The 144,179-nt window shown below is 36.3% G+C and overlaps 1 protein-coding gene across 3 annotated transcripts; it reads right to left on the reverse strand.

The window, feature by feature from the left end:
• Nucleotides 1-17,594: 17,594 nt before the first annotated feature.
• LOC127117089 (uncharacterized) lies at nt 17,595-114,210 on the reverse strand. 3 transcript variants are annotated; one of them, XM_051047422.1, is made up of 2 exons: nt 114,095-114,171; nt 17,595-18,964 (listed from the first exon to the last, which is right to left on the reverse strand). In XM_051047422.1, exon 2 carries the CDS (start codon nt 18,945-18,947, stop codon nt 17,877-17,879), a length of 1,071 nt encoding a protein of 356 aa, XP_050903379.1. In that variant the 5' UTR covers nt 18,948-18,964; nt 114,095-114,171; the 3' UTR covers nt 17,595-17,876. The 3 variants fall into 3 exon arrangements, with proteins under 3 accessions (XP_050903379.1, XP_050903378.1, XP_050903375.1); XM_051047421.1 differs by lacking the exon at nt 114,095-114,171 and adding an exon at nt 19,175-19,341; XM_051047418.1 differs by lacking the exon at nt 17,595-18,964 and adding an exon at nt 112,404-113,884 and having other exon boundaries at nt 114,095-114,210.
• Between the last annotated feature and the right edge of the window lie 29,969 nt (nt 114,211-144,179).

Below are 144,179 nucleotides of genomic sequence, written 5' to 3' on the forward strand. Positions count from 1 at the left end.
CTCATATACACAAAAGGGCGTCACATCGACGTTTTTGAAACTAAAAGCTTTCAAAAACCAAACATCATTCATCACCAATATAAAATACACCTGGTCATTTCAAATAACACATTTCACTTATCATGAATATTCAAGAATATACGTTCGCAGCGGAAAATAACGAATATCCATGCATTCATCAAATGATCCATGTCCCATACCATGATCATCTCTCAATAATCTCTTCAATTAAACATGTTCACAATTAATAACATAAAACGTATCGAAATCAGATATGAGTTCAATACTACTAATCAACCCAGTGTTACATGACCTGAGCATTGACTCACTACTTAGTCTCTAAACGAAGTACCGCAACTCTCCAGCTAATCTCGAGTGAGCTACCGTCCACTTACTTCAGCGATACTACTCCTGAGTATCTGCGCGATACCCATGTAAAGGTAACATTCAAACAGAAAGGGCGAGAATTCAAATAATTATGAAGAAGTATTAATCAAGCACAATGATTAAATCAACAATTAAAGGAATTCATCACACTTCATATAACCATGTAAATAATATTAACCAACATTTATTTCACATGTTTCAATCACACATAAAAACTCAAGGAGTATAATATTCAAATCCAATATTATATTCTCAAATATACACATAACTACAATTATCACATAAACACATATTCAGTCAAGTTATGTATCCAAACATCATCAAATTCAATTATCATATCTCATACACACATCACAATCACATCAATGCAAAAATTCTATTATCACATAACTCTAATGTGACTCAATGCAAGGCATGTGACTCAATGCAAGGCATGTGACTCTATGCATGTGGTACCAAAATGTGGACCCAATGTTTCACCGCTTTCCAATTCAATATCTAGAATCCAAGCCACTACGTCTATTTCCAATTAAGGATCAACGTTTGATACGCCTATTTCCAATTAAGGATCAACGTCTAATACAACGTCTATTTCCAATTAAGGATCAACGTCTGCTACGCCTATTTCCAATTAAGGATCAACGTCTAATACTGTAAGACCCCAATTTTGGGCCCTAAGATCCCTCATGGTCCATATCATATCATATCATAGTCTCAAGGATCACTGCATACCCTAGTTTCCCTCCTAGTGGGTAGGTTGCCTTGTGGGTTGATTCTTGATCACCAAGCATACTTTGCATTTGTATATTTTTGCTTTTCATATGTTTATCATTCAAAAAGTACAAAAATATTGTCAGTCTAACCTTGTTGCTTGCAGTTGAAGCAATCATCAGCAATTAGGTCAAAAACAGTCAACAGTCAGTCAAAGCAGTGGATGGTGGCCATTCTTGCAGAATTTGGGCACCATGATCAATAATCAAGAGCTCATATATCTTGGGACATCATTTGGAGTCAAGGTCTCAAGGAATTAGGGTTTGGAATTCGTCAGAAGAGGTTCAGTCATCCAAAACCCTAGGAAAGTCAAACTTGGTCAACAGTGGATTTAATCAGGGATTTGATGGATAGAATTGATTTGAAGGAGTTCATTCATGCTTGTATAAGCCTCATATATCATGTCAAACCTCATCATGGAAGAATTTGAAGTAAAATCAGAAATTTCCCAAAATAGAAAGTGGACCTGTAATTTCAACTGCCAAAAATGGAAACTTCTTGATCCTCAACTTACATCATGATACAAGCTCCAAATGAATTTTTGCCCAACATGAAAGTTGAAGATCTTGTTCTCCCATTTTCAAAATGTCCAAGAACTCTCAAATCCCATGTGTGGTTGTCAAGATATGATCAATTCAAATTCAAAAATTTGTGAACTTCAAAGAGCCATAACTCATGAACCATAAGGCCAAATTTGGTGGGGTTTTTTCCTACAAACCACATTTTTCCTCCTCTTTCCAAAAATATAAATTTCATGAACCAAAACCTTGCCAATCAAAATGGCATTTTTTGACCTATTTCATTTAAAATTCAAGTTTGACTCATAATTGACTTTTTGATTTATTGACTTTTTCTCACTTTGGCCAATTGGGAAATGTTTAGTATGTCATTTGAAACTTGCTCCAAGCCCTAACTCATGCACATACCACTACCATGCTACCATTTTGGCCAAAGTTCCATAACTTGGTATTTTTGCAAATGGTTTGAAAAGAGTAAAACAAGTACAGCATTTCATGAGCAGACCACAAACAGCAATTATTTTGGTCATGTGCAGCCTGTTTGAGGCCCATTTCGTGGCAGGACTTTGCACCTCCATGTTCATTTTTTCAAACTTAGCAAAATGCAAGTGATTTCATTAAGACATAAGCAAGCTTACCATTTCCTAAACCAACCTTAAACAGACCTATTTAAACATTTTTTCTGACATTTGCCAACCCTAGAGACTAAGAATAGCAGCCTCCCAGTTCAGAAAACAGACATTCTCTCTTTCTTGCATATTGGCTCGACTTGGATTTCTGCTCAAAGGTCTCAAAGAAACTCGAGCACCCTTGGTTCCTCCATGCTCTAAACAACATCTGGAAGCTTATTCAAGCGTTATTCATCACCAACACAGCCATCTTCTTGCTCTGTTTTCTTCATGAACATGAAATGGCAAGTTGAGATTTAAAGGATTTTAAGCACCATTGAGCTAGGCTTCATCAAGCATCCTTCATTACCAAGCATTGCCTGCATCTGTTTGCACTCATACCATCAAAACAACCACTGTCTTCATTTTTCTTCAAAAAACAAGTAAGTAATCGACCTCCTCCTTTTACCAAATCATGAGATGTTTTAGATAGGTCTTGGCATGCTTGTTCCATTGCAACTTGAATCACATTAATTGGTTAACTATGCTGTGTTAAATCTGAGTTTTCATTTTTGTGTACAAATATGTTTTCTATCGATTTGGTTTGTCCAAGATGATTTAATGAAAATGGGAGTCATATTTGTGTTGAGGGTTGTTTGATGATGCTACTTGTATGTTTGATTTTGGATTCTGGGTGCATTGAATTTTCGATTGCATGATTGGGTTGAAGCTATGCTGTTGTTCATGAACCTTGCATGAGAGCCCAGAACATGAATCCATGAGTGTGTTTGTTTTATCGTTTATGTTATGGTTGCATGAAGAACTCTGTTAATCGCCATGCTGTGTGAGTGAGTCCATTTGAAGTTTGTTATTTGATGTTTGAACATGATGAACATGAAGCATGCTGCTGAGCTGAACCCTAGCATATTTGCCAGAAATTCGCATGATTGTGTTTGGTTGTTGCTGAATGATGTTGCCTGTACCAATACCATGTTGTTTGTGTGCTGGTCGAATTTTGTTTTGATGTTGGTGATAACATGAATGCATTTTGCTGCTGCTAAACCCTAAGGGTTTCTAAAACCAGAAAATGTGAAGCTCCATTGGCCCATTTACTGTTTCATTGGGCAACAGCCAATCACAACATTTCGTTGTGTGAATCAAAACGCAGAGTTTTGATAAGTGGCTTCAATATTTACAGAAATGCCATGCGCTGACTATCTTTGACTCATTACTCCATGTTATGTATTCATTTTTTGCTTCAATTATTCATCAACTTCCAAAATTCATTTCTCATTCATTATTCATCCAAAAATCATGAAAATTTTTCCATCATCTTCACATGGATGTCTAGTATTTGATTATGATTTTTAATTAATTTTCCATTGGCTGGATTTTAATTGGTAATTGTTTTCCTAACATGTATGCACATTTGATGCCTTGTGCCATTCCTTTTGTGAAATAATGAGAATGTATCCAATGCCCCTGAAATTTGTTGTGGTAAAACTAGACTCACCCATCTTTGTTTTGATGTAGAGTTTATGCATTTATCATTTGTGGTTTGTTGGATATGAATTTTTGAACTAGGGTGTGACAATTTGTGTCACACCAATGATATGCAAATGTATGATTTTTGTTCACATGTCTCCTGGCCTTCAAATAACTTGAAATTTGGCATGAATGATCCCTTACATGTCTAGTTTGTGTATGAATTTTCTTGGAATTAATGATGCTGTTTTCCATTTATGTGAGAATTTTCTTCCCTGCCTAGTCAATTGTTGACTTTATGTGATACATGTTGCCAAATCCTTTGTGAAATTCTCATACCATATTGTATGATCATGAAATTTAATATGTGATAACTAGACATCTTGAGCTTTGCATTGGTGTTAATCTCATTCATTTCTCATCTGTTTTCAATTTGATATGATTTTTTGAAGTTGACCCATGTTTGTTGACCATCATTGTGCATGCTTGAATTTGGTTTGACTTTTTGATTTTAATTGACTGCCTTCCTCTCATCCAAATGCATTGAAATTTGACATGCTTGCCATGCTAGATGTTAGGATTGAATGTGATTTATTTGATAATTTTTTGAGATTGTTTGGGTTGACTTTTGATACAAGTCATTCTGTTGACTTTTTTGTGCATTCATTTGCCTTACTTTGACTTCAAATGTTCATGAAATGATAATGATGCATGATTTGATTATGAATCCAATTGTGATTGCTTACTAAATGTTTGACCTCGAATTGGGTTGACTTTTCTTTGCTGTTTGACTTTTTTCTTTCATCCTTGACCCTAGGCTAGTCCTAGTGGTCTTTTTGAGCTTACAATTGAGCTATTGTTTCAGGTTAAGCACCAATGCCTCAAAGGTCATTCAAATTTGATTGAGTTGGATTATATATATTGTGCTAACCCTTGTTTTGTAGGTGTGACTCATATGAGTTTGGCTTTGTGCCTTGGCACCTCTGTTTATGGTTGACTGTTGTTTATCCATTTCTTTTGGTTTGAACTGTTGACTTGTTTACTAATAAGCTTGACTTTTTCAGGTACACTTTAGTTGCTTTAGTTGCTTGCTTTGCTATTTAGCATTTGCTTTGAGGTATAAATCTTTCTTCTTCATGTAGTCTGGAGACCCGGTCTGTTATTTGACCGGGCAAATTGTCTGAAGTCCTCCTTAAGAGGCAATGCCTGTGTGTGTTTAAAATTGTCCCAAGCAGGAAAAGTCCTTCAAGTAAGGCAATTGGTGGAAGGTAGGGATAAGTAATCTATCCCCCACTATTCAGTGTGTCCTCTCTTTGCTCCCATTACATGGTTGAAGCATTGAGATAAAAACCCAAGATCAATCGAGTCAATAATGTGGAAAGAGCTCCATCTTTCTGAGCTCCCACACTTTCTTAAATGCTCTCCCTGATTAGGGATAGAAGCAATGAGGCACACCCCTCATCTCCTTTTCATCTGCTTCACCTTAGCCTCTCAATGGCAAGGTTAAGAGCGACACTTACCTATTACAGTGGACTTTCATAGTCAAACCCTCTTGTGTGAGCCCCCATTGTTTGGCTATAGAGTGTGCTGTTTGATATTCATTGATTGATTGATTGCTTCATGTGCACTTGTTTGCCTGTATGTTATGCATTTATCATCATCATCAATTGCCATTAGTGCATGATCATATCATTTGTCTGTGTGGCATTTATTATTGTTGCTTGCCCATTGAGGACAACTGTAAGTCCATTTCTTTGGCATTTGCTCCTATGATATGGAAGGATAGAGTGTAAGACCTCTTTGGTCACTCATATCTTCTGTCATTTATTTGATTGTATGTGAGGAAGCAACTGTAAGTCCCTGCAAGTTGGCATTTGCTCTCCTATGATCACATGTTGTTTGTTTGTATGTGAGGATACAACTGTAAGTCCCTGCAAGTTGGCATTTGTATTCCTAGGACCATACTGTGGAGGTTAGAGTAAGCCCAGACAGATTGGCATCTGACATCCATGTTTTGCTTTCTCCGTTTATGTGAGGTTGCAACTGTAAGTCCCTGCAAGTAGGCATTTGCATTCCTGTGATCATATTGTTGCTTTTGTTCTTGTATGTGAGGTTGCAACTGTAAGTCCCTGCAATGTGGCATTGGATTTCCTATGAGCATATCCGTGGAGTTAACCTAAGTCCAGACAGATTGGCAGTTGACCTTCCATATTTCATTTTCTTGTTTTCTTCGGAGGAGATTAGTGTAAGTCCATTGAGTGGCTTCTGATATCCTGTTCTGTTTTAGGAGACTGGTGTAAATCCATCTATTGGTATCCGGTATCCGCTTTTATTTCTTTGCCTGTGGAGATTAGTGTAAGACCATTGAGTGGCCTCTGACATCCATTTTGTTTTAGGAGATTGGTATAAGACCAGTGATTGGCATCCGATATCCGCCTTTCTTTCTTGTTTGTGTGTTATTATCCATGGCTATTCCAAAGGACACACTTGAATCATCCCCTATATGATTTCAAGAAGTGAACCTTCTAAGAAGTTTTACAATCCATCTCCATCCATTCATTCTCATTATGTCCTAAACCTTTTCACACTTTACTTTTCAAACTTGACATAAGTGTTGTGCAAACATCTTCATGTTTTCTAACTAAAAACCTGGACTCAAGTCCTTGACTCTTTTTTCAAACTCCATTTCATAATACTTCTTTTGAATCAATTCTAATCATACCTTGACCTCATTTTCATAATCATAATCAGTAACTTCACTCATTCACTTGTTTTGGCTTTGTCCATTAATCCTTTCATACATGAGCTATAGGTTTGATTTATCTTAGTGGTTGATGTTAATCTCACCTTCTGTCTTTAGTGATTGAATTGTAAGTCTTCCTTGCCTATTATAGGGTTAACCCCTCCCTGGCAAGTTGAAGCTGTTCTCACATGGTGGACGTTGTTGTTTGTATAAGGTTGAGTTTTCTCCCGTGGATAACGTAAGACCTAGGGTTTGTGTTTAAAATTGAACCCAACTCACTTTTGGAAATCTTTTAGCCGAACTACGGCGTTTTGATCCTTACCTTTGATGGAAGGTACGTAGGCAGCGGGTTCATCCGTTCGAACACAAAAATAACTAACTTGTATATTCTTTTCTCATCATCCCAATCATGTTTGCACAATCTTTATGTCATAACAAATAACAATTTTTACAACAAGTGTGAAAAGGGCTCCCTAGGAGTACCTAGGACGTAGTGGGTGCCTAACACCTTCCCATTGCGTAATTTACCCCTTACCCAGACTCTCTGATCTTTTTATTAGTTTTCTACGTGTAAAACTTCTTAGGCTTTTGTTCGCTTTTTAGCCAGTCCTTTGGATAAATAAAAGTGCGGTGGCGACTCGAAATTTCATTGTATCTCTTGCTTATGGTTTAATCGATAGATCATATAGCGACGAATACACCGCTACAAATACCACGTCTATTTCCAATTAAGGATCAACGTCTGCTACGCCTATTTCCAATTAAGGATCAACGTCTAATACCACATCTATTTCCAATTAAGGATCAACGTCTGCTACGCCTATTTCCAATTAAGGATCAACGTCTAATACCACGTCTATTTCCAATTAAGGATCAACGTCTACTACGCCTATTTCCAATTAAGGATCAACGTCTAATACCACATCTATTTCCAATTAAGGATCAACGTCTGCTACGCCTATTTCCAATTAAGGATCAACGTCTAATACCACGTCTATTTCCAATTAAGGATCAACGTCTGCTACGCCTATTTCCAATTAAGGATCAACGTCTGCTACGCCTATTTCCAATTAAGGATCAACGTCTAATACCATGTGAACCCACAGTTTCACCGCTTCCACTATGAAGCCGACCATGCCATGAATGAATGTACAAATACCAATACATATGCAATTAAGATCATCTCTACCATCTTAACATTCCACATATCACCATAATTCAACTCTATGAATTATCCACCAATGGTACATATACACATTAATAACAAATACACCATTCACATAATATGCAATTAAGATCATCTCTACCATCTTAACGTTCATAACAAATACACCATTCACATAATATGCAATTAAGATCATCTCTACCATCTTAACATTCATAACAAATACACCATTCACATAATATGCAATTAAGATCACCTCTACCATCTTAACATTCATAACAAATACACCATTCACATAATATGCAATTAAGATCATCTTTCTAATGCTTTATACCCCAACCCAAAATGATTCACGAGTTGAAAGTTATGAATAAAACCGTGCACGAAGGCATTACTAAAAAGTTATTGTTTATTAAATTTTCCAACATGATTTTCATCTTCTTCAACCCCAAAAAAGTCCATGAAATAATCTCCTAAATTCTTTTATTCCTAAAACAAAGTCATAGCCCTATGTTTAAGTTATCCAACGCTTTAAACGGCACTCAATTTGGACTTACGGATCAAAAGTTATGACCAAAACGATTTCGACAATAAAACATAAAAAAGCCGCGATTGTGACGGACAACATACAGAATTTTCTGCGTTTTTCATCGTTGGAGGACCTTCGGACCTCCGATTTCAATTCCGTAAAAAAGCTACACGTTCAGAAAATTATAACCCACACAATACTCTAAATATATAACGTTAATTTTCAGTTTTAACACAATCGATCACCACAATCAACTATACTCATCAAACCTAACAATTCCAAACAACCATACAAAATTAGAGATTTTAACCTAAACATACATCTACCCATTGACCCAATCATACTAACCCATAATAATAAGGATTCCCCCCTTACCTCTTCAATTTTCTGGAAACCCTAGCTCTTCTCTTTACTTTTCCTCTCCTCTTTCTCTATTGCCTTCAATGATCAAATGAATCCTAATTCTCACTCTCCTCACCTCTTACTATTTATATTAGTATTCTATTTGGGCTTAAGTCATTATACTTCTATTTTAATTAATAGGCCCAATAAGACCTAATATTTAAATATCTCTATTTAATTCAAATAAATTAAACTAACACCATATATCCACCAAGTTAATTAATTCAATTATTCATGATATCTCCTATCAACTAAATAATTAATTAACACACCAAATTAATTAATATAATCGATTATTATACTACCGAACAACGAATTAATTACTTAACACTCCACATAAGTAATAATAGTATAATAAATAAATACCAAAAAATTGGGTTGTTACAACTCTCCCCCACTTAAAAGATTTTCGTCCTCGAAAATTCACCTTAAACAAACAACTCCGGATACGATTCCCTCATCTTATCCTCGAGTTCCCAAGTAATATTGCCATTGGTGACTCCGTCCCATATCACTTTCACCAAAGAAATTTCCTTACCACGAAGCTTCTTCACTTCTCGATCTTCTCTAATCTCGTCAAGAATGCCACACGTAAGTTTTAACATACTAAGCCTAACCCACGAAGACGTCGCTTCACAAACCAATCTTCCTTAGCACCAACCTCAGGAAAAATAACCGTCTTCTCGAAACAATTGATATACATCCAATTAAATTCTACTAACACCATCCTCGAATCCGACCCTACTTCGGGTTCAGGAAAGCACAACATCCTCAAAACAGGTTAACTGGCCCACTGCACTCTTGCATGCGACCACATAATGTCCAAACTCGATACAATTGGAACATCCAAAAGAAGCAGACGCTTCTCCCCCACTTATTCCATTCCCAACCTGCCAATGGAAAATAAAACAAGCATCGACAGTGTTCTCACACACATGTCGCATACTAGGGAACAATCCTAATTAAACAACCTGGCCGGACAGACCGACCTGCTCCGATACTACTAATGTATCAGACAAACAGTATCGATCGTGTCAGATACACGAATCAAATACTACGAGATAGAAAATCCTAACGACTATTGACCAACTGGTCAACCAGGCTCTGATACCACTAATGTAACACCCCCTTTTTCTACCCCAAAATACTTAACATATAACCAGAGTAACTAAGCACGCATATACACAAAAGGGCGTCACATCGACGTTTTCGAAACTAAAAGCTTTCAAAAACCAAACATCATTCATCATCAATATACAATACACCTGGTCATTTCAAATAACACATTTCACTTATCATGAATATTCAAGAATATACGTTCGCAGCGGAAAATAATGAATATCCATGCATTCATCAAATGATTCATGTCCCATACCATGATCATCTCTTAATAATCTCTTCAATTAAACATGTTCACAATTAATAACATAAAACGTATCCAAATCAGATATGAGTTCAATACTACTAATCTACCCAATGTTACATGACTAGAGCATTGACTCACTACTTAGTCTCTAAACGAAGTACCGTAACTCTCCAGCTAATCTCGAGTGAGCTACCGTCCACTTACTTCAGCGATACTACTCCTGAGTATCTGCGCGATACCCATGTAAAGGTAACATTCAAATAGAAAGGGTGAGAATTCAAATAATTATGAAGAAGGATTAATCAAGCACAATGATTAAATCAACAATTAAAAGAATTCATCACACTTCATATAACCATGTAAATAATATTAACCAACATTTATTTCACATGTTTCAAGCACACATAAAAACTCAAGGAGTATAATATTCAAATCCAATATTATATTCTCAAATATACACATAACTACAATTATCACATAATCACATATTCAGTCAAGTTATGTATCCAAACATCATCAAATTCAATTATCATATCTTATACACACATCACAATCACATCAATGCAAACATTCTATTATCACATAAGTCTAATGTGACTCAATGCAAGACATGTGACTTTATGCATGTCGTACCAAAATGTGAACCCAACGTTTCACCGCTTTCCGATTCAATATCTAGAATCCAAGCCACTACGTCTATTTCCAATTAAGGATCAACGTCTGCTACGCCTATTTCCAATTAAGGATCAACGTCTAATACCACGTCTATTTTCAATTAAGGATCAACGTCTGCTACGCCTATTTCCAATTAATGATCAACGTCTAATACCACGTCTATTTCAAATTAAGGATCAACGTCTGCTACGCCTATTTCCAATTAAGGATCAACGTCTAATACCATGTGAACCCACACTTTCACCGCTTCCACTATGAAGCCGACCATGCCATGAATGAATGTACAAATACCAATACATATGCAATTAAGATCATGTCTACCATCTTAACATTCTACATATCACCATAATTCAACTCTATGAATTATCCACCAATGGTAAATCTACACATTCATAACAAATACACCATTCACATAATATGTAATTAAGATCATCTCTACCATCTTAACATTCATGACAAATACACCATTCACATAATATGCAATTAAGATCATCTCTACCATCTTAACATTCATAACAAATACACCATTCACATAATATGCAATTAAGATCATCTCTACCATCTTAGCATTCATAACAAATACACCATTCACATAATATGCAAATAAGACCATCTTTCTAATGCTTTAAACCCCAACCCAAAATGATTCACGAGTTGAAAGTTATGAATAAAACCGTGCACGAAGGCATTACTAAAAAGTTGTTGTTTATTAAATTTTCCAACATAATTTTCATCTTCTTCAACCCCTAAAACGTCCGTGAAATAATCTCCAAAATTATTTTATTCCTGAAACAAGTTATAGCCCTCTGTTTCAGCTATCCAACGCTTCACACGGCACTCAATTTGGACTTACGGATCAAAAGTTATGACCAAAACGATTTCGACAATAAAACATAAAAAGTCGCTATTGTGACGGACATCATGCATAATTTTCTGTGTTTTTCATCGTTGGAGGACCTTCGGACCTCCGATTTCAATTCCGTAAAAAGCTACACGTTCAGAATAATATAACTCACACAATACTCTAAATATACAACGTTAATTTGCAGTTTTAACACAATCGATCACCACAATCAAGCATACTCATCAAACCTAACAATTCCTAACAACCATACAAAATTAGGGATTTTAACCTAAACATACATCTACCCATTAACCCAATCATACTAACCCATAATAATAAGGATTGCCCCTTTACCTCTTCAATTTTCTGGAAACCCTAGCTCTTCTCTTTACTTTTCCTCTCCTCTTTCTCTATTGCCTTCAATGATCAAATGAATGCTAATTTTCACTCTCCTCACCTCTTACTATTTATATTAGTATTCTATTTGGGCTTAAGTCATTATACTTCTAATTTAATTAATAGGCCCAATAAGACCTAATATTTAAATATCTCTATTTAATTCAAATAAATTAAACAAACACCATATATCCACCAAGTTAATTAATTCAATTATTCATGATATCTCCTATCAACTAAATAATTAATTAACACACCAAATTAATTAATATAATCGATTATTATACTACCGAACAACCAATTAATTAATTGAATGAGTGTTAGTTCTTTTTGTCTTTTGAAATTGAAGTCAAGTATAGTTAGGTTCATTTACAAGTTTGATTAAGAAAAGATTTTAAAAATGCAATGGCATAAGGCCAAAGTTTCTAATTTGCAATATGGTCTAAATTTAAAAAAACACAAGCAAATAAGATTTTTAAAAGGAGGGAGAGATTTGAAATTAAAGAAGTGGGGAAGAGATGAAGAGACTAATCCTAAGCAAAAATTAAAAGTTAAGAGTTGAAAAGATCTGACCAATGGGATGCAATCCAATAGACAAGAATGTCATATAGAAACCCAAATTTCCCTTGGACTTTAGAATCAAGCAATATCAATACACAAATAGCAAGATGAGGAGCAAGGCATCAAATAAAGATAGCCCCATCCAAGCTTAGCAACTCCATGATTTTCTCCATAAACTCCCATGTATCAAATGAACTCAAAGATAAGCACTAGGCACAAGTTCAAAGTAACAGCTTCAATAAGACCATATAGCAGATGAACTCAAATGGATCTTCAATACTTGCATCAGTTGAATTTTTAATTCACAAGAACTTGGTTTAATGAAAGTTGGGATTGGCCAAGTCCTTTTGCATAGGGAGTGTTGCCTAATTCTAAGTCCAATGTCTCAGATCAAATCCAACAGTGCACACAAATGTCTTTTAAGGTTTTTGTTGTTATTATGTACATTAAGGTCAAAAGACCACAAACACAAACAAGTATATACAATCACAAAATAATCACAAGATAAGGCTTAAATGAGCAAATTGAAAATGGCATTAAAGTAAACAACTTAATTGGTTTGAATAATGGCAAATGAATAAAGATTTAAAATTAAAGTTCATAAAAGTAAATGGCTTAAAATTAAATGTTAGTTGTTAGTTGATTAGAAGTTAGTATTGCTTTTGCCTTTGTTTTGTTTAAGTCATTCTTTGGAGAACACTCAACCCACTATTCACAAGCATGGATCCTTGAACCAAGACATCTTCCAAAGGAAGGAAAAAAGGTCAAGTTTCCACACAATACCATGAAAGAGGGGAGACTTACAATCTCACTTACTAGAATGTTATGCCTTTTGTGTCAAAAATTTAGTGTTATGTTAAGCAATCATAATTTGACTTATGTAGAAGTCACAACTATTTGAGGTAGGGCAATATAAATTTTAGTGTTAATGCATGTTAGAGATATGGTATTATGAACCATACTCCTAAAGCATACCACACTTAAAAGAATATGCAAAAGGGGTGGATCTAACATCATCCACACTTATGTTGATTTTTCCATCAACTAGCCTTAGGATATAGAGACATCATAGGTCCACGAAATGAGTGAGAAGACAATGGGATTGAGATGAAGAGAGAGGAGAAATGGAATCAACAAAAATTGGTCAAAGGATGACTTTTATCAAATTAAAACCATTCATTCATTTTGTGAGATGAAATGTATATTTCATCAATCCCCTAAATCCAATGATTTTAACTCAACAAAGTCAAATCAACCTTGACCAAGGCCCAACAACACAAGTCAAACTCAAAAAGTCAATATCAAAAGCTCAACACAATTTATTTTGCAATTAAACAATTAAATCCAATTAACAAATGTATTAAATAAAATTATGGTTGGTCAAAATCCTAAAACCTCATTAAAACACCAAATAAATGGGCATGAGATTTATCATAGGTCAAACAAGGTCAAAGGACCTTTGAGAAAAAATTTCATGAATTTTGGAAACTTAAAACTATTTTTAAACAATTAAAAATATTCACAAAAACAATTAAATCATGAAAAATATTAATAATGATCCAAAAAATAATTTCAATTCAGAAAATGAAATATGAATTTATTTAAATTTTTTTGGTGAAACTCTCATATTTTTTGGATCAATATTAAAATTAATATGAATTAATGAAAATAAACCAAACCAAATAAAATAATAAAATAGCAAAAAAAAGCGGACCACTTGATCTCCCTCATTAATTGAGGTGGCAGATCAAGTGGTCCTCAGCGCGCATTCCATCATAGACATGAGTCAAAACGTTGTAGGGATGGTATTCAGAACCAACGTGCGAGATTAGAACATTTAAAAAGGATCTTATGGCTCAGATGAACGCCAGCACACCACCGAAGCCAAAGCTCCGGTCTCTTTCTCTGGTGAGCCTCACCGAACTGGTTCACTCTCAACCATCACCAAAATAAAAAAGAAGGACATGAATTTAAAGTAAAAATGCTCAGGAGCTCGAATTTGGCCTCAATTTCTCCTAACTCCAAGTATATTGAAAGATATAGGGAGTTGAAATTTGAGGATCATGATCTGAGTTGCTTCGATTTGACCTCAAAGCAACTCAATCTTGTTGCCTACATTGGTAAGACTTAAGACAACCAAAGATCAAGAAGAATTATGGAGAATTGAGTGAGAATCGAAGAGATGAAAATTTCTGAAAAATACCTTCAATAGAGGTCTGTATGAACATGATCTTGCTTCCAATTGCTCTTGATCTTGCTCTGGACACTTGATGGAATAAAATTGAATCAACAAAAGGTACAGGACTCTTGGGGATTTGAATCTCAAAACAGTGGAGATTCAAACTCAATTTCCAATGCAAATTGTCAAGGTTATCCTTTGAATGAGAGGGTTTGGAGCTAGGGATTGAAAGCTGGCGCGCAGGGTCCTTGATTCTGAGCATGAAAGGCTCTATTTATAGCCAAACGATTTCTAAATGCACACTTGAAATTAGGTTCCAAAAATAGAAATGTACATTGCATGGATGCATATGCATGTGATAGGCCCATGTAATTCATATTAAACTCATTTTTAATCCAAAAAATATGGGATTTTCATCAAAAATCTTTTAATATTTTCCTCTTCCATATTTTGAATTAAAATCATTTTTGGGGATTAATTTTGGTATTTTTTGTGAATTAATTTTTTTTTCTTGTTTTTAAATATTTTAAAATATTTCTGACTTTCCAAAAGTTCCAATTTTTTTTGTCTAAGGTCCTTTGACCTTGTTTGACCTAGGATAAATCCCTTGGTCATATATTTGGTGATTTCAAGGGACTTGAGGTTTTTACTTTTGAAAAATGCTTTTTAATTCAATTTAATTTAATTTTTAATTGCTTATTTGTTTAAAAATATTGTTGAACCATTTGATTGACTTTGTGATGTTTGACTTTCTGTTTGGCCTTGATCATGGTTGGTTTGGACTTCCATTTGATCAATACTATTGGATTTAGGGGGTTGATGAAATGTACATTCCATCCCCCAAAATGAATGGATAGTATTGATCAGATGAAATTCTTCCCGTGATCAATTTGGGTTTCTATTTCCCCTTCCCTCTTCATCTTCATCCTTATTTTTCCCCAATACCTCATTGACTAATGAATTCTCTTCATGTCTAATGCTAGTTGATTCATCAATGGCTTTGTGTCAGATGAATCAACATGAGCCTGACTGAGATAGGTCATTCCCACTTTATTTTTGAGTGTGGTATGTTTTAGGAGATTGATTCTTTGTACCAAGTCTCTAACATGCATTAACACCAATATCTTTATTGCTCGATCTCAGATAGTTGTGACTTCTACATAAGTCCAATTACGATTGCTTAACATAGAGTTAAACCTGTCCCAAAAGGTATAGCATTCTTGTAAGTGAGATTGTAAGTCTCCCATTCTTCATGGTATTGTGTGAAGACTTGACCTTTTTTCCATTCATGAGAGCTAGTGGCATACTTGTTGATTTATACAAGTTGAAGCCCTTCTCATGGATGACGTCTTGGCTCATGTGTTCATACTTGTGAATGAATGATTGAGTGTTCTCCAAAGAATGACTTAAACAATTAAAATCATTCACTAACATTGACTAACTTTTATTAATATTGCTTTACTTTCAAGTCATTTACTTAATGCAATTTAAATTTCAGTACCTTTATCATTCATTGTTATTTACATTTCATGCAACTTGTTTATGTTCCAATCCTTTTCCCTTTGCTCACTTGAGCCATATCTTGTGATTGTATATATTGTGTGCTTGTGATTTTGTTCTGTTTGTGGTCTTAGGACCTTAAAATACCTAATAACAACAAAAACCTTAAAAAATATCTTGGTGGACTGTCTGACTTGATTTGAACTTTTGGACTTATAATAGGCATTTTCCCTATGCTTTAAGCATTTGGCCAATGCCACTAATTGAGACTGAGTTATCCTTGACTGTGCCTTTCATCTGATACAAATATTGAGTGCTTCTGGTTCATCTGTCACTTTGTCTTTATGCTTGATTGTTATACTGTTATTATTGTTAATGTATGATGATTGTTTCTAAGATTTGTCAAGGAATATTTTCATCTGATATATTGAAAGACATTGAAGACCGCTAGCTATTAGAGTGCTTGCTTCGATATTATGGCTATCTTTATTTGACGCCTTGGTCTTCATATGATTTTCTTGGATGTTTGCTTATTCTTATTGCTTGCTCAAAAGTCCAAAGGAAATGGGTTTCTATATGATATTCTTGTCTTGTGGATTGCATCCCATTCGTCAGATCTTTTCAACTCTTAACTTTTAATTTTTTGTCTAGGATAATCCCTTCACCTCCTCCCACTTCTTAAATTTCAAAATCTCTCCCTCTTTTCAAAATATTCTTTGTTTGTGTTTTCAACTTAGACATATTTTAATAATCAAAAACTTTTGCCTTATGCCATTGAATTTTCAAAAAAATTCTTAATCAAACTTGTAAATAAACTTAACCATATTGACCCCAATTTAAAAAGACAAAAAGAATTAACAACCTCATTCAAATCTTTGAGCTTTTGTTGTGCCTTTTTCATTTAAAACCTTTGTTAAAATCAATTTACCAACTTTTTTGAAATTTTTACCACGAACTACGGGGTTTTGATCCCTCATTTTTATGTTGGTACGTAGGCATAAGACCGAAGATCTTGTCAAACACAAAAACATAATTAATCATTTCTTTTCTCATCCCTTCACTCTATATTTTTATCAAACATCGTTTTCAACCAAAACACTTGCGCACAAAAAATGGCTCCCTAGGAGTACCCAGGACACTTTGGGTGCTAATACCTCCCCTTTGTGTAACCAACCCCCTTACCTGTAATCTCTAATATTTTATTAGTTTTGATTTGAAAACTTCTTATCTTTTGGTTTATGTTCGTACTTTTTCCCTTTTCCTTTGCAAACAATAAAATTGTGGTGACAACTCTGGTTTTATTGACGTCGAATTTATCCATAGATCGATGGTCATGAATTTACCGCTACAAGGACCCCAAATATCAATGTGGATCAAGTCAAAATTATGAATGGGAAACATGGTTGCTATTATGGGAGGGTAACCTCTTTTGCTTAGCATAAAAATAGATATCATAAGGAGCAGATTGATTGACAAAAGATTTTTTTTATTTATTTCAAGTAATTTGACATTAAAGGTATGATCAAATCTTAAGTGTCAAATATTACATTCATGGAAGATAGCTAACCCTCTCTCTTTACATTCAACTAGGTGTGTGCAACACACAAAATTACTTACCAATATTTTAAAATGCTCTCTAATTAACAACATACTTAGTTAGGTATGGTATCCATCTTTAGCCGTGGCTAACCTTGCCCTAACCTTTTTATTTTCTTTCTTTTCATATTAAAGGATTCCATTACATATTTCACCTTGTATGAAAATGGAAATACTTCCCAAACAAACTACCATTATAATTTCCCTTAACGTTAGAATCATTGGCAACCATACTTTCTGACTTCTGCTTACCATTACCATGTCGTCGTGGAACATAATCGCTGTCTTCACTTTCAGAGGTCTGCCAGGATTTACGCCGCATCTGAAGATTTGCACAATGAGGACACAAATTAGACTTCCATGCCCCATTAAGTCTTTTTACTCGTTCAAACATGTAAAATAATGATGAACTAGGGTGTCTCTCTGGACCCTCTACAGTATATTTCAATCCCAAATCATCTGATGGTTGAATCTTTACCATCACAGAAAGGCCAATATCCATTTTTGCATTGAAAAAATTTCCATCATCAATAGCAAAATAGTGAACCACAGTCACCATATAGGGATTTGGATCACTTATACTCTTTTTCTTAGACTCTATAACAACAAGACTTACCCTCCTTCCTTCACCATAGAGAAAGGTTGTTAATTCTGTCACACCTCCCCATGCATTGATGGTTCTGTTAGAATTATTATCCCTCATGAAAATGTATATCCCTCCGCCTCTAAAGGAGAAATCAGGATAAGGTATCTCGAGATATCCCTTATCAGTTTTTCTTATTATAATTTTAACATCCACACAATTGGAATTGGAACCATTCTCGACATCAAGGAGAGATAATGATGCCTCTTTATGTCTTCTCTTAAATTTGAGTTCACATATGGACGACCTACCTACGGTGTATAACATCTTGGTCACTTTGGTAACTTCATCATCACTATCACTGAGAATTTCATCATCATTATCACCGGGGACTTCATCATCATCACTGAGAACTTCATCATCACTATCACTGGGAGCTTCATCATTATCACTGGAAATTTCATCATCATTATCACTGCAATCGCCTTTGTTCTTTGTTTGCCTCACATCACTATCATTGCAATCGCCTTTGTTCTCTGTTTGTGTCACATCGATGAATGCATATCTACCTAGCTGTATCCGACATGGATAATCTGTGTCGTCGTTGAAGAGACTAACACCGTTGAGACTATTTCCCATGTCAAATTATATTTTACCTGCAACACAAATTCGTTACATAAGAATTAATACCGCATAAATGATCATGAGTTACATGCAATTGTAAAAGGAACTGTAACAAGATAGCATAAGAAGTAATAAAACACCACTTGCAAGGAAGAAATATTCTAGATCTCACCTCTACATATATATTTTTCATAAGAATAGTTTACGTAATAAGAAAATTGGAGACGTGAAGTAGAAGATACCTAATTCGAAGTAGCTTCTAAGTCTGCTCTTGTTTGCTTTGCACTCTTAGGTGGTTAATGTCCATATGAAAAAACGGTATAAATACACAGAAAATAGAATCCTTGCAATTAAAAAACGGTATGAAAGAGAATTAAGCATTATTCCAACTCAAATTATAAGACCGCATCTAATTCCTGTTGATCCTATCTTCCATACCACTAACGTTTTGAATGCCCACCGTCTCTTTCTTGATTGAAATTATTGAGATAAATAACCGAATCTTGGATCGGAATTGGGTTCAAAGTTATTTTCCTGTTATTAGATTATGCTCCACCTTAGACAAAAATAAAATTCTCTTGTATAACAAGATTTTGGTTTTGTTGACATATGTTGGCTCAATTTGCATGAGTTGATTAATTCGCAAAAATCCTCTATCTATCACTGATCTTGTAGAACTTGTATTTAATAATAATAATAATAATAATAATAATAATAATAATAATAATAATAATAATAATAATAATAATAATAATAATAATAATAATAATGATGAGTATACCGTCCTACATAAAACACTTTTCACATACGATAAAAGTGACGTTTTGCATTAGTTGTTTTTTATGAGAAAAAAAATGTATTTACAACCATTACAACAAATTCTGTTTGAGCTCAGCAAATACAGTGACAAACAACTATCCACCTGTTGGAAATAAACCGTTTTTGTGTTTAGGGAAAGTATGTGGGAATATTAGAGGCTTGAATAGAATCTTAGTAGGTAGGAGAATTATTTATGGAAGAGAAAACTTTGTATTTTTGCTTGATACAAAAGTGTAGGATTACATATCTATTTATAGTACTTTAAGGAGAACTCTAGACACACTAATTCACGAAAGTTTCTAATTTGAGTGGTTTGGTGAAAATGTCGGCAGCTTGATCTCTAGACATCACATACTTCAACTTCACCTTGTACACCCATCTTATTCCGATTTCTTTATCTCCTCGTGGAAGTGTAGTAAGTTCTCATGTATCATTATTCGTGGCTGAATTGATTTCTTCCTCCATGATGTCTCTCCACTTTTTGTTTTCAACTGCTTCTTGATAGCTTAAAGGCTCACAATTACCCAAAAGGCAAAAAGGTTAATGTCATTTATGTTTTTGGTTACCTCATAAAGCTCTTCAATACTCCTTAGTCGTGGTGTCCTCTCACTTGAGCTTGTTTCATCCAACCTTGGTGTTGGTGAGGCCGATGGTGTAATATTTTTCTCTATCATTGGTTGTTCCATTTCGTCTTCTTCTTCAAAGTAAGGAAGAAAATCGTACATGTCTTCTTGAACACTCCAATCCCAACAATCTTCTTCTTCGAACTCCATGTCACGACTTATGACGATCTTTCAACTATTTGGATTATAGAGCTTGTATCATTTGGAGCTTGAGTCATAACCGACGAATACATACTTCTCACTTTTATCATCGAGCTTTGGTCTCCTTTCATCAGGATCGTGAGTATAGGCAATGCTTCCAAACACTTTGAGGTGAGAGATCCCAGACTTTCTTTCACTCCATGCTTCTTGTGGTGTCTTCTAATGCACGCTTCTTGTTGGGAAACGGTTTGTCAGATAAACTGCACATGCCATTGCTTCGACCCAAAACTCTCCCGACATCTTCTTGCTCTTAAGCATGCTTCGCACCATGTTAAGTATGGTCCGATTCTTTCTCTCTGCTACTCCATTTTGTTGTGGTGATCTTGGCACTGTTAGTGGGCGGCGGATTCCATGATCTTCACAATATTTGTGAAACTCATTTGAAATGAACTCTCCTCCTCGGTCAGATCTCATGGCCTTAATGGAAAGACCACTTTCTTTCTCCACAAGGGCTTTGAACTTTTTAAAATTTTCAAACACTTCTGACTTATCCTTCAAGAAATAAACCCATGTGTTTTCTAGAATAATCATCAATAAAGAGGAGAAAGTATTTACTCTTACCAAAAGAGTTTGGATTGATTGGTCCACAAACATTAGTGTGTATGAGCTCTAGCAGTTTTGTCGCTCTTGACATTGATCCCTTTGGAAAGCCTTTCCTAAATTGCTTCCCAACTAGACATCCTTCACATAGTTGGTTTGGGTGGTTTATACTAGGCAAGCCTCTCACCATTTCGTTCTTTGACAAATATTTTAGACTATCGAAGTTGAGATGTCTGAATTGTAGATGCCATAGCCACGAAGAGTCGGTATAACAAGTCTTGAGACACTTTGCAACATCATTTTGAATGTTCAAGAGGAACATTCTATTATTTGACATAGACACCTTAGCAATCAAGTTATGCCTACAATCTCTTAAGAAAAGACTATGTTCTTTCAAGTGGATGTCATAGCCTTTCTCTAATATTTGTCCAAGCTCAAAATATTATTCTTCATGTTAGGAACATAATAGACATTAGATATCAATTGATGACTCCTATTCTTTAAGCGTATAAGAATTTTACCTCTGCCTTTGACCGGTATCTTTGAGTCATCTCCAAGTGAAACATTGCCAGTTGTCGCTTTATTGATCTCTACGAACATGCTTCGATCGCCGCACATGTGATTGCTTGCGCCGGTGTCGAGGTACCATTTGTTTATTTTCTCTTCAACTTGGTTTTGGCACGCGAGCAACAAAGTTTCTTCTTCTCCGCCTTTTTCTTCTACAAAGTTAGCTTTCTCCACAATTTTCTTCGAGAATCTACATTCAGATGCATATTGACCGATCTTGTTGTAGTTTAAGCACTTGATTTGTGATTTGTCACACCTCGACCATGAATTTCCTCTTCCACGACGTCTTGTTTCTTGTGGATTCCAACTTCTTTCTCCATTGTTAGAGTAGTTTTTGTAACTGCCTCTTCCTTCTCCTCCATGTCCTCTTCCACGCCCACGATCTTGGCCACGACCTCATCCTCTTTGGCTTTTGTAGTTCACATAATTTTCTTCCTTTATGTTGAGTTGCAGTAGTTGCTCCATAGCTTTCTTTTGTTTAATTTTTCTCTTTTGTTTTTCTTCGTATGCTTGTAAGGAACCCATAAGTTGCTCAATAGTCATGGTCTTTAAATCCTTGTTTTCTTCAATGTTGGTAACAATGAAGTCAAAACTTGGATTTAAAGTGCGAAGTATTTTCTCCATGATTTAAAGTTGATTGACTACGACCAATACTCGAGAAAAATAATCAGAAATTGACTCGAACTCTTTCATAAATAAACGTTCAAAATCACCTCTAAGAGTTTGAAGACGGATATTTTTCACCTGTTCCACTCTTTTGTTGCAAGTTTGAAGTTTTCCCCATGCTTCTTTGGTCGTCGTTGCATTGGAGATCTTCTCAAATGTATCTTTATCCACCGATTGATAAATGAGGAAGAGAGCTTTCTTGCCTCTCTTTCTTAACTCCTTCAATGTCTCATTTACACCTTGACTTAGTGAGGCTTCATCCTGCTCATTTAAGCCTTTCTCAACGATATCCCACACATCTTGAGCTCCTAGTAGCGCCTTCATCTTGATACTCCAATTGTCATAGATGTTCTTTATGAGCATCGGCATTTGAAAAGGGAAACCTCCATTCGTCATTTTTTTAGGACCTTGAAGCTTTGATGCCATTTTGTTGGAAATAAACCCTTTCTGTGTTTAGGGAAAGTGTGTGGGAATATTAGAGGTTTGAATAGAAACTTGGTAGGTAGGAGAATTATTTATGGAAGAGAGAACTTTGTATTTTTGCTTGATGCAAAAGTGTAAGATTACATCTCTATTTATAGTACTCTAAGGAGAACACTAGACACACTAATTCTATAGAGTTCTCAACTCTAGACACTTAAAGAGTATTCTAGAAAACATTACAATCTTAAGAAATATCTAGACACTTCAAATACTACAAGACTTTTCTAGAAACATTACCCAAAATAAACTAAATCCAAATAACTAAACCAAAAATCAAATAATAAGATTATACACAAATCAAGTATAATATTTGAACACCACCTGCTCTAAAATGTTGTAGAAAGCTCACATATGCTAGAAAGATAGACTAGACATTATCTTGACAACATAATATTACTTACTGGTGATTAGTAGATAAACACTAGAATTTGACTTAGCCATCTTTCCTACTAAATGATGAGTTCTCCAGTCAGCATGACAATATTAAATTACCCAATGAGATCGCCAAAAAGAGGATAAAAACCACCGGCCATTTATGCTCAGTGCAACTCCAATCAGTTTTCTCATCTCTCAACGCCAAAAAGGACATCCATTTCGATCATTCCATAAAATATCGGCCAACACACAATCATGTATGATATCACTACTACAAATAATATATTTATGACAACTTTCTCCTCAACCGACAAACAACCGAGGTGTGAACTATAGACGCACCATATGTGAAAGATGAAGAAAAGAAACCATGAACAAACTAATATTCAGTTACTTGCCACCTAAGAAATACCAGTTACAGCTGTTTTTCTGTTTTTTATTAACTCATAGATTCAACTCATAATGTGTATATAAGTGAATGCATCACTTTGTAAAGTTTAGATTGTGAGTAATAAAGATTTCTGCATTTTCCTGCATTCTCTTTCTTCAAGCTTGTTTTCTTCAACGTTGGTGAATCAACATTAGTTTTCACATGGTATCAAGAGCAAATTTGGTATCCATCACTAGCTTCCGCATACTCCATTGGCTCACAAGTCTCGTCTTATCCTTCAAACGTTCACTTTTTTCGTTGAACATTCTGGAATCTCCACCAAGATTCATTCACTCATGGCTGCAGAAAGCTTAGCTAGTAGCATCAATGACGCTCCCCAAGTTCATCATCAAGTAAAATGTTACCATACTGATATTCTCAATGCATATTTCATGCATCCAAATGAGAATCATGGTAACGTTCTTGCTACTTCTCTCTTATCTGGCCTCAATTATCATTTTTGGTCATGGGTTGTGACAGTTGCTCCTAGATCCAACATAAATTGCACTTCATCAATGGTGCATTACCTCGTCCTTCTGATGATGACAAATACTCCATTGCATGGGGTCGTTGTAGTACCATGATTATATCACCATTAATCCTGTCGAGTCCGAGATTTCACAGATCATACTATGGATGGACACAACTACAAAATTTGGAAAGAGCTCAAAGATCGATTCTATCAAGGTGATGTATTTCGAATCTCTGATCTTCAAGAAGAAATTTACACTTTGAAACAAGGTGAATGCAATGTATCTACATACTATACCAAGATGAAAAGCTATGGCAAGAGTTGGATAATTTTTGTCTGATATCCCTAACAATAGTTGCAATGATGACTGTAAAGCGCTTGAGAAAATACTCATAATAATTGTCACACTGATGGTGATGAAGAGGATGCAAAATCCATAGCTTATGCATAGGACAATAGTGAATCAGAAAAAGGGAACTTGTATTTTACTCTAGAACAACACAAAGCTTTGCTAGCTCTTCTACAAAAATCTAGTAGCATGCAGTCTCATTGTGTGAACTAAGTCACCACCAAAACCTATGATAATGTAGGTATTATTTGTGCCACTCCCTCATTACCCAATTCACATAATACTTTCATCCTAGATACATGAGCAACAACATATCATACTTTGTCACTCCAATCACACTAAGTCTTAATTGTCAAGTAAATGTCAATTCTGATACTTATACTACTGATACAACTGATAATAATGTCCTAGACACTCCATCAATACCCCAATTACCAACAAATGCTACTAATCTTAGTCATGAAACATCAACCACAAATTTTGCACCTATCACTCATGACACACAACATGAACCAACCAATATTATGATCAATCAACCTAGTTCCAATAATACCAAATCATTACCCTCAGTTCCTATTAGAAAATCCATCAGAAATAATCAACATACTAAGCATCACCAAGACTATCACATTATTTATTGAGAAATACAACACTTTTCTAATTCAGTTGCACCTCCATCATCTTCTACACGTAAGTATCCATTATCGTGTTTTATTTCTTATCATAATATCTCTTGTGCATACAATCAATTTATTCTTAATATTTCAAACATTATTGAACCTACATTCTATGAGACTGCTATATGTGATGCTAAATGGAAATCTGTTGTTAATGCTGAGTTAACTGCTCAAATAAAGAACAATACTTGGACTTTGGTTCCACTGCTATCTCATAAACATGCTATAGGATGTAAATAGGTGTTCAAACTGAAACTTTATGCTACTGGTACTAGAGAGTGATACAAAGTTAGACTAATGGAAAATGTGTTTACTCAAACATAAGGCATATATTACATGAACATTTTTGGCCATGTTGTGAAAATGACTACCATTAGAGTTGTCTTGGAAATTGAAGCTGCTCAACAATGGCCCATTTACCAGCTTCATGTCAACACATATGTAGCCTCCAGCTGGCCTTCATCTACCAGCTCCTAATCTTGTTTACAAACTCCAAAGGTCTATATGGTTTAAAGCAAGCAAGCAGGCAGTGGAACGCCAAGCTTACATACACTCTTACTTCATCTGGCTACACTCAGTCCAAATCTTACTATTCTCTCTTCACAAAACAAAGTTTTACAAGATTCACAGTTATTCTTATGTATGTAGATGATCTTTTTTCAGGGGGGACTGATGTTAATGAAATAAAACACATCAATGCATTGTTGGATACCAATTTCAGCATTAAGGACTTAGGTGTTCTTAAATATTTTTCTGGGATTTAAAGTGGCAAGAACACAAGCTAATATCTCTTTATATCAAAGAAAATACACATTGGATCTGATTAAAGATGCATGTTTACTTGGAGAAAAACTGTGAGAAAGGAGACAAATCTATTGCAACTTCTGTATTTTCATTAGAATACGTTTTGGTCTTTATACAGACTCATAGACTTTTGCTATTCTAGGAAACATGAAATATTGTAAATACTATTAATTTTGGCCACTGTCTTTTGACCTTCCAAAACTCTCCATTAACTTATTAATAAAAACCCATTAACTATGACATTTAAAGTTTATTCAACAAAATTCCTCTGTAAACTTAAATGTTTCTTCTATTCATCATGCCTATTAACTTCTTGCTTCTGTCGAAGATTTCCTTTGATAGTGGTTTTGTGAAAATATCTGCTGCTTGGTCCTTACTTGCTACATGCTTCAATTCGACATTTCCTTCCTTCACGTGTTCTCGAATGAAGTGGAAGCGAACGTCAATGTGTTTGCTCCTTTCATGGTTTACTGGGTTCTTTGCTAACTCAATTGCTGACCTGTTGTCAACGTGTATTATTGTAGCATCTTTCTGTTCTAGCTCCATTTTACTCATCAATCTTCTGAGCCATATTGCATGCATATTCTGCTTCACATGTCGAAAGTGTTACTATTGGCTGCTTTTTAGAAAGCCAAGTGAATGCAGTATTTCCCATGAAAAACACATATCCATAAGTGCTTTTTCGATCGTCTATGTCTCTGCACCAATCACTGTCAGAGTAACCAACCAACTTGTATTTGTCTGAATTCGAGTAAAACATCCCAAGTGACATTGTTCCTTGGATGTACCTCAGAATTCGCTTCAATGCTTTTCAATGTGTGTAAACTGGCTCCTCCATGAATCGACTTACAATGCCTACACTTAATGAGATGTCTGGTCTTGTACATGTGAGATAGCGAAGACTTCCTACCAAACTTCGATATTTTCCTACTTCGACACGTTCTCCTCCATCAAATTTTGACAGTTTTGTTCCTGGTTCCATTGGCGTCGAAGTCGGATTACAACTTTCCATCTTATATCTTTTCAAGATTTCTTTTGCATATTTTTCTTGTGAAATGAAGATTCCTGTTTCTTCTTGTCGAACCTCCAAACCAAGAAAGAATCTCATCAGGCCTAAGTCTGTCATCTCGAATTCACGTGTCATTGTGCTTTTGAATTCTTCTATCATCTGATCATTACTGCCCAGAAAAATAAGATCATCAACATAGAGAGCAACAAGTAATACATTCTTTTCATTTTTCTTCACATAGAGGGCATGTTCGTACGGACATTGCTCGAACCCGTTCTCCTTGAAATATGTGTCGATACGTGTGTTCAATGCCCGCGGTGCTTGCTTCAGCCCATATAGCGCTTTCTTCAATTTCAGTACCTTCTTCTCTTCTCCAGCTTTCATGTACCCGAGTGGTTGTTCAACATAGACTTCTTCTTCTAGTACACCATTCAGAAAAGTTGTTTTGACATCCATTTGAAATATTGGCCATTTGAATTGAGCAGCTTGAGATATGAGTAATCGAATTGTCTCCATTCTTACAACAGGTGCAAATACTTCGTCATAATCAACTCCTGCTTTCTGTTTGTATCCCTTCGCAACAAGTCTCGCTTTGTATCGTTCTATTTCTCCTTGAGCGTTCATCTTTTTCTTGAATACCCACTTTACACCAATGGGTTGACTACCTTTTGGCAATTCAACTAGTTCCCAAGTGTTGTTGTGGATAATCGCCCTCATCTCTTCGTCCATGGCACTTTTCCACTTCTTGTCTCGTACTGCTTCTTCAAAACTGATGTTTTCAGCATCTGCCAAGAGACATACAAGGTGCATTTCACTTGTCGAATCATACAGATCTTGCAAACTTCGCATTCTGGGTTGTGTAGGTTCATCTTCATTGTCAGAATCTTCAAGTGTTGTCGAAATGTTTGGTGGTACAGCGACAGATGATTCTTCAACTTCGACAATAGCTTCTGTCGAACTGTTCCAGTCCCACTTACTTGCTTCGTTTATTCGAACGTCTCTACTCACTCTCACCTTCTTTCTTATGGGATCAAATAACTTGTACCCTTTTGTTTTCTCATCATACCCAATGAGTATGTATTTCTGACTTTTATCTTCAAGTTTCGTTCTTCGTTGATCTGGTACGTGTGCATAAGCAATACTTCCAAATACTTTGAGATGAGAGACAGTTGGCTTCTGTCCGCTCCACGCTTCTTGTGGTGTTTGATCTTCTAACTTCGAATGTGGACATCGATTCTGAACATAAAGGGCACATTGTACAGCTTCTGCCCAAAATTCCTTTGGCATGTTCTTGCTTTTAAGCATTGAACGAACCATGTCAAGGACTGTTCGATTCTTCCTTTCAGCCACCCCATTTTGTTGAGGTGAGTATGCTGCAGTTAGAAATCTCCTTATACCCTGCTCTTCACAATACTTCATAAAAGCTGTCGAAGTATACTCACCACCTCTATCAGATCGAACTGCTTTAATGTGTCTGTCGGTTTCCTTCTCCACCTTTACTTTGAACCTTTTGAACACCTCGAATGCTTCAGACTTTTCTTTCAAGAAATAAACCCATGTCTTCCGTGAGTAATCGTCGATGAAGGAAATAAAGTATCTTTTGCTACTGAAAGATTCTGGCGTGATTGGCCCACATATGTCGGTGTGAATCAAATCAAGGATATGCTTAGCTTGATATTCTGCCTTCTTTTGAAATGAAGTTCTTGTTTGTTTTCTAAGCACACATTCTTCACAAAACTTTCCTTCATAATCCATATCTGGTAGTCCATGCACCATGTTTTTTTCGCCAACCTTCTTAAACCAGCATGATGTAGATGACCAAAGCGTAGATGCCATAGTGACGCTTTGTCTTCGACACTTACTTGTAAACATTTTTCTCGAATGTTTATCAGATTCAGTTTGTACATTCGATTTCTCTCCATTTCGACACGAGCAATCAGATGTCCCAGCTTGTCCTTCAAATACAGTATCCGTTCTTTCATAAGTATCGAATAACCTTTTTCTGTAAGTTGTCCCAAACTCAAGATGTTGGTCTTAAGATTTGGTACATAATAAACATCTTGAATTGATCTAATCAACCCATCTTTCTGCAAGTAACGGATCGTTCCCTTGCCTTCGACCTTCACTTTCGATGCATCTCCGAAAGACACATTTCCATCTTCAATCTTTCTCATTTCTTTAAACAAGTGTTTGTGACCACACATATGGTTACTTGCTCCTAAGTCAAGATACCAAACGTTGTCATTTGTGTTGATCTCATTTTGAGCCATCAAGAGAAAACCTTCATTTGCTTCAGCTTCCAAAGTTAGATTGGTTGTTTCTTCTACCTTCTTTTCGATTCGACAATCTTTTGCGAGATGTCCCACTTTATCACAGTTATAACATTTGAATGAGTTGCAATCCTTCGCATAATGACCATACTTCCCACACTTGTAGCATTCAAAGTTGGAATGGTTCGATCTACCACCTCTTTGACCATGTCCTCTGCCACGCCAGTTTTGCTGGATCGACTGTCCTCTCTCGAAGTTGCTGCCTCTACCACTTCGACCACTGTCATGTCCTCCGCGACCACGTCCTCTTCCTCGAAAGTTTTGAGAAAAGAGTACCTTTTCGTCTTTGATTTGCTCCTTGGTTTGATTTGCGTCCTCTACTCCTTCTTCCTTCTTTTTCATCTTACGTTGTTCGTGTGCTTCGAGGGAACCAGCGAGCTCTTCGACTGCGAGCGTCGAAAGGTCCTTCGACTCTTCTATTGCACACACAATATGAAGGAGAATTGCGGTCCAAAACGCAGCGGAAATTAAAATTTTCTCCTTTAGAGATCCTTACGAATGGTCATGATCAGTGATAGAATATTTACCTCTTGTGACGACTGAAACCTTTGGTGCAGATCTCTTGTGACAATCAAAACCTTTGATGCAGATCTCTTGTGACAATCAAAATCTTTGATGCAGATCCACGGAGCGATCACGAACGTTGAGCGATGACAACGTCTCTACTCAGTCCATACGAACGGGTTCCTTCAATCTCAGTGCTAGCTGGTACGAATGAAGGCTTTGAGTGAGAGAGAGAGAGTGAGAGAAAACAAAAATAATGCAACCGCCAATTTTTGCTTCTGCACAAGGGTTCTATTTATAGAACCACTTGTGTGGGCTTCAAGCTAAAAGCCCACTTAAGTGTATTTTGGCCCATATCTTATAATATGCCCAAAATCACTTAAGCTCATGGTACCTTACCATATTTCGTATTCTACTCAAGTACACCGTACCTTACGATGTTCTATAACTCACTTAAGGGCACCGTACCTTACGGTATTCCTTAGTTACTCTATCTCTCATCAATCCGTCCTTTGTGTGTGACCCTGTAGGTTTTCGTGACGTTGGCAATTATACTAAATCACACATTTAATATAATAAACAGTGAGCGGTATCTAGCAACACATCACTGCTACCCAAGACACGAAAATGTCATGTGATCTGACAAAACCTTTCTGTGATAATAATTATGTGTATAACTACCCTTTTGCCCTTATGTCTATATTGAACACAAGGCATAGACCGTGTCATCCTTGTCCAGTTCAATATTGGGCCCATAGACATTTATCCTGTTATGCAGGATGGGCAAATTCCATCTAGGTCACTCATGTCCCTCAGCATGCTTTGTGGAGTACCCATCAACTGTCTTTATGGTTATCCAGTTACGGACAACGTTGGATCAGCAATAAAGCACTCGACTCTACATCTAGGGTCCATAGTGGTTTCAGGTCGAAGAGTGGAATATACTATTATCACCATGAGAATAACTTATGACACCTCGCATAACTTTCTATATAGTATTCTCATAGCGGGTCAATCCGGTATAAATATTACTCCTAATATTCATACCTATGTTTAAGACTTGATAACTCTTTATCCATGACCCATGAGATGTGATCATCAGTCTACAAACATAATAGTCTTAATGCTTTAATGTTATCCCACTTCACACTAAAGCTCGACTACGGATACTTTAGGAATAGTGTCCTTATGTTTAATGTGTTCTCATGATTAAGTCACACTTAATACATTAAACGGACTATCTATTCCAGGGACTTTATTAATCAACCATAATAAAGAGAATGCCTTTTGTTATTCGATACAAGTACCAAAATGTATTGGCCTCTAGGGCTTACACCAACACAATATTCTCAAATTTATCTGTTAAAGATCTCAAAATCTTTTCGACAACTCGTGCATCAGTTACTGTTTCGCCATTTCTGGTGAGTTGGTTTACCACCTTTTGTACACGCGTGATGTAGTCAGATACATTTTCTGACTCCTTCATCTGCATCCTCTCCAATTCTCCACGAAGAGTTTGGAGTCGAACTTGCTTTACTCGATCTGCTCCTTTGAACACTTTCTCTAGCGTGTCCCACGCTTCTTTCAACGTAGTCGAACCGGCAATCTTTTCGAAGTCTGATTCATCAACAGCTCTAAACAGCATGTATAGTGTCGTTTTATCCTTCAATCGCGTCTCTTTCAACGCCTTGTTTTGAGCTGTCGTATATCCCTCAGTATCTGTTGGTTCTTCAAATCCATCTTTGGTCACCTCCCACGCGTCTAGAGATCCGAGAAGAGCTTTCATTTGGATACTCCAATTTTCGTAATTTAACTTCGTTAGCCGTGGCAACGGCATTTGATTCATCATGTTTGCCATTAGCTCTGATGCCAATTTGTGAGAAAGGAGACAAATCTATTGCAACTTCTGTATTTTCATTAGAATACGTTTTGGTCTTTATACAGACTCATAGACTTTAGCTATTCTAGGAAACATAAAATATTGTAAATACTATTAATTTTGAACACTGTCTTTTGACCTTCCAAAACTCTCCATTAACTTATTAATAAAAGCCCATTAACTATGACATTTAAAGTTTATTCAACAAAAACCATGCAACACGCCTATGCAGCCACAATTACAATTACATAAATCTTCTGGTGAAGTTATATCTAACCCTAAAGCAAATAGAAGACTCATTGGTTGATAGTTGTATCTCACTCACACCAGGCTTGGCATTGCTTACGTTGTCAGCAAGTTAAGCAAATTACTTGACACACCGACCACTGAGCATATGCTAGCAGGTCTACATGTGCTCAATGTTCTATAGCTCCAATTCACCTCTCAAGCTTAAGGGATTCTCAAAAACTGCATGTTAACGTATTTTATTTAATTTAATGTTTTATTTATAACTTATTACTTCTATTGATCTAGCATCTGAGGAAAAAAAAGATTGATCAACTCGGTTTTAAATTCCAATTACTGCATTCTATTGCAATTTTTTTTATGTATAACATTTTACCTCGGTTGAGTAGACAACTTAGGAAAAAACTTTTGTCCAATTAGATAAAAGAACTTTCTAAAGGGAGACACTTTAACTTCTCTCTACATTATGCTCTTTCTTTCATCACGCATACACATTTTCTTTTACAAAGTACATTCATGTTTCGCCCCTATCTTTTGATTTCGTGTGCCATCTTAAATCCATTCGGCATATTTCCGTGCTTATATGGTATATGAGTGCGTTAACTTGTTGCCATATCATTTTGTATTGCATTAAAAATGTACCATGCATTAAACTGTAGCATGTAGTTTTGGGATGCATTTAGTGTGATGTTTTAGTTCTGCCAGTTCTTGTTATTGGTTCAGTGCAATTTTTTATCTTTAGTGTTCCTTAATATTTGTTGAATTTGTTACAAAATTTTAAAATATTCTAAAATATAATAAGTATGAAAATGAAAAGAAGAGCCTAGAATTATAATATGAATAAAAATGGTAGAAGAATCTAACTATAAGTGTATGAAAATGACAGAAGAACCTACGACTATTATGATATTAATCTATCAGGAAACATCTAGAAAAAAACAAAAATAATATAGAAACATTCACCACCATTGAGAGGTTGGTGACTTGAACCTATAAATAGACAATTGGTTTGTAAATCATCCTCCAAAAGATCAATATCGTAGCCTTCTTTCTAAACAATTTCCTAAAACTATCTTATTTCAACTATCAACTACTAACAATGACATCGAAGCTATGTTCGGTCATACATTGGATGTAGCTATATTACCTACCTACTATTCCAAGAGTCTCCCAACTACTTCAAAAAAAATTCTCATAGTACTATTAACCCACCGATAATTTTTCTAAGCTATGGATAACACCACTCAATCATCATCTATTTCTATCCCTATTTTCAATGGTGAAAATTATGATTTTTGACGTGTTAAAATGGAGACATTTTTTTCATCATAAGATTTATGGGACATAGTAGAAGAAGGCTTCACCGCTCCTGCTGATACTTTAGCTCTTAATGCAACTCAAGAAAAAGAGTTGAAGTAAAATAAACAGAAAAATTCAAAGGTGTTGTTCACCTTGGAACAAGCGGTGTCTGATGTAATTTTTTCAAGGATTATGTGAGCTAAGACTGGCAAAGAAGCGTGGAACACGTTGCAGGAGGAGTTTCAAGGAAGCGATAAGGTGCGTGTCATTAAACTTTAATTTATAAGAAGATATTTTGAACTATTGTAGATGAAGGAGTTTGAGACAGTTAAAAATTACTCTTCTAAAGTTAAAGAAATAATTAATCAAATGAGAGTTGTAGGGAAGAATATTCTTGACAAGAAAATTATTGAGAAAATTCTAATTACTATGCCCCCAAAGTTTAACCCAATCGTGACAACAATCGAGGAAATCAAAGCTCTCTCCACTTTATCAGTGACATAACTAGTGGGCTCTTTTGAAGCATATGAGCAAATATTGCAAAGACATAAAGAAGATACACTTGAAAATTCCTTACAGTCAAACCTTGAATTTGAATCCCAAAATAAAAAAAATGGAGGAAACAAAAATTATGGAAAAACTTCAGAAGAAGAGAAGTTTCTAGAAATTTATTTAAGAATAAGTCAGATAAAAACACTCCATCCAATATATTCAAAAGACTAGGCCACGCAGAGAAAAATAGTTGGTACCGTAATATGCAAAATATGTCACGTCTTCATCTCCATGCAACCATCGTCTTTGATAAGCTCCCACATGTCATCAAATAACTGTCTGATTTTATCCACTTACAACTCATTCGACAGCTTGAAAAATATTTTGGATACTCTGAATTTCACTAAGTCCCAAAACTAATAAACTCCCTAGTCTCTAACTGATTGCAATTCGACCAAAGTTGATACTACTTCTTGACAAATTAAATTCGTATTGATCTCCATGGTCGTAACTGGACACTTCAATTTTTGACAATAAACTCCTTATCACATGAAACTTATCATATTTTTATAATTTATGCTTGTGTCGGAAATGTGAGGTAACAACGTCATATTTTAATTTTTTTAAATATCATATATTCTCTCAGTTGAGTTGGAAGCCGAGGGGTAAAGTATGATATTTTTTAAAAATTTATTTATGACCTATTTGATGAAAAAAATCAAATAACGAATCTTTATCGTCTATTTATAAAGTAACAATGATCAAGACATTGTCAAATCATCAATGCACATGAAATATTAGTGATATGTGTGAAACTCTCACTAGCCAATTAAAACGTGAATGCCACAACTATCCATCTTGGATGCAAAGTGCTGAAATTTAAACTTAAGATGTTGAAAAAAATGATAATGAAAGCATGAGTATAAAAATATTTCAAGGTTGGTTTCTTAATATAATCTTTTCTCGAGTAATTCCTTGTTAAAAATGTTTAATGTTAGTTAAGAAAGCATGAAATGAACTTACTAATCTTAGTTGTAGTTGTATCAAGTAAAATATTTAATATTGTTGTTGTTGTTCAAATTAAGTAGTTAATGATTCTATTTATTTTGTTTTTTTGTTTTTTTGTTGTTGTTGTTATTGTTGTTGTTTTTGAGATTTAATGTTTAAATATTCCATGAACTTTGTTGTTGTTGTTCAGAGATTTAATATTTAAAGATTCTATTGATTTTGTGTTTGTTGTTGTTATTGTTGTTGTTGTTGATGATGAGTAAGATTTAGAATTTACCAACAAATTTGATGCTTTATAGATTAAAACGGAAAAAAAATCAAGTTAAAATTAAAATTTTGTAAAAAGGACTTTATCCCTCGGTTATTGTTAGAAATCAAGGTAAAAAGTAACACTGTTTTAAAAATCCAAAAAATATAGTTGTAAGGGATCAAACCTGTTACCAGTGCCACTTTTTCCTTTGGTTATTAAAAAACCGAGGGATAAAGTGGCAGGTTTTCATGTCGTTTTTCGTTACCTCATATGTGTAGCCGATGTTATATACCCTTCGCGACTGAGATGAATGTGGTTATTTGTAGTAGGGATGTAATATCCTATATTCTCTTAAATGCTCAATTAGTTGTCAGTTGAGACCTATTGAGTTCCTATGTACTATATCTTTTGTTAGTTGTAACAGTTAGAGCTCCTATGTGCTCTAAATGTTGTCAATTGGGACCAATAGAGTAACCAGTGAACTCTGAAGGGATTAATTATTAATAAAAGAGACAGACCAATATTAATAAGTACAAGAGAGGACATTTTTGGTAACATTAATAATTGGTCAATTGGTACTGGAAAATGTAATATCAATTGGGATATTTTATATTACTACTTGATATTATATATTATTTATATATATTATATAGTATTTTGTGTGGTGGAAAAAAAAAAGAAAAAAAGGATAAGAAGTAGTAGGAAGAGATAAGAATGGAAGAGAGAGTTATCAGAAAGGGAAAAGAAGAGAAAGAGAAAGAAAGAGGAATAAGAGAAGAGAAAGAAAGAGGAAAAGAGAAAGAGGAAGAAGAGGAGAAGAAGAAGACTCATGGGAGAAGAAGAAGAAGGAAACCTCCATTATCATGTCATCTTCATCATCACCAACTTCATCTTCTTCTTCTACTAGGTGAATTCTTAGATAGATTTAGCATTTGGGGGAAAATAACCTATATTTGTGGGGTTAGGATTTGTGTGAATTTGTGATGAACTTGTTGTGTTCATACTCCCTATCCATGCTATGTTTTGATATCATGTTGTTGTTGTTGAATTTGTGATACTTGGGTGTTTAATTTTGATATGTTTTGTTGTTGAAGTTATGGAGGTTAATCACATGAATTCATAACAATATAAGTTATTCATGAAATATTCCATGAATCGGGAAAAGAAGAGAAAGAGAAAGAAAGAGGAAAAAGAGAAGAGAAAGAAAGAGGAAAAGAGAAAGATGAAGAAGAGGAGAAGAAGAAGACTCATGGGAGAAGAAGAAGAAGGAAACCTCCATTATCATGTCATCTTCATCATCACCAACTTCATCTTCTTCTTCTTCTTCTACTAGGTGAGTTCTTAGATAGATTTAGCATTTGGGTGAAAATAACATATATTTGTGGGGTTAGGATTTGTGTGAATTTGTTGTGTTCATACTCCCTATCCATGCTATGTGTTGATATCATGTTGTTGTTGTTGTTGAATTTGTGATACTTGGGTGTTTAATTTTGATGTGTTTTGTTGTTGAACTTATGGAGGTTAATCACATGAATTCATAACAATATAAGTTATTCATGAAATATTCCATGAATCGGAAAAATGGTTACGTCTTTTAAAAGTTCTCAATTTTTTATTTTTCAATTTCTGGGCATTTGATGAATTAAAATATGTCACCAATGGAGTTCAAACCCGGGACCTCCTTGGAATTGTGCAAGCCTTACCGCTAGGCCAAAGATGTTGCTGCTGAATACTTATGCAATGAATAAATATTAATCTAAATCTTGATTAAGATAGATTAATGAATTAATTTAGTGTATAACTCCGTTTTGGACACAGACGGATGCGTTAGAAAGATAACGTAAAGGGCTATTATTATTGTTCCATGTTATAAAATATTATGTGATTTATAAATGTCATGAATTTTATCATGATGAAAATTAAATATTGTTGTTATGTGGAAGGTGAAGTAACATGATTAAAAACCTTACAAAGATGAGTGAGGAAACCTAGGAGAATAACGTGATTAATAACTTAGAAATTATGATCTAGGTTATGGAACATGTGTGATATATGTATGAGAATACGGTATTCATTCGTACGGCGCTTATGTGAGGTCGTGGACGGATTGTTGCCATGATTGAGAATGAGACGCATTGTATGGAACATGCCATGTTATTATTTGTGTATTGTGGTGAATGAAGTCACCCGTAATTGATGAATTTTGTTATGGTTCGTGGAACCGATGATTATGGAATCGATCATGTATTCAGAATGTGTGTTTTTCTGTGGTGGTACACATCTCTTGTGGTATGCTAGATGAGTAAGCATTGGGATGTGGGACCAATGATTCGAGCCTCAATTGGATTTGAGCCCCAACCATGGTGGACATGGGGGAAAGGTGGACACCAAAGTGGGATAAGGCCCATACGGTGAAAGAGTCTCAAAGTGGGTAAAGTCCGATACGAGTGATGGTTCTTGAAAGTGGGTTTGAGTCCCATGGGGGAACCGGATATCCACCGCGAAAGTCGAATCATATGGGCATGTATGAATCGGGCCTGGCTTAGACGTATGTTCGTTCGAGAATTGATGCGTCGTGATCTGAATAATGATCGTGGTTGAGTTATGAGAACTCAGATGCATGTTGCCATACAATTGCAAGATAGTTTCCCCATCACTCAAGTCTTCGCTCCCTTGTTGACTTGAGTTGGATATGAGTTGAATATTGATTAGAAAACCCTGTAGTGCCGAGTGGACCCATAGGATAGGAGAACTCACTGAGATTATTATCTCATCTCATTATTGTTGTTGTTTATCAGGTATTCTTTACAGGTTGAATCTAAGAGAGACTGTTATGGATGTTTCAAGGGTTGCTGTTCACTATGATCTTCCGCTGTGGAGTTGTGTGCAATGAAGATATTGCACATAGTTCTTAGATTTTTATGGTTTAGGCATTATTGTATAACATGTTCCGTTGATGTTTTTAGTTTGGACATGTATATATATTGATGCCATTAGGCACTTATGTTGGATCAGTACCAATTATTAACACTTGTATGATATTATTCTAGATATATATTATACGGGTTGTTACAAGGGATGTGTGGGAGAGTATCAACTTTTTCCTTCTATTGGCACAGTTTTAACATGTAGCCCATAATAAATCGTAGCTCAAAATTGAGTATAAACTAGATAAGAACCCGCATGATGTGCGGTTGTGAATTAATTATTATTTGATTAATATTGAATTTAAATTGATTTATATTTTTAAAAAAATGAACTTACTAATCTTAGTTGTAGTTGTATCAAGTAAAATCTTTAATATCGTTGTAGTTGTTCAAATTAAGTAGTTAACGATTCTATTTATTTTGTTTATTTGTTTTTTTTTTATTGTTGTTGTTTTTAAGATTTAATGTTTATATATTCCATGAAATTTGTTGTTGTTGTTGTTGAGATTTAATATTTAAAGATTCTATTGATTTTGTGTTTGTTGTTGTTATTGTTGTTGTTGATGATGATGAGTAAGGTTTAGAATTTGCCAACAAATGTGATGCTTTATAGATTAAAACGGAAAAAAAAATCAAGTTAAAATTAAAATTTTGTAAACAGGACTTTATCCATCGGTTATTGTTAAAAATCAAGGTAAAAAGTAGCACTGTTTTAAAAATCCAAAAAATGTAGTTGGAAGGGATCAAACCTGTTACCGGTGTCACTTTTCCCTTTGGTTATTAAAAAACGAGGGATAAAGTGGCAGGTTTTCATGTCGCTTTTCGTTATCTCATATGTGTAGCCGAGGTTATATACCCTTCGCAACCGAGATGAATGTGGTTATTTGTAGTAGGGATGTGTGGGAGAGTACCAATTTTTTCCTTCTATTGGCACAGTTTTAACATGTAGTTCATAATAAATCGTAGCTCAAAATTGAGTATAAATTAGAAAAGAACCCGCATGATGCGCGGTTGTGAATTAATTTTTATTTGATTAATATTGAATTTAAAGATTTATATTATAACATCTTACTATGAAATATAATATAGACAACAATACAAATTAATCAACAATAAAAATGAATATTTTACTTGAAAGAAAAAATATATGTTTGTAATTTGACAGTTATATCTAGAATTTAATTTTTGCAAATTTTAATAATTCTAAAAGATACTACTTGTGATCATTTTTTATATTTTGATTCTCATTTCTCTTCAACACTAGTATGTGAGAAATCAATAATGTTATTCGAAAATAATCTAACAACCAATTTTCAATACTTGTGAAAGATATGGTTAAAGAGTTATATTATAATATCTTATTATGAATTATAATATAGACAACAATATGAATTAATCAACAACAAAAATGAACATTTTACTTGAAAGAAAAATATATGTTTGTAAGTTGATAGTTATATCTAGAATTTTGTTGAAAACGGTTTTCCATATATCTAGAAAGAAAAATACATTTTACTTGAAAACTTTAAGCTACGGTTTCCCTGTTTTAGGCGGTGGATTTTCACTGTGCCTAAACTCATTTCACTGTTTTCATATGACATTTTGGTGAACTTATAGAAATAACTTAAAACAACTTATTATAAGTTGTTTATGCAAACTCTTTTATACAGTCTCACAAGTGCTTGATACATTCTTTTTACCTAAGATGCATTCTTTTATTTTGAGAGTGAATAAAGTCACATGAAAATTCATAAACCATATCGCTTTTTACTTTTATTGAAAATCACATTCTCATATAGTTTAGGGAATTTCGTTGTTTTAATGAACACGATAGACATGGTTGGTGATGTCAGGTTATTTTAGTATCGAGTACAAAACTGCAGCTACAACAACCATTAATTTCAGAGTTTTGGTTAAGAACAAGGGATGTTTGATACATTGATAATGATGGTCAAGGATTTATTTGTTTATCGACGTATCTCTACCACAGTATACCAGTATTGCATATCAGAATTTTGGCTATCCAATACAAAAGCTGATATTGGATATATAGTGATGTATGCTGCAAACATGTATTTTTGGAGGCGATATTGGATAAACTATCTGTTCCTGTTCGTATGAAAAAAAGACTAAACACGTATTTTTTCATAATCCATAATCCACCGTTGTTTCCTATACTTTTTGTTACTCATGTTATGGTTCATAATCCATAACCCCTGTTTACTATAAAAATTATTAAGATGTCACACAAAGAGTAAAGAAAAGGAGAAATTTTATTCAATTCAACATTCAACTTAAACATGTCATCCGTGGTGTACCCTTTCCTAACAAAAATACCATTCTTAACCATGGTGTACAAATCTTCCCCAATAGAGTGACTAAATCCTGCCTTATTTAAGAGTAAATCAGAACAAATATTTTTCCTAATTTCAGGAACATGCATGATGTACTTAAAGATTATGTCTTTCTTGAGGTGAAGTTCAACTCAACATCTCCAATTCCAACAACATTAGTGATGTGAGCATCTCCTGTGAGAAAATTCTTTACTTTGAATTAATTTTGAATGATAGCAAATTGTGTGATTATCATCCAAATGTTAGCTGTGCATTACATTACATGATACATTTGTGTTTTTATTGTGGTTTTATCCCATTCTATTGTTGCATAACTGTACATAAAGACCTACATTGACACATCTCTTAAAATAACACATAAAATCCATTTTGTGTCAGTATGCATCAACACATAAGCCTATGCATCGATACATACAGCATGTGGTATATCACAAAACTCTTTTTGTTCAGTATGCATCGATGCATACGAGTCATGCATCAACACATGAAAGGCAAAAGGCTCTATGGATCGATCCATACGATCCTTGCATCGATACATGATCAATTGAAACAACCTGTGTATCAATGCATACGCATTAGGCATCGATACATGTTAGTGGAAAGGTCATATGCATCAATGCATACGAATTATGCATCGATACATGATTAATTCATTTCACCAAAAACTCACTTATCTTACAGTATGCATCGATGCATACTCTCATGTATCAATGCATAAAGCTGTTTTGTGCTCTAACAGTTTCTGTTTTCAGCATATATAAGAGGTGTTGTGACAGTAGTGAAAAGACACGAATTCTAAGAGGAAAAACAATTGAACACAAGATCAAAGCAGTGTGTAGCAGCAATTGTTTCTTGAGCAAATAGAAACCTGAAAGAGACTTCATCTTCTTCATCTTCTCAATCACTTTTCTTCAAGAACATCAAAACATAATCATTCTTGTTCTTCGGATTAAAGGATCAAAGAGATAACGTTCAGCGGTACGATCAAGGATCTAGCTGAGGTTTTCAGTGGAACGATCGAGGATCTAGCTGAGTTGAAGATTGAAGGGGGTTTCGAGGAAAAACCTACTGGTTTGTCCTTCAAGAACTGGAGTGTTCTTGCGGGTTTGTTAGTCACGTTTGCAGAACAGATTCAGCCGCAGCGTTGCGTTTGGAGATCGGGGGATTTCGCAAGCAGGTCGTGGAACCGGTGAATTGTTTGCAATTTCGTGCAGGAAATTCTTGATCGTGCTCAGATCAAGTGGAGGTTTCATACAAGAAAAAGTTCTTGAAATTTAGAATTCTGCCTTTGTATCATAACCTTGTATCAACGAATTCGGCAATAATTGATAATCAAAGTTCTCAATTTCATTTGAAATTGAGAGGGAGACGTACCCACACGCGAGGACGACGTGGGGAACTTCCTTACCAAATCTCTGCGTATCGTATTCTTACCTTACTCCTCTTTACGTTTAAAACAGTTTTCGCAATTTCAGTTAGTGTGTTGTGATTGTTCCTTTTACAAGACAGCAGTGGCAAGAAAACCTTTTTAAGTAAACTCTACTGCTGTTCATCATTGATCACACACACACCAACTGTTTGACAAAATTGTTAGCTAGGTTTTATTCATTGGAAATAGACTTTAATGACAAGTGCATTCAATTAGCTAAAATTCTGGTGTTGATTGTTTCTGTCATTCTTATTCAAATCCAGCATTAAACTCGTGTGTCCGGTTTTCTAGTAGCGGTTCAGAATAGACGGAAGTCGATTCGGGACTGATACTTTCCGCCAACTTTAAAAACTCTGATAAAACTTTAAATCCATTAAATTTTAAAGAGGTGATCTATTCACCCCCCCCCCCTCTCGATCACTAGCCACACCGTCTAACAAGTGGTATCATAGCGCCGGTTCGCTGGTGCTCTGTGGCTGCCTGTAACAGTATGGATTCTGAACCAAAGGGGGCGTATAATAGAGCGCCTATTTTCAACGGTGAAAATTACGGCTACTGGAAAGACTGCATGCGAGTTCATATAAATTTTGTGGATAGGTTAGTATGGGCTGCCATTGAAAATGGTCCGTTTCAAATTACTATGACAAATGCGGCTGGCGCCATAGTACCTAAACCAGAAGATGATTGGAATGAGAAAGATGAGAAAAAGTGGTCGTGTGATTGGAAAGCTCGAAACATGCTAATTTCAGCACTTGGTGTTGATGAGTATTATCGGGTATCTCATTGCACGACAGCTAAAGAAATGTGGGATGCTTTAGAAGTTGCCCATGAGGGTACTACTGAAGTAAAACAGTCCCGTATTAACACACTCAATCAAGAGTTTGAGCTCTTTCGCATGAAACAAGGAGAATCTATCTCCGACATGCAAAAGAGATTCACTCATCTAACTAACCGATTGAATGCGCTTGGAAAACCTATTTCCAATGAAATTGCTACTAATAAAATTCTCAGGTGTCTTAGCAGGGAGTGGCAACCTAAAGTAACAGCAATTAAGAAAGCCAACGATCTCACAAGACTTACGATTACAACTCTGTTTGGAAAGCTGGAAGAACATCAGCAAGCATTGGAAAGTCTTGAAAAATATGAGAACAAAAGTAAGAAGGAAAAGGAGAAGAAAAGAGACAAAGAGGGAGAGAAGAAGCCAATAGCTCTTGTGGCCTCTAGCTCTAAGTCCTCACGAAAAGAGTAAAGCGACAATGATTCAAGTAGTGACAAAGACTCGGATGATGAGGAAATGGGACTGTTTATAAGGAGATATAATAGATTCATTCGGAAGAATGGAGTCAAGCATTCCGACAAAAATCTCATGAAGTTTCAAAGACAATCTATAAATTCGAAACAAGAAGAGAACAAGAAGAGTAGAGGAAGAGGATCCTGTTTTAATTGTGGTAAATCTGGACATTATAAAACGGACTGCCCTATGAAGTATAAGGATCAAAGAAAAGATTCACCAAAAGGGTACAGCAAACAAAGAAGAGCGTACATTGCATGGGAAAGTGATAGTGATTCATCAAGCACACAAAGCTCAAGTGATGGTGATGAAGCCGCAAATCTGTGCCTTATGGCTCACACAAAAAATCTGTCCTACCACAAGAAGAAAAACAATGACAAAAAGGTAAAACAAGCCTATTACAATAATTTATCCTCTATGTCTTTTTCGGAACTAAAAATAGCTTTTGAAAAACTGCATAACAAAGCTGTAGATGCTTTTAAAAGACTATCTTCCGACAAACATATTTTCTCATTTTTGGAAGGTAAAGTAAACAAAGCTGAAATTGATTTAGAAGCGTTGAAAGCTAGTATTGCAGAAAATTCAAAAACTATTGACATTGATGGATGTAGTAGAGTTAGGTATTGTGACGCTTGTTATATTTGGCAAAAAGAGGTAAACACTCTTAAGGTCAAATTAAAGAAGGCGCTACAACCTAAAGTTACTTATGCCGTTGACTCTAGGTTGCTTAAGAAGTCATTAAATCCTCCATATGCAAAATACTCTTTTATTCGAAAGGATTCAATGAACAAGAAACAACAAACACATCATCATGGTTTATGTCATTATTGTTGTCATGCTGGCCATACCATTGAGAAATGCAAGTTTAGGAGATTTCTTGTCCCTAAAGGTATTTATCAATGGAAGCCAAAAGGCAACCATGTTAGCACTTACCCACTTGGACCCAATGAAAATTGGGTACCAACTTCTCTATTTTGATATTGTAGGATGAGTGCCTTGCCTCCACAGATAGAAGGTGGTTTCTTGACAGCGGCTGCTCGAGGCACATGACCGGTGACATATCGCTTTTTATAGACTTCAAAGCAAAGAAGAAGGGATATGTTACTTATGGAGACAATAACAAAGGAGCTATACTCGGCAAAGGTAGTGTAGGTAATCCCTCCACCACTACTATTTCAAATGTCCATATAGTAGAGGGACTTAAACAACATCTATATGCTTGACCTGTTTGATGTACCTTTAACAAGCACTAAATGTCTAGTCACCTTGAATGATGATTCTTGGCTTTGGCATAGACGTTTAGCGCATGTTAATTTCGATTTGCTTAATAAGGTTGTATCTAAGGATCTAGTAGTCGGTCTACCAAAAATAAAATTTTCAAAAGACCACCTATGTGACGCGTGCCAAATGGGAAAGCAAACGAGGGTCTCTTTTAAATCTAAAAACGTAATTTCAACTTCACGACCCCTTGAGCTTCTCCATATGGATCTCTTTGGACCTTCTAGGACAAAGAGCCTAGGTGGTAACTACTATGGCTTTGTAATAGTTGATGACTACTCTAAATTTACTTGGACTATATTCCTTCATAGCAAAGATGAAACTTTTTCTGCTTTTAAAAACTTTGCAAATCTGTCCCAAAACAAAATGAATTCCAAAATAGTTACAATTCGTAGCGATCATGGTGGTGAGTTTCAAAATTATCACTTTGAGAAGTTCTGTGACAAGTATGGTATTGAGCATAATTTTTCAGCTCCTCGAACTCCACAACAAAATGGCGTTGTGGAGCGTAAAAATCGTGTTTTAGAGGAGTTGGCAAGAACAATGCTTAATGAGGGTGGATTACCAAAATACTTTTGGGCTGATGCTGTCAACACAGCCTGTTATGTTTTAAACAGAATTTTAATTCGCCCTATTTTAAATAAAACTCCTTATGAACTTTTGAAAGGAAGAAAACCAAACTTGTCACATCTTCACGTATTCGGTTGTAAGTGTTTTGTTTTGAATAACGGTAAGGAAAATATTGGGAAGTTTGATGCAAAAGCGGATGAAGGTATCTTTCTTGGTTACTCACTGTCAAGTAAAGCATATAGAGTGTATAATAAGCGTTTACTTACTGTTGAAGAATCTGTTCATGTTTCTTTTGATGAGTCTTATCCGAAAAATGTCAGAAAAGGTATTTCTTATGATGACGCAGGTGTATCTACAGAAGACATACTCAAGGAAGCTGTTGAGGAAACTGATCAGTCCAAAACAGCTGCCCATGAGAAGGAGGAAGATACTAGTCATGAAGAAAATGAGGAAGAAAAGACAGCTGAAGTGAAGGATCTTCCAACAGCTTGGAAATCCTCAAAAGACCATCCCATTGACAACATCTTGGGAGACATTTCAAAGGGAGTAATGACCCGTTCTAAGATAAGTAATTTTTGTTCTCACTTCGCGTTTGTTTCACAAGTAGAACCTAAAAATGCCAAAGAGGCCTTGATTGATGAATTTTGGCTAATGGCCATGCAAGAAGAGCTTAATCAATTTAAAAGAAATGACGTTTGGGAACTTGTCCCTCGTCCGCGAGATCATCATATCATAGGCACTAAGTGGGTTTTTAGAAATAAGCTTGATGAAAACGGAGTGATTACTAGGAACAAGGCACGTTTAGTAGCACAAGGGTATAACCAAGAGGAGGGCATAGACTATGAGGAAACTTATGCTCCAGTTGCTCGCCTTGAAGCTATACGTCTTTTGCTTGCTTATGCGTGTTCTAAGGATTTTAAGCTTTACCAAATGGACGTAAAGAGTGCTTTTCTTAATGGTGTCATAAATGAAGAAGTATATGTTTCACAACCTCCTGGTTTTGAAAATGCTGAAAATCCAGATCATGTTTACAAATTAAAACGAGCTTTGTATGGTCTTAAACAAGCCCCTCGGGTTTGGTATGAAAGGCTTAGCAAATTCCTAATTGATCATGGATATTCAAGAGGTAAGGTGGACAATACTCTCTTTATTAAACACAAAGGGAAGCACATTCTTTTAGTTCAAGTTTATGTCGACGATATAATATTTGGTTCAACTAACATACACTTGGTCGAAGAATTTTCTAAGGTTATGCAGGGTGAATTTGAGATGAGTCTAATGGGGGAGCTGAACTACTTCCTAGGACTGCAAATAAAGCAACTTGATGAGGGTACAGCAGTATGTCAAACAAAATACTGCAGAGAACTACTCAAGCGCTTTGGAATGAATGACTCAAAATCAATTGACACCCCAATGCCTACTAACGGAAATCTAGATAAGGATGAGCATGGTAAGTGTGTAGATGTCAAAAAGTTCAGAGGTATGATTGGATCTCTCTTGTATCTTTCTGCTTCTAGACCTGACATCATGTTTAGTGTTTGTATGTGTGCACGCTATCAATCAAATCCTAAGGAATCGCACCTAAAAGCGGTGAAGCGCATATTTAGATATCTTCACGGAACACCTAAATATGGGCTTTGGTATTCCAAAGGAAGTGATTGTAGTTTAGTAGGGTACTCCGATTCTGATTTTGCTGGCTGCAAATCAGATAGGAAAAGCACAAGTGGTACATGTCACCTGTTTTCAAATTCCTTGGTAAGTTGGCATAGCAAAAAGCAGGTTTCTGTGGCTTTGTCAACTGCAGAGGCAGAATACGTTGCAGCCGGTAGTTGTTGCGCTCAGATTTTATGGCTGAAGCAGCAACTACAAGACTTCAACATTCAACTCAAATGTATTCCTATAAAATATGACAACACTAGTGCCATAAACCTTACTAAAAACCCTGTTTTACACTCACGCACTAAACACATAGAGATTAGACATCACTTTCTTCGCGACCATGTTGAAAAAGAAGACGTTGTATTTGAGCACGTTGACTCCAAAAATCAGCTTGCTGATATTTTCACTAAACCTTTAGCAACGGAACCTTTCTTCAACATTCATCGTGAATTAGGGATCTTAGATCTTTCTCATTTGATGTCTTAAGCATGTTGCCTCTTAATTATATTATGCCTCACCTTGGTTAATAAGATTCGTCTTAGATGACACTTATCCATCACAAGATTACGCCAACAGAGGTAATATCAATTCTTTCTACAATTCTCTTACTGCTAAGTGGTTGTGTATGTTAGAACAGACGTTGATATAAATTTGATTGCATATACTGTTTGCCTATATTGCTTGCACAATAAAAATCTGACTTATGAATTTTTCTTGGGCATAACCATCATGACATAGTGCATAATGCATATCCATACTGCATCAAAATTCATTAAAATCTGGTTTAGCATCAGTATGCATCGACACAAAACATGTATGCATCGATACCTATATGTTGTTTTCAATTTCTTTTAACAAACTGGTTCAGGATGCATCGATGCATCCATCGCATGTATTGATACACAAGACTGTTATAAACAAATGTGAATGATAGGCATCGATCCATGACCATTTGCATCGACACATACTGATGCTATTTGCTTTAAATACACTTTTTTCTCTCTCATGCATCGACACATCAGCCAACCCTATCACTTCCTATCTCAAGACTTCATATCATCTGCCCTCAAAACCCCAAAACCAGTGGCTAACCCTAATCTTCCTCATCTTCACTCTCTCTAAAACCCTAAATCTCACATCACCATGCCTCCACGCACTATTCCAGCCAGAGCAAAAGGAAAAGGAAAAGGAAAGGAAACAGCCGGTACTTCTCAGCAACCACCAGATGTTCCTTCAATTGCCTTAGACTTACTTCATCCTGCTATTGCTGCTGAATTTGAGGAATCCTTCAAGACAAGGTTAGTCATGAAACCCCATGTCTTTGATAAAACAGATGCTATTCACCTGCATCTAAATGAGGTGGTTGAACTCCTACATGCACAAAGACTTGGGTCATTTCTGTCTACAAAGGATGATTACCATGAGGATTTCATCCGGGCCTTTTATGCTGGCTTACAAACTGGTAGAGGCTATATGTTCCGGTGTTCTATCGGTGTCAGAACATATACCTTTAAAGCCTCTGATTGGGAAACGGTATTTCAAATTCCGCATCCGTCGATGAATGTCAAGTCTTGGCATGACCTGCATTTCGATCCTGAATTTGACATAAAGGACTTTACTCCATCTATCCTAAAGATAGACAGACCGCTGAGTGAGGATGAACACGTCACGTCTGGTATGATCAAGCAAACTCCGTGTATTCTTCACTGGATTATCACACACATTCTGCGTCCAACAAACAGTGGACATTCTCGGTTGGACAGGCCAAGCATACATCTTCTCTACATTCTGCAAAATAAGGTTCTCTTAAATTGGGCAAACTACTTTGTCAAACGTCTATTTTTCGTGCGAGACAGCTCCAAGAATGTGGCTCTAGGGTATGCTTCTCAAATTATGAAAATTCTTAAGTTTTGGAAAGTTGCAATACCTATTGTTCCTCTCCTATCTCCATCTGCTGCTCAAGAGTTTGACTCTTCCACTCTATCGCATATGGGATATCGGTGGGACAAGGACCGCAAATGCTTCTACTTCTTTGAAAGAAAATCCAAAACCAGAATCTACAACTTTGACGTGCCTTCGGAACGAATCCATGTTGCTGAAGAACAGCATGATGAAGAAATGCAGGATGCGCCTGAAACAGATGTGCCTCAAGCTGAGGCCAATGCTGGTTGGGGTGATTGGGTGCCACGAAGGTGGTCTCCTACCAACTACGTACCTGAACCTACAGCCCCTCCATTCTCAGGTGGTACTTCATCCTCAATACCTACTGCGGACATCACTCATATGCTTCAACAGATGGAAATTGCCAACAAAGAACGCCATGAAGAAGCACGGTATTGGAATGTATAACACTCTGAGTGGCACAAGGAGCATCGTGACTGGCATGATGAGCATAAACGGATGTATCAGAATCAACACGCTTGGCACCAAGACTTGGTTAAATGGCACCAAGTTTTCTACAACGAAATGTCTGGCTTTATGGACGACTGCCGCGAAAATCCTGGTATTATGGACAGCTTTAGAAGCATTGAAGTTCAGAACCGATTTAGGCAATACTCCTTCATGGGCCAAAATCCAGACACAATGCCTCCTCCTCCGCCTCCACCAAGCTACAGAGATCCTGCCAGAGATGATGAAGAGTCCTGTGGTGGACACAATCCCAATTAACCCACCATCATCTCATCTCACTGCATTTCATCTCATATTGCTCAAGTTTTTATTTCTGTTGCACAATATATGGTTTAGCTTATGTAATTCTTAAACTCGTTCGAATCCTTAAATGCTTTTCAATTTCTGTTTATCTCTACGGTTATTGCCCTTATTCGTCATTCTTTGTGAATGATTCTTTACTTTGTGAATGATAGTCTTTTTATCAATATTTTTGCCATGCCCTGCTACAACATGCTACCTTGATAAACCTGTTTCTTCCTCTTTTTGATGTTGACAAAGGGGGAGAAAATGCAGATATGCACATACTCAGGGGGAGTATCACACATCTTGCCAAGAATTTTCCATCATCAAAAAGGGGGAGTTTGTGAGAAAATTCTTTACTTTGAATTCATTTTGAATGATAGCAAATTGTGTGATTATCATCCAAATGTTAGCTGTGCATTACATTACATGATACATTTGTGTTTTTATTGTGGTTTTATCCCATTCTATTGTTGCATAACTGTACATAAAGACCTACATTGACACATCTCTTAAAATAACACATAAAATCCATTTTGCGTCAGTATGCATCAACACATAAGCCTATGCATCGATACATACAGCATGTGGTATATCACAAAACTCTTTTTGTTCAGTATGCATCGATGCATACGAGTCATGCATCAACACATGAAAGGCAAAAGGCTATATGGATCGATCCATACGATCCCTGCATCGATACATGATCAATTGAAACAGCCTGTGTATCAATGCATACGCATTAGGCATCGATACATGTTAGTGGAAAGGTCATATGCATCAATGCATACGAATTATGCATCGATACATGATTAATTCATTTCACCAAAAACTCACTTATCTTACAGTATGCATCGATGCATACTCTCATGTATCAATGCATAAAGCTGTTTTGTGCTCTAACAGTTTCTGTTTTCAACATAGATAAGAGGTGTTGTGACAGTAGTGAAAAGACACGAATTCTAAGAGGAAAAACAATTGAACACAAGATCAAAGCAGTGTGTAGCAGCAATTGTTTCTTGAGCAAATAGAAACCTGAAAGAGACTTCATCTTCTTCATCTTCTCAATCACTTTTCTTCAAGAACATCAAAACATAATCATTCTTGTTCTTCGGATTAAAGGATCAAAGAGATAACGTTCAGCGGTACGATCAAGGATCTAGCTGAGGTTTTCAGTGGAACGATCGAGGATCTAGCTGAGTTGAAGATTGAAGGGGGTTTCGAGGAAAAACCTACTGGTTTGTCCTTCAAGAACTGGAGTGTTCTTGCGGGTTTGTTATTCACGTTTGCAGAACAGATTCAGCCGCAGCGTTGCGTTTGGAGATCGGGGGATTTCGCAAGCAGGTCGTGGAACCGGTGAATTGTTTGCAATTTCGTGCAGGAAATTCTTGATTGTGCTCAGATCAAGTGGAGGTTTCATACAAGAAGAAGTTCTTGAAATTTAGAATTCTGCCTTTGTATCATAACCTTGTATCAACGAATTCGGCAATAATTGATAATCAAAGTTCTCAATTTCATTTGAAATTGAGAGGGAGACGTACCCACACGCGAGGACGACGTGGGGAACTTCCTTACCAAATCTCTGCGTATCGTATTCTTACCTTACTCCTCTTTACGTTTAAAACAGTTTTCGCAATTTCAGTTAGTGTGTTGTGATTGTTCCTTTTGCAAGACAGCAGTGGCAAGAAAACCTTTTTAAGTAAACTCTACTGCTGTTCATCATTGATCACACACACACCAACTGATTGACAAAATTGTTAGCTAGGTTTTATTCATTGGAAATAGACTTTAATGACAAGTGCATTCAATTAGCTAAAATTCTGGTGTTGATTGTTTCTGTCATTCTTATTCAAATCCAGCATTAAACTCGTGTGTCCGGTTTTCTAGTAGCGGTTCAGAATAGACGGAAGTCGATTCGGGACTGATATTTTCTGCCAACTTTAAAAACTCTGATAAAACTTTAAATCCGTTAAATTTTAAAGAGGTGATCTATTCACCCCCCGCCCTCTCGATCACTAGCCACACCGTCTAACATCTCCCAACAACACTTTCTTATCTTCAGTATTCGTGTATGTCTTGAACATAGCATGATCATAACATACATGACGAGAGGCGCCAATGTCTATCTACCAACCATCACTTCCACCATCCATGTTGATTTCGGTGATCATAGCAATGAATTACTCATCTGTCAGGTTAACCTGTGCATTAGAGCCAACAGGTTTAGACCCGCTTTTTCATTTCTTTGCCACATGACCTGGTTTTCCACAATTAAAGCAAGTGAAGATCAAAGCGTCATTTCTCTGAGGTGGTTGTTGTTGTCTAGCAATCGGAGCATATAGGGTTGTTGAGGGATTCCCATTCCTAATTTGGTTCATAGCATCGCAGTTCTGATTCTTTAATGGTTTTCCCGTAAGCTTCAAAACGGTACCAAAACTCTTTTTGTTGTTAGAACCAATTAAGACTTCATCTTTTTGAAATTGTCTCCTAGATTTCATTTTAATTCGTAGGTGAGTGATCAAGATCTCGATTGAAAACTCTTTTATTTTGTGCCGAAGAATTTTTTTGAAATCTTTCCAACCAGGGGGCAGTTTGTCAATTATAAAAACAATCTTAAATTGTTCATCGAGGGGCATACCTTCAGTTATGATTAATGAGCAATTTTTTGAATTTCGTGGCTTTAAGCATCCAGAGACTTTTCATCCACCATCTTATAGTTCAAGTCGCGACTGACAACATATTTATTTGCACCTGCTTCTTCAGTATCATATTTCTTCTGCAGAGCTTCTCATACTTGTTTAGCAGTCTTACAATTACTGTAGTAATCGTACAGATCGTCAGCAAGGCTGTTCAAAATGTGATTTTTGCAGAGATAGCCACTCTAATGCGATAAGGCGATTTATTTCTTGAGTTGTAAACTACTCATAGCAGATTCATCAATTTTAGCAATTACATTTGAATCTGCAGAGTTCTTACCATTAGTTTGTTGTGTTGATCCAGAAGGAGCAACAAGGATATACTAAGTCAGAACATGTGCAACCTTCTTTAAAGTTAATTTTTTTCTTCATATTAGCTTGTCAAAGTTTGAAGTGAGAAGCCTCAAACTTGAATGGTTTGTCAGAGACAGCAACGGCCGCAGTAGTGTCGATAATTTCCTCAGTAGCCATGGCAGTTAAGGCAGTGTCTTAAAATTGTTGTTCACTATTTTGAAAAAATTTCCATAATGAAATTTTTTCCATAATTTCCTCAGTAGCCTAGGTCGCTTTCTTTAAGATGTTTCTTCGTACTGCAAATAATTATTTTATGCAGTCAAGTTTCAATGATGTCTCCAGGACAAAACATTATCACTTGCAATGTAATGAATCGTTCAAAGAAATATACCTTAAGATTATGTTTAAACAACTTGGAGTATCTGGAAATAATCCAACCGTAGATGGCATGAAAGCCACTCGGAAAAATAGAAAAGAAAAATAATATAAGATGGAGAAAAGAAGATGGAGAAGAGAGATTCCGAAAGGTTCAAAAATCTGGAGTAGGTTGCAAATGTACTGATAAATCCAATTTATAGGAAAAGGATTCAACTAAGTGGAGCGAAAATTGTGGGTTGGAATTGAATACTTTATCCCCATTATGTTCGTTTTTGCATGGTCAACAAGTCAGACCCTGACTCGTTCTTGTCTGTCAAAACTAGGTTAAGGCTAGGTTTTGATGAGTGACACGTCTCTATTAATTAATTAATTAATATTAATTAATTTCCAGGAAATCAATTAATAAATAATTAATTTCCACTATTAAAAATAATTAATTCAAAATTAATTAAATTTCACCAATTTGGGTTCCGAAAAAATCAATTCATCTAGACCAGATTGAGCCGAGTCGGACGGCAACGACGACACCCACACATATTTATCTAGATGGCTTGGTGGTGTTTCCTCACTCCTTTACAAAATTGGGTACCCCTTGAGGCCCAACCCATTTGGCGAAGTTGGAATATATGTACATTACTAATATTTGTGTTCCCTCCTATGTCGGACTATCGTGCCGCGAAAAATACCTGAGTGCATTGCATGCTCAAAGATACAACAGAGTTGTCAAGAAACTTTATTTATTCCTGAGGAAAGGAAAAATAAAAGATAAATCCCAAGGGAAGATAAAATGGTAAGGAAATCGGTTATGTAAGGGAAAGGTATTAACACCCTTCACATCCTTTGTACTCAACGAGATCCATTTTGATTCTTCTTTGCGTTGGATGGTGCTATTATCTAAAGGTTACTTGAGAAAGGGGGCAAAAGGGTTTATAAATTAATGTGCTCACCAAGGATTCAAATTCTCGTGCCTACGTATTCTCATAGTGAAATGAGAAAATTAGAGCTCTGTAGTTCATGGTAGAAAATACGGATGTGGTTGTTTTTAGGGAACAATTTTAATCGTATCCTAAAAGTGTGTATACGTTAGATGATTTGATCCTTGTTCAGATGCTCCGAGCTTTTAGTATGACCAATAAGGAACGGATTATAACAATTATTTTATGAAAAAGAAGAGTTTTTTTGCAAAAGGTTTGTGTGATAAAAGAAAAGAAAGAGTTGATTGAATTGAAATAACAGAAAACGCGCTTGAAGGGAAAAAATGTTATTGGGGTCTGGTGAAAGTATTGCTTGAACCATAATTGTGTTGTTTGAATCCATAAGCAAGGTGTCTGAACCAGGAATGTAGTGTCTAAACTAATAATGAGATATTTTAATCGATAAACGATGATTAACCAATGCAGGAGCGTTATGTTAACCAAGAAGTGGTGATAAACCAGGAATGAGAATGTGAGATTTTAACCGATAGACGGTGATTAACCGATGCATAAAGGGTATGTTAACCAAGAAGTGATGCTTAACCCATGAATGAGAATGCGGTACTTTAACCGATAGACAGTGATTAACCAATGCAGGAGTTACCTGACCATGGAGCTCACATGGCAATGCATGAAGAAGAAGGGTATTTTAACTATAAGAGGTGATTAACCCAAAGAGACGGGTCTGGTTCAGAGATGGGTATTTTAATCATAAGGTGATTAACCCAAACAATGTATTTATGTCAAAGAATATTGTGTTTGGTCCAAAGAGACAAGTATTATGGATGAAGATTGTTGAAGTGTTAAGGTGTTGTCTGTGGGGAAGAAGACTTGACAATTATTCGACTTAAATCGCACTAAAGTCTATGAACAAAGGTGAATACTTTGAATAAATGGGGTCTACGTCCTGTATTCAAAGGTACTCAGAACAAGTATAAGAATAATGCCTCTCATCCTTCTCTTTTGCTTAAGGCTCATGAAACACAACAAGAATGCGCCCAAATTATGGTTAAAATGCGCCTAGAAAAAAGGAATACGCCCAGAAAAAAATGCAGGCCTAGATTCTTAGAATTAAGCTTATGTTTTGTCATGTAGTGCTTTGATTGATAATTTGTGGAAATTGGATTGTGGCTAAGTTCCACCATTTTAGAACTTCAATGTGAAATTCTAGATGACAATGAATATGAATTTTAGTGATAGTGAGGGAGAAGATGAATTGAGAGAGAATTTGAGAAGAAAAAATGGTGGAAATTTTTTGGTTAGTTGTGAATTTTCTAAGTAAGGTTAGTTATGTAATATCTCATATTCCCTTAAATTCTCAATTAGTTGTCAGTTGAGACCAATTGAGTTCCTATGTACTCTATCTTTTGTCAGTTGAAACAATTAGGGCTCAATTAGGGCTCCTATGTGCTCTAAATGTTGTCAGTTGGGGCCAATAGGGTAACCAACAAACTCTGAAGAGATTAATTATTAATAAAAGAGGCAGCCCAATACTAATAAGTACAAGGGAGGTCATTTTGATAACATTAATAATTGGCCAATTGGTACTGGAAGATAAAATATCAATTGAGATATTTTATATCACTACCTAATATTATATATATATATATATATATATATATATATATATATATATATATATATATATATATATATATATATATATATATATATATTGTGTGTGGTGGTAAGAGAAAGGGAAGAGATAAGATTGGAGAAAGAGAGAGAGTTATCAGAAAGTGGGAAAAGAGAAAAGAAAGAGGAAGAAGAGAAGAAGAGGAAGGAAGGAAGAAGAAGGAAAAGCTCATGAAGAATCATGGAAGCTCATCATCATCGTTTTCTACTAATCATCTTCATCATCTCCATGCGTTAGAGGTGAGTTCTAGGTAGAACTTTAGATTTAGAAATTAGGATTCATAAAATCGTGGAATTCATAGTGAGATAGTTGATAGTATGATGAGTTTTCTATGAATCTTCATTGATATTGTTTCTATGTGTGTTCTTGCATATGTTTGATTCTTGTGATATAATGATGTGGTTGTTGTTTAGAAGTTTGTTGATGTGTTTTATGTCCATGTCAAGAGGTTGGTTGTGAGAAATGAAGGTTTAGTGGAATTTTATCAAAAATCTCCCAATCAATCGATTGATTCATTTGATCAATCAATTGACATGAATTAATTCTTTGATAAATTAAAATATGCCACCAATGGGGTCGAGTTGTTGAATATTTTTGCAAGGAACAAATGTTAACCTATATTCTTGATTAAGTTAGATTGTTAAATTATTTGAGTGTTGTAACTCCGTTTTGGACGCAGGCGGTTGCGTTAGAAATATAATGTAAAGGACTATTATTCTTATTCCATGTTATAGTATATTATGTTATTTATAAATGCTATGAATTATATTATGATGAATGTTAAACATTGTTGTTATGTTGAATGTGAAATAACATGATTAAAAACCTTACAAAGATGAGTGAGGAAACCTAGGAAAATAACTTGATTAATAATTTAGGAAGATAATCTAGGTTATGGAAATGAGTATACGGTGATGCTTGGACGCAACGGTACCTAGGTGTGTATCGTGGACAAGTATTCACTTGATAAATGAATTAATATGCTTTGTATGGAACATGTGTGATCTTATATAATAAGAATGGATCATGTTATGATGCCATGAGAATTGATATAATATCATGAGATTTGTTTGATATTTTGGTGAGGAACTTTTGTTCCAAAAGACCTATTTTAGTGAGGAGCGTTGCTCCAAAAGTCCTATTTTTTATTGTGAATTAATCACATATTCGAAATTAGTTTTGATGGTGCACATACCACTTCAAAGGCTTAGGTAAAGCGGTAAGTGGGGGTGTGTCACCAATAATTCGTGCCTCAATTAAGTTTGAGCCCCAACCACGGCGGACATGGGGGAAAGGTGGACACCTAAGTGGGTTAGAGTCCCATACGGTGAAAGATACCCTAAGTGGGTTAGAGTCCCATACGGGTGACGGTCGCTTGAAATGAGTTTGGAACTCATAGAGGACCCGATATCCACCGCGAAAGTCGAATCATACGAGCATGCATGAACCGGGTCTGGCTTAGACGTAAGTCCGCTCAGGGATTGATGTTTCGTGCATCCGAATAGTGATTTTGTTGAGTGGATGCACTCAAGTAACATGTTTCCATACATTGTGAATATCCCTTAGATACTTGAGTCTTAGTTATCTTGTATGCATGATACATAAGTAACGAGAGATGAAGACTCGAGTTAGGATTCGATTAGAAAACCTTGTAGAGCCGAGTGGACCCATAAGATAGGAGAACTCACTGAGATTATTATCTCATCCCATTATTGTTGTTATTTTTCAGGTATTCCTTGCAGGTTGAATTTAAGAGAAGCTGTCTACGAATGTTTCAAGGGACGGTGATTATCGTGATCTTTCGTTGTGGAGTTGTGTACAATGAAAACATTGTACATAGATCTTAGATTTTTATTTTTAGGCATTATTGTATAACATGTCCCTTTGATGTTTTTAGTTTGGACATGTGTATATAATGATCTCATTGGGCTCTTATATCGTGTCAGTACTAATTAATAACACTTGTATGATATTATTCTAGATATACATTATATGGGTTGTTACAAGTTAAGTCCCCAAAATTGTGAAAATGACATGTTTATATAGATTTGTAAATGAATAATCACCCTTGGATTGTGATCCAAGTAATGAATTTATCAATGGTTAGAAATTAATTTAATCCTTGGTTGTGTATCACTAATTTCAACCCTTGGATTAATTGTTAAGTGAGGTTAGGATTGAAGGAAAATTGGATTGAAAATGGAAGTTGAAATTTGTGTTTGTTTGGAAGCTATTTGTGTTTGTTTGGTGGTTATGGTAGTTAAGAGTTAATTGGGTAATTGAATGATTGCGAGGAATGAGGTAGTTAGATACCAATGGTAGTTAAGGGTTAATTGGGTCACTAGTAATTAACTTTAATTTAGATGCTTTTGCCCTTAGTTTTTCACCACTTTTGCCTTGAATTTTTTGTGATTTTGTGTGCTTATGGGAAGTGATTTTGAGTTGAATATAAGAAATTTTGAATGGCGTAAACTCATGGGTTAAATTCTAAACTTTTGGGCTTAAAACAATGTTGGAAAGTGTTGAAAAATAAGCCATGGAAGTGAAGCTTGATGGAAGATTAATTTTGTTGGATATAAGCACTTGACAAAATCATGACACAAGTCATTTGTGATGAATGATGATGAATCCCTTGATCAAATGCTTGTAGAATAGGTCTAGGAAAATTCAGAATTTAAAACGGAGTCAATGGTTGATAGTTGACCAAAAGTCAACTGTTTACCAAAATGTAAACTATTTGACCAAAATGTCAATTGTACCAAAAATATGTAAGTTTTTACCCTCTATCCTTGTAATCCATTCTTTTGATTTGTATCTCAAGAAATATGCATTGTACCATGAATTTCCAATAAATGAATGAAATATTTCTTTTATTCCAATTTTGCTCTTTCCTTTGAATCCAAGCAAACCTCCTAATTAAGTGACGATCATTCCAATCTCGCAACTAACCATGAAAAGAGATGATCCGCACCACAAGAAATCTGGTAAATAAACCCCAATAATTACCAAATAATATCCACTTCGAAAATCCACTTAAAATAAATGAATCCATTATTGTGTTACAATATGCGCATGTCGATGAATGACCTAAATGCATGATCAAATAGGAAAATATATGCAAATAAACAAACCCATAAGCCAAACGAATTGAATGAGGAGGTAGGGAAAATTTTGGTGTATGACAAGGACTAAAATGAATCCTTTCAAATTCACTTTCACATTAGTTCTTACTTGTGCTCATTTATTGTCCATTTAATGTCAATAAATCATTCCAATTCCCACTCCAAGTTTTTCATCATTCCAAGATTTCCATCAATCCCCCACCTAAAGTTAAAAGGTGATTTTACAAGTAACGTCAAATGTTTCTAAGATTGTGCATAAATAAAGGTGTCTACAACTTGAACTTTTACGTAACAAGTAGGATTCTGATTTAATAAGAGTGGCATTATTATCTTGAACTCCATCTCAGACATCAGTCCCGCACATAACCTTTTCTTAAGGTGTATTATAATAGTTTGTGCTTTAATGGTCCTGCACATGTATCCCAGTTTAGTGAAGGCTCTAGGAATTGTGCCTCGCAACTTTATAGGAACCGGCCTAAGTTCGACAATCACATAGGTGACTTTATCAAGAGTACTCCTATAGACTAGGTACTCCCTCATATAGAGTATATATCTCATTAAGAGCTTATATTATCTCATCCTCTTATTACCATTATAATAACAATTCTTAAGTTTTGCCATAGTCGCAGTACCATCGCAGTGGATCAACACAGTTGACCTAGGTTTTTCGCATAAAGGGATAACAAGCATCTTAACCAACATGCTTCTTCACTATCTGTGGCTAGTGTTATCATCTCGGACCCCATTATGGACTAAGGAAATATGGCATGTTTCTTTGATTTCCAAGATACAACTCCTCCAACTATACTAAATATATAACCACTAGTAGCTTTGAAATCATCCGATAAGGGATTCCAATCTACATCATTGTACCCTTCTAGTACAACAGGAAATTTCTGATAATGTAGGTCGAGATCCATGGTCCTTTAAAGGTACCTCAAAAATCGCTCAATAACTTGTCAGTGCTGGTTACTCGGTCTACTCGTAAACGTGCACAACAATCCTACGACATATGCAATGTCTGGCCAAGTACAATAAATGGAATACCTAAAACTGCCAATGATGCTCGCATATTCTGTTTGTTTAACAATTTCATCAGTGTTCTTAAATAGTTTCACACTTGGATTTTATGGTGTGCATACAGGTTTACAATCAAAGTATTTATATTTCTTTAAGATCTTCTCCATGTAGTGTATTTGATCCTAAGAAAATCCTTGTTAGGATCGCGTGATCTTGATACCAAGGATCACGCTTGCTTCTCCGAGGTCCTTCATGTCAAAGTTGTTGCACAACAATGATTTCACTTCATTAATGGTCTGAATGTTTGATCCAAATATGAGTAGATCGTCCACATAGAGACATATGATACTGCAGATGTGATTCTCTGATTTGTAATAGACGCATTTGTCACTTTCATTCACTTTGTACCCATTCTATATCATAAAGTTATCAAACTTTTCATGCCATTGCTTAAGAGCTTGTTTTAGTCCATACAAAGACTTATCTAACTTACAAACTTTGTTTTCTTGTCCATAGATTACAATCCCTTCTGGTTGTGCATATAGATTTCTTCTTCTAAGTCACCATTTAAAAAAGTTATTTTAAAATCCATTTGGTGTACTATTAAGTTATAAATAACATCCATTGAAATAATTACCCTAATTGATGTAACTCTAGTGACTGGAGAAAAGGTGTCGAAGAAATCTAGATTTTCTCTTTGTCTAAAACCCTTGGCTGCGAGGCGAGCCTTGTATTTTTCAATAGTTGCATCAAGTTTCAGTTTCTTTTTCAAAACTCAGTTACAATCGATTGGTTTGCTTCCAGGAGGCAAGTCTACTAAGTGTCATGTCTTGTTAGATTCTAGAGATTCTATCTCATCATTAATAGCTTCTTGCCATAAATCTGCATATAGAGATGACAAGGCTTCTTGAAGATTTATTCGATTTGCTTCTACATTATAAGCCGCATGATCAGGTCCATAGTCTTTAGCAACTCTTACTCTTTTACTTCGTCAAAGTTTTATTTCTACATTACTGGCCATTTTTGCCTGGTCAGCAAGTCATACTATGACTCGTTCTTGAAGGGCAAACCAAACTCAGTCAAAACTAGGTTAAGACTAGGTTTTGATGAGTGGCACGTCATAATTAATTAATTAATTAATATTAATTAATTTCAATGAAATCAATTAATAAATAATCAATTTCAACTATTAAAAATAATTAATTTGTAATTAATTAAATTCCACCAATTCGGGTTCCAAAAAATCAAATCATATAGGTCGGACCGGATCGAGCCGAGCCGAGCCGCCCGAACGGCTGAGGTGGCGCATGTGTCTATATGGCTTGGTGGTGTGTCCTCACTCCTTTACAAAATTGTGTACCCTTAGGGCCTAACCCATTTGGCCAAGTTGGAATATATATACACTACTAATATTTATTTTTCCTCATATGTGGGACTAAAATGAATTCTTTCAAATTCACTTTCATATTAGTTCTTACTTATGCTCATTTATTATCCATTTAATGTCAATAAAAAATTCCAATTCCCAATCCAAGTTTTTCATCATTCCAAGATTTCGAACAACCCCCCACTTGAATTTAAAGGGTGATTTTAGAAGCAACGTCAAACGTTTCTAAGATTGTGCATAAACAAAGGTCTCTACGACTTAAACCTTTGTGTAGAAAGTAGGATTCTGATTCAATAAGAGTGACACTATTGTCTTAAACTCTATCTCAGATATCAGACCCACACACAACCTTTTCTTAAGGTGTATTCTAATAGTAAGTGCTTTAATGACCCTGCACATGTATCCCGGTTTAGTGAAGGCTCTAGGAATTGTGCCTCGTAACTCCATAGGAATCGGTCTAAGTTCCACAATCACATATGTGAGTCTATCAAAAGTACTCATCTAGCATATGTACTCCCTAATGCAGAGTATAGATCTCATTAAGAGCTTCTATTATCTCATCCTCTTATTACTTTAGGATTCATGCTTCACTTGCATGATCATCTCATATTACTCATAACCTATTATTACCCATTTAACCTATTTCTTGGGATTTCCAGTCATCTAGGTCGGGTTACCATCATGAGTAGCTCATTTATTTATAGGAATTAATCTCATCTTCTTGGATGTATTATGGACTTTCTCTCTAGCTAATCCTTTCATCAAAGGATATGCTAAATTTTCATCAGTGCGTACATAATCCACTCTTATAGCTCCTTTAGTGGTACATTCTCTGATGTTGTTGTGCTTTCTTCTTATTTGACGTCTTTTACCATTATAATAACGGTTCTCAATTTTTGCAATAGTTGTGGTACTATCACAGTGGATCAACACATCTAGCATAGGTTTTTCCCATAAAGGGATCTCAGCTATCAATCATCTTAACCAACTTACTTCTTCACTAGCCGTGGCTAGTGCTATCATCTCAGACTCCATTGTGGACTAAGCCAAGATAGTTTGTTTCTTTGATATCCAAGATACAACTCCTCCAGCTATAGTAAATATATAGCCACTAGTAGCTTGGTATCATCCGATAAGATGGTCCAATCTACATCATTGTACCCTTCTAGTACAAGAGGAAATTTATGATAATGTAGGATGAGATCCATGATCCTTTTAAAGTATCTTATGACTCGCTCAATAGCTTACCAATGCTCATTACTCGGTCTACTCGTAAACCTGCACAACAATCCTACAACATATGCAATGTCGAGTCTAGTACAATCAGTGGCGTACCTAAGACTGCCAATGATGCTCGCATATTTTGTTTTTCTAACACTTTCACCAGTGTTCTTAAACAGTTTCACACTTGGATCATATGGTGTGTACGTAGATTTACAATCAAAGTATTTATGTTTCTTTAAGATCTTCTCCATATAGTGTGATTGATCCAAAGAAATTTGTTGTTCGGATCTCGTGATCTTGATATCAAGGACCACGCTTGCTTCTTCGAGGTCTTTCATGTCAAAGTCGTTGCACAACTTGACATCATTAATGGTAGGAATGTTTGATCCAAATATGAGTAGATCGTCTACATAGATGCAATTCTCAGATTTGGAATAAATACATTTGCCGCTTTTATTCACTTTGTATCCATTAGATATCATTAAGTTATCAAAATTTTCATGCCATTCTTTAGGGGCTTATTTTAGTCCATACAGACACTTGTCTAACTTACAGACCTTATTTTCTTGTCCATATATCACAAACCCTTCTCGTTGTTCCATATAGATTACTTTTTCTGAGTCACCATTTAAAAAAGTTGTTTAACATCCATTTGTTGTACTATCAAGTTATAAATAGCAGCTATTGAAATAAGCACCCTAATGGATGTAATTCTAGTGACTGGAGAAAATGTGTCGAAGAAATCTATATTTCCTCTTTGTCTAAAACCCTTGCCTACAAGGCGAGCCTTGTATTTATCAATAGTTCCATCTAGTTTTAGTTTCTTTTTCAAAACTCAACCTATTGGTTTGCGACCAGGAGGCAAATCTACTAAGTGTCGGGTCTTTTTAGATTCTAGAGATTCTATCACATCATTAATACCTTCTTGCCATAAATCTGCATCCAAAGATGACAAGGCTTCTTGAAGATTTATTCGATCATCTTCTACATTATAATCCGCATAGAGCTCATAGTCTCTAGCAACTCTCACTCTTCTACTATATCCAAGTTCTGTTTCTACATTACTGACCATTTTTGCTTGGCCAACAAGCCAGACTCTAACTCGTTCTTGGAGGTCAAATCAAACTCAGTCAAAACTAGATTAACACTAAGTTTTGATGAGTGACATGTCATAATTAATTAATTTTCATGAAATCAATTTAATTTATACTATTAAAAATAACTAATTTGTAATTAATTAAATTCCACCGATTTGGATTCTAAAAATATCAATTCATCTAGATCGGACCGGACTAAATCGAGCTGAGACGGCTGGACGACGGTGGCAACGCGTGTCTCTTGATGGCTTGGTAGTGTGACCTCACTCCTTATCTCATCATTAGTAGCATGCTCATTTATTATCCATTTAATGTCAATAAATCATTCCAATTTTCAGTCTATGACACAATAGCTTCAATGAATTAACCTTGAACTCTAAAGATGCCAATTCTCTCCTTCACACACCGTCTAAAGGAAAACATCGAAGCACTTCACAGACTCAAATTCCTCGCCGGAGCACCTGAGCCTTTTGGGATTGAAGATAGCTTTTGTGGGTGAGATAAGTGTTTCTGCTGTCATTGGCATCTTGTCATTGGCATTTTTTGAGCTTGTACGATGTTGTAAATTGTCACAAATCTTATCCTATTTTTAGTGTCTTGTACGTTATCAACATTCATATGAAACAGTGCAGTGGAAAAGAAAATTGCAATAATGTTCATATGGAGAAAATGGAAAACCAGAAACATTCAAGAAGAAGAAGAAGATAACAAAAATGAAGAAGAAGAAGATAACAGAAAGTTGTTATTGGAAAACTAACTTTGTAAAACAGAAGATGATTGGCTATTTATATTACATTATCCACTATGTAAGGATAAAAGGAAAAGCCTATAAATATATTTACATGTGATAAGCTAAATATCAGCTAACAGCCCCCCTCAAGTTGGGCAGTGGATGGTACAAACTCCCAACTTGACCAAACTGCTCTTCAAGGATGGTGAATGAAGAGGTTTAGTAAAAATGTCTGCCAACTGGTTATGTGTAGAAATAGGAAGAAGATGAATAAGTTTTGAATTGATCTTTTCCCGTATAACGTGACAATCCAATTCAATGTGTTTGCTACGTTCATGAAACGTAGGATTATGCGCCAAATAAACGGCAGACTTGCTGTCACAAAACACAAATGCAGGCTGCTCAAATTGAACCAGGAAATCTTGAAATAAGAAATGTAACCATTGTAATTCACAAGTGATAGAAGCTAACGCACGATACTCGGCCTCAGTGGAAGAACGAGAAACTGTGTGTTGCTTTTTGGATTTCCAGCATAATAAAGAGGAGCCTAACATAACACAATATCCAATGACTGATTTCCTGGTATCAGGGCATCTACCCCAGTCAGAATCAGCAAAGCCAAAAAGCTGTAATTTGCTATTGGAGGAGAAGAAAATGCCTTTGGCTGGGACAGATTTGAGATACCCGAGGATTTGAATGGCAGCCTGATAATGAGGAGCACGTGGCTTGGATACATATTGACTCACATGCTGTACAACAAATGCAATGTCAGGGTGGGAGTTGGTGAGATAAATCAACCTGCCAATTAACCTTCTATATACAGAAGGATCCTCTAAAACATTGCCTTCATCAGCTGACAATTTCAAGGTTGGGTTGAAAGGAACTGCAGAAGGTTTTGCTGCCAAGAGACCTGCATCTTTCAAGAGTTCAAGAGCATATTTTATTTGATTAAGAAAAATGCCAGTAGGGGATCTAGCAATCTCAAATCCTAAAAAGAAACGTAGCTGACCAAGGTCTTTAATTCGAAATTTTTTATCCAAGAGGTGCTTGACTTGTTGAATTTCAGATAAGGAATTACCTGCCAATACCACATCATCTACATAGACCAATAGTGCAGTAAATTCATGTTTGAATTTCTTAATATAAAGTGAATGGTCAGCCTGAGATTGTGTGTATCCAAGAGAAATAAGGAAAGTGGATAGTTTGGAATACCATTGCTGTGAGAAAATTCTTTACTTTGAATTAATTTTGAATGATAGCAAATTGTGTGATCATCATCCAAATGTTGGCTGTGCATTACATTACATGATACATTTGTGTTTTTATTGTGTTTTTATCCCATTCTATTGTTGCATAACTGTACATAAAGACCTACATTGATACATCTCTTAAAATAACACATAAAATCCATTTTGTGTCAGTATGCATCAACACATAAGCCTATGCATCGATCCATACAGCATGTGGTAAATCACAAAACTTTTTTTGTTCAGTATGCATCGATGCATACCAGTCATGTATCGACACATGAAAGGCAAAATGCTCTATGGATCGATCCATGCGATCCTTGCATCGATGCATGATCAGTTGAAACAGCCTATGTATCAATGCATACGTATTAGGCATCGATACATGTTAGTGGAAATGTCATATGCATCAATACATACGAATTATGCATCGATCCATGCTTAATTCAAATCACCAAAAACTCACTTATCTTTCAGTATGCATCGATGCATACTCTCATGTATCAATGCATAAGTCTGTTTTATGCTCTAACAGTTTCTGTTTTTCAGCACATATAAATGATGTTGTGACAGCAGTGCAAGAAACGAATTCTTAGAGGGAAAAACAATTGTACACAAGATCAAAGCAGTGTAGCAGCAGTTGTTTGAGAGCAGATAGAAACCTGAAAGAGACTTCATCTTCTTCATCTTCTCAATCACTTTTCTTCAAGAACATCAAAACATAATCATTCTTGTTCTTCGGATTAAAGGATCAAAGAGATAACGTTCAGCGGTACGATCAAGGATCTAGCTGAGGTTTTCAGTGGAACGATCGAGGATCTAGCTGAGTTGAAGATTGAAGGGGGTTTCGAGGAAAAACCTACTGGTTTGTCCTTCAAGAACTGGAGTGTTCTTGCGGGTTTGTTAGTCACGTTTGTAGAACAGATTCAGCCGCAGCGTTGCGTTTGGAGATCGGGGGATTTCGCAAGCAGGTCGTGGAACCGGTGAATTGTTTGCAATTTCGTGCAGGAAATTCTTGATTGTGCTCAGATCAAGTGGAGGTTTCATACAAGAAGAAGTTCTTGGAATTTAGAATTCTGTCTTTGTATCATAACCTTGTATCAACGAATTCGGTAATAATTGATAATCAAAGTTCTCAATTTCATTTGAAATTGAGAGGGAGACGTACCCACACGCGAGGACGACGTGGGGAACTTCCTTACCAAATCTCTGCGTATTGTATTCTTACCTTACTCCTCTTTACGTTTCAAACAGTTTTCACAATTTCAGTTAGTGTGTTGTGATTGTACCTTTTGCAAGACAGCAGTGGCAAGAAAACTTCTTTAACTAAACTCCATTGCTGTTTATCATTGATCACATACACACCAACTGTTTGACAAAATTGTTAGCTAGGTTTTATTCATTGGAAATAGACTTTAATGATAAGTGCATTCAATTAGCTAAAATTCTGGTGTTGATAGTTTCTGTCATTCTTATTCAAATCCAGCATTAAACTCGTGTGTCCGGTTTTCTAGTAGCAGTTCCGAATAGACGGAAGTCGATTCGGGACTGATATTTTCCGCCAACTTTAAAAACTCTGATAAAACTTTAAATCCGTTAAATTTTAAAGAGGTGATCTATTCACCCCCCCTCTCGATCACTAGCCACACCGTCTAACAATTGCTTGCTGACCTGTTTAAGGCCATATAAGGACTTCTGCAGTTTGCATACCTTAGATTCACCATATCCAGATAAACCAAGAGGGAGAGTCATATATACCTCTTCATGTAAATCACCATGAAGGAAGGCATTGTTCACATCTAGCTGTTCTAAGTGCCAACCTTTAACAACAGCTAATGATAAAAGAACTCTGACTGTAGTAATCTTGGCTACAGGAGAGAATGTGTCAAAGTAATCAATACCCTCCATTTGTGTATACCCCTTTGCCACCAGCCTGGCTTTAAATCTCTCAATGGATCCATCGGCCTTATGCTTGATTTTATAAACCCATCTGCATCCTATGGGTGTTTTTCCATGAGGTAGATCAACAATCTTCCAAGTATTGTTTTCCTCAAGAGCAATCAACTCTGCATCCATTGCCTTCTCCCAACAGTCATGTTTATTGGCTTGGTTAAATGTCTTTGGTTCAACATGAGAGGATATAGAAAGGAAATAGTGCTTATAAGAGGGAGAACAATGATCATAGGTCAACACAGAGGATAAGGGATATGCAACAGTGGAAAGTTTTGGTTTGGTTTTAAGAGAGATAGGAGAATGATGTATGGTGTTATAGGAATGGTAATCTGCAAGATAACTTGGAGGATGAGAAACTCTAGTAGAATTTTGATTATGTAACATTTCAGCATTATTTGTTGGCTCTGGTTCAGGTAAAGGGACATGTGGTTGTTCAGTGGCAACTGGTTGTTGTATTGTGATTGGTACAGCAGCGGAAACAATTGTAGCAAGGGAAATAGTTGTAGCAGGGGGAACATGGGATTGTCCATCAGGTAATGATAAAGGTGTTAAAGAAGTTCTGATAGGAATAGTTTGATTATCAGACCTATGTGCATCCAACAAAGTGCTAGAGTGGGACATTTGTGAAAGGTCATTCATGACAGGTTGTAAGTTTGGACTGAGGTGGGACTGGTCATTAATAACCATCTGCTGAGGTGTATCAACAGCAGGCTGTACATGAGATTGAGGTGAAAGCCTGTCATGAGTTGTGTAAGAGGGAATAGGTTGGACAAGTGGGTCATCATAGGTGGGACAGGCCATGAGAGTAGTGTTTTCAGGTTCAGGTGCAGATGTATTAGGGGTTTTAAAGGGAAAGTAAGTTTCATAAAAAACTACTGTCTAGACACAAAGATATTGTGGTGTTGTAAATCATAAAGAATATATCCCTTAGTCCCATCCTTGAAACCAAGAAAAACAACTTTTTTAGCTCTAAGTGCAAACTTAGTTCTGTGAGCTTGTAAGGAGGTGGCATAACTCAAACATCCAAAGGTTTTTAAGTGGATGAGAATGGGAGGATGTTTATGTAGTAATTCATAAGGACTTTTGAGTTTCAATAGGGGAGTAGGAAGGCGATTTATGAGGTGTATGGCATGTTGGATGCAGAAATTTCACATGTTTAATGGAATTGAAGAGTGAAACAACAGGGTTCTAGCTACATTTAATATGTGTTGGTGTTTCCTCTCTACTACCCCATTCTGTTGGGGTGTTTCAATGCATGACTTTTGGTGAATGATACCTTTAGATAGGAGGTAACTAGTAAGGGCTATAAACTCACTTCCATTGTCAGATCTAAGGCATTTCAAAGAAGTTTTGAATTGAGTTTCAATGTATGCTACAAACTGTATTAAGCTATTCTTTGTTTGATCTTTGGTTTTGAGTAATATAGTCCATGTATACCTAGTATTATCATCAACCAAGGTTAAAAAATATCTATGGCCTAATGTAGAGGTGGTGGCAAATGGCCCCCATAAGTCAGCATGTAGTATTTCAAAGGGAAAGGATGTAACAGTAGTGCTGTTAGGAAATGAAAGTTTCTTTTGTTTGCCAAAATGGCAAGAATCATATGGAGTATTATTGTGTACATAAGGGATAAAAGGGAAAGCTTTGGAAATGTATTTTAAACCATCATTAGATATGTGGCCTAATCTTATGTGCCAAAGATTACAAGAGAAAGCAGTATTGGAATGAAGGGCTTGTGATTGAGGAGTAGCATCAAGTACATATAGTCCTCTTTGTAGGTTAGTTGTACCAATCACTGCCTTGGAATGGTTCTGCAGAATGGTACAAGAATTAGCAGTGAAGTTAACATGACAGTCATTGCTATTGACAAGTTTAGCAATAGAGAGTAAGTTGACTTGGAAAGTGGGAATGTATAGGACATTATGAAGAGTAAGGGTGGGAGATAAAACTATGCTACCAGACATAGAAGCAATAATTTGAGAACTATCTGGTAAACTAACATGGATTGGAATTATGTGTTTATATGATTCAAAGAAGGCTAAGTCATAGGCAATATGGTCTATTGCACCAGTATCAAATATCCATAGATTAGGGTTCTTACCATGATCATTGTAAGCATGAGAATTTAGGCCAAATGGGGATGAGGATATGGAGTTGGCTTGAGGTGTGAGTTGAGACTGTTGGATTAAGGCCAAAATGATCTTGTATTGATCTTGTGTAAAACCAAAACTTGGTTGATATTCGTCTGACCCTGCATGAACAGATGCAACAACATTCTGATATGAAGTATTAGAAGATTGGTTTTTACCTTTGCCTTTGAAGCTAGGTGGATATCCATGCTTGAGGAAACATGTCTCAACTGTGTGATTAGTTCTCCCACAATGTGTGCAAACACGATTGTGTCCTCGAGCTCCGCCTTGTGGCTTGCCTCTGAAAAACTGACCATTCTTGCCATTAGCATGTCCTGAATGAGAACTGTGGAGCTAAAATGCAGTTGCTTCTTCGGCGGTTGAAACAGTGGGAATGGCCATGGATGATCCTGCATAGTTTATCTCTCTTTCTTGTTGAATCACCAATGAAAAAGCTTTGTCAATGATGGGAAGGGGCTGCATCATCATTATTTGGTATTTGGAATGTGTAAACTTTTCATTCAATCCTTTAAGAAACCTGATAACATAATCTTTCTCTCTGTAATTTTTGATTGAACCAATGGCACCATAAGAACACGGTATTGCGCAAGAACATGCTAGTACGGGACGATAATTCTTGAGTTCATCCCACATGACCTTCAATTGAGTGAAATACTTCGAAACATCAAGGGAACCTTGACGGAATTTGTATAAATCTTCTTGAATATCTGAAATGCGGAAAATATTACCTTGCAAAAAACGGAGCTGCAAATTCTTCCATACGCCAGTTGCACTTTCGATCCACAACACAAACTTAGCAATAGATTCAGAAATAGAACGATGAATCCATGCCAGAACCATTGTGTTGCACCGAATACATGGGGCATATAGGGGATCAGAAACAGGAGGTTTTGTGAGTGTACCATCAACGAACTTATCCTTGTTCTTGGAGATTAACGCAATGTGCATCGATCTCGCCCAAGTATGGTAATTTTTATCATCAAGAAGAGGTGTAACGAGGACAATTGAAGGATTTTCATTCGGATGAAGGATTTTCGACGAATTTGTGGAAAAATCGGTGAAGCCTCTGGTTAGCCATGAAAACCAAGATTGGAAGGTATTAAGATTCTGCAAAAAAAAAAACAGAAATACAGTGGATTGAAGAGGGAAGGAGAAGGACAATGGCTACCAGAGCTGGTGAGGCTATGATACCATATCAACATTCATATGAAACAGTGCACTGGAAAAGCAAATTACAATAATGTTCATATGGAGAAAATGGAAAACCAGAAACATTCAAGAAGAAGAAAAAGATAACAGAAATGAAGAAGAAGAAGATAACTCTGTAAAACAGAAGGTGATTGGCTATTTATATTACATTATCCACTATGTAAGGATAAAAGGAAAGGCTTATAAATATATTTACATATGATAAGCTAAATATCAGCTAACATACATGTTTAATAAAATGTCTTAGAAAAATATAACAATGTTTAATCACAGTTGGTGATCCTGGTGTTTCAAACATACTAGAAGCACAGAAAGTGCTTGATTCATGTGGATCAGACATTATTAAGCCAGGTATCCCATACATTGATTTTTTGGCAGCTGGTCCTTTTATCCAGGTTTGAATTTTTTGTATGTTCTAGTAATATTTAGAATTTTCTTTCTATTAAGGCTGCTGCTACACGATCTTTAGCAAGGGGAACTAGTTTTGATTCGATATTTTTGCAATATACTTGGCTGTTACAGGGGAAATGTGCTGCCACTGTAAATTATGATTAGTTATTATATGCTCTAAAATGAGCTTAGAAAAGGCACAATACTATATATATATATATATATATATATATATATATATATATATATATATATATATATATATATATATATATATATATATATATATATATATATATATATATATATATATATATATATATATTACTTCGGTGAGTTTTATCAATCAGAGATAATGTTGTGTGTATACAAAATTATTGATAGGGTTTGAACCCATTGCCGATATACTTATCTTTCATTACTTTTATAACCAACGTGAAAAGTGGAAACTTTTTATGAAGTCCTTTTCAGTGTGGGTAGTTTGATTCTTAGGAGAAAAAACTTTAGTTTGCGACCTCTGGTGGCAGAGATCTGTTTTTGTCTTGGAAAGTAGGAAGTGGAGTTTGTGGGAAATATCTTCTTAACAAATCTTGAAACCAATTTTTCTATGGATAAAGACCATAGGAGGTGCCAATATTGGAATGATGGTGTTAACTCTGTTTCATCAGCTTACAATGCCCTCATTGAAGCTAATCTTGTTACATTTACCTTCACGATGAGTGTGAATCAAATCTAAAGTGGTCGTCTTCACTAGGAAACTCCTCTAAGACATGATTGCCAATATAGAGAACATGTTTAAGCATTTTGTCGTACATGACCTTGAGAGTGTTTCCTTAGGCTTATGTCATAGACTCTTAGACTCGATTTCTCACATGTTTGTTAGCTGGGACGTGATGACATGTTTATGGTATATGGTTGTTAGGTGGGTTAGGATTTCTTTTGTCCTTCCTAGATGTCTTGGTTTTTTATTTTTCTTCTTTGGAAGGTTTTCTAGGATTAGAGAGGAACTCACTATGGCATTGAGTTGTGTTGTCTATCTTGATATCGCATAATAATTTTATTTTTCAGGTACACCTATAATCATGGAGGATATGAAAAATAAAAGCATCTTCTCTATTTGGAAATTATATCTTGATAGGAGATCCGCGTATTCACTATTTTAACCAATATCAGCTTTAAATTTTTTTACCTGGTTCTATGGCCAGAATACTCTTAGTAGTTTTTATGAGGATTGTGTTATTTGCGGTAGTTCTTGTATTCGTAATGTGACAATGAGACAAAAAAGGTAAATTGGTGTGACATGATGCAATTCCACGATGGAATTTAAAATCATCGTGCAAACGATTACATTCAATCTTTTGTTAAATACCTATTTACCCCATTTTTTCCAGGGGTTATTGCAGCAGTTATGCAAATTCTTGGTCATTTATAAAGTTAGTTAGTGGCTTGGCATGAAAGCTTTCTTTAAATAGAAAGAGGCAAATAGGAGTTAGTTAGAGATCCTAAATCAATGAATTCATTCCTAAATTACAAAAGATGAATTCTATTTCAACTGTAAGTAACTTTGTACTTGATCATTCAATATAATGAAGCTAATTTACTTGGTTCATATTATAATGCATAAAAATGCAGATAGTAGTGATTAGAAGACATGAAAATGATTATGGAGTGTACAAGTGATTCTGCACGAACTAAAGCATGTGATTGCATCTATCTTATCCATTTGTTTGAGAGTTATAAGATAAGGGTGTGTATAGCACACAAAATTATTTACCAATATTTTAAAATGCTCTCTAAGATAGGGTATCAAAATTATTCTCACACAAATACAATATTGTTATCATCAACACTCAAGGTATAGATGCAGAACCAAATCTTATTATAACAGTTATCATTAACATGACAGGATCTGAATTTGAATCATCTTGCACTATGTTAGCTTCCTTTACACCAACCTTTTGCTTTGCCTTTCCAAACTAGCAATCTGAAGCATTGAATCTTTCTCTTGTCTTCGAATTTTTTCTTGTTTTAAAATTGATAGATCTTCCTTCTTCTTTAAAGAATTCAGATCTTTCTTCAAGCTTCTTCTTCTCTTTGCTATCTGACATGCCTTCTCTCTGGTGCTTTCCTTTTTTCTGCTTCCACCTTCTCTTCATTTCATCAGAACCACCATTTCTTGAATGAGCAAACATGACCTGTTCAGAATACTTATATGTCTCTCTTTGATTCACTCTCAATTCTCTTGCTTCAAGAGATCCTCCATCATAAACAAGATACCCTTCCTTTTAATTATTTTGGTCTAATAATGGGTGCAAATCCTTGCCTTGAGATCACGTGGGAAAATTTAACTAATTTTATTGCTAGAGTGATTCTTCTCAATTCAACTTTAAGTTCAATCCTTATCTTCTTATCATTTCCAAAAGTTAATGTTAAAATGTGGAAGCGGATAGTCAGAATTTGAAGAAAGTTCTTATGGGTGAAAGTGAAAGGAGAAGTTAAGATATATTAGGTCAAATGGTTTGATATGTAAACCTAAAAGAAAAGGTAGTCTTGGTGTTCCTAAAATTACATAGTTAAATTAGGTTTGTTATGTATGTGGTGTTGGAAGTTAATTTCATAAACTTATGGTTTGTGAAATAACACCCAATCATCTAGATATAGAGATAGAGTTATTTCCTCTTATAAGAGAGATTATTCTTATAGTCTTTGTACCATTTCAACTTGATGAATATGAACATGCTTTTTAGACTCTAAAGTCGCTGCTTCCCCTAAATGATTTTTGAATTATCTAGAGAGAAAATACCATTATAAATAATATATTTTATGATAAATAGAATGTGTCCCGTCACACCTGTTTTATATCCTAAATGAATATACTTCTTTGATCTGAAATCAAACTTTGAAATCAAACTTTTTTATGTTAGATTTAAGTGTTGAACATAACATAGGGATCCAAAGATTCTTAAGGTAGATATGTCAGGAAATTGGTTATGTAACACTTGGTATGGTTACTTATGCTACAAGAAAATATTTGGTAATTTATTAATAATGTGGATTACATGATTGACAGCATGAGCCCAAAAAATATCAAGAAGGTGTGCTTGATATAGATTGGTTCGAGGAATGTCAAGGATGTGTTGGTGCTTTCTCTCAACAATGTCATTTTGTTGAGGACTACCAACACATGAAGTTTCATGGATGATGCTTGATTTTTGAAAAAAAGATTTAAGCATGAACTCTTCCCATTGTCTGACCTAATGCATTTAACCTTTGTGTTAAACTGAGTATGGACCATGGACACAAAAGACTCAATGAGAGATGATATTTCAGATTTTGTCCTCATAATAAATATCCAAGTAAACATACTTTTGTCACCCACAATGATGGGTTCTTATATGAATATGTGAGTGACAATGAATTTATGAATAGAATAGTGAAAGAATGTCGTAATTGTATTATTGCGGATGAACAATTACATAGAAATAGCAATGAAGAAAATAACAAACTGATAGAGAATATCTATCAGCCCCTAAGCACACCGTGCTTCCCTCACCAAGATGGTGATCCTTAACCCTAATAGAATAATTAGATCCCTACTTCCCTCCCTTCCTTTCCTATTTTATAGACACAAACTTAATTGATTATTCTCTTCCCTATTTTATCGTAACAAACTCATATAGTTATTATAATCAACTCCCATAATTATAGTAACAAACTCCAATAATTATTATAATCAACTCCCATAATTATAGTAACAAACTCCTATAATTATTGCCTCTATTCTTTTACTCCTTGACCCCTTCTTCTAGTATAGACCCTCCATACTTTCGGTCTAGGTCCATAGTTAAGGCCCACCTCGTCATCCATATCTCTATCAACACCTCCCTCCTTAAAACCAACCTTGTCCTCAAGGCTAAATTCAGGAAATTGTCCCCTCAGATAAGCATCATCTTCCCAAGTCACATCATCCAAAGACTTATTCTTCCATTGAATGAGACTCTGCAGAACAGTCACACCTGCCTGTACTGTCAGCCTTGTACCCAACACCTTGTCAGGATAGATGTCATCATTACCAACAACCTCCAGTTCTTTAGGAAGTTCTCCTTGAACCTGATAATTGCCAACTGCCTTTTTAAGCAAAGACACATGAAATACAGGGTGTATCTTGGACTGAGCCGGTAACTCCAATTTGTAAGCCACCTCTCCAATCTTCTGAAGAACCTTAAAAGGTCCATAAAAGCGAGCAGCTAATTTTTGATTGATGCGTTTGACCACAGATTGCTGCCTATGAGGCCTTAACTTCAAAAAGACCCATTCACCAACCTCAAACTTCAAATCCCTTCTTTTGTTGTCAGCGTACTTCTTCATGTGTTGTTGAGCTCTAAGAAAATGCGCCTTTAATTGTTTCAAGGCTTCATCTCTCTCACTGAGTTCAAGAGCCACAACTGCCACTTTAGTTTCATAACTTAGAAATCTCAGCAAGTTAGGAGGTTGTCTGCCATAAACTACTTCAAAAGGGGACTTCCCAATAGAAACATGGTAAGTGGTGTTATACCAAAATTCAGCCCATGGGATCCAATGTGACCATGTCTTAGGTTGTTCTGAAGCAAAACATCTCAAGTAACTTTCCAGACACCTATTTATGACCTCTGTCTGCCCATCAGTTTCAGGGTGATAGGCAGAACTCATCTTCAAATTTGTACCCTGTAGCTTAAATAGTTCACTCCAAAAATGACTCATAAAACTTGGATCCCTATCACTGATGATGGAAGAAGGAATACCATGCAGCCTGATTATTTCTTTAACAAATAGTTCAACAATAGATTTCGCACTATAAGGATGTTTGAGCAAAATGAAATGGCTATACTTAGACAATCTGTCTACAACTACCAATACTGCTTCAAATCCTTTAGACTTAGGCAAGCCAGTAATAAAATCAAGAGATAAATCTTCCCATATGGCATTGGGAATGGGCAAGGGCTGTAGCAAACCTCCAGGTGTGGTGGCTGCATATTTTTGTCTTTGGCAGACATCACATGCTCTGACAAATTCTCTGACACTTTTCTGCATGCCAACCCAGTAAAGGTTAGTTGCAATCCGCCTATATGTTCTCGGAAATCCAGAATGGCCTCCCATGGGTGTGCTATGAAATTCTTTTAACAACAAGGGAATAGAGGGTGAATTAGCTGAGATTACCAACCTGCCTTGGTAAAATAGAATTCCCTGTTGCACATAGTAACCTGGCCTGGCATCAGGTTTTGTAGTCACTTCTTGAATAATTTGTTGAATGTTTGCATCTTGTGACACTTCCTGTAATAGCTGCTTCCCTTCTAGCCATTTAGGAGAAGATACTAACACATTCAGCTCCATCTCATCATGACATCTAGACAAAGCATCGGCATCTTTGTTCTCTAGCCCAGGTTTATACTTGACCTCAAACTGGTATCCCAACAATTTAGAAAGCCAACATTGTTGGTCAGGAGAGGAAACTCTTTGCTGTAAGAAATGTTTGAGGCTCTTGTGATCAGTATAAACCACAAATGATCTGCCCAGAAGGTAATGCCTCCAATGCTGAATAGACAACACTAAAGCCATCAATTCTTTTTCATACACTGATTTTGCAAGGTTCCCATCAGACAGAGCTTTACTGAAAAAAGCTATGGGTTTCCTATTTTGCATCAACACAGCTCCTAACCCCCTACCAGCAGCATCACATTCCACTTCAAAAGGCAAGGAAAAATTAGGACGCATCAAAACAGGTGAAGTAGTCATGACATGCTTCAATTTTTCAAAAGCCGTCGCTGTTTCTTGATGCTTCAGAGTGCGAACACGCCTTCTAATTGGAGGTTTCAATCCACTCATGAAATAACCTAAATATTGCTCCTCCGACAATCTCCCCACTTGTGATGACAGTAACTCAAACGCCTCAACATATTCTTCCACGCTGCCAGTTTGACGCAAGGTGGATAACTCCTCAAATGGATTTTCTAATCGACAACCGCCGTAACGCGCGATCAACGATTTCTTCAATTTCTCCCAGGACAGATCGTCCTCTGTTTCCATGAGTAAGTTGAACCAATGGATTGTTGCACCCTCCATGCTCAGTCGAGCCAATTTCACCCGCATCGCATCCGATGTATTTTGAACATCGAAGTAAATTTCAGCTCGTGTGATCCACGCCACCGGATCACCCCCTTCGAACAAAGGAAGTTTCACCTTCTTCCCAGCAAGACGTGATTCGCTCTGTGATAAATCACCCACAAATGGCTCTGGTTCCGGTGTTCTCTTACCAATCTGTTTGCTTAATTCAGTTAATAGCACACTCTGTTGTTGCATCTGCAGAGCCAGCTCCTGCAGAGTCGTTGTTACATTCTCCATCTGTTTCTCCAAAGCTTCAACCCGGTCTCCCATCTTAGGTTGCCTTGGCATCTACAATCTCTGTTGGTAGGGTTTTTCGATCCGGTAGGTCGGACCAATTGATGGGTTCTTATATGAATATGTGAGTGACAATGAGTTTATGAATAGAATAGTGAAAGAATGCCGTAATTGTATTATTGCGGATGAACAATTACATAGAAATAGCAATGAAGAAAATAACAAACTGATAGAGAATATCTATCAGCCCCTAAGCACACCGTGCTTCCCTCACCAAGATGGTGATCCTTAACCCTAATAGAATAATTAGATCCCTACTTCCCTCCCTTCCTTTCCTATTTTATAGACACAAACTTAATTGATTATTCTCTTCCCTATTTTATCGTAACAAACTCATATAGTTATTATAATCAACTCCCATAATTATAGTAACAAACTCCAATAATTATTATAATCAACTCCCATAATTATAGTAACAAACTCCTATAATTATTGCCTCTATTCTTTTACTCCTTGACCCCTTCTTCTAGTATAGACCCTCCATACTTTCGGTCTAGGTCCATAGTTAAGGCCCACCTCGTCATCCATATCTCTATCACACAACAATTAAAAAATATCTAAAACCCATCATGGATGGTGCAGATAGAGGACCCCAAATACCAATGTGGATCAAATCAAAATTATGAAGGGAAACATGGTTGTTATTATGGGAGGGTAGCCTCTTTTGCTTAGCATAAAAACAGATATCTGTTAGATGCCCAAAAGTGCTTATTTGAGCTATCATATGTGGGATCTTTCACTCTATTTCCTTGCTAAATTGTCAAAACCACCTTTGTTCTAGATGAAATGCATTACATTGATAAACGATCTTGGTACCTTTGATTTGTGTGTTATTGTGCAGGAAGAAGGCATGAAATAATTGAAAATGAAGACACAAGAAAGTTGGCAAAGGAACCAAAGAAAACAAGCATTCATCAGCCTGCTCGCTAGGCGAGGGCTGTGGCGAAGGCCTCGCTAGGCGAGTTTCCAGCGAAAAGCTCCAGTAAAATGCCAATAAATTCGCCAGGCGAGATCCTTGCGAAGGTGGTAGCGAGTTCGTTCAGTTTTGGTGAAAAGCGCAGCCAGCACTCACTCGTTAGGCGAGGCTCTAGCGAGTTCCCAGCGAGGATTACAGTAGCCAAACCTCTCAACCTCGCTGGAGCGAGGGTTGAGGCGTGCCCTTCGCTAGGCGAAGGTTTGTTCGCTAGGCGAAGGTTTGTTCGCTAGGCGAACATGACAGTTCAACAGACCCTGTTTCTCTGGGCACAGGTGCCTTGTGTGCCACAATTAGACCCTCGCTAGGAGAGCCTTTCTGCTCGCCTAGCGAGCATGACAACCCAGCACAGGTCTATAAGTAGCAAGTGCCACTTTTGAGTGCCATACCTAGTTTTTACAGCATTTTTCCACTTTTGTACTTTCTTAGAGATATTTTCCAGCATTGTTCTTAGGATCTTTTATGCCCTAGATTTCATTTCTCTTCATCTTGTAACCATCTTCTACAAAAAGAAGGTGGATTCCCATCCAACATCGATTATCCGACTTGGATGTTGATCAACCTTCTTCCGAAACTTGCCGACCAAGCTACCATGAAAATGAGTAGCTAAGTCCTCCATTTGTCAAGGTTAGATGTAGGTGATTACTAGCTTTGTGTGTAAATGTAAGGATCTTCATGTGTAAACTCTTTAATGGTGAATATATGATGAAAACTTTGTTTCTATTTAAAACTCTTTGTGTTGGTTTATGATCGAGAGATGTTTACCAACTCTTGACCTAGGTTTTCATCCAATCTTGTTTGTTAGCTAGAGATAGTAATGAATGATTTTGTTCACCATAAGGTTGAACCAAAAAGTTGTCATTTTGATAGATTGTGTTCGAGAGAAACAATGGATCAAAATGGGAAAACTCACAATGTGTGTTCGAGAGAAACATATTGGGAGGACTTTGTGAAATAATTTATCATCTAAAGGAGTTTATAAGATTGTTGACCGAACAAATACATGCAAAGTGATCATCGAACCCTAACTTTGGCAATATTTCTCATTTGTTCAAACCATAACTTCTACCGCAATTTATTACCTTTTTATGCAAGATAACGTGACAAACCAACCAAAACCTTATTGTTACATTGAGTTAGAATTAATACAACCATCGAACGGCGGTGATATCTTACAATCCCTGTGGATACGATGACAAAAACCCGACACGTAAATTTACAACCAACAAAATGGCGCCGTTGCCGGGGATTGTAAATTGATATTGCGAGCATTGCAATGGTTGCTTAATTTTTAGCTTTCGAATTTTTGACTTGTGCTAGTAATCTGTTTGGTTTAGTGTGCAGCTTACGTTTTATGCGAGGGCAAATCCCTGTGGACGAACTTCTTTTTGATCCTGAGATCGAGAGAACCGCAAGGAGGCTCAATAGCAAAACGAGAGGTAGGAGGCAACAGGCTAGACAACGCCAAGAGCAAGGAGAAAGTTCTTCAACCACAAATCCACCACCATTCATACCAAACATGGAGCCACAACCACCACCACCTATTTCTACTCCATGCATCAATAGTCCAAGGAACACCGCTCAGTTTGCCAACCACACCGGAAGGCAAGCTGAGATGAAAACGGGAACTCTAAATCTATTATATGGAAGTCCATTCACCGGAATGGACCATGAAGACCCATTTGCTTTTCTCACAAAATTTTATGAGATAGCATTGGCTGCCGGAGTGGATCAGGCTCAGGAGCTTCCGTTGTTCAGACGATTATTTCCCCACGCTTTACTCGGTAAAGCAAAGGATTGGTACCTAGATCAAACACCAGCCGTAATGACAGACTGGAACGTGTTAGAAGAGAAATTCATCGAAAGATTTTTCTCCCATAACCGATTCATGGAATCCAAGACGGCCATCTCGGTGTTTTCACAAGGAACCAGTGAATCATTAAATGAAGCGTGGGAAAGATTCAAGTCCATGCTTCGGAAATGTAAAGGGCATGGATTTGATGAATTGACTCAAATCCATATCTTCAAAAATGGACTTCAACCAAACTGCAAGACGTTGTTGGATGCGACCTCGGGTGGTTCTTTATTGTCAAAAAGTGCCGAAGAAGCCACAAACATCATAAATCGAATGGCTTTAAATGATCTTCAGAGTCAAAGTCGAGGAAACTCTTTGAAGAAGTCGGGAGTGCTTGAGCTAGGGACGAACGATGCCATCCTTGCCCAAAACAAGCTCATCTCACAACAAGTGGAACTCTTAACGCAACAAATCAAAGAGTTAAGAGAACCGTCAAAAGCTAAACAAATAGCTTGTTGTGAACTTTGTAAAGGTGAACATGACACCGGATTTTGTCCACCTCCCGGTTTTGACGAAGTAAACTACATGGCCAATCAACGGGACTATCAACCGAGACAACTGTAGCGGTGTATTCGTCGCTATATGATCTATCGATTAAATCATAAGCTATGAGATACATTGAAAATTTTCGAGTCGCCACCGCACTTTTATTTATCCAAAGGACTGGCTAAAAAGCGAACAAAAGCCTAAGAAGTTTTACACGTAGAAAACTAATAAAAAGATCAGAGAGTCTGGGTAAGGGGTAAATTACGCAATGGGAAGGTGTTAGGCACCCACTACGTCCTAGGTACTCCTAGGGAGCCCTTTTCACACTTGTTATGCTAAATTGTTATTTATTATGACAAAAATATTGTGCAAACATGATTGGGATGATGAGAAAAGAATATACATTTTTTATTGGGTATTGGGTTCGAACGGATGAACCCGTTGCCTACGTACCTTCCATCAAAGGTAAGGATCAGAACGCCGTAGTTCGGCTAAAAGATTTCCAAAAGTGGGTTAGGTTCAATTTTAAAACACAAACCCTAGGTCTTACGTTATCCACGGGAGAAAACTCAACCTTATACAAACAACAACGTCCACCATGTGAGAACAGCTTCAACTTGCCAGGGAGGGGTTAACCCTATAATAGGCAAGGAAGGCTTACAATTCAATCACTAAAGACAGAAGGTGAGATTAACATCAACCACTAAGATAAATCAAACCTATAGCTCATGTATGAAAACATTAATGGACAAGGCCAAAACAAGTGAATGAGTGAAGTTACTGATTATGATTATGAAAATGGAGTCAAAGTATGATTAAGATCAATTCAAATAAGTATTATGAAATGGAGTTTTGAAAAAAAGTCAAGGACTTGAGTCCAGGTTTTTAGTTAGAAAACATGAAGATGTTTGCACAACACTTATGTCAAATTTAAAAGATAAAGTGTGAAAAGGTTTAGGACATAATGGATGATGAATGGATGAAGGATGGATAGTAAAACTTCTTAGGGTTCACTTCTTGAGATCATATGGGAGATGATTCAAGTGTGTCCTTTGGAATAGCAATTAATAATAGAAAACAAACAAAAATGAAAGGCGGATATCGGATGCCAATCACTGGGCTTATACCAATCTCCTAAAACAGAATGGGATATCAGATGCCACTCAATGGTCTTACACTAATCTCCACAGACAAAGAAATAAAAAGCGGATACCGGATACCAATAGATGGATTTACACCAGTCTCCTAAAACAGAACAGGATATCAGAAGCCACTCAATGGTCTTACACTAATCTCCTCAGAAGAAAACAAGAAATGAGATATGAAAGTCAACTGCCAATCTGTCTGGACTTAGGTTAACCCCACAGTATGGTCCTAGGAAATCCAATGCCACATTACAGGGACTTATAATGGATCCTCACATACAAGAACAAAAGCAACAATATGATCACAGGAATGCAAATGCCAACTTACAGGGACTTATAATTGCAACCTCTCATACAAACAGATGAAACAAACTATGATCACAGGAAAGCAGATGCCAACTTACAGGGACTTATAACTGCAACCTCACATACAACAGATAAACAAATCAAAATATGATCACAGGATAACAGATGCCAACTTACAGGGACTTATAACTGCAACCTCACATACAACAGATAAACAAACTATGATCACAGGAAAGCAGATGCCAACTTACAGGGACTTATAACTGCAACCTCACATACAACTCCAACAGATCAAATTATGATCACAGGATAACAGATGCCAACTTACAGGGACTTATAACTGTATCCTCACATACACACAGATAAACAGAAGATATGAGTGACCAATGAGGTCTTACACTCTATCCTTCCATATCACAGGAGCAAAGGCCAAAACAATGGACTTACAATTGTCCTCAATGGGCAATCAACAATAATAACATCACAAAACAGATGAGATGATCATGCGTTAATGGCAATTGATGATGATGATAAATGCATAGCATACAGGCAAGCAAGTGCACATGAAGCAATCAATCAATCAATGAATAGCAAACAACACACTCTAAAGCCAAACAATGGGGGCTCACACAAGAGGGTTTGACTTTGAACGTCCACTGTAATGGGTGAAGGTTGCTCTTAACCTGGCCATTGAGGGGCTCAGGTGAAGCAGATGAAAAGGAGATGAGGGGTGTGCCTCATTGCTTCAATCTCATATCAGAGAGAGCATCAAAGAAAGTGTGGGAGTTCAGAAAGTAGGAACTCTCTCCACATTATTGACTCGATTAGATCTTGGGTATTTATCTCATTGCTTCAACCATGTAATGGGAGCAAAGAGAGGACACACTGAATAGTGGGGGATAGATTACTTATCCCTACCTTCCACCAATTGCCTTACTTGAAGGACTTTTCCTGCTTGGGACAATTATAAACAAACACAGGCATTGCCTCTTAAGGAGGACTTCAGACAGTTTGCCCGGTCAAATAACAGACCGGGTCTCCAGACTACATGAAGAAGAAGTATTTATACCTCAAAGCAAATGCTAAAAAGCAAAGCAAGCAAGTTCAAAGAACTTAAGCAACTAAAGTACCTGAAAAAGTCAAACTTATTAGCAAACAGTTCAACAGTCAAAATCAAAGGCAAATGGATAAACAAAAGTCAACCACAGAGGGACCAATTGGGCAAGGCACAAAGACTCAAGCATATGAGTCACCTACAAAACAAAGGTTAGCACATTTAACAATCAAACTAAAACACATTTGAATGATCCTCAAGGCATTGGTGCTTAACCTGAAATAGATGAACTCAACATAAGCTTAGAAGACCACTAGGACTAGCCTAGGGTCAAAGGTGAAAGAAAAGGTCAAGGCAGCAAGGAAAAGTCAACCCAAACCAGGACTAAACATTCAAGAATCATTCTCAATTGGATTCAAACTTATATCATGCATCATGGTCAAATCATATGCAAAAGGATGCAAAGCATGGCCAGAGAAGCATACAAAAGTCAACAGCAAAGACTTCATTCAAAAGTCAACTCAAACAATCTCAAAAATCGTGAAATAAATCACACTCAATCCTAACATCTAACATAGCAAGCATGTCAAATTTCATGGCATTTGGATGAGAGGAAGGCAGTCAAGTAAAATCATGAAGTCAAACCAAATTCAAGTAAGCATGGTGAAAGTCAACAAGCATGGGTCAACTTCAAAAAATCATATCAATTTGAAAACAGAAGAGAAATGAATGAGATTAACACCAATGCAAAGCTCCAAGAGTCTAGATATCACATATGAAATTTCATGGTCATACAATAAAATTTGAGAATTTCACAAAAGATTTGGCAATACATAGCACAAAAAAGTCAACAAATGACCAAGTATGGAAGAAAATTCTCAATCAAATGGAAAACAGCAAGATTAATTCCAAGAAAATTCATACATCAATTAGACATACAAGGGATCATTCATGCAAAATTTGGAGTCATTTGGATGTAGGGAAGTGTGTGAACAAAATTAGAGAAAATGCATGATCATGGTATGACACCAAATGCAACACACAACTTCAAAAAAATCATAACTATCAATCCACAAATGATAAATGCACAAACTTTATATGGAAATGAAGGTCAATGTGTCTAGTTTCACCACAAAAAATTTCAAAGGCATTGGATGCAATATGACAATTTCACAAAAAAGAATGGCACAATGTATCATTTTGGCATACATGTCAAGAAAATAATTATCATTAAAAATCCAGCCAATGGAAAAATGATTAAAATTCATAATAAAATTCTAGACACATTCATGAGTATGAGGGAAAAATTTCAAGATTTTTGGATAAAAATTGAATTGAAAATGAATTATGGAAGTTTGATGAATAATTGATGAAATATTGAACATGAAAGCATGGCAAATTGGTCAACTAGGAGTCAACCGATGGCAAACTTGTAATTCCGGGCTCATTAACCTAAACTACTGCGTTTTGGCAAGGCAAATAAAATGTTCCTATTGGCTCCCAGCCAATGGAACAGTAACACGGCCAACAAGTTGAAAATTCTGAGTTTTGGAAAAGCCCTAGGGTTTCTAACATGGCAAAGGCATTCTTCTCACTCATGTTCATGAACAACAATCACAAACAGCATCAAAGATCAATCATGACAAGGTAACATCATCATTAAGCAATGTCAACCAACAAACAGAATATGAAACAAGGTGAATTTCTGGACATGGTTATGTTCATGCAAAACAGCAGCAGGGCATACATGTGTAGTTACCAACATCCACACCAAAACTTGGTCAACAATTACAACAGCATAGCATTTAACAGGATTCTTCAATACAACCATAACACAACAGCAAACCAACCAACAGGATATAGCACAAAACATATGGTTTTTTGGGTTCAAGCATAACAGCAGCAAGGCATGCTTCATGATATTTCCAACATCAACACCAAAACTCGATCAGCAAACAACAGCATTCAACATGGTTCATGTAAATTTTCTAAGCATGTTCATAATGTTTTAAACTGCAGCAAGGTATATTTAGCATGGCAGCTCATGTGTTCATCAAAATCATCATTAATTGAAGTTCCAACCGACAAGCAACCAAACAACAGCATGGCTAACATGTATTCATCATCAATAGTGTTCATCACAAACAGCAGGGCATTCATGAGATTTTCTTGGCAGCTAATGGCAGCAAAACAGCAGGGATAAACATCATGGTATCACCAACATCAACATAAACTCACTTAACATGGTAAGCAAAAAGGTTCATGCAACTTTTAAGCAACCACACCAAACAAATCAAGTGGAATCTCCAGGCATGGCATAAGTTTGAAAACAACAGCACACATCCATGTTCTTCATGCAAGCATCAACATGAAACAAATTTCGAATAACCATTACAACAGCATAGTATTGACAAATCACATGAGCACGACTCATGCACCAACAGACCAACAGCAAGAAAGAAAATGCTGGACAGTTGAGGCTTAACAGCAGCAGGGTTCAGCAATAGCAGCAATGGTATTCATCATTATGTACTTATCATAAGCAACAGCAAGTAAGGTTTCCAAGGAGTTTCAAAATTGGTTGCAAGGTTTTGTCAGCAATAGTATCATGTGTGCATTAACATCCAAACAAAACAGACAACAGCATGGTAGTAACAAAATTCAATAGCAGACCAAACACAATGTAATAGCATAACATTATCACTCAAATGGCATCCTAACACAAACAAAAGGGCACAATCCATGTGGATTTCTGAGCATGGCATGGTTCATGGTTTAATAGCAGGGCACATTTGTGTTGTCACCAACATCAAAACAAAAATGACTCGACCAAACATACATCAGCATGGTAATGGTAAAGCAACATCATTCAGCAACATTTATCAACCCTGAACAAAATAAACCTAACCAGCCTCAATGCTCATGCAATAACTAACATCAACTAACATCAATCAAAAACAGCATAAGCACATTCATGCAAAATTTGGACAAATTCATCATGACAGCAGCATGCCTTCATCAATAATATGCAGATTGAAATTTCAAGATGTCCAGAATCCATAATCAATCATACCAACAACATCATTAATCATCAAGGAACAATAATATAGCATCACATTTTAAGGAATCAAAGCAAGCAAGGTGAATCGAACAGAAATAAATTTGGACACACCACATGAAATCCAGATTTCTTGGCCATGACATAACCATTTCAAGCAAGCCAACATTCATTTGAATCAGCATCAAACAAACTATCCAAAGCACATCATGGCATGGTAAAAGGAGGAAGTCGAATTGCTTACTTGTTTTTGAAGACAATGTGAAACAGGATTGTATTGAGTGATTCAGGGCAAAACAGATGGCTCTTGTGCTTTATGTTGATGGATGATGAAGCTATTTCCACTCCAGAATGCACAAGCTAGCTTGAAATGATTTCTGCCATTGCAGGATGCCTTGAAGATGCAGAGCTAGGGAAGGCGTTTCAGTTGAGAAATGATGATGAGAATATGCTCAAGATGTTGTCCAGACAATGAAGGAAGCAAGAGGAACTTGTGTGCTTTTATGATTTGAACAGAAAATCCCAATCGTCCCAAATGCAAGAAAGAGAGTATCTCTATTTTTCTGTGTGGAGGCTGCCAAAACTAGGGTTGCAAATGACAGCAAACATGCTTTATATTTGCTGTTTAAGTTTGGCTAATGATGTGTTAAGCTGGTTTTTGCCTAATGATGCCTTTTGCAAATTGCTAAGTGTGCATAAGTGGGGAAATGGAGGGTGTGTTTGCTGCGAATGGGCCTGCAATCAGGCTGCTAGCAGACCATGTTTGTGCTGTTTGTAGTGGTACATGTACTGCTGTACTTTGCTTTGGTCATATGAGGTAATTGCAAAAAATACCATATTTGCATTTTGGTCCAAAATAGTGGTAGGATGGTGGTATGACCATGAATTAGGACTTGAGGCAAGTTTCAAATGTGATTTTAAACCTTTCCCAATTGGCCAAAGTGAGAAAAAGTGCATAAATCAAAAAGTCAACTGTGAGTCAAACTTTGATTTTTAAAGGAATAGGTCCAAAAATGCCATTTTGATTGGCAAGGTTTTAGGTCATGAAATTTATATTTTTGGAAAGAGGATGAAAAATGTGGTTTGTAGGAAAAAACCCTACCAAATTTGGCCTTATGGTTTGAGAGATATGGCTTGTTGAAGTTCAAAAATTGGTGAAAATGATTTGATCATATCTTGACAACCACACATGGGATTTTGATGTTCTTGGACTTTTTGAAAATGGGAGAACAAGATCTTCAACTTTCATGTTGGGCAAAAATTCATTTGAAGCTTGTATCATGATGTAAGTTGAGGATCAAGAAGTTTCCATTTTTGGCAGTTGAAATTACAGGTCCACTTTCTATTTCTGGAAAATTTTCTGATTGACTTGATTTTCTTCCATGATGAGGTTTGACATGATATATGAGGCTTATACAAGCATGAATGAACTCCTTCAGATCAATTCTATCCATCAAATTCTTGATTAAATCAACTGTTGACCAAGTTTGACTTTTCTAGGGTCTTGAGTGACTGGACCACTTCTGATGAATTCCAAACCCTAATTCCCTGAGACCTTGACTTCAAATGATGTCACAAGATGTATGAACCTTTGATTATTGATCATGGTGCCCAAATTCTGCAAGAATGGCCACCATGCATTGCTTTGACTGACTGTTGACTGATTTTGACCTAATTGCTTCATCTGCAATCAACAAGGTTAGACTGACAATATTTTTGTACTTTTTGAATAATAAACATATGAAAAGCAAGAATATACAAATGCAAAGTATGCTTGGTGATCAAGAAACAAACCACAAGGCAATCTACCCACTAGAAGGGGACAAAGGCATGCAATGATCCTTGAGGTTATGATATGAATGATATGGGCCATGAGGGATCTTAGGGCCCAAAATTGGGGTCTTACAGATGCCCCTATTTAAGGTCATTCTAGCCGGAGAAGTGAAGTTTAGAAATCTTCATCTCGACGCGGTAGAATGGACTTAAATAACAGTAATGAGACAAATTTTGGTCCCTAAGAGACCTCATGATGCAGATGTATGCATGCAAAAGACACAAATTCTGTGGGGAATATGATTCACACAGAGGAAAAGACGATCCATCGGAGTAGTACACTCACCAGGAACAGAGACTCTAACAAGACTCTATGGGGATAATAAAAGAGAAAGAAATGTGTGAACAATACACGACTCCAAACTGGGGAATATAAGACTGACATAACGTGAACAAGCCACGACTCTGATTAGGAAAACAGAAAACAGACAAGAGAACTCACTGGGGAGTGAAGAACTCACACTGGGGAAAAGAATTCCAAAGGGAAAATAAATCCATTGGAGAGACACAAGCTGACTCCTGAGGAGAAGCAAAAGAAAACTCCACTGGGGAAGTAACAACTCAAATGAGATGTTACCAGGCATAAGGGTAACAAACTCAGGAAAATCTGACTCCACAGGGGGACCGAGGTCATAATAGGGAGCAGAAAGGAGGGAACACCAAGGATACCGGTTACTGGGTATATAATAGGTGACCGACCAAAGCGTGAATTGGATTTCACTTCCAAGACACTCATCATCCTGAAGAGAGCTATAACAGCAAACTTGTTTATAGGATGGACATTCAATTCCACAAGGAAAATGAATCTTACTCTGAGAGGAAAACAATCAAAAGATTGACTCAAGAGTGAACGAGATATAATATCCATTACCGTCAGAACGTGGATAGAATACTCAGATGAGACATACTATTCATTACCGGCAGACCGTGAATAATATACTCGAAAGGAAAAATTATCCTGAACCGGTTACTGGGTTGTTTATAGGATAATATCCGAAGACGTGAATTGGTTTTCACTTCCAAAACACTCATCATCCGAAAGGAGGGCTTGAAAAAGCAAATCGACTTACAGGATGGACATTCGAATCCACAACGGGAAAACGAATCTTACTCAACTGGGGACACAAACCCAAAGAGTGCATGAGGTATACTATCCATTACCGGCAGACCGTGGATAAGATACTCGCATGAGATATATTATCTATTACCGTCAGAACGTAGATAATAAACTCGCATGGTAAGAAACACCAGAGATACCGGTTACTGGGTATATAATAGGTGATCTACCGAAACGTGAATTGGTTTTCACTTCCAAAACACTCATCATCCGAAACAACAACTGGTTAAAGGATGGACATTCGATTCTACAAAGAATACGAATCTTGCTCAGTTGGGGAAAATCAACAAAGGATTCCAACTAAAGAGCGCATGAGATATATTATTCATTACCGGCAGACCGTGAATAATACACTCGAAAGGAAAAGACACCAGAGATACCGGTTACTGGGTATATAATAGGTGACTAACCAAAAAGAGAGACAATCGATACCAAGCATACGGGTAAACGAAAGACAACTCAAAGGGATAAATTGCAAGCATCCGGCAATTATCCAACAACAAGAATATTCGACTCCACAAAGGGAAATAACGAATCTTACTCGACCGGGGAAACGCAAAAGGCTTCGACTGAAGAGTGCATGAGATATATTATTCATTACCGGCAGACCGTGAATAATATACTCGCATGGAAGATTATCCACAACCGGTTACTGGGTTAGTAAAGGATAAATCAACCGAACAGAAAGGCGTCGGGATACCAAATTAGGTATATAATGATGACCAATCAAAAATAGCAACAGACATTACCAACAAAAGGATAAATGAAAGGCGAACTGCTGAGGATAAATTGCAAGCATCCGGCAATTATCAACAGAAGACTAGCTGGGGATGCATTGGTATACAACCAATGATCCGGGGAACAAGTCACTAGCATACGGTGAAAAGACCCACTGGGGATAAAATTGCTAGCATACGGCAATTATCCACAAAAGACTTGCTAGGGATATAAGTGCTGATCTGAGCAACTTATCCAAGCAAAGGAAAATCAACATCAAAGACTGGATGAAGATAACCACAAAATTAGGGTTTACATCTACCGAATACGGGGTAGAAGACCAAAAACTCCGCGTGGGGATAGAACAAATCACAAATCCGCACGGGAAACCAAAACAGGGGTTTATAACAAACCACAAACTGCGTGAGAGCAGGAAAAATAGGATTTACAACTACCGGGTAGTAGGTAGAAAACCAAAAACTCTGGCTGGAGAATAAAAGGTGTATAACCACAAATTCTGTCAAGAAAGCCAGGAAAGATAGGACTTATAACTACCGGTTATGAGGGTAGAGGCCCAAAAACATTCCACTGGGGAACAACCCACTGGGAAACACAAGACATTTGACAAATAGCCAATTCGGGAATAATCCGAAAAGACGGACTGAATAAAGACATGTCCTAATGAGGATGTAACTCAAATAGGAAAATCCATCCCAATATATGTGTTGGGAGGAAACGGAAGAAACCGTCATCCACGAGGATATATCTCAGTGGGGAACTGCAGAAGGAAAGACAACATTTTCTGCTTATGGGGTTGACTCTATATGGAGAGATTTTAAACACCCGACATCTGCTTGGGGAGATCTGTAAAGAGATCTATATCACCATAGCAGGAGACACGACAAACAAAAGATATATGGCGAGAAATGCAACATGAATATCTGAATGTTTATGAATATGCATGAATATGCGTGATTTATGTTTGATGAATGCTGACAAAACAGACAGTTCTAACACAAACAGGTTCAGGAACCAAACGTCCGGTATTATACTTCCAGGGGAAAAACCAGCTGGAGAGCCAATCTGCGGAGATCTATAAGCGGTAAGGCAAAGATCTGCAAGTACTGCTGAAGAAGCAGAGAATCATAAATATCAGGAAACAACCCAAACAGGGTACAGAAAGTCACAACGGGCAAAACAGCCACCAAGACGAATCTGTAGGGGAACAAGAGAAGTCCCGAAGTATCTGCAGGGGATCCCAGTATCAACTGAGAAACAAAGGTGCATAAGCACGAACTGCTGTAGAAGCAAATTCACATAACTCCGCTGAGGAACAACCCACTGAGGGAGAATGATATCATCCAAATAGAATCTAACTGCATAAGCAATTCTACTGGGGAAAACTGTCGGCTACTCTCTTGGGAACAAACCACTGAGGGAGGACAGATCAAACAAATAGATTCTGCGACGAACCGATCCACTTGGGGAGAATACACATAGCAAACTGATCACGACAAGTAGATTCCGCAATATAAGCCACTCTACTGGGGATCACCAACAATCAGGAAATCAATCCGTTCACTGGAGGCTAGAGCCATCATCCGACCATATCGGGATTGAAGGAGTATTCAACAGACGAAACTGCCACAACAAGCATTCTGCAGACTATGCTGAGGAAAAGATGGTTGCAAATACTGGGATGTCAACCCAAACAACCACTGAGTAGGAAAATAAATCCTGCTCTGCTGGAGAGAAAACACTCTGATGGAGAGACAGCAACAATTCCACAGACGACTTCGCCGGGGAAAAGGTAAAGTACCGGGTATCGAACCACTGACTTACCAAGTCTTCAAAAGAAAACAAACGTGCTGAGGAAACAGACAAATCCTGCTGGCACACTGCATGGGGAAAAGAGGTAACAACTCCACTTGCAACTCTGGTGGGGATATTAATAACAGCTCTACTCGCGACTCCGAGGGGAGTATCAATCAAACAACTATACTCATGATTGTGCTGAGGAGACAGATAAAGTCTGGGGATACGACCCACTGGAGAAAGTGACGGGGCACCAAGAGGACAAACCATCAACCGCCGAAACTTCTACAAGAAAAACACCCATGCTAGGGGAAAACTGCTGCTGGAGAAAACGAAGTCTTCAACAACACCTACTTGCGACTGTACTGGGGAACAACCCCAACAACTACTTTGTTTGAGGAACAACCTCAACAAAGATCTGAAGAAAGAAGATACTACCAAACCAGGAATATGAACGAATGTCTTACCTGTTGGGAATCATGCCACCCTCGGGAGAGCACTGAGATATTCTTAAGTATCCTTTCAATCTTGTGAATGTTCACTTTGTTTAAAACAAAAATTTTGAAAAATTTGATTTGTTTAAAACAATGACATTTTATCAATTTAAAACATGCAAAACATTTGTTGAATTGAAACAAATAAGAGTGCAAATAATTGGATAAAAAGCTCAAATTGATTTGATGGAATGGTAGTCTGCAAATGGCAAGACTCCATAGATCTGTACAAATTTGAAATCAGTGATATATATTGGAAGAGGGCTACATTGAACATAATGACCTTTCCTCTACCATTCTGAATTTTCGATGTATCCGAAGCTTCAGTTGACGACGAATCGAGAATCTTCTGACGAAATGACGACTGATGAACCAGAAAGTCTTGTCAGGATGCAGTTACTTGCCAGATCCCTAATTTTTGCCTAGATTGCCCCAGAGTGAGGTACTCAATCTAGCGGGATGCAAATATATCTCTTTTTTAAGTCTCTAATTTTTGCCTGAATTACCCTTGCGGGTTCTCCACCGAGACGCTCATTTTTGCCTAAGCCGCCCTTTCGGGTTTTCAACTTAGCGAGCAATTCTGTTTTTTCATTATTTTTTCATTTGCATATACTTTTTTTTTAGGCAAAGTATCTCTTAACTGCATCTGAATTCACAGGACGAGTGAAATCCTCCCCATCCATTGTTGTAAGCATCAAAGCTCCGCCTGAAAAGGCTCTCTTAACAACATATGGACCCTCGTAGTTTGGAGTCCACTTGCCCCTGGAATCGGGCGTGAAAGACAAAACTTTCTTGAGCACGAGGTCACCTTCTCGGAACACACGAGGCTTGACCTTCTTGTCGAATGCTTTCTTCATTCTCTGCTGATATAACTGACCATGGCACATGGCAGTCAATCGCTTCTCTTCAATCAAATTCAGTTGGTCATATCGACTCTGAATCCATTCAGCATCAGTCAACTAGGGACTTGAGGGTATAATTTTTCTTTTTTCTTTTGGAAAAATTTTGAAAAAAAAAATTTTCCTGGTTTTTGATTTTTTTTCATTCTTTTTCACCCTCTTTTTTTTTTTTTTTTTTTTTTTTTTTTTTTTTAATGTCCCAGTTTGACTGGTTTGCTGATTCTCGTGATACAGCTGAATGAGCTTCTTTTGTGCTCAAGAAAGCGGGTAATCTCGTCAGGAATCCCCTTCAACATCATCTTCCTCTGCCTCAGATACAAGGACTTCAAGATTGGGAGATGGCGTTGGATCATTATGTTCAATGGGTTTAGAAATCCCTGCATAATGATTCTGGATAATGAAAAGCTTTTGATATTTAAACAAGCAAATCAGTTATGCAGATGAAAAAGCTGTTTTTTGTTTTTCAGGGTTTTTTGTAATCACTGATTTCATGCAAAAGCAAAAAGTGAAAACAAATGGAAAAACAAATGTTTTAGCAATGCATTAATTGAATGAAAACATCATTGTATTAAATGCTGCCAGCAATGTCATCACTTCTCCTTTTGGCATGGGAGAAGGGTTTTAAACAAGATGAACAAATCACGCTGACTTATGAATGACCGTAGGAACATCCACAGCGACCCAATTGTGGCAGACACCACCAGGTATGATGAAATTGTTCAAGTCTTCTGCGTCCTCTTCAATGATAGCAGCAGCTTCTTCGGGTTGATTGGCATGGATGAATCCTCCACTTGAATAAACCATGCTCCTTAAGTGCCCCAGAACAGTAGCCAATGCCAGCCCGGGATCGGTTATCTTCAAGTTCAAGCACTTTCCCTAATCCAGCAAATGCACCACATTCAATGGCCAGCTTTGCATCACGGTAGGAAGTGAATGAAGGAGACTTCTTCTCAATTGGTTTATCAATAGATAAAGCTTGGAACTGAGTTCCAACTTCATCCTCTGCATCAATGTACGAGAAAGAAGACAAATTACTGACCAGGAGAGCCTTTTCTCCCCCTACTACAACCAATTTCTTGTTTTTCACAAACTTCAACTTTTGGTGTAGGGTGGATGTCACGGCGCCAGCCTCGTGAATCCATGGTCTGCCCAAGAGACAGCTGTATGATGGGTGAATATCCATTACTTGAAAAGTGATCTGGAAATCACTTGGTCCAATCTTGATAGGGAGATCCACTTCCCCAATCACGGTCTTACGCGACCCATCAAAAGCTTTTACAACAACCCCACTCTGCCTCATAGGAGGACCTTGATATGACAGTCGTGAGAGTGTGGATTTTGGCAATACATTAAGGGACGATCCAGTGTCCACCAACACATTGGACATTGCATCGGATTTGCAATTCATTGATATGTGTAAAGCCATGTTGTGGTCTCTTCCCTCCTCAGGGAGATCAGCGTCACAAAAGCTCAGGGTGTTGCAAGCGGTAATGTTTGCAACAATGCTATCGAATTGTTCCAGGGTGACGTCGTGATCAACGTACGCTAGGTCCAAGACTTTCTGCAGGGACTCCCGATGGGGTTCTGAATTCAGCAACAGAGAAAGTATGGAAATCTTGGAGGGCGTGTGTAGAAGCTGGTCTACAATATTGTACTCACTCTTTCTGATGAGCCTCAGCATCTCATCAGATTCTTCATCAATAATGCCACTCGGGCCAGCAACTGAAGAAATGGGAGTCTTTGGTACGGAGGAGGAGGGTTTGGCAACATCAAGTGCCGGATTCTGAACATTCACAGCATTCCCTACAGGGCGCTCAACAGATTCAGAAGAAACAGCAGGAGCTTTGGCAGGTGCAGAAAACATACGACCGCTTCGGGTCAACCCACTAACATCAGCAATAGTGGTAACAGAAGTGGACGGCAGAGGAACCTCAACCCCATCCTGGACAGCAACAGGATTGTACCGGAATGGCACAGCTCTATCGGATGAATACGGCACAGGGCCGGCTGGTTTGATGATCAAAGCAGGGGAAGCCGTTGGTTTGTTGCTATTATAACGAATAACAACTGGCTCAGGTATCTTGAACACTGGTGATATGACATTCACCTCAGGCTCAACAGTATCCACATTGCGATTCTGGAGAATCTCAATGGCACCTTCATTCAACAATTTCTGCAGCTCACGGCGGACCTGATCACAGCCCAAGCGGTTAACAGAACAGACACGGCACTTATCGTGGTTATGCTCCAAATAACTGTGCTGACACAGCATTTTATGTAAATCAACCAACGATTGCCGGATATGGCTGACATATTTCACCTTGTACTTCCCAAGGTCTTCCTGGATCATATTCACGGATTTCCCATGCGAAGGCAATGGGTTCCTGGTGACATTAGGGTTAGAGTCTTCAAAACTCAGGATTCCGCTTCTCATAAGGTCTTGAACCTTATTCTTCAGCGGGAAACAGTTCTCAACGTTGTGGCCCGGAGCACCGGAATGGTAGACACAATGCTGGTCTGGTTTGTACCACCATTGCGGGTTGGCAGGAATAGCAGGAGGATCCCTGGGAGAAACCAATTTCCTCTCCAACAAGGAGGGATAAAGCTCTGTATATGTCATCGGAATAGGGTCGAAGCTGACCTTCTTCCTATCATAGTTCACATTAGCCTGATTGGTTGTACTTCCACGAGGCTGGTAAGCCTGTTGCTGTGGACGCTGCTGTTGCTGTTGGTATTGCGGTTGTGGATATTGCTGCTGATGCTGATGTTGTTGAGCATTATCCTTGAATACAGGTGCCACACTAGCCACCTGGTGCTGATGTCCGGCACGATGTGCAGGCTTCCTCTGAACAGAGGGTCTTCGATGCTTGGGCTGAGACTGCACAGCATGCGCTTCACCTTCTTTCCTCTTAAACGCTCCATAACGCTTAGAGGAAGAGCTATCATCTTTAGCTAATCGTCCTTCGCGGACGCCTTCTTCAAGACGCATCCCCATGTTCACCATCTCGGTGAAATCAGAGGGAGCGCTGGCCACCATTCTCTCATAATAAAATGACCCAAGAGTCTTCAGAAAGATCTTGGTCATCTCTTTCTCTTCTAACGGTGGAGTGATCTGAGCTGCCAGCTCACGCCATCTCTGGGCGTACTCCTTGAACGTCTCTTTGTCCTTTTGTGACATAGACCTGAGTTGATCTCTGTCAGGCGCCATGTCAACGTTGTATTTGTATTGCTTGACGAAAGCTTCGCCAAGGTCGTTGAAAGAGCGGATGTTGACGCCGTCCAAGCTCATGTACCAACGGAGAGCAGCACCAGACAAACTGTCTTGAAAGTAGTGGATCAAGAGTTGATCGTTGTCTGTTTGCGTGGACATCTTTCTGGCATACATGACCAGATGTGCCAAAGGACAAGTGTTCCCTTTATACTTTTCAAAGTCTGGGACCTTGAACTTAACAGGTATCTTTACACCGGGAACTAAACAAAGTTCGGCTGCTGACTTGCCGAAGAGATCTTTGCCTCTAAGAGTTCTCAATTCCTTTCTCAGCTCAAGGAATTGATCGTTCATAGCATCCATTTTCTCATGTACATCTGAGCCCTCAGACGCTTCAGAGTGATAAATGGTGTCGTCTACCCTCGGCATGGTATGCACGACAGGAGGAACAGGAATAGGGACCGGGCTAGATGCCGGCATTTGAACAAAGGTTGGAGCTGGCAGATCGGGCATAAAGCCAGGAGGCATCCCCCAAGGAAAACCGGGAGGCATGGCATTTGGCTGCTGGGCACTGACAGGCACCGTTGACGTAGCTATTTCAGATATTACCGTCCGCTGAACGGGAGTTGCTGGTTGAGGAGCAGGCTGATTCTGGGCAGCAAGAAGTTGCTCCATCAGAGCGCCAAGTCTGGCGACTTCATCTCTCAAACTCTGATTCTCTTGTTCCAACTGCTCCATGATCCTTGCAGAGTTGACCCTTGTATAATACCGGTGAGTCAGCTTGTCTTCAAAATAAATGAAGAACAGATGTTAGAACCGGAAGACCAGAAAATGGGTACCTGTTTATGCAGGAATGATGCATGAAATGCTTGTGCAAATGCTTTAATTTTCAAGGAACCCTTAGGGTATTTGTTTGCAATATTTTTGAATATTAAACATTTTGATTGCTCATGGAAAATATTTCATTCAAAATATTAAGACAAAGAAGTACAGCATTCTTTTAAATATTACAAAGAGAAAAGGTAAATAACATCCTATGGATCCCTATTAGCTCGGGATGTTGGAAGACGAGAGGTGCACAACTTCTTGATCTCTCTCTCATAGGCGGCCTCCATATCAGCTTTCTCCTTTGCAAGTTGATCATACTTCCTTTTCCAGAATTTGGATGACTGAGGAAGCAGAGAAGTCCAAGTGTCGTTCGGATCATCGATCACTCGGTGCTCGAGAAATTCAACCATATCATCTTTCTCCTTGAGCTGCTGCAGCAATTCCTCTCTCTCGCGGATCCAGGCACGCGAAAGGTCTTCTTCTCTCAACTCCTCTACACGTTGGGTAGGGAGGGTTGAAGGCCCAGCCACATCCAACAGTGTAGGTCTCGGATGATCATATGGCATCAGGTAGGTAGCAGCCCTCTGTCTGACCCAAGAGGTGTAGGGCTCCAAAGCAATGCAATTCTTTGGACCCAATTCATTCCTACTCTTTATGCGAATATTGCGCCAAGCGCGGACAAATCTGGCTTTGAGGCCTTGGGGATCTTTACCCTCCTGGAAGAATACACCTTCTAACAGAATGTTATGGGGTTTATCTTTTAGGGGGAACCCAAGCTGACGACGTGCAAGCGTAGGGTTGTAGGTAATCCCACCACATGTACCAAGAAGAGGCACATTGGGGAATTCACCACAAGAATTGATGATCTGAACGGTATCATACACGCGATCATACCAGGTGATATCATCATTGGTGAGAGACATGAGTCTCTGAGACCACCGTAGACATCCCTTATTCTCCTTGAAAGCAACTGTCTGCGGCAAGTGCGAAATAAACCACTTGTACACCAGGGGTAAACAGCAGACAATGACTCCTCCATTCTTCATATTCCTCAGATGCATGGAGACATACGCATCACCCAACAAGGTCGGAACTGGGTTAAGAACTGAAAAGATCCTAATAGCGTTCATGTCGACGAACTTGTCGAAGTTGGGAAACAGCACCAATCCATAGATGAGCAGCACAAACAGAGCCTCAAAGGCATCCTCACTCATGGCCTTCCCATAGAAAGTGGCTTGAGCAATAAGGAACTCGGAAGGAAAACCCTGAATTCCGCCTTTGGTAGTCAGATTAGCTCTAATCAGATCTTCATCTATGTGTAACAGGCTGGAAATCTCTCGAGCAGATGGAATACTCTCTAAGCCACTGAACGGCACTTGATCCAGAATCGGAATCCCAATAAGGTGAGAGTATTCTTCCAAGGTTGGCAGCAACTAGAAGTCCGGAAATAAGAAGCAATAATAGAGCGGATCATAGAACTGAGCCAGAGTGCTCATCAATCCCTCATCCACCTGAGTAGTCAATAGCGGCAGAAGCTTCCCATAGCGAGCCTTGAAACCCAAAGGATCTAATACATATGATGTCAGATTCCTTAACTCTTTTACATCGGGCTGCTTGAAGCTGTACTTCTTTGTGTGCCTTTTCGGTCTTTCCATGTCTGAAAATTTTGCAAATAACCCTTTAAGTTCCTTGAAAATTCTCTTTTTTGATGACATGAATGCGGATGAAATGCGTGAATGCATGAATGCAACAAACACACTCAAGGATCAAGCAAAGCACACCAAACAAAGGTCGTGGGAAAGCTCTATGTATCCCTAATATCAATCATCCATTTTGGTGGATTTAGGTTTTCACCTTATCAACACCCAAGTTCCATTGATATTAACGGTACATGAACCGGCTCTAACATTCTTAATATCAACCAGCCGCTTTGGTGGATTTTAGGTTTTACACCTGATCCGGGATCCATTGATATTAACAATGTTTGAACGACTCAACCACGAATCACGGGTTTGTTGAGAGTCACGAGCATGGAGTCTCGGTTAAGAACCACCCAAAGGGAGTGTACTAGGGTTTAAACCTGCCAGACATGTTCTATCAGAGGTTCCCATAATCATCGTTCCATCTTTCGAATATTATCGGAGGAACGAATACTCGTATTCCAAGAATATTCTCAAGAGAAACTCTTATGAGTGTAGTATCGCGTAACAATCGTATCAGAACTGACATCTGAACGACCTCCGCACTACGGTCCTAAAAATAGGCCAAGATGGGTTTGGTAAACTAAGGTCCTTGGCTTCTGCGGAACATGATTGAAAGAATAATGCCTAACCACAAATAACTTGTGTGACATTATTAGTTCAACATGACCTCCACCAAGTGAATGGACTCGCAAGTCAACTGGCTAAGGACTACTCCACACCAGTCAACAAGACTATGCCATTCTCCTATCCTAGAGAGCACTCGAGTTCGGGTATAGAACTCATCTCACAGATCACCAAAGCAAACAGCAATGTATATCAAGCAATTCACACATTACAATCAATACATTCATCCCAAATTGTACAAAAATATGTCACAAATAAATGATACATATCATACAACAATGGTGAAAAGTAGGCAATACCACCAGGGAAGGTCTAATGTTTTCCCCAGCAGAGTCGCCACTTTTCTGTAGCGGTGTATTCGTCGCTATATGATCTATCGATTAAATCATAAGCTATGAGATACATTGAAAATTTTCGAGTCGCCACCGCACTTTTATTTATCCAAAGGACTGGCTAAAAAGCGAACAAAAGCCTAAGAAGTTTTACACGTAGAAAACTAATAAAAAGATCAGAGAGTCTGGGTAAGGGGTAAATTACGCAATGGGAAGGTGTTAGGCACCCACTACGTCCTAGGTACTCCTAGGGAGCCCTTTTCACACTTGTTATGCTAAATTGTTATTTATTATGACAAAAATATTGTGCAAACATGATTGGGATGATGAGAAAAGAATATACATTTTTTATTGGGTATTGGGTTCGAACGGATGAACCCGTTGCCTACGTACCTTCCATCAAAGGTAAGGATCAGAACGCCGTAGTTCGGCTAAAAGATTTCCAAAAGTGGGTTAGGTTCAATTTTAAAACACAAACCCTAGGTCTTACGTTATCCACGGGAGAAAACTCAACCTTATACAAACAACAACGTCCACCATGTGAGAACAGCTTCAACTTGCCAGGGAGGGGTTAACCCTATAATAGGCAAGGAAGGCTTACAATTCAATCACTAAAGACAGAAGGTGAGATTAACATCAACCACTAAGATAAATCAAACCTATAGCTCATGTATGAAAACATTAATGGACAAGGCCAAAACAAGTGAATGAGTGAAGTTACTGATTATGATTATGAAAATGGAGTCAAAGTATGATTAAGATCAATTCAAATAAGTATTATGAAATGGAGTTTTGAAAAAAAGTCAAGGACTTGAGTCCAGGTTTTTAGTTAGAAAACATGAAGATGTTTGCACAACACTTATGTCAAATTTAAAAGATAAAGTGTGAAAAGGTTTAGGACATAATGGATGATGAATGGATGAAGGATGGATAGTAAAACTTCTTAGGGTTCACTTCTTGAGATCATATGGGAGATGATTCAAGTGTGTCCTTTGGAATAGCAATTAATAATAGAAAACAAACAAAAATGAAAGGCGGATATCGGATGCCAATCACTGGGCTTATACCAATCTCCTAAAACAGAATGGGATATCAGATGCCACTCAATGGTCTTACACTAATCTCCACAGACAAAGAAATAAAAAGCGGATACCGGATACCAATAGATGGATTTACACCAGTCTCCTAAAACAGAACAGGATATCAGAAGCCACTCAATGGTCTTACACTAATCTCCTCAGAAGAAAACAAGAAATGAGATATGAAAGTCAACTGCCAATCTGTCTGGACTTAGGTTAACCCCACAGTATGGTCCTAGGAAATCCAATGCCACATTACAGGGACTTATAATGGATCCTCACATACAAGAACAAAAGCAACAATATGATCACAGGAATGCAAATGCCAACTTACAGGGACTTATAATTGCAACCTCTCATACAAACAGATGAAACAAACTATGATCACAGGAAAGCAGATGCCAACTTACAGGGACTTATAACTGCAACCTCACATACAACAGATAAACAAATCAAAATATGATCACAGGATAACAGATGCCAACTTACAGGGACTTATAACTGCAACCTCACATACAACAGATAAACAAACTATGATCACAGGAAAGCAGATGCCAACTTACAGGGACTTATAACTGCAACCTCACATACAACTCCAACAGATCAAATTATGATCACAGGATAACAGATGCCAACTTACAGGGACTTATAACTGTATCCTCACATACACACAGATAAACAGAAGATATGAGTGACCAATGAGGTCTTACACTCTATCCTTCCATATCACAGGAGCAAAGGCCAAAACAATGGACTTACAATTGTCCTCAATGGGCAATCAACAATAATAACATCACAAAACAGATGAGATGATCATGCGTTAATGGCAATTGATGATGATGATAAATGCATAGCATACAGGCAAGCAAGTGCACATGAAGCAATCAATCAATCAATGAATAGCAAACAACACACTCTAAAGCCAAACAATGGGGGCTCACACAAGAGGGTTTGACTTTGAACGTCCACTGTAATGGGTGAAGGTTGCTCTTAACCTGGCCATTGAGGGGCTCAGGTGAAGCAGATGAAAAGGAGATGAGGGGTGTGCCTCATTGCTTCAATCTCATATCAGAGAGAGCATCAAAGAAAGTGTGGGAGTTCAGAAAGTAGGAACTCTCTCCACATTATTGACTCGATTAGATCTTGGGTATTTATCTCATTGCTTCAACCATGTAATGGGAGCAAAGAGAGGACACACTGAATAGTGGGGGATAGATTACTTATCCCTACCTTCCACCAATTGCCTTACTTGAAGGACTTTTCCTGCTTGGGACAATTATAAACAAACACAGGCATTGCCTCTTAAGGAGGACTTCAGACAGTTTGCCCGGTCAAATAACAGACCGGGTCTCCAGACTACATGAAGAAGAAGTATTTATACCTCAAAGCAAATGCTAAAAAGCAAAGCAAGCAAGTTCAAAGAACTTAAGCAACTAAAGTACCTGAAAAAGTCAAACTTATTAGCAAACAGTTCAACAGTCAAAATCAAAGGCAAATGGATAAACAAAAGTCAACCACAGAGGGACCAATTGGGCAAGGCACAAAGACTCAAGCATATGAGTCACCTACAAAACAAAGGTTAGCACATTTAACAATCAAACTAAAACACATTTGAATGATCCTCAAGGCATTGGTGCTTAACCTGAAACAGATGAACTCAACATAAGCTTAGAAGACCACTAGGACTAGCCTAGGGTCAAAGGTGAAAGAAAAGGTCAAGGCAGCAAGGAAAAGTCAACCCAAACCAGGACTAAACATTCAAGAATCATTCTCAATTGGATTCAAACTTATATCATGCATCATGGTCAAATCATATGCAAAAGGATGCAAAGCATGGCCAGAGAAGCATACAAAAGTCAACAGCAAAGACTTCATTCAAAAGTCAACTCAAACAATCTCAAAAATCGTGAAATAAATCACACTCAATCCTAACATCTAACATAGCAAGCATGTCAAATTTCATGGCATTTGGATGAGAGGAAGGCAGTCAAGTAAAATCATGAAGTCAAACCAAATTCAAGTAAGCATGGTGAAAGTCAACAAGCATGGGTCAACTTCAAAAAATCATATCAATTTGAAAACAGAAGAGAAATGAATGAGATTAACACCAATGCAAAGCTCCAAGAGTCTAGATATCACATATGAAATTTCATGGTCATACAATAAAATTTGAGAATTTCACAAAAGATTTGGCAATACATAGCACAAAAAAGTCAACAAATGACCAAGTATGGAAGAAAATTCTCAATCAAATGGAAAACAGCAAGATTAATTCCAAGAAAATTCATACATCAATTAGACATACAAGGGATCATTCATGCAAAATTTGGAGTCATTTGGATGTAGGGAAGTGTGTGAACAAAATTAGAGAAAATGCATGATCATGGTATGACACCAAATGCAACACACAACTTCAAAAAAATCATAACTATCAATCCACAAATGATAAATGCACAAACTTTATATGGAAATGAAGGTCAATGTGTCTAGTTTCACCACAAAAAATTTCAAAGGCATTGGATGCAATATGACAATTTCACAAAAAAGAATGGCACAATGTATCATTTTGGCATACATGTCAAGAAAATAATTATCATTAAAAATCCAGCCAATGGAAAAATGATTAAAATTCATAATAAAATTCTAGACACATTCATGAGTATGAGGGAAAAATTTCAAGATTTTTGGATAAAAATTGAATTGAAAATGAATTATGGAAGTTTGATGAATAATTGATGAAATATTGAACATGAAAGCATGGCAAATTGGTCAACTAGGAGTCAACCGATGGCAAACTTGTAATTCCGGGCTCATTAACCTAAACTACTGCGTTTTGGCAAGGCAAATAAAATGTTCCTATTGGCTCCCAGCCAATGGAACAGTAACACGGCCAACAAGTTGAAAATTCTGAGTTTTGGAAAAGCCCTAGGGTTTCTAACATGGCAAAGGCATTCTTCTCACTCATGTTCATGAACAACAATCACAAACAGCATCAAAGATCAATCATGACAAGGTAACATCATCATTAAGCAATGTCAACCAACAAATAGAATATGAAACAAGGTGAATTTCTGGACATGGTTATGTTCATGCAAAACAGCAGCAGGGCATACATGTGTAGTTACCAACATCCACACCAAAACTTGGTCAACAATTACAACAGCATAGCATTTAACAGGATTCTTCAATACAACCATAACACAACAGCAAACCAACCAACAGGATATAGCACAAAACATATGGTTTTTTGGGTTCAAGCATAACAGCAGCAAGGCATGCTTCATGATATTTCCAACATCAACACCAAAACTCGATCAGCAAACAACAGCATTCAACATGGTTCATGTAAATTTTCTAAGCATGTTCATAATGTTTTAAACTGCAGCAAGGTATATTTAGCATGGCAGCTCATGTGTTCATCAAAATCATCATTAATTGAAGTTCCAACCGACAAGCAACCAAACAACAGCATGGCTAACATGTATTCATCATCAATAGTGTTCATCACAAACAGCAGGGCATTCATGAGATTTTCTTGGCAGCTAATGGCAGCAAAACAGCAGGGATAAACATCATGGTATCACCAACATCAACATAAACTCACTTAACATGGTAAGCAAAAAGGTTCATGCAACTTTTAAGCAACCACACCAAACAAATCAAGTGGAATCTCCAGGCATGGCATAAGTTTGAAAACAACAGCACACATCCATGTTCTTCATGCAAGCATCAACATGAAACAAATTTCGAATAACCATTACAACAGCATAGTATTGACAAATCACATGAGCACGACTCATGCACCAACAGACCAACAACAAGAAAGAAAATGCTGGACAGTTGAGGCTTAACAGCAGCAGGGTTCAGCAATAGCAGCAATGGTATTCATCATTATGTACTTATCATAAGCAACAGCAAGTAAGGTTTCCAAGGAGTTTCAAAATTGGTTGCAAGGTTTTGTCAGCAATAGTATCATGTGTGCATTAACATCCAAACAAAACAGACAACAGCATGGTAGTAACAAAATTCAATAGCAGACCAAACACAATGTAATAGCATAACATTATCACTCAAATGGCATCCTAACACAAACAAAAGGGCACAATCCATGTGGATTTCTGAGCATGGCATGGTTCATGGTTTAATAGCAGGGCACATTTGTGTTGTCACCAACATCAAAACAAAAATGACTCGACCAAACATACATCAGCATGGTAATGGTAAAGCAACATCATTCAGCAACATTTATCAACCCTGAACAAAATAAACCTAACCAGCCTCAATGCTCATGCAATAACTAACATCAACTAACATCAATCAAAAACAGCATAAGCACATTCATGCAAAATTTGGACAAATTCATCATGACAACAGCATGCCTTCATCAATAATATGCAGATTGAAATTTCAAGATGTCCAGAATCCATAATCAATCATACCAACAGCATCATTAATCATCAAGGAACAATAATATAGCATCACATTTTAAGGAATCAAAGCAAGCAAGGTGAATCGAACAGAAATAAATTTGGACACACCACATGAAATCCAGATTTCTTGGCCATGACATAACCATTTCAAGCAAGCCAACATTCATTTGAATCAGCATCAAACAAACTATCCAAAGCACATCATGGCATGGTAAAAGGAGGAAGTCGAATTGCTTACTTGTTTTTGAAGACAATGTGAAACAGGATTGTATTGAGTGATTCAGGGCAAAACAGATGGCTCTTGTGCTTTATGTTGATGGATGATGAAGCTATTTCCACTCCAGAATGCACAAGCTAGCTTGAAATGATTTCTGCCATTGCAGGATGCCTTGAAGATGCAGAGCTAGGGAAGGCGTTTCAGTTGAGAAATGATGATGAGAATATGCTCAAGATGTTGTCCAGACAATGAAGGAAGCAAGAGGAACTTGTGTGCTTTTATGATTTGAACAGAAAATCCCAATCGTCCCAAATGCAAGAAAGAGAGTATCTCTATTTTTCTGTGTGGAGGCTGCCAAAACTAGGGTTGCAAATGACAGCAAACATGCTTTATATTTGCTGTTTAAGTTTGGCTAATGATGTGTTAAGCTGGTTTTTGCCTAATGATGCCTTTTGCAAATTGCTAAGTGTGCATAAGTGGGGAAATGGAGGGTGTGTTTGCTGCGAATGGGCCTGCAATCAGGCTGCTAGCAGACCATGTTTGTGCTGTTTGTAGTGGTACATGTACTGCTGTACTTTGCTTTGGTCATATGAGGTAATTGCAAAAAATACCATATTTGCATTTTGGTCCAAAATAGTGGTAGGATGGTGGTATGACCATGAATTAGGACTTGAGGCAAGTTTCAAATGTGATTTTAAACCTTTCCCAATTGGCCAAAGTGAGAAAAAGTGCATAAATCAAAAAGTCAACTGTGAGTCAAACTTTGATTTTTAAAGGAATAGGTCCAAAAATGCCATTTTGATTGGCAAGGTTTTAGGTCATGAAATTTATATTTTTGGAAAGAGGATGAAAAATGTGGTTTGTAGGAAAAAACCCTACCAAATTTGGCCTTATGGTTTGAGAGATATGGCTTGTTGAAGTTCAAAAATTGGTGAAAATGATTTGATCATATCTTGACAACCACACATGGGATTTTGATGTTCTTGGACTTTTTGAAAATGGGAGAACAAGATCTTCAACTTTCATGTTGGGCAAAAATTCATTTGAAGCTTGTATCATGATGTAAGTTGAGGATCAAGAAGTTTCCATTTTTGGCAGTTGAAATTACAGGTCCACTTTCTATTTCTGGAAAATTTTCTGATTGACTTGATTTTCTTCCATGATGAGGTTTGACATGATATATGAGGCTTATACAAGCATGAATGAACTCCTTCAGATCAATTCTATCCATCAAATTCTTGATTAAATCAACTGTTGACCAAGTTTGACTTTTCTAGGGTCTTGAGTGACTGGACCACTTCTGATGAATTCCAAACCCTAATTCCCTGAGACCTTGACTTCAAATGATGTCACAAGATGTATGAACCTTTGATTATTGATCATGGTGCCCAAATTCTGCAAGAATGGCCACCATGCATTGCTTTGACTGACTGTTGACTGATTTTGACCTAATTGCTTCATCTGCAATCAACAAGGTTAGACTGACAATATTTTTGTACTTTTTGAATAATAAACATATGAAAAGCAAGAATATACAAATGCAAAGTATGCTTGGTGATCAAGAAACAAACCACAAGGCAATCTACCCACTAGAAGGGGACAAAGGCATGCAATGATCCTTGAGGTTATGATATGAATGATATGGGCCATGAGGGATCTTAGGGCCCAAAATTGGGGTCTTACAACAACAACAACAACAACAACAACAACAACCTTATCAACCGCACCCTCAAAATCAACAACAATTCCAAGGGAACCAAGGGTTCCAACCTAGAAGCAACTATTATCATAACCAAGGTTATGGAGGTGGTTCTTCTAGCCGTCAAAACCCTCCCCAAAATCCATATCAATCTCAACAACCGCCGGTCGTCAATTCTAAGTTAGAAGAGACATTGACGCAATTCATGCAAATGTCAATGGCCAATCAAAAGAGCAATGACGCGGCTATAAAAAATCTCGAGACTCAAGTTGGGCAACTTGCCAAGCAACTCGCGGAACAACAAACCGGTCCTTCCTTTTCGGCAAACACGCAAACAAATCCTAAGGAGTATTGTAAGGCGATCACAACGAGAAGTGGGAGGGAGTTGATGAGTGAGAATAAAAAAAGAGTTGAGAGAGAAAATGAGGAGGAAATAGTTGAGGAAAATATTGATGGTGAAGTGGGGGAGTGGAGTGAGGGTGAAGAAGTTGAAAAGAATAAAAATAATGGTGAAGTTGAAAAGAAAAAAGGTGTGGAGATTGAGAAAAATACAAGTGATGAGGTAATAGGGGAGGTAGTAAAAAAGCCTAGATGGAGGAGTTCTAGAGTTGCAAAGGGAAAGGAGGTAGTGAGTGCTACTCCAATCCAAAACCTTCCTTATCCTCATGCCCCGTCCAAAAGGGAGAATGAACGGCATTACGCCCGGTTCATGGGTATTTTTAAACAATTGCAAATCAACATTCCGTTTGCCGAAGCCTTGGAGCAAATGCCCAAGTATGCCAAATTCATGAAAGACATACTTACAAAAAAACGGAGGCACACGGAACCTGAGACAATCTTGCTTGATGCACGATGTAGTGCCATCATTCAGAAAACCCTCCCTAGGAAGGAATCCGATCCGGGACGAGTCGCTCTATCGGTAACCATCGGAGACACCTACATGGGTAATGGCTTGATTGATTTGGGATCTAGCATCAATTTAATTCCACTGTCCATTATCAAAAGATTGGGAAATGTTGATATCAAGCCTGCGAAGATGACTTTGCAACTTGCTGATAAATCTACCACTGCACCATACGGAGTGGCTCAAGACATGTTAGTCAAAGTTGATAAATTCTTCTTCCCGGTTGATTTTATTATTATTGATATGGAAGAGGATGATGATGCTCCGCTCATCCTGGGCCGACCATTCATGAAAACCGCGCGCATGATGATAGACGTAGATAACGGTTTGATGAAGGTAAGGGTCCAAAATGAAGAGGTAGCCTTCCATCTTTTTGAAGCCAAAAAGCATCTCAATGATAAACATGATTCTTTCTGAATCGATGCCACAGAGGAGAAGCTAGTGGAGGTCGCAAACCAGGTCCATATTTCTAATCCTTCCGAAAGACCTCTTATCGGAGTCTACCAACTTTCGACCAAAACTAAAGAAAAAAAGATGGAAGCATGGTTGAATGAATTAGAAGCTTGTGGAGAACTTGTCTATCATAAAGAGACAAGGGAAGGCGTGGATATGACAAATATAGTGGAGGAGCCGAAACTAGAGCCACATTTGAAATATGTGTACCTTGATGATAACTGTGTTAAACCCGTGATCATTAGCAATAATTTGTCCACAAACGAAGAGAATCAATTGATGCGGGTGCTAAAAAAGAAGGAGGTTGTCAAATTAGTGGAGGCCGGGATGAATTTTTCTATAGCCGACGGTGAATGGGTGAGCGTTGTGCAAATAGTTCCGAAAAAGGGTGGTATTAGATTTTATCGAAGGTTCATCAAGAACCTCTTGAAGACAACAAATCCCTTGAGGAGGTTGCACAACAAAATCGATCCCGGAAGCTCTAAAAACAAAATGGATCCCGGAAGCTCTAAAAACAAAGTGGCCAGCGAGAGCTGTGCTATACCGCTTGATGCTCCTCTGTGAGCATCGCACCGTCGAGGTTAGCCGACGTTAAACAAGCGCTAGTTGGGAGGCACCCCAACATTGTAAGTATTTACTGTTTTTTGTGTTGTGTTGTGTTGGGTTTCTTTGTGCTTAAACCATGCTGTATGAACATGAATTGCTGCCTTTGAAAAGGCAATTGCTGTCATGCTCGCTTGCTGTTCGCTAGGCGAGGCAGTAGCGAGCTGATTCGCTAGCTGCTCGCTAGGCGAAGCAGCAGCGAGCGCTGCATGACAGCACTTATTTAAAACCTCAGCAGGGCACTCAATTGGCCCAAACACAACTTTTTTGTTTTTGCAACTCTGCTGAGGCAATTTAACCGAGCACTCTCCACACTCTCTCATTTTCATCTCTCTCACAATGGCCTGTGGACAGGCCTGTGTTTGGTGAGGGGACGGGCGCTTCAGGTGCTGCAGCTGATGATGATGATGATGAGGATGATGAGGCTACCGGTTCTGAAGCCGGTAGCGAGGAGGATTCTGAGCCCTTAGAGGGTTGAGTTTTTGTATTTTTCATTTTTATGTTTATTTCTTTTGTAGTTTCGGATTCTGTATTTTGTACTGTTGGGGTGTTTTGTCCCCCATGAACAATTTAAATTTTCAGTAATGTTATTTATTTATGTTTTTAATTTTGTTTGTTTAATAAATTTTTGGGTGATTAAGTGGCAAACCTTCTAGATTGGTTGCTCCTCAAGAAGTACCCAATGAAGGTGCATCCGAGCTTGGATGGCAATGATAAGAATAAACAAGTGAATGAAGCTAAGGTACATGGTTACCTCCGGCTAGAATGTTAGAATACATTAGGAACTTTACTCTTTTTGGTAAATTGAATATTGTCTTTTTGCAACATAATTGAATGAATGTTTCATCTAGAACTTTAAACCACAAATTGTGAGGAAACCTCCATTGTACACTTAAATGCTGGATTCTAATAAATTTTGTTAATTCAAGTGATTCATGCTTTGTCTTTTATTATTGTGAAATTGTGGAAGCAATTAGAAATGATCAAGGCACTTGTTTTCTTTCGAGCACAACTACATCCAAAAACAAACTTACCTGTGAGCAGAGAGAGTATTCGTTAACCCCTTTGAGCTTAAACACTTGAATCTCAGCTTGAAATAAAGCGAGAATTCAAAAATCTTTTTGTTACAACCCGGAAAATCTTGATTATTGTTCTTTTGCCGTAAAAAGTTAAGAGCATTCACTTAGGGTGAGTAAGAAATAAGTTGGGGAGAATTGGTAAGTACCACAACTCTTGAAAATAGAAATGAAAAACCAAGCAAGCATTGAAAATGAAAATATAGAAAAGAAACATCTGTTTTGTAAATATGATGTGAAAGAAAAGAACAAAAATAGAAAGAATGAAAATGAATGCTTGCTTGGAAGAAAAATAGTGAAAAATAAAAATTGAGATGTGGAATATGTGTTGTGAAGGTTTCAAATAAGAAACAAATGAAACAAAGTCGAGATATAATACTGTGAATGTCTCTTTTGCATCGGCACTTTCGTTTCAATGGCCTTAGAAATGACCCTTGTTTGTTAACCTAACCAAGCTTTAACCGAAAAGCCCTTAGTGATCTTTATGCTTCCACAGTACCATTTTTAATTGTTAGACATTGTATGAATCTATTTGATTTCTTCATTGTTTGTTAGAGAGTGAGATTATTCCCGCGGTTGCAAACGCATAAATTCTTCATTCCTTATTCGAAGAGGAGAGATAGGGTGATTCATTCAGAATAATATTGTTGTAGATAGATAAATATTTTGCATTGCTATTAAGTTTTAGTTCTTGTGTATTATTGTATTCGAACCATTGGAAACTTGTATAGGCTGATTTCGCTTGTGTTTGAGCCGTTTATCCAACTTCGGAGAAACCTTTTTCTTAAAGCAAATCCTCTTGTCCTTCAAGAGGCATACTTTGCTTGAGGACAAGCAAGAATCTAGTTGGGGAGAGTTGTTAGATGCCCAAAAGTGCTTATTTGAGCTATCATATGTGGGCATCTTTCACTCTATTTCCTTGCTAAATTGTCAAAACCACCTTTGTTCTAGATGAAATGCATTACATTGATAAACGATCTTGGTACCTTTGATTTGTGTGTTATTGTGCAGGAAGAAGGCATGAAATAATTGAAAATGAAGACACAAGAAAGTTGGCAAAGGAACCAAAGAAAACAAGCATTCATCAGCCTGCTCGCTAGGCGAGGGCTGTGGCGAAGGCCTCGCTAGGCGAGTTTCCAGCGAAAAGCTCCAGTAAAATGCCAATAAATTCGCCAGGCGAGATCCTTGCGAAGGTGGTAGCGAGTTCGTTCAGTTTTGGTGAAAAGCGCAGCCAACACTCACTCGTTAGGCGAGGCTCTAGCGAGTTCCCAGCGAGGATTACAGTAGCCAAACCTCTCAACCTCGCTGGAGCGAGGGTTGAGGCGTGCCCTTCGCTAGGCGAAGGTTTGTTCGCTAGGCGAAGGTTTGTTCGCTAGGCGAACATGACAGTTCAACAGACCCTGTTTCTCTGGGCACAGGTGCCTTGTGTGCCACAATTAGACCCTCGCTAGGAGAGCCTTTCTGCTCGCCTAGCGAGCATGACAGCCCAGCACAGGTCTATAAGTAGCAAGTGCCACTTTTGAGTGCCATACCTAGTTTTTACAGCATTTTTCCACTTTTGTACTTTCTTAGAGATATTTTCCAGCATTGTTCTTAGGATCTTTTATGCCCTAGATTTCATTTCTCTTCATCTTGTAACCATCTTCTACAAAAGAAGGTGGATTCCCATCCAACATCGATTATCCGACTTGGATGTTGATCAACCTTCTTCCGAAACTTGCCGACCAAGCTACCATGAAAATGAGTAGCTAAGTCCTCCATTTGTCAAGGTTAGATGTAGGTGATTACTAGCTTTGTGTGTAAATGTAAGGATCTTCATGTGTAAACTCTTTAATGGTGAATATATGATGAAAACTTTGTTTCTATTTAAAACTCTTTGTGTTGGTTTATGATCGAGAGATGTTTACCAACTCTTGACCTAGGTTTTCATCCAATCTTGTTTGTTAGCTAGAGATAGTAATGAATGATTTTGTTCACCATAAGGTTGAACCAAAAAGTTTTCATTTTGATAGATTGTGTTCGAGAGAAACAATGGATCAAAATGGGAAAACTCACAATGTGTGTTCGAGAGAAACATATTGGGAGGACTTTGTGAAATAATTTATCATCTAAAGGAGTTTATAAGATTGTTGACCGAACAAATACATGCAAAGTGATCATCGAACCCTAACTTTGGCAATATTTCTCATTTGTTCAAACCATAACTTCTACCGCAATTTATTACCTTTTTATGCAAGATAACGTGACAAACCAACCAAAACCTTATTGTTACATTGAGTTAGAATTAATACAACCATCGAACGGCGGTGATATCTTACAATCCCTGTGGATACGATAACAAAAACCCGACACGTAAATTTACAACCAACAATATCACAAGTAACGGATTGATTGACAAATTTGACAAAAAGGAAACTTTTATTTATTTCAAGTAATTTGGTATTAGAGGTATGATCAAATCGTAAGTGTCAAATATTACATCTGGATAGCTAGCCCTCCCTCTTTACATTCAACAGGGTGTGTGCAGCACACAAATTTACATACCAATATTTTAAAATGCTCTCTAATTAACAACTCACTTAGTTACAAATATGACTTATTATTATTGACTACACATGAGTTAGGGTATGGTACCCATCTTAATCTGTGGCTAACCTTGCCTTAACCACTTTATTTTACTATTAATATTATTTTCTTTCTTTTCATATTAAAGGATTCCATTACATATTTCACCTTTGATGAAAATGGAAATACTTCCCAAACAAACTACCATTATAATTTCCCTTAACGTTAGAATCATTGGCAACCATACTTTCTGACTTCTGCTTACCCCTACCATGTCGTCGTGGAACATAATCGCTGTCTTCACTTTCAGACGTCTGCCAGGATTTACGCCGCATCTGAAGATTTGCACAATGAGGACACAAATTAGGCTTCCATGCCCCATTAAGTCTTTTTACTCGTTCAAACATGTAAAATAATGATGAACTAGGGTGTCTCTCTGGACCCTCTACAGTATATTTCAATCCCAAATCATCTGATGCTTGAATCTTTACAACCACAGAAAAGCCAATATCCATTTTTGGATTGAAAACATTTCCGTCATCAACAGCTAAATAGTGAAACACAGTGACCATATAGGGATTTGGATCAGTTATACTCTTTTTCTTAGACTCTATAACAACAAGACTTCCCCTCCTTCCCTTACCATAGAGAACATTTGTATATTCTTTTACTTCTCCCCATGCATTGATGGTTCTGTTAGAATTAACACCCCAACTGAAAATGTATACCTCTCCGCTATTTGCAATAGAGGCGATTTCAGGAACAGGTATCTCAAGATACCCCTTATCAATTTTTTTAATTATAATTTCCAAAGAAACAATAGTGAAATCGGAACCGTTGTCTGCATCATGGAGAGATAATGATGCCTCTTTATCACTTCTCTCAAATTTGAGTTCACATGTTGACGACCTATCTACGGTGTATAACATCTTGGTCACTTTGGTAACTTCATCATCACTATCACTAGGAAGTTCATCATCATCATCATCACTGGGAACTTCATCATCATCACTGGAAACTTCATCATCACTATCACTGGGAACTTCATCATCATCACTGGAAACTTCATCATCACTATCACTGGGAACTTCATCATCATCACTATCACTGGGAACTTCATCATCACTATCACCGGGAACTTCATCATTATCACTGGGAACTTCATCATCACTATCACTGCAATCACGTTTGTTCTCTGTATATGTCACATCGATGAATGCATATCTACCTAGTTGTACTCGACATGGATAATCTGTGTAATCGTTGAAGAGACTAGGACCGTTGGGATTATTTCCCATGTCAAATTATATTTTACCTACAACACAAATTCGTTACATAAGAATTAATACCGCATAAATGATCATGAGTTACATGCAATTGTAAAAGGAATTGTAACAAGATAGCACAAGAAGTAATAAAACACCACTTGCAAGGAAGAAACATTCTAGATCTCACCTCTACATATATATTTTTCATAAGAATAGTTTACGTAATAACAAAAATGGAGACTTGAAGTAGAAGATACCTAATTCGAAGTAGCTTCTAACTCTGCTCTTGTTTGCTTTGCACTCTTAGGTGGTTAATGTCCATATGAAAGAATGGTATAAATAAACAGAAAATAGAATCCTTGCAAATAAAATGAAAGAGAATTCTTGTTGATCATATTAGACGGCATCTAATTCTTGTTGATCATATCTTCCACACCACTTCATATTTTGAATGCCCACTATTTCTTTCTTGATTGATGTTATTCAGATAAATAACAGAATCTTTGATCGGAATTGGGTTCAAAGTTATTTTGCTTTTATTAGATTTTTCTCCACCTTAGACAAAAATAAAATTCTCTTGTATAACAAAAAAATAAAATAATAATAATAATAATAATAATAATAATAATAATAATAATAATAATAATAATAATAATAATAATAATAATAATAATGAGTTTACACTACTACATAAAACACTTTTCACATACGATAAAAGTGACGTTAACAAATTCTGTTTGAGCTCAGCAAACACAGTGACGAACAACTATCCACCTGCTCTAAAGTGTTGTAGAAAGCTCACATATGCTACAAAGATAGACTAGACACTATCTTGACAACATAATTACTGGTGATTAGTAGATATATAGCCGTAAACACACTAGAATTTCACTTAGCCATCTTTCCTACTAAATGATGAGTTCTCCATTCAGCCTAACAATATTCAATTACCCAATGAGATTGCCAAAAAAAGGATAAAAACCACCCGCCATTTATGCTCAATGCAACTCCAATCAGTTTTCTCATCTCTCAATCCCAAACAAGACATCCATTTCGATCATTTCATAAAATATCGGCCAACACACAATCATGTACGATGTCACTACTACAAATAATATATTTATGACAATTTTCTCCTCAACCGACAAACAACCGAGGTGTGAACTATAGACGCACCATATGTGAAAGATGAAGAGAAGAAACCATGATCAAACTAATATTCAGTTACTTGCCACCTAAGCAATAACAGTTATAGCTGTTTTTCTGTTTTTTATTAATAGATTCAGCTCATAATGTGTATATAAGTGAACGCATCACTTTGTAAAGTTTAGATTGTGAGTAATAAAGATTTCTGCATTTTCCTGCATTCTCTTTCTTCAAGCTTGTTTTCTTCAACATTGGTGAATCACCATTAGTTTTCACATGGTATCAAGAGCAAGTTTGGTATCCCTCACTAGCTTCCGCATACTCCATTGGCTCACAAGTCTCGTCTTATCCTTCAAACGTTCACTTTTTTCGTTGAACATTCTGGAATCTCCACCAAGATTCATTCACTCATGGCTGCAGAAAGCTTAGCTATTAGCATCAATGACGCTCCCCAAGTTCATCATCAAGTAAAAGGTTACCATACTGATATTCTCAATGCATATTTCATGCATCCAAATAAGAATCATGGTAACGTTCTTGCTACTTCTCTCTTATCTGGCCTCAATTATCATTTTTGGTCATGGGTTGTGACAGTTGCTCTTAGATCTGAGCATAAATTGCACTTCATCAATGGTGCATTACCTCGAACGTCTGATGATGACAAATACTCCATTGCATGGGGTCGTTGTAGTACCATGATTATATCATGGACCATTAACCCTATCGAGCCCGAGATTTCACAAATCATACTATGGATGGACACAACTACAAAAATTGGAAAGAACTCAAAGATCGATTCTATCAAGGTGATGTATTTCGAATCTCTGATCTTCAAGAAGAAATTTACACTTTGAAACAAGTGTTGAATAAACTTAATGTTAGAGTTAATGGGTTTTAATAAATAAGTTAATGGAGAGAATTGGAAGGTCAATAGACAGTGGAAAAATTAAGAGTATTTACTATTTATCATAATTAGTAGAATAGCTAAAGTTTCTTGTATGTATAAAAGTCCAAAACTGCATTCTAATAAAATACAGAAGTTTACAAAGAATCGTTTCTTCTGACAAATTGGCATCAGAGCTAATGGCAAATATGATGAATCAAATGCCGTTGCCACGGCTAACGAAGTTGAATTACGAAAACTGGAGTATCCAGATGAAAGCTCTTCTCGGATCTTTAGACGCGTGGGAGGTGACCAAAGATGGGTTTGAAGAACCAACAGATACTGAGGGATATACGGCAGCTCAAAACAAGGCGTTGAAAGAGACGCGATCGAAGGATAAAACGGCACTTTACATGCTGTTTAGGGCTGTTGATGAATCAGGCTTCGAAAAGATTGCCGGTTCGACTACGTCGAAAGAAGCGTGGGACACACTGGAGAAAGTGTTCAAAGGAGCAGATCGAGTAAAGCAAGTTCGACTCCAAACACTTTGTGGCGAATTGGAGAGGATGCAGATGAAGGAGTCAGAAAATGTATCTGACTACATCACGCGTGTACAAAAGGTGGTGAACCAACTCAGCAGAAATGGCGAAACAGTAACTGATGCACGAGTTGTCGAAAAGATTTTGAGATCTTTAACAAATAAGTTTGAGAATATTGTGTGTGCAATAGAAGAGTCGAAGGACCTTTCGACGCTCGCAGTCGAAGAGCTCACAGGTTCCCTCGAAGCACACGAACAACGTAAGATGAAAAAGAAGGAAGAAGGAGTAGAGGATGCAAATCAAACCAAGGAGCAAATCAAAGACGAAAAGGTACTCTTCTCTCAAAACTTTCGAGGAAGAGGACGTGGTCGTGGAGGACGTGACAGTGGTCGAAGTGGTAGAGGCAGCAACTTCGACAGAGGACAGTCGAGTCAGCAAAATTGGCGTGGCAGAGGACGTGGTCAAAGAGGTGGTAGGTCGAACCATTCCAACTTTGAGTGCTACAAGTGTGGGAAGTATGGCCATTATGCGAAGGATTGTAACTCATTCAAATGCTATAACTGTGATAAAGTGGGACATCTTGCAAAAGATTGTCGAATCGAAAAGAAGGTAGAAGAAACAACCAATCTAACTTTGGAAGCTGAAGCAAATGAAGGTTTTCTCTTGATGGCTCAAAATGAGATCAACACAAATGACAACGTTTGGTATCTTGACTCAGGAGCAAGTAACCATATGTGTGGTCACAAACACTTGTTTAAAGAAATGAGAAAGATTGAAGATGGAAATGTGTCTTTCGGAGATGCATCGAAAGTGAAGGTCGAAGGCAAATGAACGATTCGTTACCTGCAGAAAGATGGGCTGATTGGATCAATTCAAGATGTTTATTATGTACCAAATCTTAAGACCAACATCTTGAGTTTGGGACAACTTACAGAAAAAGGTTATTCGATACTGATGAAAGAACGAATATTGTATTTGAAGGACAAGCTGGGACATCTGATTGCTCGTGTCGAAATGGAGAGAAATCGAATGTACAAACTGAATCTGATAAACGTTCGAGAAAAATGTTTACAAGTAAATGTCGAAGACAAAGCGTCACTATGGCATCTACGCTTTGGTCATCTACATCATGCTGGTTTAAGAAGGTTGGCGAAAAAGAACATGGTGCATGGACTACCAGACATGGATTATGAAGGAAAGTTTTGTGAAGAATGTGTGCTTAGCAAACAAACAAGAACTTCATTTCAAAAGAAGGCAGAATATCAAGCTAAGCATATCCTTGATTTGATTCACACCGACATATGTGGGCCAATCACGCCAGAATCTTTCAGTGGCAAAAGGTACTTTATTTCCTTTATCGACGATTACTCACGGAAGACATGGGTTTATTTCTTGAAAGAAAAATCTGAAGCATTCGAGGTGTTCAAAAGGTTCAAAGTAAAGGTGGAGAAGGAGACTGACAGACACATTAAAGCAGTTCGATCAGATAGAGGTGGTGAGTATACTTCGACAGCTTTTATGAAGTATTGTGAAGAGCAGGGTATAAGGAGATTTCTAACTGCAGCATACTCACCTCAACAAAATGGGGTGGCTGAAAGGAAGAATCGAACAGTCCTTGACATGGTTCGTTCAATGCTTAAAAGCAAGAACATGCCAAAGGAATTCTGGGCAGAAGCTGTACAATGTGCCATTTATGTTCAAAATCGATGTCCACATTCGAAGTTAGAAGATCAAACACCACAAGAAGCGTGGAGCGGACAGAAGCCAACAGTCTCTCATCTCAAAGTATTTGGAAGTGTTGCTTATGCACACGTACCAGATCAACGAAGAACGAAACTTGAAGACAAAAGTCAGAAATACATACTCATTGGGTATGATGAGAAAACAAAAGGGTACAAGCTATTTGGTCCCATAAGAAAGAAGGTGATAGTGAGTAGAGACGTTCGAATAAACGAAGCAAGTAAGTGGGACTGGAACAGTTCGACAGAAGCTATTGTCGAAGTTGAAGAACCATCTGTAGCTGTACCACCAAACATTTCGACAACACTTGAAGATTCTGACGATGAAGATGAACCTACACAACCCAGAATGCGAAGTTTGCAAGATCTGTATGATTCGACAAGTGAAGTGCACCTTGTATGTCTCTTGGCAGATGCTGAAAACATCAGTTTTGAAGAAGCAGTACGAGACACGAAGTGGAAAAGTGCCATGGACGAAGAGATGAGGGCGATTATCCACAACAACACTTGGGAGCTAATTGAATTGCCAAAAGGTAGTCAACCCATTGGTGTAAAGTGGGTATTCAAGAAGAAGATGAACGCTCAAGGAGAAATAGAACGATACAAAGCGAGACTTGTTGCGAAGGGATACAAACAGAAAGCAGGAGTTGATTATGACGAAGTATTTGCACCTGTTGCAAGAATGGAGACAATTCGATTACTCATATCTCAAGCTGCTCAATTCAAATGGCCAATATTTCAAATGGATGTCAAAACAGCTTTTCTGAATGGTGTACTAGAAGAAGAAGTCTATGTCGAACAACCACTCGGGTACATGAAAGCTGGAGAAGAGAAGAAGGTACTGAAATTGAAGAAAGCGCTATATGGGCTGAAGCAAGCACCGCGGGCATGGAACACACGTATTGACACGTATTTCAAGGAGAATGGGTTCGAGCAATGTCCGTACGAACATGCCCTCTATGTGAAGAAAAAAGGAATGAATGTATTACTTGTTGCTCTCTATGTTGATGATCTTATTTTTCTGGGCAGTAATGATGAGATGATAGAAGAATTCAAAAGCACAATGACACGTGAATTCGAGATGACAGATTTAGGCCTGATGAGATTCTTTCTTGGTCTGGAAGTTCGACAAGAAAAAACAGGAATCTTCATCTCACAAGAAAAATATGCAAAAGAAATCCTGAAAAAATATAAGATGGAAAGCTGTAATCCGGTTTCGACGCCAATGGAACCAGGAACAAAACTGTCGAAATTTGATGGAGGAGAACGTGTCGAAGCAGGCAAATATCGAAGTTTGGTAGGAAGTCTTTGCTATCTCACATGTACAAGACCAGACATCTCATTAAGTGTAGGCATTGTAAGTCGATTCATGGAGGAGCCAGTTTACACACATTGGAAGGCATTGAAGCGAATTCTGAGGTACATCCAAGGAACAGTGTCACTTGGGATGTTTTACTCGAATTCAGAGAAATACAAGTTGGTTGGTTACTCTGATAGTGATTGGTGCGGAGACATAGATGATCGAAAAAGCACTTCTGGATATGTGTTTTTCATGGGAAATACTGCATTCACTTGGCTTTCTAGAAAGCAGCCAATAGTAACTCTTTCGACATGTGAAGCAGAATATGTAGCAGCATCCTGGTGTGTTTGTCATGCAATATGGCTCAGAAGATTGATGAGTAAAATGGAGTTAGAACAGAAAGATGCTACAATAATACAAGTTGACAACAGGTCAGCAATTGAGTTAGCAAAGAATCCAGTAAACCATGAAAGGAGCAAACACATTGACGTTCGTTTCCACTTCATTCGAGAACACGTGAAGGAAGGAAGTGTCGAATTAAAGCATGTAGCAAGTAAGGACCAAGCAGCAGATATTTTCACAAAACCACTATCAAAGGAAATTTTCGACAGAGGCAAGAAAATGATAGGCATGATGAAGAGAAGAAACATTTAAGTTTACAGAGGAGTTTTGTTGAATAAACTTAATGTTAGAGTTAATGGGTTTTAATAAATAAGTTAATGGAGAGAATTGGAAGGTCAATAGACAGTGGAAAAATTAAGAGTATTTACTATTTATCATAATTAGTAGAATAGCTAAAGTTTCTTGTATGTATAAAAGTCCAAAACTGCATTCTAATAAAATACAGAAGTTTACAAAGAATTGTTTCTTCTGACAACAAGGTGAATGCAATGTATCTACATACTATACCAAGATGAAAAAGCTATGGCAAGAGTTGGATAATTTTTGTCTGATATCCCTAACAATAGTTGCAATGATGAATGCAAAGCGCTTGAGAAAATACTCATAATAATTGTCACACTGATGGTGATGAAGAGGATGCAAAATCCATAGCTTATGCATAGGACAATAGTGAATCAGAAAAAGGGAACTTGTATTTTACTCTAGAACAACACAAAGCTTTGCTAGCTCTTCTACAAAAATCTAGCAGCATGCAGTCTCATAGTGTGAACTAAGTCACCACCAAAACCTATGATAATGTAGGTATTATTTGTGCCACTCCCTCATTACCCAATTCACATAATACTTTCATCCTAGATACATGAGCAACAACATATCATACTTGTCACTCCAATCACACTAAGTCTTAATTGTCAAGTAAATGTCAATTCTGATACTTATACTACTGATACAACTGATAATAATGTCCTAGACACTCCACTACCCCAATTACCAACAAATGATACTAATCTTAGTCATGAAACATCAACCACAAATTTTGCACCTATCACTCATGACACACAACATGAACCAACCAATATTATGATCAATCAACCTAGTTCCAATAATACCAAATCATTACCCTCAGTTCCTATTAGAAAATCCATCAGAAATAATCAACATACTAAACATCACCAAGACTATCACATTATTTGTTGAGAAACACAACACATTTCTAATTCAGTTGCACCTCCATCATCTTCTACATGTAAGTATCCATTATCGTGTTTTATTTCTTATCATAATATCTCTTGTGCATACAATCAATTTCTTCTTAATATTTCAAACATTATTGAACCTACATTCTATGAGACTGCTATATGTGATGCTAAATGGAAATCTGTTGTTAATGCTGAGTTAACTGCTCAAATAAAGAACAATACTTGGACTTTGGTTCCACTGCTATCTCATAAACATGCTATAGGATGTAAATAGGTGTTCAAACTGAAACTTTATGCTACTGGTACTAGAGAGTGATACAAAGTTAGACTAATGGAAAATGTGTTTACTCAAACATAAGGCATATATTACATGGACATTTTGGCCCTGTTGTGACAATGACTACCAATAGAGTTGTCTTGGAAATTGAAGCTTCTCAACAATGGCCCATTTACCAGCTTCATGTCAACACATATGTAGCCTCCAGCTGGCCTTCATCTACCAGCTCCAAATCTTGTTTACAAACTCCAAAGGTCTATATGGTTTAAAGCAAGCAGGCAGTGGAACGCCAAGCTTACATACACTCTTACTTCATCTGGCTACACTCAGTCCAAATCTGACTATTCTCTCTTCACAAAACAAAGATTTACAAGATTCACAGTTATTCTTATGTATGTAGATGATCTTTTTTCAGGGGGGACTGAAGTTAATGAAATAAAACACATAAATGCACTGTTGGATACCAATTTCAGCATTAAGGACTCAGGTGTTCTTAAATATTTTTTTGGGATTTAAAGTGGCAAGAACACAAGCTAATATCTCTTTATATCAAAGAAAATACACATTGGATCTGATTAAAGATGCATGTTTACTTGGAGAAAAACCATGCAACACGCCTATGCAGCCACAATTATAATTACATAAATCTTCTGGTGAAGTTATATCTAACCCTAAAGCAAATAGAAGACTCATTGGAAGATTGTTGTATCTCACTCACACCAGGCTTGGCATTGCTTACGTTGTCAGCAAGTTAAGCAAATTACTTGACACACCAACCACTGAGCATATGCTAGCATATGCTAGCAGGTCTACATGTGCTCAAATACCTCAATCAAAGTCTTGGACAAGGCTTGTTCTATAGCTCCAATTCACCTCTCAAGCTCAAGGGATTCTCAAAAACTGCATGTTAATGCATTTTATTTAATTTAATGTTTTATTTATAACTTATTACTTCTATTGATCTAGCATCTGAGGAAAGAAAAGATTGATCAACTCGGTTTTAAATTCCAATTACTGCATTCTATTGCAATTTTTTTTATGTATAACATTTTACCTCGGTTGAGTAGACAACTTAGGAAAAAACTTTTGTCCAATCAGATAAAAAAACTTTCTAAAGGGGGACACTTTAACTTCTCTCTACATTATGCTTTTTCTTTCATCACGCATACACATTTTCTTTTACAAAGTACATTCATGTTTCGCCCTTATCTTTTGATTTTGTGTGCCAAAATGGAGACATTTTGATTCATGTTTCGCCCATCTTAAATCCATTCGGCATATTTCCGTGCTTATATGGTATATGAGTGCGTTAACTTGTTGCCATATCATTTTGTATTGCATTAAAAATGTACCATGCATTAAACTGTAGCATGTAGTTTTAGGATGCATTTAGTGTGATGTTTTAGTTCTGCCAGTTCTTGTTATTGGTTCAGTGCAATTTTTTATCTTTAGAGTTCCTTAATATCTGTTGAATTTGTTACAAAATTTTAAAATATTCTAAAATATAATAAGTATGAAAATGAAAAGAAGAACCTAGAATTATAATATGAATGAAAATGGTAGAAGAATCTAACTATAAGTGTATGAAAATGATAGAAGAACCTAAAACTATTATGATACTAATCTATCATGAAACATCTAGAAATAACAAAAATAATATAGAAACACTCACCACCATTGAGAGGTTGGTGACTTGAATCTCTAAATAGACAATTGGTTTCTAAATCATCCTCCAAGAAATCAATATTGTAGCCTTCTTTCTGAACAATTTTCTAAAACTATCTTATATCAACTATCAACTACTAGCAATGACATCAAAGTTGTGATCGGTCATATATTGGGTGTAGCTATATTACCTACCTACTATATTCCAAGAGTCTCCCAACTACTTCAAAAAAATTCCCATTGTACTATTAATCCACCAATAATTTTTCTAAACTATGGATAACACCACTCAATCATCATTTATTTCTATCCTTATTTTCAATGGTGAAAATTATGATTTTTGATGTGTTAAAATGGAGACTTTTTTTTCATCATAAGATTTATGGTACATAGTAGAAGAAGGCTTCACCGCTCCGGCTGATACTTTAGCTCTTAATGCAGCTCAAGAAAAAGAATTGAAGTAAAATAAACAGAAAAATTAAAAGGTGTTGTTCATCTTGCAACAAGCGGTGTCTGATGTAATTTTTTCAAGAATTATGTGACCTAAGACTGGCAAAGAAGCGTGGAACACATTGTAGGAGGAGTTTCAAGGAAGCGATAATGTGTGTGTCATTAAACTTCAATCTATAAGAATATATTTTGAATTATTGTAGATGAAGGAGTTTGAGACAGTAAAAAATTACTATTCTATAGTTAAAGAAATAATTAATCAAATGAGAGTTGTTGGGAAGAACATTCATGACAAGAAATTTTTTAAGAAAATTCTAATTACTATGCCCCCAAAGTTTGACCCAATCGTGACAACGACTGAGGAAATCAAAGATCTCTCCACTTTATCAATGACAAAACTTGTGGGCTCTTTTGAAGCATATGAGCAAATATTGCATAGGCATAAAGAATATACACTTGAAAATTCCTTACAGTCAAACCTTGAGTTTGAATCCCAAAATAAAGAAAATAGAGGAAAGAAAAATTATGGAGAAACTTCCGGAAGAAGAGAAGTTTCTAGAAATTTACTTAAGAATAAGTAAGATAAAAACACTTCATGTAATATATGCAAAAGACTACGCCACACAAAGGAAAATTGTTGGTACCGTAATATGCAAAATATGCCACGTCTTCATCTCCATGCAGCCATCATCTTCGATAAGCTCCCACATGCCATCAAATAACTGTCTGATCTTATCCACTTACACCTCATTCGACAACTTGGAAAATATTTTGGGTACTTTGAATTTCAGTAAGTCCCAAAATTAATAAACTCCCTAGTCTCTGACTGATTGCAATTCGACCAAAGTTGATACTACTTCTCGAAAAATTAAATTCGTATTGATCTCCATGGTCGTAAACTGGCCACTTCAATTTTTGACAATAAACTCCTTATAACATGAAACTTATGATATTTTTATAATTAATGCTCGAAAATGTGAGGTATTAGCGTCACATTTCAATTTTTGTAAAATATCATATATTCCCTCAGTTGAGCTGGAAACCGAGGGGTAAAGTAACGTATTTTTTAATAAATTTTTTATGACCAATTTGATAGAAAAAAAAAATCAAATAACGAATCTTTATCGTTCATTTATAAATTAAAAATGGTCAAGACATTGTCAAATTATCAATCCACATGAAACATTAGTGATATGCGTGAAACTCTCACTAGCCAATTAAAACGTGAATGCCACAACTATCCATCCTGGATGCAAAGTGCTGAAATTTAAACTTAAGATGTTGAAAATAATGATAATGAAAGCATGAGTATAAAAATATTTCAAGGTTGGTTTCTTAATGTAATATTTTCTCGAGTAATTCCTTGTTATAAATGTTTAATGTTAGTTAAGAAAGCATGAAATGAATACTTACTAATCTTAGTTGTAGTTGTATCAAGTATAATGTTTAATATTATTGGTGTTGTTGTTGAAATTTAGTAGTTAACGATTCTAAAATGTTTAATATTGTTGTTTTTATTGTTCTTGAAATTTAGTAGTTAACGATTCTATTGATTTTGTTTATTTGTTGTGTTTTTGTTGTTGTTGTTTTTGTTGTTCTTGTTGTTCTTGTTATTGTTGTTGTTTTTAAGATTTAATGTTTAAATATTCCACGAACTTTGTTGTTGTTGTTGTTGTTGTTGAGATTTAATATTGAAACATTATATTGATTTTGTGTTTGTTGTTGTTATTGGTGTTGTTGTAATGGATGATGAGGAAGATTTAGAATTTGCCAACAAATTTGATGCTTTGCAGATTAAAACGAAAAAAAATCAAGTTAAAACAAAAATTTTGTAAACAGGACTTTACCCCTCGGTTATTGTTAAAAATCGATGTAAAAAGTAGCACTGCTTTAAAAATCCAAAAAACGTAGTTGTAAGGGATCGAACCTGTTACGAGTGTCACTTTTCCCTTCGGTTATTAAAAAACTGAGGGAAAAAGTGGCAGGTTTTCATGTCGCTTTTCGTTACCTCGATTGGTTCTTCCCCTTTCTTCAAAAATTCATCTGTTAACTCCAATTATACCATCTCTAACCATCTTTAATTCATCCCATCAACCCAACCAACATGTGCATCATGAAAATAAGGAACAACACCTTAATCCATCACAACATAACATCCATTCATATGGCAACATGAAAGATCACAAACAACATACAACAACAACAACTACATGGCACCAAGGGGAGTATATACACAACATGTTCATCACAAATTCATACAAATCCTAACTCCCAAACATGGATTATATTCCCCCAAATGCTAAATTTATCTAAGAACTCACCTTGGAGATGAAGATGGTGAAATAGATGTGAAGTTGGTTATGATGATGATGATGATGAAGATGAGATGATGGTGGTGATGATGAGTTTATGAACTTTCCTCTTCTTCTTCCATGAGTCTTCTTCTTCTCCTCTTCTTTCTTTCCTTTTCTCCTCTCCCACTTCCTGATAACTCTCCCTTTCTATCTTTCCTCCTACCTCTCTTCTTATCCACTTCTTCTTTTCTTTCTTTCTAACCACACAAATGTATATAACATATAATATATATATATATATATATATATATATATATATATATATATATATATATATATATATATATATATATATATATATATATATATATATATATATATATATATATATATATATATATATATATATATATATATATATATATATATAATATTAGGTAGTAATAAAATATCCCAATTGATATTTATCTTCCATCACCAATTGACCAATTACTAATGTTATCAAAAATGTCCTCTCTTGTACTTATTAATATTGGTCTGTCTCTTTTATTAATAACTAATCTCTTCAGAGTTCACTGGTTACTCTATTGGTCCCAGTTGACAACATTTAGAGCACATAGGAGCTATAATTGTTCCAACTGACAAAATATAGAGTACATAGGAACTCAATTGGTCTCAACTGACAACTAATTGATCATTTAAGGGAATATGGGATATTACACATATGATTTGTCGTGATATAACTTGCCGCTTTAGATTTAATATATTATGTGAGCTAAGACTGGCAAAGAAGCGTGGAACACATTGTAGGAGGAGTTTCAAGGAAGCGATAATGTGTGTGTCATTAAACTTCAATCTATAAGAATATATTGTGAATTATTGTAGATGAAGGAGTTTGAGACAGTTAAGAATTACTATTCTATAGTTAAAGAAATAATTAATCAAATGAGAGTTGTTGGGAAGAACATTCATGAGAAGAATTTTTTTAAGAAAATTCTAATTACTATGCCCCCAAAGTTTGACCCAATCGTGACAACGATTGAGGAAATCAAAGATCTCTCCACTTTATCAGTGACAAAACTTGTGGGCTCTTTTGAACCATATGAGAAAATATTGCATAGGCATAAAGAATATACGCTTGAAAATTCCTTACAGTCAAACCTTGAGTTTGAATCCCAAAATAAAGAAAATAGAGGAAAGAAAAATTATGGAGAAACTTCCAGAAGAAGAGAAGTTTCTAGAAATTTACTTAAGAATAAGTCAGATAAAAACACTTCATGCAATACATGCAAAAGACTAGGCCACTTAGAGGAAAATTGTTGGTACCGTAATATGCAAAATATGCCACATCTTCATCTCCATGCAGCCATCGACTTCGATAAGCTCCCACATGCCATCAAATAACTGTCTGATCTTATCCACTTACACCTCATTCGACAACTTGGAAAATATTTTGGGTACTTTGAATTTCAGTAAGTCCCAAAATTAATAAACTCCCTAGTCTCTAACTGATTGCAATTCGACCAAAGTTGATACTACTTCTCGAAAAATTAAATTCGTATTGATCTCCATGGTCGTAAACTTGCCACTTCAATTTTTGACAATAAACTCCTTATAACATGAAACTTATGATATTTTTATAATTAATGCTCGAAAATGTGAGGTATTAGCGTCACATTTCAATTTTTGTAAAATATCATATATTCCCTCAGTTGAGCTGGAAACCGAGGGTAAAGTAACGTATTTTTTAATAAATTATTTATGACCAATTTGATAGAAAAAAAAATCAAATAACGAATCTTTATCGTTCATTTATAAAGTAACAATGGTCAAGACATTGTCAAATTATCAATCCACATGAAACATTAGTGATATGCGTGAAACTCTCACTAGCCAATTAAAACGTGAATGCCACAACTATCCATCCTGGATGCCAAGTGCTGAAATTTAAACTTAAGATGTTGAAAATAATGATAATGAAAGCATGAGTATAAAAATATTTCAAGGTTGGTTTCTTAATGTAATATTTTCTCGAGTAATTCCTTGTTAAAAATGTTTAATGTTAGTTAAGAAAGCATGAAATGAACTTACTAATCTTAGTTGTAGTTGTATCAAGTAAAATGTTTAATATTATTGGTGTTGTTGTTGAAATTTAGTAGTTAACGATTCTAAAATGTTTAATATTGTTGTTTTTATTGTTCTTGAAATTTAGTAGTTAACGATTCTATTGATTTTGTTTATTTGTTATTTTTTTGTTGTTCTTGTTTTTGTTGTTCTTGTTATTGTTGTTGTTTTTAAGATTTAATGTTTAAATATTCCACGAACTTTGTTGTTGTTGTTGTTTTTGTTGTTGAGATTTAATATTGAAACATTATATTGATTTTGTGTTTGTTGTTGTTATTGGTGTTGTTGTTATGGATGATGAGGAAGATTTAGAATTTGCCAACAAATTTGATGCTTTGCAGATTAAAACGAAAAAAAAAATCAAGTTAAAACTAAATTTTGTAAACAGGACTTTACCCCTCGGTTATTGTTAAAAATCGAGGTAAAAAGTAGCACTGTTTTAAAAATCCAAAGAACGTAGTTGTAAGGGATCGAACCTGTTACGAGTGTCATTTTTCCCTTCGGTTGTTAAAAAACTGAGGGAAAAAGTGGCAGGTTTTCATGTCGCTTTTCGTTACCTCGATTGGTTCTTCCCTTTTCTTCAAAAATTCATCTGTTAACTCCAATTATACCATCTCTAACCATCTTTAATTCATCCCATCAACCCAACCAACATGTGCATCATGAAAATAAGGAACAACACCTTAATCCATCACAACATAACATCCATTCATATGGCGACATGAAATATCACAAACAACATACAACAACAACAACTACATGGCACCAAGGGGAGTATATACACAACAAGTTCATCACAAATTCTCACAAATCCTAACTCCCAAACATGGATTATTTTCCCCGAAATGCTAAATTTATCTAAGAACTCACCTTGGAGATGAAGATGGTGAAATAGATGTGAAGTTGGTTATGATGATGATGATGATGAAGATGAGATGATGGTGGTGATGATGAGTTTATGAACTTTCCTCTTCTTCTTCCATGAGTCTTCTTCTTCTCCTCTTCTTTCTTTCCTTTTCTCCTCTCCCACTTCCTGATAACTCTCCCTTTCTATCTTACCTACTACCTATCTTCTTATCCACTTCTTCTTTTCTTTCTTTCTAACCACACAAATGTATATAACATATAATATATCTATACATGTATATAATATTAGGTAGTAATAAAATATCCCAATTGATGTTTTATCTTCCATCACCAAATGACCAATTACTAATGTTATCAAAAATGTCCTCTCTTGTACTTATTAATATTGATCTGTCTTTTTTATTAATAATTAATCTCTTCAGAGTTCACTGGTTACTCTATATTGGTCCCAATTGACAACATTTAGAGCACATAGGAGCTCTAATTGTTCCAACTGACAAAAGATAGAGTACATAGGAACTCAATCGGTCTCAACTGACTACTAATTGATCATTTAAGGGAATATGGGATATTACACATATGATTTGTCGTGATATAACTTGCCTCTTTAGATTTAATATATTATGTGAGCTAAGACTGGCAAAGAAGCGTGGAACACATTGTAGGAGGAGTTTCAAGGAAGCGATAATGTGTGTGTCATTAAACTTCAATCTATAAGAATATATTTTGAATTATTGTAGATGAAGGAGTTTGAGACAGTTAAGAATTACTATTCTATAGTTAAAGAAATAATTAATCAAATGAGAGTTGTTGGGAAGAACATTCATGAGAAGAATTTTTTTAAGAAAATTCTAATTACTATGCCCCCAAAGTTTGACCCAATCGTGACAACGATTGAGGAAATCAAAGATCTCTCCACTTTATCAGTGACAAAACTTGTGGGCTCTTTTGAACCATATGAGAAAATATTGCATAGGCATAAAGAATATACGCTTGAAAATTCCTTACAGTCAAACCTTGAGTTTGAATCCCAAAATAAAGAAAATAGAGGAAAGAAAAATTATGGAGAAACTTCCAGAAGAAGAGAAGTTTCTAGAAATTTACTTAAGAATAAGTCAGATAAAAACACTTCATGCAATACATGCAAAAGACTAGGCCACTTAGAGGAAAATTGTTGGTACCGTAATATGCAAAATATGCCACATCTTCATCTCCATGCAGCCATCGACTTCGATAAGCTCCCACATGCCATCAAATAACTGTCTGATCTTATCCACTTACACCTCATTCGACAACTTGGAAAATATTTTGGGTACTTTGAATTTCAGTAAGTCCCAAAATTAATAAACTCCCTAGTCTCTGACTGATTGCAATTCGACCAAAGTTGATACTACTTCTCGAAAAATTAAATTCGTATTGATCTCCATGGTCGTAAACTTGCCACTTCAATTTTTGACAATAAACTCCTTATAACATGAAACTTATGATATTTTTATAATTAATGCTCGAAAATGTGAGGTATTAGCGTCACATTTCAATTTTTGTAAAATATCATATATTCCCTCAGTTGAGCTGGAAACCGAGGGGTAAAGTAACGTATTTTTTAATAAATTATTTATGACCAATTTGATAGAAAAAAAAATCAAATAACGAATCTTTATCGTTCATTTATAAAGTAACAATGGTCAAGACATTGTCAAATTATCAATCCACATGAAACATTAGTGATATGCGTGAAACTCTCACTAGCCAATTAAAACGTGAATGCCACAACTATCCATCCTGGATGCAAAGTGCTGAAATTTAAACTTAAGATGTTGAAAATAATGATAATGAAAGCATGAGTATAAAAATATTTCAAGGTTGGTTTCTTAATGTAATATTTTCTCGAGTAATTCCTTGTTAAAAATGTTTAATGTTAGTTAAGAAAGCATGAAATGAACTTACTAATCTTAGTTGTAGTTTATCAAGTAAAATGTTTAATATTATTGGTGTTGTTGTTGAAATATAGTAGTTAACGATTCTAAAATGTTTAATATTGTTGTTTTTATTGTTCTTGAAATTTAGTAGTTAACGATTCTATTGATTTTGTTTATTTGTTGTTTTTTTGTTGTTCTTGTTTTTGTTGTTCTTGTTATTGTTGTTGTTTTTAAGATTTAATGTTTAAATATTCCACGAACTTTGTTGTTGTTGTTGTTTTTGTTGTTGAGATTTAATATTGAAACATTATATTGATTTTGTGTTTGTTGTTGTTATTGGTGTTGTTGTTATGGATGATGAGGAAGATTTAGAATTTGCCAACAAATTTGATGCTTTGCAGATTAAAACGAAAAAAAAAATCAAGTTAAAACTAAAATTTTGTAAACAGGACTTTACCCCTCGGTTATTGTTAAAAATCGAGGTAAAAAGTAGCACTGTTTTAAAAATCCAAAGAACGTAGTTGTAAGGGATCGAACCTGTTACGAGTGTCATTTTTCCCTTCGGTTGTTAAAAAACTGAGGGAAAAAGTGGCAGGTTTTCATGTCGCTTTTCGTTACCTCGATTGGTTCTTCCCTTTTCTTCAAAAATTCATCTGTTAACTCCAATTATACCATCTCTAACCATCTTTAATTCATCCCATCAACCCAACCAACATGTGCATCATGAAAATAAGGAACAACACCTTAATCCATCACAACATAACATCCATTCATATGGCGACATGAAATATCACAAACAACATACAACAACAACAACTACATGGCACCAAGGGGAGTATATACACAACAAGTTCATCACAAATTCTCACAAATCCTAACTCCCAAACATGGATTATTTTCCCCGAAATGCTAAATTTATCTAAGAACTCACCTTGGAGATGAAGATGGTGAAATAGATGTGAAGTTGGTTATGATGATGATGATGATGAAGATGAGATGATGGTGGTGATGATGAGTTTATGAACTTTCCTCTTCTTCTTCCATGAGTCTTCTTCTTCTCCTCTTCTTTCTTTCCTTTTCTCCTCTCCCACTTCCTGATAACTCTCCCTTTCTATCTTACCTACTACCTCTCTTCTTATCCACTTCTTCTTTTCTTTCTTTCTAACCACACAAATGTATATAACATATAATATATATAACATGTATATAATATTAGGTAGTAATAAAATATCCCAATTGATATTTTATCTTCCATCACCAAATGACCAATTACTAATGTTATCAAAAATGTCCTCTCTTGTACTTATTAATATTGATCTGTCTTTTTTATTAATAATTAATCTCTTCAGAGTTCACTGGTTACTCTACATTGGTCCCAATTGACAACATTTAGAGCACATAGGAGCTCTAATTGTTCCAACTGACAAAAGATAGAGTACATAGGAACTCAATCGGTCTCAACTGACAACTAATTGATCATTTAAGGGAATATGGGATATTACACATATGATTTGTCGTGATATAACTTGCCGCTTTAGATTTAATATATTATGTGAGCTAAGACTGGCAAAGAAGCGTGGAACACATTGTAGGAGGAGTTTCAAGGAAGCGATAATGTGTGTGTCATTAAACTTCAATCTATAAGAATATATTTTGAATTATTGTAGATGAAGGAGTTTGAGACAGTTAAGAATTACTATTCTATAGTTAAAGAAATAATTAATCAAATGAGAGTTGTTGGGAAGAACATTCATGACAAGAATTTTTTTAAGAAAATTCTAATTACTATGCCCCCAAAGTTTGACTCAATCGTGACAACGATTGAGGAAATCAAAGATCTCTCCACTTTATCAGTGACAAAACTTGTGGGCTCTTTTGAACCATATGAGCAAATATTGCATAGGCATAAAGAATATACACTTGAAAATTCCTTACAATCAAACCTTGAGTTTGAATCCCAAAATAAAGAAAATAGAGGAAAGAAAAATTATGGAGAAACTTCCAGAAGAAGAGAAGTTTCTAGAAATTTACTTAAGAATAAGTCAGATAAAAACACTTCATGCAATATATGCAAAAGACTAGGCCACGCAGAGGAAAATTGTTGGTACCGTAAAATGCAAAATATGCCACGTCTTCATCTCCATGCAGCCATCGTCTTCGATAAGCTCCCACATGCCATCAAATAACTGTCTGATCTTATCCACTTACACCTCATTCGACAACTTGGAAAATATTTTGGGTACTTTGAATTTCAGTAAGTCCCAAAATTAATAAACTCCCTAGTCTCTAACTGATTGCAATTCGACCAAAGTTGATACTACTTCTCGAAAAATTAAATTCGTATTGATCTCCATGGTCGTAAACTGGCCACTTCAATTTTTGACAATAAACTCCTTATAACATGAAACTTATGATATTTTTATAATTAATGCTCGAAAATGTGAGGTATTAGCATCACATTTCAATTTTTGTAAAATATCATATATTCCTCAGTTGAGCTGGAAACCGAGGGGTAAAGTAACGTATTTTTTAATAAATTTTTTATGACCAATTTGATAGAAAAAAATAAAATAACGAATCTTTATCGTTCATTTATAAAGTAACAATGGTCAAGACATTGTCAAATTATCAATCCACATGAAACATTAGTGATATGCGTGAAACACTCACTGGCCAATTAAAACGTGAATGCCACAACTATCCATCCTGGATGCAAAGTGCTGAAATTTAAACTTAAGATGTTGAAAATAATGATAATGAAAGCATGAGTATAAAAATATTTCAAGGTTGGTTTCTTAATGTAATATTTTCTCGAGTAATTCCTTGTTAAAAATGTTTAATGTTAGTTAAGAAAGCATGAAATGAACTTACTCATCTTAGTTGTAGTTGTATCAAGTAAAATGTTTAATATTATTGGTGTTGTTGTTGAAATTTAGTTGTTAACGATTCTAAAATGTTTACTACTGTTGTTTTTATTGTTCTTGACATTTAGTAGTTAACGATTCTATTGATTTTGTTTATTTGTTGTTTTTTTGTTGTTCTTGTTTTTGTTGTTCTTGTTATTGTTGTTGTTTTTAAGATTTAATGTTTAAATATTCCACGAACTTTGTTGTTGTTATTGTTTTTGTTGTTGAGATTTAATATTGAAACATTATATTGATGTTGTGTTTGTTGTTGTTATTGGTGTTATTGTTATGGATGATGAGGAAGATTTAGAATTTGCCAACAAATTTGATGCTTTGCAGATTAAAACGAAAAAAAATCAAGTTAAAACTAAAATTTTGTAAACAGGACTTTACCCCTCGGTTATTGTTAAAAATCGAGGTAAAAAGTAGCACTATTTTAAAAATCCAAAGAACGTAGTTGTAAGGGATCGAACCTGTTACCAGTGTCACTTTTCCCTTTGGTTATTAAAAAACTGAGGGAAAAAGTGGCAGGTTTTCATGTCGCTTTTTGTTACCTCGATTGGTTCTTCCCTTTTCTTCAAAAATTCATCTGTTAACTCCAATTATACCATCTTTAATTCATCCCATCAACCCAACCAACATGAGCATCATGAAAATAAGGAACAACACCTTAATCCATCAAAACATAACATCCATTCATATGGCAACATGAAGGATCACAAACAACATACAACAACAACAACTACATGGCACCAAGGGGAGTATATACACAACAAGTTCATCACAAATTCTCACAAATCCTAACTCCCAAACATGGATTATTTTCCCCCAAAAGCTAAATTTATCTAAGAACTCACCTTGGAGATGAAGATGGTTAAATAGATGTGAAGTTGGTTATGATGATGATGAAGATGAGATGATGGTGGTGATGATGAGTTTATGAACTTTCCTCTTCTTCTTCCATGAGTCTTCTTCTTCTCATCTTCTTTCTTTCCTTTTCTCCTCTCCCACTTCCTGATAACTCTCCCTTTCTATCTTACCTACTACCTCTCTTCTTATCCACTTCTTCTTTTCTTTCTTTCTAACCACACAAATGTATATAACATATAATATATATATACATGTATATAATATTAGGTAGTAATAAAATATCCCAATTGATATTTTATCTTCCATCACCAATTGACCAATTACTAATGTTATCAAAAATGTCCTCTCTTGTACTTATTAATATTGATCTGTCTCTTTTATTAATAATTAATCTCTTCAGAGTTCACTGGTTACTCTATTGGTCCCAATTGACAACATTTAGAGCACATAGGAGCTCTAATTGTTCCAACTGACAAAAGATAGAGTACATAGGAACTCAATTGGTCTCAACTGACAATTAATTGATCATTTAAGGGAATATGGGATATTACACATATGATTTGTCGTGATATAACTTGCCGTTTTAGATTTAATATATTATGTGAGCTAAGACTGGCAACGAAGCGTGGAACACATTGTAAGAGGAGTTTCAAGGAAGCGATAATGTGTGTGTCATTACAATTCAATCTATAAGAATTTATTTTGAATTATTGTAGATGAAGGAGTTTGAGACAGTTAAAGGAGTTCAAGGAATTAATCAAATGAGAGTTGTTGGGAAGAACATTCATGACAAGAATTTTTTTAAGAAAATTCTAATTACTATGCCCCCAAAGTTTGACCCAATCGTGACAACGATTGAGGAAATCAAAGATCTCTCCACTTTATCAGTGACAAAACTTGTGGGCTCTTTTGAAGCATATGAGCAAATACTGCATAGGCATAAAGAATATACACTTGAAAATTCCTTAGAGTCAAACCTTGAGTTTGAATCCCAAAATAAAGAAAATAGAGGAAAGAAAAATTATGGAGAAACTTCCAGAAGAAGAGAAGTTTCTAGAAATTTACTTAAGAATAAGTCAGATAAAAACACTTCATGCAATATATGCAAAAGACTAGGCCACGCAGAGGAAAATTGTTGGTACCGTAATATGCAAAATATGCCACGTCTTCATCTCCATGCAGCCATCGTCTTCGATAAGCTCCCACATGCCATCAAATAACTGTCTGATCTTATCCACTTACACCTCATTTGACAACTTGGAAAATATTTTTGGTACTTTGAATTTCAGTAAGTCCCAAAATTAATAAATTCCATAGTCTCTGACTGATTGCAATTCGACCAAAGTTGATACTACTTCTCGAAAAATTAAATTCGTATTGATCTCCATGGTCGTAAACTAGCCACTTCAATTTTTGACAATAAACTCCTTATAACATGAAACTTATGATATTTTTATAATTAATGCTCGAAAATGTGAGGTATTAACGTCACATTTTAATTTTTGTAAAATATCATATATTCCCTCAGTTTGAGCTGGAAACCGAGGGGTAAAGTAGCGTATTTTTTAATAAATTATTTATTACCAATTTGATGGAAAAAAAATCAAATAACGAATCTTTATCGTTCATTTATAAAGTAACAATGGTCAAGACATTGTCAAATTATCAATCCACATGAAACATTAGTGATATGCGTGAAACTCTCACTAGCCAATTAAAACGTGAATGCCACAACTATCCATCCTGGATTCAAAGTGCTGAAATTTAAACTTAAGATGTTGAAAATAATGATAATGAAACCATGAGTATAAAAATATTTCAAGGTTGGTTTCTTAATGTAATATTTTCTCGAGTAATTCCTTGTTAAAAATGTTTAATGTTAGTTAAGAAAGCATGAAATGAACTTACTAATCTTAGTTGTAGTTGTATCAAGGAAAATGTTTAATATTCTTGGTGTTGCTATTGAAATTTAGTAGTTAACGATTCTAAAATGTTTAATATTGTTGTTGTTGTTGTTCTTGAAATTTAGTAGTTAACGATTCTATTGATTTTGTTTATTTGTTATTTTTTTGTTGTTCATGTTATTATTGTTGTTTTTGAGATTTAGTGTTTGAATATTCTACGAACTTTGTTGTTGTTGTTGTTTTTGTTGTTGAGATTTAATATTGAAACATTATATTGATTTTGTGTTTGTTGTTGTTATTGGTGTTGTCGTTATGGATGATGAGGAAGATTTAGAATTTGCCGACAAATTTGATGCTTTGCAGATTAAAACAAAACAAAATCAAGTTAAAACTAAAATTTTGTAAAAAGGACTTTACCCCTCAGTTATTGTTAAAAATCGAGGTAAAAAGTACCACTGTTTTAAAAATCCATAGAACGTAGTTGTAAGGGATCGAACATGTTACCAGTGTCACTTTTCCCTTCGGTTATTAAAAAACTGAGGGATAAAGTGGTAGCTTTTCATGTTGTTTTTCGTTGCCTCGATTGGTTCTTCCTTTTTCTTCAAAAATTCATTTGTTAACTCCATTTATACCATCTCTAACCATCTTTAATTCATCCCATCAACCCAAGCAACATGAGCATCATGAAAACAAGGAACAACATCTTAATTCATTCCAATATAACATCCATTCATATGGCAACATGAAAGATCACAAACATCATACAACAACAACTACATGGCACCAAGGGGAGTAGAAACACAACAAGTTCATCACAAATTCTCACAAATCCTAACCCCCAAACATGGATTATTTTCCCCCAAATGCTAAATCTATCTAAGAACTCACTTTGGAGACGAAGATGGTGAAATAGATGTGAAGTTGGTGATGATATTGATGAAGATGAGATGATGGTGGTGATGATGAGTTTATGAACTTTCGTCTTCTTCTTCCATGAGTCTTCTTCTTCTCCTCTTCTTTCTTTCCCTTTCTCCTCTCCCACTTCCTGATATATATGTATATGTATATAATATTAGGTAGTAAAAAAATATCCCAATTGATATTTTATCTTCCATCACCAATTGACCAATTACAAATGTTATAGAAAATGTCCTCTATTGTACTTATTAATATTGGTCTGTCTCTTTTATTAATAATTAATCACTTCAGAGTTCACTGGTTACTCTATTGGTCCCAATTGACAACATTTAGAGCACATAGGAGCTCTAATTGTTCCAACTAACAAAAGATAGAGTACATAGGAACTCAATTGGCCTCAACTGACAACTAATTGAGCATTTAAGGGAATATGGGATATTACACATATGATTTGTCGTGATATAACTTGCCGCTTTAGATTTAATATATTATGTGAGCTAAGACTAGGGAAGAAGCGTGGAACACCTTGCCTGAGGAGTTTCAAGGAAGCGATAATGTGTGTGTCATTAAACTTCAATCTATAAGAATATATTTTGAATTATATTAGATGAAGGAGTTTGAGACAATTAAAAATTACTATTCTATAGTTAAAGAAATAATTAATCAAATGAGAGTTGTTGGGAAGAATATTCATGACAAGAAATTTTTTAAGAAAATTATCATTACTATGCCCCCAAAGTTTGACCCAATCGTGACAAATCAGTGACGAAACTAGTGGGCTCTTTTGAAGCATATGAGCAAATATTGCATAGGCATAAAGAATACACACATGACAATTCCTTACAGTCAAACCTTGAGTTTAAATCCCAAAATAAAGAAAATAGAGGAAAGAAGAATTATGGAGAAACTTCCAGAAGAAGAGAAGTTTCTGGACATTTACTTAAGAATAAGTCAGATAAAAACACTTCATGCAATATATGCAAAAGACTAGGCCACACAGAGGAAAATTGTTGGTACCGTAATATGCAAAATATGCCACGTCTTCATCTCCATGCAGCCATCGTCTTCGATAAGCTCCCACATGCCATCAAATAACTGTCTGATCTTATCCACTTACATCTCATTCGACAAATTGGAAAATATTTTGTGTACTTTGAATTTCACTAAGTCCCAAAATTAATAAACTCCCTAGTCTCTGATTAATTGCAATTCGACCAAAGTTGATACTACTTCTCGACAAATAAAATTTGTATTGATCTCCATGGTCGTAACTGGCCACTTCAACTTTTGACAATAAACTCCTTATAACATGAAACTTATGATATTTTTGTATTTAATGCTCGAAAATGTGAGGTATTAGCGTCACATTTTAATTTTTTTAAAATATCATATATTCTCAGTTGAACTGGAAACGCGGGGTAAAGTAGCGTATTTTTTAATAAATTATTTATGACCAATTTGATGGGAAAAAAATCAAATAACGAATCTTTATCGTTCATTTATAAAGTAACAAGGGTCAAGACATTGTCAAATCATCAATCCACATGAAACATTAGTGATATGCGTGAAACTCTCACTAGCCAATTAAAACAAGAATTCCAAAACTATCCATCCTGGATGCAAAGTGCTGAAATTTAAACTTAAGATGTTAAAAATAATGATAATGAAAGCATGAGTATAAAAATATTTCAAGGTTGGTTTCTTAATGTAATATTTTCTCGAGTAATTCCTTGTTAAAAATGTTTAATGTTAGTTAAGAAAGCATGAAATGAACTTACTAATCTTAGTTGTAGTTGTATCAAGTAAAATGTTTAATATTGTTGGTGTTGTTGTTGAAATTTAGTAGTTAACGATTCTAAATTTTTTAATATTGTTGTTGTTGTTGTTCTTGAAATTTAGCAGTCAACGATTCTATTGATTTTGTTTATTTGTTGTTTTTTGTTGTTCTTATTTTTTTTGTTATTGTTGTTCTTGTTGTTTTTGAGATTTAATGTTTAAATATTCCCGAATTTTGTATTTGTTGTTGTTTTTGTTATTGAGATTTAATATTGAAAGATTATATTAATTTTGTGTTTGTTGTTGTTATGGATGATGAGGAAGATTTAGAATTTGCCAACAAATTTGATGCTTTGCAGATTAAAACGAAAAAAAATCAAGTTAAAACTAAAATTTTGTAAACAGGACTGTACCCCTCGGTTATTGTTAAAAATCGAGGTAAAAAGTAGAACTATTTTAAAAATCCAAAGAACATAGTTGTAAGGGATCGAACCTGTTACCAGTGTCACTTTTCCCTTCGGTTATTAAAAAACTGAGGGATAAAGTGGCAGGTTTTCATGTCGCTTTTTGTTACCTCGATTGGTTCTTCCCTTTTCTTCAAAAATTCATCTGTTAACTCCATTTATACCATCTCTAACCATCTTTAATTCATCTCATCAACCCAACCAACATGAGAATCATGATAACAAGGAACAACACCTTAATCCATCACAACATAACATCCATTCATATGGAAACATGAAAGATCACAAATAACATACAACAACAATAACTACATGGCACCAAGGGGAGTATAAACACAACAAGTTCATCACAAATTCTCACAAATCCTAACCCCGAAACATGAATTATATTCCCCCAAATGCTAAATCTATCTAAGAACTCACCTTGGAGATGAAGATGGTGAAATAGATGTGAAGTTGGTGACGAAGATCAGATGATGGTGGTGATGATGAGTTTATGAACTTTCCTCTTCTTTTTCCATGAGTCTTCTTCTTCTCCTCTTCTTTCTTTCCTTTTCTCCTCTCCCACTTCCTGATAGCTCTCCCATTCTATCTTACCTACTACCTCTCTTCTTATCCACTTCTTCTTTTCTTACTTTCTAACCACACAAATATATATATATATATATATATATATATATATATATATATATATATATATATATATATATATATATATATATATATATATATATATATATATATATATATATAATATTAGGTAGTAATAAAATATCCCAATTGATATTTTATCTTCCATCACCAATTGACCAATTACTAATGTTATCAAAAATGTCCTCTCTTATACTTATTAATATTGGTCTGTCTCTTTTGTTAATAATTAATCTCTTCAGAGTTCACTGGTTACTCTATTGGTCCCAATTGACAACATTTAGAGCACATAGGAGCTCTAACTGTTCCAACTCACAAAAGATAGAGTACATAGGAACTCAATTGGTCTCAACGGACAACTAGTTAAGCATTTAAGGGAATATGGGATATTACACATATGATTTGTCGTGATATAACTTGTCGCTTTAGATTTAATATATTATGTGAGCTAAGACTGGCAAAGAAGTGTGGAACACATTGCAGGAGGAGTTTCAAGGAAGCGATAATGTGTGTGTCATTAAACTTCAATCTATAAGAATATATTTTGAATTATTAGAGATGAAGAAGTTTGAGACAATTAAAAATTACTATTCTATAGTTAAAGAAATAATTAATCAAATGAGAGTTTTTGGGAAGAATATTCATGACAAGAAATTTTTTCAGAAAATTATAATTACTATGCCCCGAAAGTTTGACCCAATCGTGACAACGATTGAGGAAATCAAAGATCTCTTCACTTTATCAGTGACGAAACTAGTGGGCTATTTTGAAGCATATGAGCAAATAGTGCATTGGCATAAAGAATATACACTTGAAAAATCCTTAGAGTCAAACCTTGAGTTTGAATCCCAAAATAAAGAAAATAGAGGAAAGAAAAATTATGGAGAAACTTTCAGAAGAAGAGAAATTTCTAGAAATTTTTTTAAGAATAAGTCAGATAAAAACACTTCATGCAATATATGCAAAAGACTAGGCCACGCAGAGGAAAATTGTTGGTACCGTAATATGCAAAATATGCCACGTCTTCATCTCCATGCATCCATCGTCTTCGATAAGCTCCCACATGCCATCAAATAACTGTTTGATCTTATCCACTTACATCTCATTCGACAACTTGTAAAATATTTTGGGTACTTTGAATTTCACCAAGTCCCAAAATTAATAAACTCCCTAGTCTCTGACTTATTCCAATTCGACCAAAGTTGATACTACTTCTCGACAAATTAAATTTGTATTGATCTCCATGGTCGTAACTGGCCACTTCAATTTTTGACAATAAACTCCTTATCATATGATTAATGCTCGAAAATGTGACGTATTAGTTTCACATTTTAATTTTTTAAAAATATCATATATTCCCTCAGTTGAGCTGGAAACCGAGGGGTAAAGTAGCGTATTTTTTAATAAATTATTTATAACCAATTTGATGGAAAAAAATCAAATAATGAATCTTTATCGTTCATTTTTAAAGTAACAATGGTCAAGACATTGTCAAATCATTAATACATATGAAACATTAATGATATCCGTGAAAGTCTCACTATCCAATTAAAACGTGAATGCCACAACTATCCATCCTGGATGCAAAGTGCTGAAATTTAAACTTAAGTCGTTGAAAATAATGATAATGAAAGCATGAGTATAAAAATATTTCAAGGTTGGTTTCTTAGTGTAATATTTTCTGGAGTAATTCCTTGTTAGAAATGTTTAATGTTAGTTAAGAAAGCATGAAATGAACTTACTAATCTTAGTTATAGTTGTATCAAGTAAAATGTTTAATATTGTTGGTGTTGTTGTTGAAATTTAGTAGTTAACGATTCTAAAATGTTTAATATTGTTGTTGTTGTTGTTCTTGAAATTTAGTAGTTAACGATTCTATTGATTTTGTTTATTTGTTGTTTTTTTGTTAATCTTGTTTTTGTTGTTATTGTTGTTCTTGTTGTTTTTGAGATTTAATGTTTAAATATTCCACGAATTTTGTTTTTGTTGTTGTTTTTGTTGTTGAGATTTAATATTAAAAGATTATATTAATTTCGTGTTTGTTGTTGTTATTGGTGTTGTTGTTATGGATGATGAGTAAGATTTAGAATTTGCCAACAAATTTGATGCTTTGCAGATTAAAATGAAAAAAAATCAAGTTAAAACTAAAATTTTGTAAACAGGACTTTACCCCTCGGTTATTGTTAAAAATCGAGGTAAAAAGTAGCAATGTTTTAAAAATCCAAAGAACATAGTTGTAAGGGATCGAACCTGTTACCAGTGTCACTTTTCCCTTCGGTTATTAAAAAACTGAGGGATAAAGTGGCAGGTTTTCATGTCGCTTTTTGTTACCTTGATTGGTTCTTCCCTTTTCTTCAAAAATTCATCTGTTAACTCCATTTATACCATATCTAACCTTCTTTAATTCATCCCATCAACCCAACCAACATGAGCATCATGAAAACAAGGAACAATACCTTAATCCATCACAACATAACATCCATTCATATGGCAACATGAGAGATCACAAACAACATACAACAACAATAACTACATGGCACCAAGGGGAGTATAAACACAACAAGTTCATCACAAATTCTCACAAATCCTAACCCCCAAACGTGGATTATTTTCCCCCAAATGCTAAATCTATCTAAGAACTCACCTTGGAGATGAAGATGGTGAAATAGATGTGAAGTTAGTGATGATAATGACGAAGATGAGATGATGGTGGTGATGATGAGTTTATGAATTTTCCTCTTCTCCTTCCATGAGTCTTCTTCTTCTCCTCTTCTTTCTTTCCTTTTCTCCTCTCCCACTTCCTGATAACTCTCCCTTTCTATCTTACCTACTACCTCTCTTCTTATCCACTTTTTCTTTTCTTTCTTTCTAACCACACAAATGTATATAACATATATAGAATATACAGAAAGTGTATATTTGTTATATCATTTACGTGAATCATGAATGGAATAAACAGGAGATACAACTTATGGAAATTAATTTGTTGCCAATAATAGTATAACAAATCAGCTAAGACTAAGGCAACAAATCAACACATATAATGGCTAATTTGAATATATAATAACTATACAATATTTCTAAATTAATAGTTGCTGCTATAATTAAGGAAGGTGAGGCAAGGATCAAGGAGCAGTTACGTGACTGTGCTAATACGCCCCCGCAAGATGGAGGAGTGGTCAACGACACCGATCTTGGAGAGAAGAAACTAATGACGAGGCCGAGAGAGTGGTTTCGTTAGTAAATCTGCAAGTTGGTGACTGGAAGGTACATGAGATACTTTGAGTTCACCTTTTATAATGATGTCACGGACGAAGTGATAGTCGATAGCTAAGTGCTTCATTCGTGAGTGGAATACTGGATTTGCACAAAGATATGTTGTACCAATGTTATCTGAAAATATGTTCGGCGGATGAGTAATTTTGATCCCAAGTTCCTATAAAAGCTGTTGTAACCACAAAAGTTCAGACGTAGTAGTTCCGATTGTGCGATATTCAGCCTCTGTGGAGGATCTCGCAACTGTGGGTTGTTTCTTGCAGGACCAAGAAATGACATTTGGTCCGAGATAAATTATATAGGCACCCGTAGACTTTCGATCAACAGTGTCACCGCCCCAATCTGCATCACAAAATGCAGTGAGTTCAAGATTCTTTGTTGCTACTAGATGGAGACCATATGAGATAGTGTGCTTGAGATATCGGAGAATGCGTTTGAGGGCTTGTATATGAGTTGCCGAGGGTGCTTGCATGAACTGTGACAACTTATTGACAGCAAATGCCACATCTGGTCTAGTGATAGATAAATAAAGCAAAGATCCAATAATGCTACGAAAAGAAGTAGCGTCACATGGAGATGTATCATCATGAGTGCCAAGGGAGCAAGTAGTAGACATTGGAGTTCCTACTGGCTTAACATCAGTCATATTTCCTTTTTGCAGTATGTCTCGAATATAATGATGTTGAGACATGAAAATTCCAGTGCTTGTGGGAATGAGTTCGACACTAAGGAAATGACTTGGTCTTCCAAGATCTTTTAGAGAGAATTTTGTA

The sequence above is a fragment of the Lathyrus oleraceus genome, chromosome 1 (genome assembly GCF_024323335.1).
Source record: "Lathyrus oleraceus cultivar Zhongwan6 chromosome 1, CAAS_Psat_ZW6_1.0, whole genome shotgun sequence".
In the NCBI taxonomy this organism is placed as follows: domain Eukaryota; kingdom Viridiplantae; phylum Streptophyta; class Magnoliopsida; order Fabales; family Fabaceae; genus Lathyrus; species Lathyrus oleraceus.

What these genes read in the sequence shown, in the direction of transcription:
- LOC127117089 (XM_051047418.1), bottom strand. Translation starts at nt 113,867, where the DNA reads ATGGGAAATAATCCCAACGGTCCTAGTCTCTTCAACGATTACACAGAT.